Consider the following 143536-nt stretch of genomic DNA (forward strand, 5'->3'; position numbering starts at 1 on the left):
GATGGATGGATGGATATCAAATGTAAAAAATAGAATGAAAGGGTGAATTTCCCTCGAAGCGAGTTTCCTTTAATTTGATTCCTACCACCACCTTGGAGTGACGACCCTGGAGACATGATGAGAAGATTTCAGCTCCACGACAACTGAATAATTGTCCCTCAAAAAATAAAAAAACCAGCCAGGATAATCCACTTAATTGAGATGAACACCCATCGGTGTGTTTTCTCTCGTCTCTTTCATTTCAGTTACATTCAGTAACTCTTCTCACTGATAGCTCCAGCTCCGTTGACTCTAGTGCAGCAATTGTCCCGCCACGAATGTCCTACTTATAACTTTCAACTATGTTTTCAAGCAGGTGTAAGAAAAGTAAAGCATGTTTTTTTTTTTTATTAATAATAGGTTGTATTTTAAAATGAAAAATAGAAATCATCTGATTTTGCATTTCTAAACAGATTTTAACTGAATATGATATATATTCCTTTCTATGACCTGGATTTTGATTTTGTCTTATATTTATTTCAGGCTGTGGCAGCAAGTCAAACACTGAACAACAAAAAAGGAACAGCATTGACAAACAACTAAGAAGATCGTCTCGTGTTCTCAGTGATACATTTTTAAAAAATGAGCCGTCACAATAGAAGAGGGCAGTTCTTTTTCTGCTCAGCTCCGACTGAAGAAGACAAAAGTGAAAACCAAAACACACCAGAGGAGATGGAGGTTCACTTAGAAGAAAGTAATGAACCTCAGATTGGGCATCACAGTGCAGCATTGTGTGATGAGTGTTTTTGTTGTGGGAGCTGCTCCTGTTGCACACGCAGCTCTTCTGAATCTCATTCATCAGCTACAAGAACAAGAGGAGAAACATCATGGTTCAGCAGGGCAGTCAGAGTGGTCAGGAGGGCTCTGTGCTGTGTGAGCTGTCACAGTTCCTGTTCACGTCCACCTTCATCAGGCAGAAGTCAAGATACTGAAGTTCAAGAAGCAATGGAGCGTTTGTCTGTGCGGTCTGGAAGGAAATTTCGGACTGATGTTTACACACCTGTGATGAAACCTTGTGAATGTCTTGATTATGGAGCTCTGCCCTGTAGGTCTTCCATCAGGCCAAGTCAGCTACCTTATATATACCTTGGATCTGCTGAACCCAGACAGTATTCACTTCAAAACTTCCGTTTAACTTCTCCTCCTTATGTCGCACATGAAACTCAGTTTCATAAATGTGATCAAAGTGCAGTTCAAGATGAAGTGGAGGTTTTATCTGTGCAGTCTGAAGGTGAATCCACAGGTGACAATGATGAGTTGGAGGTCATGGAGGAAATAGTTCTAGCTGAGCACAGGTCAACTACAAACACCGTGACACACACTGTGCCTAAAAGCTCAGATCCTGGTCTGAGTGGAAGAGATAACAGCTCAGCACAATCAAACCAGGAACAAACCAGCTTTGAGGAGTTTACTCCTGTTATCACTGTTGATGGAGACGTGGAAACCTACAGGTTCCAGTGCTCCTGTCCAGGTCTGTACCTGTGCAGTGTGACAGGTCTGATGTTTGACATGAAGGGAGAAGGGGACGTGGTTTACAGGATTGTCCCTTGGAACAGGAGACTACTGAGACAACATCACAAGAAGCCTGCTGGACCCCTGTTTGACATCACGTGTGTGCAGCAGTCTGTGTGTCAGCTTCACCTCCCTCACTGTGAGATCAGCTCCACAGGTGGATGTCAGTTCTTGTCAGTAGTTCATGTGAAGGATGATGAAGACGTGGAGTATATCAGTCCTCGTGAGATCACAGAAACTCATGTTGTTATCAACACCACAGGGTTTTCTGGTTACGGTAACGTCAAGGAGGAAGACTCACCTCCAGACCCGGTCCGAGCTCTGGTTCTGCTGTTCTACAGACCCCCAGCTGATCCTGACCTCACATCCTTCCTCAGTGTGTTGTTGCTACCGAGAAACATCGTGCTCCGAGATGTGCAGCGCAAAAGGAAGGCATCAGTTGGACATGAGAGGTACATAGAGACGTCCTCGCACTGTAAACTTTGTCCAGATCAGTTTTACACACTGTCCACTTGTCCTCAAGACAACTCAGTTAAAGTTCAACCAAAACAAGCAGAATTTGATCTGGAGACAACAACTACATCCCATCATTCCAGGTGATTTTAAAAACGATCATTAAAAATATTGAGCTGTTCCTTCGAGACACCAACAGCTCCCTCGTGGTTTGGAAAAGAGAGGTTTGTCTTCCAGTCGCTAGAAAGAGAAAGTTATGTGAGGAGTCTGCTCTGAATCTCCCTACAAATGAGCTGAAGAAAGCACGGAGGGGGTTCATTGATGGAATCTCAGAACCAGTTGTTAAAAGTCTGCTGGACAAACTGTTGGAGAAAAAGGTGATAACTGATTCTGAGAGGGAGTCGGTGGACACCAAGCAAAACAGAGAAGACAAAGCTCGTTTGGTTATCGACACAGTGAGGAAGAAAGGGGAAGCTGCCAGTTCAGACATGATTGAGGTTCTCTGTGAGCTCGACCCCTCCCTATGTGAACATCTTGGTCTGGAGTAAAATGAAGAGGGAACAACTTTCTTTAAGATGCTCTTAATCATTTTAATCTTTATTTACATTGAAGAAATATCTTCCACACTTTATCCAAAGATACATTTCTGCTTTTGTTTCTATTTTAACTGATAAAGTAAACTGAGTGTACTGTTATAGGGCTTCAGGGAATCCTCACATCTGATTGTACAGAGTAAACATGAGAGGAAACTAGAAGCAGCTTCAGAGCCATCTGCTGACTGACAATAGTGTCTGTTGATTTACATTTTACAGGATGTAACTGTCATTTTTCTTATAGTGACTTAAATTTTACTATATAATAGTTAATTAATGATACTGATCACAAATCTTATTGCCCGATTATCCTGTTTATTAACCTGACAGACAGAAAACGGACGAAAAACTAGAGACAAAGCTTGTTTTGTAATCAACACAGTGAGGAAGAAAGGTGAAGCTGCCAGTTCAGAGATGACTGATATACTCGTAATCAGATCTGAATCCATCTGATCAACATGAAAAGGTCGGACAGAGCAGAGTAAATGCTGACCTGCTGATTAGAAACTGACCGTCCTGTGACTGAGAGACATAGAAACGACTTTACTGTGATTTTACTGTACTGAGCTAAGAGAATTGTACTTTTCCTGTTGTGACAAGTGGAGAAAATTAAAAAGTAGAAACATTGATATTTGGTTCAAAACTAAACCTTAAATATGAGAATCAGGAATCGTTCTGGACTAAAACAGTAGCTGAGTAAATAAAGTTACCATAGGCTCTGTTTAGATGAACAGCCCCAGATCAATATCATATGTTTATCCTTCTTCTTTATCCAGTATTTTGAACCTGAACAAACCTGCTCACTCAGGTAGACGATCAACTCCACTCTGTCAACATCAACTCGTCACTTCTCTGTCATCACTAGTTAAATATCTCCATCTGCTGGACGCTGGGTGAATGAATGGGTTTTAAACGTACTCTGTAAAATCCCTGGAAAATTATTGGAATATTTTTACCATCAATCGACACATAAAGAATTTCTTGCTAATTTATTTAAATGTACTTAATTTAAAAACTCTTGTCACTCTTTGTGACGGCGTTCAGACCTGAGTTGAGTTTAATCCTGTGATCTGAGATCATCTGTGAGAAGTCTCTATGTTGACTCACTTAAAACAAATTAAATGTGTCTCACAACAAACTTTGTATTATATTCACAACCAGAACACACATTTACAATGACTGGTTTATTTTTTTAGTCTGTTATGTAGCATTTGTTTCTGTTGTTGTTACTACTACTGATGGTTTTCACACAGACGTTTAAAACTAGAACTGAACTGATGACAAGCAAGTTGTTTTGCACCACTCTTTACCTGGAGTTATGCTGCAGCTGCATGTGTAAAACAGTTTATAGCAATTTAAAAACCACAGTCTGACCCTGAATGTGAAGGTTAAAGAACCTGCTGTTGTACATCTGAGACCTAAACCAGATGTTTGAGGACGGTGAGACCAGATCCAAACGTGCAGTAGCTGCAGGAAGTTAGCTTAGCTTCAGCACAGACTATAACAACAACAATAACAGAAGTGTGTGTGTCTTTAAATCTCACTTCACATCATGTCTCCTATAACTCTTTACCCACATGTAATGAACAACAGATGTTATGTGTGCACTCAGTGTGGAGCTGGGGCCCAGTCTAGCCTGCAGGTTTGGCTTCAATTACAATTTTTAGTGTTTTTTTTTTTTTTAGCTTACAACAGTAACAAATAATTTCATATTGCCTAAACAAAACACCTTCATTTCGTTTATATTCTATATTTCAATTCAATTCAATTCAATTTATTTGTAGAGCGCTTTTTACAATTGACATTGTCACAAAGCAGCTTTACACAACCAAAGAACAGTACATGAACAGTGAATGTGTATGAATCATATAAGCATATTGTCCCTGATGAGCAAGCCGAGAGCGACAGTGGCAAGGAAAAACTCCCTGAGAAGGCAACAGGAAGTCTAGTATAACAGTTAATGTCTTTAAGTTAATGTGGAGTCCAGTTAGTTATTGCAGGCAGACTTGTTCCATTCCTGGACTATCGAGCGTTGAGTCGAGACCTCCGAGAAACAGCTGCCGACGTCCTCCGAGGCCAGGACTGACTTCATAGTAGTGTGTGACCAACTCCAGTCTCCACACGCATCCCATAGGGCAAACGGTGGATCCAGGCGACGAGATCTCCAGCCAGAAGTTGGGCATCAGGACGAGTCAGACAGGTCCAGAGGGCAAAGGGTGGAACGACGTGTAGCTCGACAGAGAGACAGTAAAGAGGGAAATGGAGAGGTAGAGAAAGAGAGAGATGGCAGTTAGTTGTATTCACAGTAAGATAAAGTTTGAGGTGAATGTATATTTAGTGTAGTGCAGCAGGGACTCCGGCAGGACTAATTATGACAGCCTAACTAAAACGGTGGGCCAGAAGGAAACACAGACGTGAGGGCTCCCTGGGATGTAGAGCAACCGAACACTTCACCATCAACAAACCTGAGTGATCAGTGAGAGTGGGGAAGACGGCATCTAAACATACCAGTTCACGATAATGCTCTACGTCCATGAGTCCTTCCCTAAGGCAAATCTACTTACAGAAATGTTTGACTAAATAAATAGGTTTTTAACCTAGACCTAAATACTGAGACTGTGTTTGAGTCCCGAACGCTATTTGGCAGGCTATTCCATAACTTTGGGGCTTTGTAAGAAAAGGCTCTGCCCCCAGCTGTAGTTTTTATGATACGAGGTACTGACAGGCAGCCAGCATCCTTTGATTGAAGTAGGCGTGGTGGATCATAAGACACTAGCAGTTCACTTAGATACTGCGGCGCGAGACCATTTAATGCTTTAAATGTCAAAAGTAGTATTTTAAAATCAATGTGAAATTTCACAGGGAGCCAACGAAGTGTAGATAAGATAGGCGAGATGTGATCGTATCTTCTGGTTCTAGTGAGGACTCTCGCTGCTGCATTCTGAACTAACTGAAGCTTGTTTATGCACCTGGTTGAACAGCCAGACAGTAAGGCATTACAGTAGTCCAACCTAGAGGTGATGAAAGCATGGACTAATTTTTCTGCATCATTTAGTGATAAAATATTCCTTATCTTGGCAATATTTCTGAGGTGAAAGAAAGCTGTCCTGGTGACATTATCTACATGAGCTTCAAATGAAAGACTGGAATCTAGAATCACACCAAGGTCTTTTACTGTTGCACTAGATGTAAGAGAAAGGCCATCCAGAGTTCATTTACACATTGCTCAACTTTATTAAGCTGTTTGATCTCATCTGGTTTTGTCTTTTGTTTATAGCTTTAAACAGTAGCTACGTTCACCTCAGTGATGAATCTTTGCTGCATTAAGGAAGTCACTTCTCAGACTGTCAGCAGATTTTGTGCAGATTCAAAAGTGACACATCTAGAAAAGATTTAGACTGAAGGAGAACACAGTTTCCAGTACTGTGCGCATCTTTGGCATTGTTTTATTTCCTGCTCTCATGTTTTTCAGGATTCTGGAGCCAGTTGATCACCAATGAGAAAACAACATGCAGATTACCACTGTGTGACGGAGTTTATCAGCAGATAACACAGGAATTAGTAGGAGGAGGAAGAAGGAGGCTCACAAGTAAGTCAGAAGCCAAACAGCTGTAATTTATCATAGGTAATCGTAAGTTAAAACTTAATAAGAACATGAATGTTTGAAAATGAGTTAGAAATGTATCTGTCGTAACTACCTAGTGTCTGTTAGTTTCGCTTCCTCTCATCGTTTTGGATTTTCCAGTCAACACTGAAGTGACTTCCAGCTTTAAGTAACGCTTTTTCATCTGATGTTGGGATTTTACATCCTCTGGTTTATTTCAAGTCTGTTGGAGGAGGTGAGTAGATTGTGAACTGAAAAGAAGTGAGTGAAAAAGCTGCAGTGAAACATCCTTTATTATAGAGGAAGAGTCTCTTCTTGGTTTCTGTATTTAAAATACATACTGCAGGTTAATAACCAGTGTGAATCAGAGGGAAGAATGAAACCACCTCAACAAAGACAGAGAGCAGCCAGGAGAGTCAGTGTTTAATGAAAGCATCTTGTTTTTACTCTAATTAATACATAACGTTAAACATATACAGCTCTTTAACTCTGAGTGTGATCGCGACTCTGTCAGAAACTGGTCCACAGGAGCACACGACCTGTTAAAGAGGCCTCAGTTTATCTCAGCTGCTTATTTCAGCATCAAACTGCTATAAAGAACCAAAACAATACACTACATAAATCCCTGAGGTAACAGTGATGGTGTGTCTGTTTAAAACTTAAAGGTTTAAAGAAATTATAACTAAATTATCTTAAAAGTGGTCAAAAGAAACCTTTGTTATGTAAAATACCTTAAAGCAACAATGTGTTGGATGTAAACTTATATGTCATGAAGTCAGGATTCAGGTTAGTGCGTCTTCATGTTTGTAAAGTCTCCTGCTGCCTAAATGTGTTTCATTTGTCTTATATTCTGCTTCTGTCTGCACTACTGATGTGGACCCATATAAAACAAGATCATTCTCCATGTTACTTATTCTAATGACTCAGTGGACTCAGAAGTGACTCTGGTCCATTTTACCAAGACAATGAGAAAACCACATTTCACTGGTTAAACTGGTCTCACAGAGGAGTAGAAAGTGATCAAAAGGATCAGAGTCACTTTTAGACAAGACACCTGTCCTCTCCACCAAGTTGTTTTGCACCACTCTTTACCTGGAGTTATGCTGCAGCTGCATGTGTAAAACAGTTTATAGCAATTTAAAAACCACAGTCTGACCCTGAATGTGAAGGTTAAAGAACCTGCTGTTGTAAAACTGAGACCTAAACCAGATGTTTGAGGACGGTGAGACCAGATCCAAACGTGCAGTAGCTACAGGAAGTTAGCTTAGCTTCATCTCAGACTATAACAACAACTATACCCTTTACAAAACTTACGCAAAAGAGGAGGAAGTGTGTGTGATAATATGTGAAATTTCACTTCACATATTATCCTGTTTTACTCCTCGTCCACATGCAATGAACCACAGACATTATGTGTGCAGTGTAGAGCTGGGGCCCAGTCTAGCCTGCAGGTTTGGCTTCCGTGGTTTCTGATAAATAAAAAAATTTTAATTTAATTTATTTATTTATTTAATTTTTTAGCTCACAACGTATAAAGATATAAGAAAAAATCACGTCATACCACTGTGTGAAGTGATTTACCGACAGATATCATAGAAATTAGTAGGAGGAGAAAGAAGGAGGCTCACAAGTGAGTCAGAAACCAAACAGCTGTAATTTATGGTAGGTCGATTGTAGGTAGCCTAATCGTAAGTTAAAACATAATAAGAACATGAATGTTTGAAAATGAGTTAGAAATGTATCTGTCGTAACTACCTACTGTCTGTTAGTTTCGCTTCCTACATTCCCTCATACGCTACATATATCCCCGGGGTAGTAGTGATTTTATGTCTGTTATCTGGAAGTTGAGTCATGGTGACTGCACTTCCTTCTTGTTAGGTTGAAACATTTCACTACTCATCAAGTAGCTTCTTCAGTCTGAAGTTAGTTGGTTAGAGGCCACAGATTTGTACTGCAGGTTTGGTTTTAGTCCACTCTTTGGCCTGAATAGGCTCATTAGGTGAAAAAGGAAGGGAAGGATGTGAAGGATGTGATAGTCACACCTCTGCCAAAACAAGTCATCACAGAATTTAACTTTAATTTAAAACAGAAAAAAAATATCTGTTTTCAAGCATGTGTAAGTAAAGAAAAAAGTTTTTTTTTTTTTTTAAATAATGATATGTTGTATTGTAAACTGAAAATTAGAAATTTAAATAATTGTTGTTTTATCTGATTTTGCATTTCTAAACAGATTTGAACTGAATATGATACATATTCCTTTATATGACCAGGAAACACTAATCAAAGGTTTGATTTTGTCTTATATTTATTTCAGGCTGTGGCAGCAAGTCAAACACTGAACAACAAAAAAGAAACAGCATTGACAAACAACTGAGACGATCGTCTCGTGTTCTCAGGGATACATTTATAAAAAATGATCCGTCACAATAGAAGAGGGCAGTTCTTTTTCTGCTCAGCTCCGACTGAAGACGACAAAAGTGAAAACCAAAACACACCAGAGGAGATGGAGGTTCACTTAGAAGAAAGTAATGAACCTCAGATTGGGCATCACAGTGCAGCATTGTGTGATGAGTGTTTTTGTTGTGGGAGCTGCTCCTGTTGCACACGCAGCTCTTCTGACTCTCATTCATCAGCTACAAGAACAAGAGGAGAAACATCATGGTTCAGCAGGGCAGTCAGAGTGGTCAGGAGGGCTCTGTGCTGTGTGAGCTGTCACAGTTCCTGTTCACGTCCATCTTCATCAGGCAGAAGTCAAGAGACTGAAGTTCAAGAAGCAATGGAGCGTTTGTCTGTGGAGTCTGAAAGAGATTATTCCTTTTTCCAACCAAGTCCCAGGTTAACTTCACCTACTTCAACTAGGTTTGAGGTAACTGAGCCATTTGCAGATAAGAGGGGAAGAAAAACAGCACAACATTTTCCTGTCAGCTGTCACAGTTCCTGTTCACGTCCACCTTCATCAGGCAGAAGTCTGTTGGCGAAACGTTGTGAACGTTTTGATAGACATGAAGCTCTGCACCGTGTCAGTCGTAGGCCTTCCACCAGCTCAAGTGAGGAACCTAATATGTACCTTGCGTATTTTTCACGCCAGCCGCATTCACATAAATTTAGTAAGTCCCCTGTACGTTCTTCTCCTAATGTCGTACATGAAACTCAGTTTCATAAATGTGATCAAAGAAGTGTAGTTCAACATGAAGTGGAGGTTTTATCTGTGCAGTCTGAAGGTGAATCCACAGGTGACAGTGATGATATGGAGGTGATGGAGGAATTGGTTTCAGCTGAGCACAGGTCAACTACAAACACCGTGACACACACTGTGCCTAAAAGCTCAGATCCTGGTCTGAGTGGAAGAGATAACAGCTCAGCACAATCAAACCAGGAACAAACCAGCTTTGGGGAGTTTACTCCTGTTATCACTGTTGATGGAGACGTGGAAACCTACAGGTTCCAGTGCTCCTGTCCAGGTCTGTACCTGTGCAGTGTGACAGGTCTGATGTTTGACATGAAGGGAGAAGGGGACGTGGTTTACAGGATTGTCCCTTGGAACAGGAGACTACTGAGACAACATCACAAGAAGCCTGCAGGACCCCTGTTTGACATCACGTGTGTGCAGCAGTCTGTGTGTCAGCTTCACCTCCCTCACTGTGACATCAGCTCCACAGGTGGATGTCAGTTCTTGTCAGTAGCTCATGTGAAGGATGATGAAGACGTGGAGTATATCAGTCCTTGTGAGATCACAGAAACTCATGTTGTTATCAACATCACAGGGTTTTCTGGTTACGGTAATGTCAAGGAGGAAGACTCACCTCCAGACCCGGTCCGAGCTCTGGTTCTGCTGTTCTACAGACCCCCAGCTGATCCTGATCTCACATCCTTCCTCACTGTGTTGTTGCTACCGAGAAACATCGTGCTCCGAGATGTGCAGCGCAAAAGGAAGGCATCAGTTGGACATGAGAGGTACATAGAGACGTCCTCGCACTGTAAACTTTGTCCAGATCAGTTTTACACACTGTCCACTTGTCCTCAAGACAACTCAGTTAAAGTTCAACCGAAACAAGCTGAATTTGATCTGGAGTTTGACGACAACTACATCCCTTCATTCCAGGTGATCTTAAAAACAATAATTAAAAATATTGAGCTGTTCCTTCGAGACACCAACAGCTCCCTCACTGTTTGGGAAAGTGAGGTTTGTCTTCCAGGTGCTAGAAAGAGAAAGTTATGTGAGGAGTCTGCTCTGAATCTCCCTTTAAATGAGAAGCTGAAGAAAGCACGGAGCAGGTTCGTTGGTGGAATCTCAGAACCAGTTGTTAAAAGTCTGCTGGACAAACTGTTGGAGAAAAAGGTGATAACTGATTCTGAGAGGGAGTCGGTGGACACCAAGCAAAACAGAGAAGACAAAGCTCGTTTGGTTATCGACACAGTGAGGAAGAAAGGTGAAGCTGCCAGTTCAGACATGATTGAGGTTCTCTGTGAGCTCGACCCCTCCCTCTGTGAACATCTTGGTCTGGAGTAAAATAAAGAGGGAACAACTTTCTTTAAGATGCTCTTAATCATTTTAATCTTTATTTACATTTAAGAAATATCTTCCACACTTTATCCAAAGATACATTTCTGCTTTTGTTTCTATTTTAACTGATAAAGTAAACTGAGTGTACTGTGATAGGGCTTCAGGGAATCCTCACATCTGATTGTACAGAGTGAACATGAGAGGAAACTAGAAGCAGCTTCAGAGCCATCTGCTGACTGACAATAGTGTCTGTTGATTTACATTTTACAGGAAGTAACTCGTCATTTTTCTTATAGTGAATTAAATTGTTTTACTATATAATAGTTAATTAATGATACTGATCACAAATCTTATTGTCTGATTATCCTGTTTATTAACCTGACTGACAGATTGTGTTATTTGAACATGTGGTTAAACAAAGTATTCAAAAACTGAAGTGAAAAAACTACAACAGGCTGTTGGACGTCTCAGAACATGTTCTGCTGGAGAAACGGATGATAAGTGGTTCTGAGAGGGAGTCAGTGGACGAAAAACTAGAGACGAAGCTTGTTTTGTTATCAACACAGTGAAGAAGAAAGGTGAAGCTGCCAGTTCAGAGATGACTGATATACTCTTAATCAGATCTGAATCCATCTGATCCACATGAAAAGGTCGGACAGAGCAGAGTAAATGCTGACCTGCTGATTAGAAACGGACCGTCCTGTGACTGAGAGACATAGAAATGTCTTTACTGTGATTTTACTGTACTGAGCTAAGAGAATTGTACTTTTCCTGTTGTGACAAGTGGAGAAAATTAAAAAGTAGAAACATTGATATTTGGTTCAAAACTAAACCTTAAATATGAGAATCAGGAATCGTTCTGGACTAAAGTGTGATATGATGAACAGCCCCAGATCAATATCATATGTTTATCCTTCTTCTTTATCTAATATTTTGAACCTGAACAAACCTGCTCACTCAGGTAGACGATCAACTCCACTCTGACAACATCAACTCATCACTTCTCTGTCATCACTAGTTAAATATCTCCATCTGCTGGACGCTGGGTGAATGAATGTGTTTTAAACTTACTGTGGAAAATCTCTGGAAAATTATTGGAATATTTTTACCATCAGTCGACACATAAAGAATTTCTTGCTCATTTATTTTAATCTACTTAATTTAAAAACTCTTGTCTTTCTTTGTGACAGCGTTCAGACCTGAGTTGAGTTTAATCCTGTGATCTGAGATCATCTGTGAGAAGTCTCTATGTTGACTTAAAACAAACTAAATGTGTCTCACAACAAACTTTGTATTATATTCACACCCAGAATGGTAACACACAGGGTTTTCAGATGTATTGTGTATTAAAACAATAAGCATGAGCAGCACCTCAGGTAGGAACTTTGCAAACAGGAGCAGTTGCACCTCGGTTGTTTTTTGGGACTCCTCCACCCTCAGATGCAGTCTGGAGGATGAACTGAGCGCTCCGTGTTTTCATTGCTGCTACAACTTTCCTGTGTTTTCCAGGTTAGTATTCGGTTGAAAACAACCATAAACTACCTCTCAAGCCTTTATTTTGTGAGACAAGTGTAATTACGTTGCCTTAAGGTTACTTTTGGAGAGTTGTGCCAAGTTTAAGAGTTTGGAAAGACGGCGTGAACTCGACGACGGTATTTACCGACAGATGTGGCACTACAGGTTATTGCGTCCCTCAGCGTTGTCTTGCAGGCAGGTCACTAGTTTTGTTTATCTCGCACTCTAATGATTCAGCTCCTGTTCACTTACTGACATGGGAGAAGTCTTATTAACTTACTCTACTTCACTTTTTGAGAATGTATGGACGTATATAAATGTATAGTTTATTACAGTTAAGAGTTGAGTTTCTGTGAATGTACTGAGAGGTTTTACATTTCCATCAGTGGTACATGTGTCCAAAAATAAGTGTTTTACTCCAGTAAAGTCAAGCATCTGTGGGTAGTATGCTAAAGTACAGTCGAGTAACACTGTGAATTATACTATGTGATGATAGTATGTCCTCGACCACTAAATACAAGTGATGATGTGCACTTTTGTTGAACTGAAGAAGAGTATTTCTTAGAATACAATAGTGTTATACAAGAAACTGTGAAAGTGATGTATGGAAAATGTCAAGAATTGAGGTTATGGACAGTGTGAGCACAAATGTCAGATTGAAAAAGACACAAATATTGTATGTACTGTGAAGAATGTAACTGTTCTACCTACTTGATAAAGATGCAGTCTGGAGGATGAACTGAGCGCTCCGTGTCTTCATTGCTGCCACAACTTTCCTGTGTTTTCCAGATTGTGTCTCAGCCATTGTTGCTGTGGTACCATTCCTAGGACCTGTAACATATTCACACCCAGAACACACATTTACAATGACTGTTTTTGTTTTTTTAGTCTGTTATGTAGTATTTATGATTGTTGTTTCTGTTGTTGTTACTACTACTGATGGTTTTCACACAGACATTTGAAACTAGAACTAAACTGATGACAGGCAAGTTGTTTTGCACCACTCTTTACCTGGAGTTATGCTGCAGCTGCATGTGTAAAACAGTTTATAGCAATTTAAAAACCACAGTCTGACCCTGAATGTGAAGGTTAAAGAACCTGCTGTTGTACATCTGAGACCTAAACCAGATGTTTGAGGACGGTGAGACCAGATCCAAACGTGCAGTAGCTGCAGGAAGTTAGCTTAGCTTCAGCTCAGACTATAACAACAACAATAACAGAAGTGTGTGTGTCTTTAAATCTCACTTCACATCATGTCCCCTATAACTCTTTACCCACATGTAATGAACCACAGATGTTATGTGTGCACTCGGTGGCTTCAATTACAATTTTTAGTGTTTTTTTTTTTTTTAGCTTACAACAGTAACAAATAATTTCTTATTGCCTAAACAAACACCTTCATTTTGTTTATATTCTATATTTTAGTTTATAGCTTTAAACAGTAGCTACGTTCACCTCAGTGATGAATCTTTGCTGCATTAAGGAAGTCACTTCTCAGACTGTCAGCAGATTTTGTGCAGATTCAAAAGTGACACATCCAGAAAATATTAAGACTGAAGGAGAACACAGTTTCCAGTACTGTGCGCATCGTTGGCATTGTTTTATTTATTTAGGATTCTGGAGCCAGTTGATCACCAATGAGAAAACAACATGCAGATTACCACTGTGTGACGGAGTTTATCAAATAACACAGAAATTAGTAGGAGGAGGAAGAAGAAGGCTCACAAGTAAGTCAGAAACCAAACAGCTGTAATTTATCATAGGTAATCGTAAGTTAAAACTTAATAAAATTGTAAATTAGGTAGAAATGTATCTGTGATAACTACCTAGTGTCTGTTAGTTTCGCTTCCTCTCACCGTTCTGGATTTTCCAGTCAACACTGAAGTGACTTCCAGCTTTAAGTAACGCTTTTTCATCTGATGTTTGGATTTTTACATCCTCTGGTTTATTCAAAGTCTGTTGGAGCAGGTGAGTAGATCGTGAACTGAAAAGAAATGAGTGAAAAAACTGCAGTGAAACATCCTTTATTATAAAGGAAGAGAGTCTCTTCTTGGTTTCTGTATTTAAAATACATACTGCAGGTTAATAACCAGTGTGAATCAGAGGGAAGAATGAAACCACCTCAACAAAGACAGAGAGCAGCCAGGAGAGTCAGTGTTTAATGACAGAATCTTGTTTTTACTCTAATTCATACATAACATTAAACATATACAGCTCTTTAACTCTGAGTGTGATCACGACTCTGTCAGAAACTGGTCCACAGGAGCACACGACCTGTTAAAGAGGCCTCAGTTTATCTCAGCTGCTTATTTCAGCATCAAACTGCTAAAAAGGACCAAAACAATACACTACATGTATCCCTGAGGTAACAGTGATGGTGTGTCTGTTTAAAACTTAAAGGTTTGAAGAAATCATAACTAAACAACCATGGTCAAAAGAAACCATTGTTATGTAAAATGCTTTAAGACAACAATATGTTGGATGTAAACTTATATGTCATGAAGTCAGGATTCAGGTTAGTGCGTCTTCATGTTTGTAAAGTCTCCCGCTGCCTAAATGTGTTTCATTTGTCTTATATTCTGCTTCTGTCTGCACTACTGATGTGGACCCATATAAAACAAGATCATTCTCCATGTTACTTATTCTAATGACTCAGTGGACTCAGAAGTGACTCTGGTCCATTTTACCAAGACAATGAGAAAACCACATTTCACTGGTTAAACTGGTCTCACAGAGGAGTAGAAAGTGATCAAAAGGATCAGAGTCACTTTTAGACAAGACACCTGTCCTCTCCACCAAGTTGTTTTGCACCACTCTTTACCTGGAGTTATGCTGCAGCTGCATGTGTAAAACAGTTTATAGCAATTTAAAAACCACAGTCTGACCCTGAATGTGAAGGTTAAAGAACCTGCTGTTGTAAAACTGAGACCTAAACTAGATGTTAGAGGACGGTGAGACCAGATCCAAACGTGCAGGAGCTACAGGAAGTTAGCTTAGCTTCAGCTCAGACTATAACAACAACAATAACAGTTTCAAAACTTTACAAAAGAGGAGGAAGTGTGTGTTTAAATTTCACATATTATCCTGTTTTACTCCTCGTCCACATGCAATGAACCACAGACATTATGTGTGCAGTGTAGAGCTGGGGCCCAGTCTAGCCTGCAGGTTTGGCTTCCGTGGTTTATGATAAATAAAATTTGTTTTTTTAGCTCACAACATATAAAGATTTAGAAAAAAACACACTTCATACCACTGTGTGAAGTGATTTACCGACAGATATCACAGAAATTAGTAGGAGGAGAAAGAAGCAGGCTCACAAGTGAGTCAGAAACCGAACAGCTGTAATTTCTGGTAGGTCGATTGTAGGTAGCCTAATCGTAAGTTAAAACTTAATAAGAACATGAATGTTTGAAAATGAGTTAGAAATGTATCTGTCGTAACTACCTACTGTCTGTTAGTTTCGCTTCCTACATTCCCTCATACGCTACATATATCCCCGGGGTAGTAGTGATTTTATGTCTCAGTTATCTGGAAGTTGAGTCATGGTGACTGCACTTCCTTCTTGTTAGGTTGAAAAGTTTCACTACTCATCAAGTAGCTTCTTCAGCCTGAAGATAGTTGGTCAAAGGCCACAGATTTGTACTGCAGGTTTGGTTTTAGTCCACTCTTTGGCCTGAATAGGCTCATTAGGTGAAAAAGGAAGGGAAGGATGTGAAGGATGTGATAGTCACACCTCTGCCAAAACAAGTCATCACAGAATTTAACTTTAATTTAAAACAGAAAAAAAATATCTGTTTTCAATCATGTGTAAGTAAAGAAAAAAGTTTTTTTTTTTAAATAATGATATGTTGTAAACTGAAAATTAGAAATTTAAATAATTGTTGTTTTATCTGATTTTGCATTTCTAAACAGATTTGAACTGAATATGATACATATTCCTTTATATGACCTGGATTTTGATTTTGTCTTATATTTATTTCAGGCTGTGGCAGCAACTCAAACACTGATCAACAAAAAAGGAACAGCATTGACAAACAACTGAGAAGATCGTCTCATGTTCTACATTTATAAAAAATGAGCCGTCACAATAGAAGAGGGCAGTTCTTTTTCTGCTCAGCTCCGACTGAAGAAGACAAAAGTGAAAACCAAAACACACCAGAGGAGATGGAGGTTCACTTAGAAGAAAGTAATGAACCTCAGATTGGGCATCACAGTGCAACATTGTGTGATGAGTGTTTTTGTTGTGGGAGCTGCTCCTGTTGCACACGCAACTCTTCTGACTCTCATTCATCAGCTACAAGAACAAGAGGAGAAACATCATGGTTCAGCAGGGCAGTCAGAGTGGTCAGGAGAGCTCTGTGCTGTGTGAGCTGTCACAGTTCCTGTTCACGTCCACCTTCACAAGGCAGAAGTGGAGTTCAATATGACCTACAGTTAATGTGTGGGCAGTATGAAGGTGAATCCCCATATGAAATTTATGAGATGGAGGAATTGGTTTCAGCTGAGCACAGGTCAACTACAAACACCATGACACACACTGTGCCTAAAAGCTCAGATCCTGGTCTGAGTGGAAGAGACGACAGCTCAACACAATCAAACAGTTCACCTGACATGAAGTTAAAAACCAGCTTTGAGGAGTTTACTCCTGTTATCACTGTTGATAGAGACGTGGAAACCTACAGGTTCCAGTGCTCCTGTCCAGGTCTGTACCTGTGCAGTGTGACAGGTCTGATGTTTGACATGAAGGGAGAAGGGGACGTGGTTTACAGGATTGTCCCTTGGAACAGGAGACTACTGAGACAACATCACAAGAAGCCTGCAGGACCCCTGTTTGACATCACGTGTGTGCAGCAGTCTGTGTGTCAGCTTCACCTCCCTCACTGTGAGATCAGCTCCACAGGTGGATGTCAGTTCTTGTCAGTAGCTCATGTGAAGGATGATGAAGACGTGGAGTATATCAGTCCTCGTGAGATCACAGAAACTCATGTTGTTATCAACACCACAGGGTTTTCTGGTTACGGTAATGTCAAGGAGGAAGACTCACCTCCAGACCCGGTCCGAGCTCTGGTTCTGCTGTTCTACAGACCCCCAGCTGATCCTGATCTCACATCCTTCCTCACTGTGTTGTTGCTACCGAGAAACATCGTGCTCCGAGATGTGCAGCGCAAAAGGAAGGCATCAGTTGGAGATGAGAGGTACATAGAGACGTCCTCTCACTGTAAACTTTGTCCAGATCAGTTTTACACACTGTCCACTTGTCCTCAAGACAACTCAGTTAAAGTTCAACCGAAACAAGCTGAATTTGATCTGGAGTTTGACGACAACTACATCCCATCATTCCAGGTGATCTTAAAAACAATCATTAAAAATATTGAGCTGTTCCTTCGAGACACCAACAGCTCCCTCGTGGTTTGGGAAAGTGAGGTTTGTCTTCCAGTTGCTAGAAAGAGAAAGTTATGTGAGGAGCCTGCTCTGAATCTCCCTACAAATGAGAAGCTGAAGAAAGCACGGAGCGGGTTCGTTGGTGGAATCTCAGAACCAGTTGTTAAAAGTCTGCTGGACAAACTGTTGGAGAAAAAGGTGATAACTGATTCTGAGAGGGAGTCGGTGGACACCAAGCAAAACAGAGAAGACAAAGCTCGTTTGGTTATCGACACAGTGAGGAAGAAAGGTGAAGCTGCCAGTTCAGACATGATTGAGGTTCTCTGTGAGCTCGACCCCTCCCTCTGTGAACATCTTGGTCTGGAGTAAAATGAAGAGGGAACAACTTTCTTTAAGATGTTCTTAATCATTTTAATCTTTATTTACATTTAAGAAATATCTTCCACACTTTATCCAAAGATACATTTCTGCTTTTGTTTCTATTTTAACTGATAAAGTAAACTGAGTGTACTGTTATAGGGCTTCAGGGAATCCTCACATCTGATTGTACAGAGTGAACATGAGAGGCATTTACTAGAAGCATTTACATTGTTGATTTACATTTACAGGATGTAACTTGTCATTTTTATAATAGTGAATTAAATTGTTTTACTATAAAATTGTTAATTAGTGATACTGATCACATATCTTATTGTCTGATTATTCTGTTTTATTAACCTGACTGATATAATGTGTTATTTTAAGATGTGGTTTAAAATGTGAGTATGTGGAAAAAACTAAGTGGAAAAAAAAATCTTTTTGTTTGTTTGAAAGACTATTAAAAAAAAATAAAAAATTCTTCAAGGTTTTACATAAATATGTTAAGGTGTGCTTTATCTTTACACAAAAACATATACTAAGTATTTCAACCTGTATTTTTACCTCGGCCCCTCTGAGTCATGATGGACCCTCCGGTGCAGCAGGGGGCGACATCAACTCTTTGCGTTGGTTTGCAGTTTTCCTTTGTACTAAAATAAGAGTTTGCTGTTTGATTGCTTCGGTCTGTGTGCTAATCATAGAAGTAGGTGCTGCTCGATTGCTTCGGTCTTCTTCGTAAGAACATGGCGGCTACTCCAGCAACAAATCCTTCACAGCTGCTTCCACTGGGTTTGTAATATCTTATTTTACAAAGTTTGTATGTTTTACACCGTTAATGATGCGTTAACAACATATGTCTGTGTCCGTGGGACTTGTAGACAGACAGTTAAGATATTAAGGTTGTCTTGTTAGCTAGTGCACGTTAGCATCATGCTGGCAGGTACAAAAGAACCTGTATCCTGCAATGTCTCAAAATAGAGATTTTATTTTGTTTATTTTATAATAAATGAACGAATATTAATTTGTTGTAACACGTTAAGGAAGAAATCAATTAAATTAAGATAAAACACTGTGAATTATTGATGGAGGAAGTGTTCTTTCATGTCTTTACATGTGCATTTAGTTCTTTGGCAGACGCTTTTATTCAAAGCGACTTAAAACTGAGGTTAAGACAAACAAAATTAATAAGACAGGGAGAAAAACATTTAAGTGCCTGAGAAGAAAAAGTTTCCATTTAATGAGGTGCAAGACTTTTTAAAAATGTAAATTTCTTACGTATGTAATAAGTATGTTAAAATCTCCAAGTTTTAAAAAGTTAGTTGCACCAAACAAGTAAATTGAAATTTAACTGACAGCTCTGGGAACATGTGAAATGTTTTTTTATTGGGAAAATTATGAATTAGTAATAGAAACCTAAATCCAGCCTGATCCAAAGACTTTATGATTAAAGAAAATTATAAATATATACAACAAAGCACTTAGCAACAGTGTTTTATTGCATTTGGTAGTAATACAGGTGGGAAAATAAAACGGATGTGAAATTAGATGTAAAGAAGTCATTTTTAGTTATCACACATTTGGCTCAATATCATTAGAAATGTTTTCATTTCAAATCAGTTGCTTTTCCACTTTCTCGACGGAGAGAAAATCCAGTCAATACATTGAGAATAAGAATCAGTTGTTTTTATCAAATGTTTTGTTTTGTCCAACCAAAATTCAACTGTCTGTTACTAGGATATCTTTGATTTACATTTTGTGTTTGATTCTTATTTAACAAATTCCAGCTCCTATACACATAATTATTAATAGAAGCAAACTAAAAAGTGTGGGCAACAGATCAGCTTTGTGGAGAAAAAGCACAAAATTTAAACTACAGGGTGATGTCATACTTTCTTTTTCCATTCCTCAGAGCTTGTGGACAAATGTATCGGCTCTCGAATTCACATTGTCATGAAAACAGACAAAGAAATCGTCGGCACCCTGCTGGGTTTTGATGATTTTGTCAGTATCCTTTCACACTTTAACCAGTTTATTGTACTGTGCGCTTTGATTTTTTAGCTCACAGTATTTGTCTAGATTTTTTCCTTAACTTGCTGTTTTAGATATGGTACTGGAAGATGTCACAGAATTGTAAGTAAACGTCTTGTTTCTACTTGAAATACAGCATCAAATACTGAATTGTATATTAAATTAAAATATCTTGATATAACTTTGTTTCAGTGAAATCACACCAGAGGGAAGGAGGATTACCAAACTGGACCAGATCCTGCTTAATGGCAACAACATCACCATGGTATGTAAATTGGTGCATGTCTTCTGCCAGTTTAAAAGCACATACATTATTCTTATCTTTATTACACATTTTCTTTTGTGCAGCTCATACCTGGTGGAGAAGGTCCTGAAGTCTGAACCACTGGATGCTGAGACAGTTTTGTTTTTTATTTTCTACAGTAGTTGATTTAGTTATTGTTGTTATCACTCTTCCCACTTTACCTTTAGGGAGGAAAATATTTTTGTAATAAAATTCCTAATTGGCTGTTTCTGTAGACAAGAATAAATAAGATGTCTATCATGAATCACACCTTAAAGAAAAATCTGTTTTTGTTACAAATAAAGATGAATGACACCATTTAAAAAACAAACAAACTTGTTTTTAATTTTTTTAAATTAATAGTTTAACAACTAAAATTTAGTGCAAATGTTGGTACAAAACAAAGTGTTTTCACACAACAGAAGAAATAAAACCTTGTTCCAGTTACTTCTTATGTTTATTGAACTTTATAAAAGCAAATCATTTCTAACTTTCTGAATGTTTTCTGACTGATTTACATGGACATGCACCTTGACTGAAGAGAGAGTTGATTGAGTAATGAACACAGCAAGCAAACAAAACTGAAGAAGATTAGGACAATAGAAGAATGTGTCCCAGTGGTACCTCCGCCCCCCTGCTTCAATACATGGAAGGCTTCTCCTCTCCTTTTGGATTGGTCACCTTCTCCAGATTCTTGCTTATAATGTCGTAAAGCTCGGCCTAAAGTGAAGAGGTAGAAAAAATTATTTTAAACGGCTGCGACAGGATTCGGGGTTAACATTTCTGACAAGTTAGTTGACATACGTAGAAGCCGCGGATGTCAAGAACAATTACTCTGATCTCAGAGTAGATGGCCTCATCCTTGTCGCGCACAAGAGAGCGGTAGTCCATCTGCAGGGAAAGAAAGCTGCGTTAAAGGAGCAGGCCACCAATTTTTCATGTTAAGCTCAGTGTACCTGCTGCTCTGAACAGTCTTTCCAAAAGTTCCCCGAATTATTGAGGGTAACGTTGACCTGGATTTAGGGATTTTTGATATCTTCTGTTAATCCCTGAGGTGAAATAATTGTGGACAGGCTGCTCCATTTAAGGTGCTCAGGGTTTGGGGTTCACCGTCTTTCCAGAAGGAACGGCAGCTTACTTATGCAGCTGCCTCCTTATTTCAGTTCAGAATAAGGAGAAACTTCCAATCCGACAAAGAAACGCTTATCTCCATAGTTGGAGACACAAGCTTAAAGAATTATTATCTGAAAATAACATTTGGCAGCCTGATAAAGTAGTGGAGTAGGAATATACAGTAGTCCAACACTGAATCGCTCAAGTATTAAGTATCTAAATTTGACTTAGTGACTGTGCACCACTTTCAAACTGATCATGGAATTTCAAAGACATGAGCATTTTCCAGGCATGAAGGAAGTGACACATACTATAAACCTATATACACTATAGTATAAACATGTAATCTGAGGTAACTCTTGAAACTTTATGGAAGTGTAACATACCAAATTACTGGAGCATCTGTTTAATGCATCTATAAAAACAAGACAGAACCACTCACCACATGCGTCTCTTTGGAAGCTTTTGCGACAGCGTCTCCCCTCTCTGAGAAGTACCTACACATGTTATAACAGATATTTAAGTGTTACGTTTTCTGCTTTAAATAGTCTTAATATGTTGCATTGTTAGTCTCATAACAGTCTGTAAGAGAGGTGAGAGCTGTTTTTAACTCTAAACAGGCATCGGATCCAACCTACTTGTTGATGTTGGTCTGAAAACCATCGACTTTAGTTTTTATTGCAGCAATCCTCTCCAAGATTTTCTCCTGTGGTGAAAGGATCATTTGTAATTCATTAAAACCTCACATCTGTTGATCAAACTGTAAAACTGTGTGTAGGGGATGCACACTGTGTACCTGGATGGCCACCCCGAAGTCATTTCCATCTTCTATTTTTGGAATGAGGTGTTGAATCCAGCAGGACACCTACGTGCAGAAGAGAGTTTATCAGAGAAAATCTCTCAGTGAAACATGAGAGTTTTTCACACTTTGTCAAATGTTTAGAAACTTTACAGTGAGAGTGATTCACTTACTGCGATGATTGTCTCTCTCAGACCAACAATCTCTGGTTTCACGCGGTCTAGAAGCTGAATAATCTTCTCGTTCCCCTTGATGAAGCCACACTTTGGAGCTGTGGGACACGGTCAAAATTAAGCACCTTGTCTATCGTGTACATGGTAGGAAGTTATCAGTCCAGGTAAAGATTAAAAACTAAAAACTCTTTACGTTTCTTCTTTTTCTTCTCATCATCTTCATTCTTGTCCGTCTCCATCTCCTGGGAAAACAATTTTACATTGAGAAACTCATGCACAGTATGTCGGGCAGAAGCTGCATCTAATGCAAAACCAGTTACAGTAGTAAAAGTATTAAACACAATAATAAACACAATCAACAGAGGTCCACAGTGTCACAGGACCAGAAACTGCACATAGCATGTACCTGTTGTGTACAAGTTGGAAGTGAGACCTTTAACTAAACCTAAGTCAACCAAACGTCGAGTCGATTAGACGATTTTTCTGCTGGTAGCTTGATGTCACCATTTGCTGGTTCAGTCTTTTGGTTCTTTCTTTCTCATTCCTGAGGGCAGAAACTTTTTCTACCTGAAACACCTAAAGGTAACTACCACTGCCCAAAACCTTACAACTAGAGTTTGACAGCGGGCTTTTCTACAAGACGGAGTCAAATCATTATGTAAAAAGACAGTGAGCCAGTATCGACAGTAGGTGGGGATAATGCATGTGTCTGTGAGTCACCAAATAGAAAACAGAAGAAGAATAACGCCTGAGTGGGTCAGCAGGTGTTGCTGGTTTGTGAGGAGGCAAAACGATTTGTTTCCATGTATATTGTGCATTGTGTGTCTATTCTGTCCTCTGTGTGCAGGTTGTTAACAGACAGCTCAAAATGTGCAGGTTGTTTGTTTATATGTGGAGTGAAGGGAGGTTGTTGTGCTAATATATTTTAAAAAGTGAGAAGTCTTCTTCTAGACATTAGAATCACTGTGAATTAGTGAAGGATTCAATGTGGGATCTGCAGCAGAAGGACGGAGCTGGACTCACCTCATCCTCTGGAGAAGGAGGGTCTGGTATGGGGATGTCCAGCGGAGCCTGGAGTGAGGACATGTCTGTGATGCTGAGGACATCGTCCTGAAATGACAGACAGGATGGGTCAGAAGCAGCAAACACAGGGTCTGCAGGTGGCTGCACACAGTTACTGTGTAGGACAGGCGAACAGTGGACTTGCTGACCCTGAGCAGAGCGTCCAGCTGAAATATCTTCTGTGGGATGAGGTTGGAGAACAGCTTCTCTGCCTGCAAAACATTCAAACGTGATCAGAGCTGCAGAACCTAAAATGTGCCACTTCAGCCTGCTACGACACAACGTTACAAACCTCTTGGTAGAGAGACTGGCGGAAGTTCTCCACCTGCAGAAAATGACAAACAGAAGAAATCGACTTTAAACACTGAGCAAAAAGTCACATCAAGTTAAAGCTGCTGACTCACGAGGCCGTTTTGATTTACTTTCGTTTTCCTCTCGGAGGGGGACTTTCCGCTGCTTTATCACTTATCAACTGGTTGTTTCTCAACATGTTCGGGCTCAACATTTAAGAAAAGTAGCTGCATTAAATCCCCTCGTCCTCTACAGTCTTTTCAGTCCGGGGCCTTTTTCTACCTGTGCTGCAGCCGCTCGTCGCGGCTCCTGCTCCGCGGAGTTCAACTCACCTTCACCGCGCTGGCGCTGCTTATTTTCAGAGTGCTGGTCTTTGACATGACGACAAATCCGACTTAAAGACTAATAAATAGGACTTTTAGATGAAATCCGAGGAGCACGGGAGACGACAATACGTGCTCTCTGGTGAGATTATTTCATTTCCTCGTCCTCTTTACTTTCGGTTTGGAGTCGGATGATGCAGTTTGCGCCTCCCACTGTCTCCTCGCTCCTGTTAATTTAGGTAGTTTCCTTCCTTCAAACCTTCATTTTCACTTCGGTTCTTGTTCTAGGAAGAGTCCAGTGTTGACTGTAGAGTAAATAGAGCGAATATATGTATTTCTAATCATTACACAGTGAAGGGCTAAATGGATTAAATATTTATTTTAATGCAAATGCATTTCAATTCCACATAACTATGAGTAAAACATCCTGATATATGAAACATAATATTCATTTAACATGTAATTCAGTGTATGTGCAATGCAAATTGTACATGTAAAAACAAGGCTTTTCATACATTTCTCCATAGTATGAAAACATTATTTTACAGTGATTTGCTGTGGAAATAAACAAAAAGTTTTTATTTGTATAACACATTTTAGATTCATAAGCAGAATAATTTGCATCCAGGACATTTATTATGGCTGCGTGTATAGTCTTAGTCTTGGCTGGTTGATTATCTGAAAAATAAAAACAAAAGAGGTTGGGGACACAGCCAGATGGGAGAGAAAGTTTTAGTGTTTTCTGCTTAATCCACTTGAAAATAGTTTTCAGATGAAAATGACCTGAACAAACTTCCAGACTCAATATAAGGTTATTATAAACTCTGCTGTGAATTATTGTATAATTTATGTGTTTTATATTTTAATGCTGTGTCCAAAATATTTCATCCTGTCATGATTTCCCTCAAAAAACAGGTTGCTATACTTTATCGAAAATTCCCAATTTAAATAAAGTTTATATAAAATAATAAAGCTTCAGTTTTGGTTAGTTTTACCTAAGTAGCAGAGTTTATGCATAGAATAGTCTATTACAAAATGATATAGTTCATATTATTGGATGTTGATGCGTTCATTTGTGTGCAGTTTGTAAATGTGAAGCCCATTTAAACTGTTTTGTGTATTGCAATGTGGTTAGTCCATTATTAATATATCATATTAATTAGGTGATAGATGCTGATTAGTCTGCACCTGCAGAGTAAGTGGAGTAAAGGTTTAATGTAGTGGCGTCAAAAGTTTACAATTTCTCCCTAAACTAAAAGTATAAAGTGCAATTGAATGGAAATACTCAAGTAAAGTAAATGTACCTAGTTACTTTAGATCACTGATAAAGTATTAGCTCATGTGAAGGACACAATCTAAAAGGGTTTGCTTTTATTTTCAAGGAACATTGCTTTTATTTTGAAATACCAAACAGGAAGTGGAACACACACACCGACGTCAAACTGTAGTTCCGCATTTCACGCTTCAGACAACACAGACGGCACCACAGTGTCGGTGCAGGGAGGACTTCAACCACTGACGAGGGTTTAAAAACGCTGCATTTTCATTGACGGCAGGTTAAATACTTTCTTCCGAGCCGTGGGAAGACAGAACAGCCACTACAGGGGCCTAAACTCATACAGACGGACGGTAAGCAGCTACTTTGTCAAAGTTTCGGTTTCAACTAACGAGAAATGTTTGTTTGCTAGCTTAATGTTTCACACTTCAACATCCCAAAAATAACAAATGGCAACTTTAACTGATATTAGATAGGACTTTATCGTGAAGAATCATAACAGTGAGTGCTGTCTGTAGTGTTTCTGATACTGTTTACTACTGATGTTAATGTCAATGTTAACGTCAGGGGGAGTGAAGCTATCATTAGCCTGGACTTTCCCATACTGTTGTCAGGGCGTCACGCAGTCAATTAGAGACAATAACAAACTCAGAAACTGATTTGAAAACGTGAGCTGGGTTCCTCGTTCCTTACTATTAGAACTGTTGTGTATTTAGGGAGATTTAAAATGCCCCCTGACGTCCTGGACTTAAAGCTGAAATGAGAATATACAATTTCCCATATGCATATATGGTAATTTTCATTATTGCATTAGTGAGAAACTGGATTTTTACTGATGAAAAGCGGAGCTAGAAATGCTCCCTGCTTTGCATAATAAACTGTGTGTTTGTGTGTGTGCTGGAACGATTTAGGTCGTCCATTAGTTTGGGATCAGCTTCCACAGATCATGCTTTTACAAGTTTTAAGTTGAGCTTTGTAAGTTTAACCCAAACTTTGCCTAAAAACATTTTGATCACAGGACACGTCAGTCATACAAACTAAGTAAAGTAGCCAAAATATTTTTGGAGAGATATTTTACTGATAAACAGGTAAATGCAGATTGTATGTTTTGCACAGATATTCCAGTAAAAAGTAAAATTGCATAAAATACAATACAGTATGGCATAAGTACCTCAGAATTGTTGCACAGTCCTTATACGACTGTGAGTTCAAAATAGATGTGCCCACTTAAAGTTTCTTGTTTTCTAAACTCTGCAGATATATAATTTTAATTTTTTCCATTTGCATCATATGAGCTACTGCTGTAAGACACCAGCCCCAAGCCTCAAATTGATTCTGTTTGACCAGTAGTCCAATTTATGATAAGATAAGATAAGATAAGATAAGATAAGAAAACCTTTATTAGTCCCACAATGGGGAAATTGCATTTTTACAACAGCTTAAATACTAGAGTGTCAGAAAGACAGTCTGACCAAAGTAGACGAAAGACTAAACTGGCACAGTCTGAGATAAATAGGCTATGAAACCTGACAGTATAAACAGTTCAGTAATAAATAAAATATATACATGTAAGTACAGTATATGTAGCAGTGTGAGTATGTACAGTAAACCATTGAATTGTTGCCGATTCTTACATTTCAGAAGCTGAAATGTGAAAATATTTGAATTTTAATAATGCATTGACATTAAAAATAGTCTTTCCGTTCTGACAGCAATGAGCAGCAGCCCGTCTGTTGAGATGGGCGAGGTTAGGAGGAGAGCCAAGTCCCAACTCTCCTCCTCAGGTTCAGCCCAGGATGTGAAGGTGGACGTTCAGACCATGGCCTCCATCGCTCTGCCTCTGTCAGAGAAGTACCATGAACTCACAGTGGAAGACATGCTGAGAGACAACGCAGCCGGCCGCAACAGACAGGAGGTAAAGGTTCTCTTAACTGTGGTGCTGCTGTAGTTGTGTGATCCTGTTTTATCTTAGTACATAAGTAAAGAGTTCACAGCAGGCAAAGTACATAGTGTCTGTATACCATAGTGCTAACCTCAGACGTCACAGCTTAGAAACACTTTTTAAAACAACCAAGACTCTTTCTGTTCTTGATTTAGTTACTTTCACCCAGTTTTCCTGCAGGTTCTTATATATTTGAAGCTTTCTTGTACATGCATTATATTTAACATCCCCCCACAGATTTTCATAGATGTTCAGATTTTCACAGGGCTCTGTTCCTAGAGCTTGAGTTTATGTTTATCCTGATGTAGCACAAGGTAGATTTTTGAGATCTGCCTTGGCTCATTGTTGTCCTGTAGAGACCAGTTTCACTTTCTTGACTCACTGCAAAACAGTTATTGAAATAAATTGCATTCCTTCTTCTATTCTGCTTTTCTTCCTGTGCCACTAGCTGCCACACAACTTTAACTGTAACTACATCAAACTGGGATGACTTCTGCACAAGCTAGTTTCTGCTTTTCTAAATTTTGGCAACATGAATTCTATAAACTTTAACACATGGATAGATTTTCACACCCATGAGGGCACAGACATGTAAAAGGCCTCACACTTCTATTACTCTTATGCTCTTTACCATATGTACGTATATTATCTGTCCCTATGTTTGTTTTGCATCTATATTTAATTGTTTTTCATCTTTGTAGTAATCTTGTTTTCTAATTTTAGTGATTTCAAGTCTCTTTAGTTAGTTTGTGTCTCTTTTTCTTCTTGTGTGTTTGGTATATTTTAATTCATCTGCATCTTTGAGGTTGATTTGCATCTTGTTTGTTGTGATTCTTTTGTTTTTGTTTTTTGTTTTGTCTCTTTTTTTCTTTTTAGAAATTTTGTGTATTTTTAGTTATTTTAGTTGTTTTGTTTTTTGGTCTGTTTCAGATCCTGGACTCTTTGACTAGACTGGTCAAGGCCTTGAGTATCCTGGAGAAGTACGGCTGCAACCTGACCTGTCCCAGCAAGCCTAGATACTGGAGGAGCGTCAAGCACAACAATCCAGTCTTCAAAAGCACTGTGGATGCCATAAAGGTAAGTACAGCCCTGGATTTTAATACCTTAAAGAGTCGTTTAGTGTAAATCTTCCATTTTGCTTGTACAGAAAGACTGTGGTTCAACTTTGCAGGTTTTTGGTGAAACGTACTCACATTTTCTTTACATTAATTAACCTTTAAAAAGAAGGAAAAACTGTCCAAATGTTGACATACAAACTTTATTAGCTCGATTATGCAAGCTTCCAACATGAAGTCTGAAGGTCATCCTGCATCTTGAACAAAGATATCCTCCCTGTTTTTTCACGATAGGGCGGCCGGAGAGTCTTACATCTCTACGGTTACACCAGTCAGCAGATAGATGGCCTCAGTTTCCCAGATGAAGTCAGCGAACCAGATGCTGACAAAGTTGCTGCAGTGACACTTGAAGTGATGATCTTGCGCACCGAGGTGGACATGCTTGTGAAGGTATTTGTGTGTGATCAATAATCTGATTGCATTTGTGCTCGCAGTTTTTGTGTGAACAGGTCACCTTATTCCATTTCTTGTACCTCTGTTTGTGTAGGGTACACATCCTCACTTAGAATACTTCAAAGATATCATCCCATTTATCATCCAGCAGGTCTGTATGAGAATCTGGGTCACTGTCACAACACTCTTTGTCATTGTTTACATTTTCCCACACTTGCACATGTACTCCCATCATCATCATAATCATATTTTACAACTTACTATATCATCTACTAGCTAAAATAAAGCAGATCATTTGTTTTTTTACTGCTGACTCAACCTGCTGCAGCACTGCTCTTGTGTTGGATTCAATTTCATCTCTGCTCAGTATTTCTGTGTTTTAAGAATTCAAACAGAGTAAGACGTCTTCTCTCCAGAGGATCTTTCCAGTTTTAAGAGCCACTTTCACTCACATTATGTCAATAATCATTTAAGCTTATAAATGGTGGGAAATGTAATAGACCCGTTCTGCGGCATTGTTGTCATTCGTTTCAACAGCACTCTTCACTAATTCATTGATTTCTATCTTATTTTTGTTAAGTTTGACATGTTTAAAATGAAAAGAGTGTTGACTGTCATGCTGGTTTTATCAGGATAAGGTGGTGAGCGACTCTGTGGTAATCCTGTCTGGACAGGACCAGCACGCAGAAGATTCTCAGGTTTTGTCTCCTTCACTTAAATCTATTCAGGTCCCAGAGTCTGGACAACTCATCAAACCTTTATCAGGTGAGCTGCCATCACATAAACAACCTTCTCTATTTAACCTTCTCAACCTTCTTTATTTTTATTGAGAAAGTGGTATCAGAGGTAAAACTATATTCATTGTGCTCCTTGGTAATTTAGCACATCATTCCAGATAACATTTCAGCATTTGTAAATAATGTTCTGTAGTGGACGATGACTTGCTTTTTGACTTTATCAATTTCTGGACAAAAAGCCATGTGTCATAGTAAAATAAATGGTGTTGGTCAAACCACAAACCAACACATATGATGTATAATGACTCCACTTCCCTTAGAGAAGTAAATCCTGCCTTAATGGGGTCTACATCTGTTTTATATATTTTTTAAATTCTTTATTAGCAACTGAACATTGAATATACCACCTAAAATCTTTCTTTCTGTGTTTCCAGGTTCTCTTGTAGCGAGTAAGTGTAATTTGTGTGGCACCACTTCATCTGTGATTTGCCCATCTTGTGACAATCAACCTTTTTGTGATGCTTGTGATGACCTCTATCACCGCCACCCCCCCAGAACCGATCACAAGAGAGACAAAATACAGAAAGGTTTGGGACACTAGAACAGATTTTAATACAGGAAAATATCAGACACCAATAGCACTATTGATAAATGCTTATTCTCTTTGATATTTTAAATCATAAAGTTTTTTTTCCCCCTTTGTGTTTCGGTGGCTGCAGAGACCTGCAGCATCTGCGGTATTTCTGCTGTGCACTCTCAGTGCTCCACCTGCACTCAGGGGTTATGTCTGAACTGTGACAGGCTCTACCACTCTCACCCTGACCGCAGAGGACATAACAGAACTATTATTACACCAACCAAGACTTCCAGGTGAGGTGATCGGGAACTAATTCACTGTCAGGTTCAGTTCCTCAATGGGCAACAGTGTGGTTAATGATCAGGGTTGTGGTCAATCATTTGTGCAGAGCTATCATCCTGACACCAATTCATAGCCATACAACAAGATCTCCAGCAAAGCTTCAAACCTTCTTCTTGAAGCTGGAATGACGCAAAAAGCACAAGTTGCTTAAATTTTTTCTTCTTGAATAGAAGTCCATATTAACTATTACGATTTGGTGCACAGTAATTTGTCCTGCACCACCAGCACCTTATGGAAGAAACAAGAGCTATATCCTTAAAAGGAATGTCTGTAGATAAGGGAGAGAAGAGGAGCTGTTAAAATAAACCATTTAATTTTGTCCCTTTTCTGCTGTTTTCCAGTCTTTCTCTGTCACCTTGGGAGTGCGCTCATTGCACTACAGTCAACGAGATGCGCGCTGTTCTCTGCTCAACCTGTGAACGGCCTCGTCTCGCCACTGCTGCATCCACTGTTCAAGAAACCCCCATGTCAGTTCCCACATCTCTAAACACAGGTGAGACTTTAAATTACCTGAGTTTATACACCACCTTCACAACTGTGGAATAGGAAACTTGAGTAAAGCACAGTAAAACCTGTTGATTTTTGACATGTTGTCACTGTGGATTAAATCCCTGCTCTCTAAAACAGACGTCCTGGAAGATGAAACTTGGCGATGAAGGTCATAAAGAAGCAAAATTACTGTAAAGCTGTGGTTTAGTTTTAAATTTGCTGTGTGTTGTGTTGGGTCCCACAGAGTGGCAGTGCAAGAGCTGCACAGTTGTGAATCAAGGCAGCAGCGTCCTCTGTGAGGTCTGTGAGCGCCCTCGTCTGGCCACTCGTCCACCTGTTGCATCAGTTCTCTCTGGTCCAGGATCTCCTCCTGACTCTGAAACAAACGTTTGTCTCTTCTGCACCTTTTTTGTTTTTTGTATTTTTATTTAAATTTTCCACTTTCTTTCTATAATTTTGTATTTTTTGTTTCTTCTCACAGTGGACCTGCCAGTTCTGCACCTACCTAAACACTAAGCCCAGTACAGTGTGTGAAATGTGCAACCTGCCATGCAAAGACTCAACTGGAGATTCCCTGCCCCGGTCGCTCCAGCAGCCTCCGTCCAACACCAGGGTTCAACCTCCGCTTGGTGTAAAGCCTCAACCAAAGCCCAGACTCAATGTGGATCTGAAGAGACAGAACACAATGAGGAAAGATGGACTCAGTCTAATCCAACAGATAAGAGTAGGTCATAGGTCATAGTAGGTCTAAAAAATGTTCCATGGGGACGCAGTAGAAAAAGAAAACATTTAAACACAGTAGATTTCTTTTTTAAGAAATGATTACGTTGGATCAGGGTCCATTTGCTCAATGGAAAAAAATTAACTTGTAGAAAAACATCTGCAGATTTTAAATAGTGAAAAATGGCCCTTGGCATTGTCTGGAACTTTAGGCTATCTTTATTCCTCTACTCGGAAGTAACAATATTACAATTAAAATACCATCCAGAGACTGTTGAAGTGTAAACTAACATATACATCTATACTGTTTCTCCTTCCTAGGAAGCAGAAAAACGCGGAGTCAGTCCAGAGGAGGTGTACGCCGCTCTGTGCATGTGCGGCGGCAGCAACCCCTGCGACTGGCTGACATCAGAGCTGCCTCACCTGCTGGATGAAATCTGTGCTATGGCAGCCTCTGTGCAGCTAAACTACAAAGCAGGGAATTCTGGGGTGCTGAGTACGGTGGAGAGGGATGGAGAGGAGTCGGAGGATAGCGGTGCCAAAGCCACAGGTGAAGGTGGGAAGCTGTCCAGAGCTGAGGCCAAGCTGGCCTGGTTGGCAGCAGGAGGAGACACAGACAGAGCTGTGAGACAGCTGCTGAGAGACCGACAGGTCAAGGTAGAAACACACTGGGAACGAAACATAAGATATTCTCACTAAAGTCAGAAAACAACACGACTGATGGTTCTTCACTTCATTCAGATATAGGTCTAAATGTCGTTTATATTTATTTTTTTTGCACATGTATCACTACTAAAATGATACATTTCTATACTTTGAATAGAAAATATTATTTATCAGAGATTTGGCATTTTAGTCACAGACAAATTCAGACTTTACATTATCTATCTACACCATGGGGAATCAAGTGTCATTTCATTATTTCCATTTAAATATAAAACAATCATAAATCTTAATTGTTTTCCCGCCATTTAAAACTGAATTAACAGCTTTAATTGATAGTGACTAACCATTGTTTGCATTCTCAATTAGTCTGTCAGTTATTTTCTTTTTATAATTTGTTGTATGTTTAGTCTGTAACATTTAAAAGCACTACTTTTGTGAAATAAAAACATGTTTTCTACAAAACATTTTTACTAGAAGTTTAAAATGAAAGAGTTCTGAAAAGAAAGCGGCGGCAGGTTCCACCATTTTACCATTTTGGTAATGTGAACACGCTTTTGCTGACTTCCTGTGGAAAAAATGAGCAAACAGGACGTTTTTCAAGTGTCTTCAGGCGTTGTGACCTTGAAAGATAAGTCAGAACAAAGACGGCCTGTGGAGTGTAGGGAGGGATATGTGGGAGTATGTAGGGTATCTGGTCCCTCTTAACTCTCTTTAATGAGCAGAGTACACACACTAAAATATAAGAGAGGGCAGGAGGATGTATGGGAAAGTGTTCAGACCCTTTTAATTTGTGCACGTGTGTAGGAAATTCATGCTCGTACAAACTGCATTACAGACACTGGGAAAGACTAATATAATCAAAGCTAAGACTCCCTGTTGCATTAGGTAGAAATAATCTAGATGTCTTTTTTTGTTATAAACATTTTCCCTATATTCAGTCAATGTTTTTGGTGTTTTTTGGGAACTCTCTACTCGCCAGTAGAATTCAAAGTGAATTTGTGTGTTTGAACAGTGACTGCACAGCATGAGATTTTAAAGAGATCGGTAATATCATGATCAGATATTGAGACATGGGTGTATGTGTTCTTTACTTTATCAGTTTTAACTTCCCTCCTCGTTGTGTGTCTGTGTTCAGATGAAGGAGCTTCACTCTCTGGGTTTCCAGGACAAGGCCCAGTGTGAGGAGGCCCTGCGGCTGAGCGGTGGGGAGTTGAAAGGGGCTTTGTCTCTACTTCAGCGCCCCATCCTGGAGCCTTTCCACCAGCATATCTGGGCCGACCAGCCTGAGGCTCCGATTGATCCCAAACACCCAGACAAAGAGGTTCGTCTGCAGCAAATTACCCGAACGCGTTTAACAAGTTTGTTTTCATTTGCATCTTTTTAAACATAAAACCTTATTTACTTCCAGCGGATGTGCCGGCGTCTCTTGGCATTGTACGACCTGCCCAGCTGGGGGCGCTGTGAGCTCGTATTGTCTTTGCTCCAGGAGCCCGGTGTCACTTACTCCCTGGAGGATGTAGTGCAGGCTGTGAAGGAGTCGCACGACAAAGATTTCATCAGGCGTCTCCTGAACAATGAGTGTCCCTGCTGCTTTAGCATCTTCCCCCGCAGCAAGGTGGGTCAGCAACATGTGGGATGATGGTTCTGACTGTGTACTACCACTGTGATGAAAGTGCAAGCGAAAGGACAAGTTCAGTCTTTCAAGTATGTGAACAGTGAATCAGAGCAGCTGGATACGTTACATACTGACCAATCATCAATCGACCAATCATTTTAAAATTTAAGTTCCTGATAGCTGATGAAGTTACATGCATGAATCATTGGATTGTGTCAGGCCATCATGTATGACTTCATAATAACTCGTGTCCAAAGTGATGCCCAGTCTTTTTATTACAACATTCACCTTCACTTTGCTGCAGCTCAGCAGTCTGATACTGCAGGAAAACGCAAAGTGGAAATCTAAAAGGTTATTAAGTTTTTAATTATACAGTTGTTTTGTCTCAGATCTCAGACTGCTGACGCGTCATGTTAACATCAGGTGCATTAGGAAGAGATCTTATAATGTCTGTGTGAACAGAAGGAAAGATTAAAGCAAGCAGCAACCTGTTTCACTGTTCACTTTACCAAACTTGAGAAATTGTGAACCTGTCCTGTAAGCAATTAAGTCTAAGATCTTAGGTCATTTCTCATCTCAAACATCCAGTCGAATGTAATTTCACGTTATATGTTTTTTTTAACTAAACTTTTCAGCACATTGTATTTTTGAATATAGAAAGAAAGAAACGGACAAGGTGTGGATATGGGTGTATGTGTTCTTTACTTTATCAATTTTAACTGATGTATAAAGATGTATAATAAGGACGTTTTTGATACAGAACATTAGGAAATTTCCTGCACATTCTTTAGCAGTAATTTCTGCACATATCCCAACTAATCTGGAACATTTGGGAGTTAACTGCAAGGACAAAAGATACAAATATTACAGTATTACACAAATCTGATTTAGGCATGAGACAGAAAAAAATGGAAATCATATTTTAAAACTTTCTTAACTTAAAAAGTTATTTCTTATATTTTTTTTAGAATTTGATAGAAAATCAAAGGCAACTTGTTCCAGTGAGAATAAACCCTCGTTCTGAGTGGTCCAAGTAACACACACGCACATCCAACTTTACAACACTTTGTAATTACTCGCACACAATGCTTGTTTTATCAAACTCATCTTTTCTCTGATTTACAGCACTTGCTGTAAATCAGAAAATAGAAAGTGTTTGTCAGTGCACCGTACCTATATGCTGCACTGACAAACATAATACAGAGCAAGTCTCACTCTTTTACTTGTGCACATAGTGAACTTACTTCTTATCAGCACTGTCTCCATATGTTGCCTCTTGTTGCAGTCATAGCCTTCACATGTTTTATGATCCAATCCCTCCATATAGTTTTGGCAGGTTCATCCTTGTGATAATGCAGTTCAGCAATGTTTCTTCAAAGGAGAGGACACATAATGAAAAGAAAAGAATAAACTTGGCACATGGAAATCGTTCAAGCCCTCACATAATGGTTTGAATAGTCTTATGGGACAAAAAATCAATTTGAACCTTTTTTTTATGTCATGAATAAAATGCACTGACCATCAGTACCTGCTATCACCTACAGAGAATCAAAAAGGTTAACGATTAATGCACAGCTGATTTCATTTCTTCTACTCTTCTTTGCCTTTCAGATGCAGTCTCTGACCTCCTGCCAGTGCTCGGTGTGTCACGAGTGCTTTGGGCAGCACTTCACCATCGCTGTGAGAGACAAACACATCAGAGACATGGTGTGTCCTGTGTGTGGCGAGCCCGATATCAACGATCCCGAACAGCTGGACAGCTACTTCTCCACACTGGATATACAGGTACACAGAAAAACAGAACATGGTGGAATCAGTGTTTTTTTTACAGGTTTATAAGAAGGGTTCTGACTGGCTGCTTCACAGTTGTGTTACAATGGAAGTGGTTTCTTTATTGGAGACTCTTTACTTGTGTTTAACGAGAATGTTTAGTTTCATACATGTCGCGAATCATCTGTTTTTAAACTGTGTAATTTACTGCTGAACGCCTGTTGGAAACATACTAAACACAGTGAGAGCTGAGATGTAGATGATATTAAATTATAGGGACACAGTGACAAACTGGATAAACAGAGTGTTCACATTTCGTGTTCTGTGTTTGCAGTTGCGCGACTGCCTGGAGCTTGATGTGTACGAGCTGTTTCACAAAAAGCTCACTGAGCATGCTCTGATGAAAGACCCAAAGTTCCTGTGGTGCTGCCATGTGAGTTTTTCTCCAAATATATATATATATATATATATATATATATATATATATATATATATATATATATATATATATATATATATATATATATATATATATATATATATATATATATATATATAAAACTTCTAGCTCTAAAACCTCTGCTCTCTAAACTTCTAATCTACATTTTATTTGTCATTTATTTCTTCAAGTTTAGTCTAAAGAATCTTTATTTTGGCTGTTACAGAGTTACTAGTTTGTATTTACTGATGTTGAAAGGAAGCCAGTTAAACTTTAGAAACAATGATCAAATCCAGTTGTTACACCTAAAACACGCTTTTGTTGGAATAAATCTATAAATAACTAACAAATTAGTCTGTAGCTAATTAGTACAGCTGTTATGTACAAAGGCATGTAATGTGCGTGTAATTATAAATAATAATAAAGACATTGGAAGATGTGTTTATGGACCATATGTATGTAAATAATCAGCACTTTCTATCTTTGTCAGTGCACCTCTGGGTTTATCAATGATGGAGACCAGCTGAAAGTCACCTGCCCGTCATGTCGGAAAAGCTTTTGTGCCCAATGCAAAAAACCTGTGAGTATTCCTGCTGTATTGTTTCTATTACATGCACCAGCCGTCCGCCTCATCTCAACGAAAAATTCTTGCACATTTTTCCTCCTTCCTTGAAATTTTAACACAAACTCACTCTTTGGTCTCAGTGGGAGCCACAGCACCAGGATCTGTCCTGTGAGCAGTTCCAGCAGTGGAAGCGGGACAACGATCCAGAGTACCAGCGGCAAGGCCTGGCCGGCTATCTGAGAGACAACGGCATCAGTGAGGCTCACCACAGACTTTTCCTAAACCCACAACCACGAGTTTATTTTCAGTATTTTCCCCTGATCAGCTGATCTTTGTTTATACATCAGTCAGCCTCACCACAGTGTTTTCATGCATCTCTACGTCACTCTTACAGAGCAACCAAAGGTTTGACCTTTACCTCTCTGCACAGCCTTTTCTGATTAGTCTGATACATTTAGCTCATGGTAGAAAGTGCATTTATGTGGGCGCTGTGCATAACTAGGCCACTTTGTGGTATTTGTTCTTAAAGCTACAGTATGTGGCTTTCTTCAGATATGTCATTAGAAAACACCAATGTGCTGGTCACTGAATTGTTTGATTTTAAAAAGCATCAGAAAACTGAGCTTACAACATATGACACATTACATGAGCAGGTAGGTGAAGGAAGAGACATTTCAGTGGTTTGGAGATACGTTAAAATACAGTTAGTGACTCTGCGAGTGGCATCTCTTTGCTGCTCTGTCTTAAAAAGGAAGGAAGGGGCGGTCATGCAGAAACAAAAAAATCAATCTGTTAGTAATGGAGAGTACTAACAGAGAGAAGCAATTCATGCTAAATCTTTTCTGATTCCTAAAAAGGTTGTTTTTAAAGTATCTGTAGCTCTGATGTCAGTTAGATATATTTAATCTATAAAGGTTTAGATGTTGTGCCAGGGCTGCTGACCCCAGCTGTAGCTTTGAGGAACTCATACACAAAATACACTGTTGCATAATATGTGGAATAAATGAGTTAACCCAGGGTGTGGTCTCCTCTTCAGCCTGTCCTCACTGCAGATTCCAGTACGCTCTGACCAAAGGCGGTTGCATGCACTTCAGCTGCTCCCAGTGCAGGTACCAGTTCTGCAGCGGCTGCAACAATCCCTATCAAAAGGTGAGATCAAGGCTCGCTGTCAGGAAGAACAGCACAGTTTGATTACATGGTTTTACAGTGTTTTCACATTAGTTTTATATGCTGTACAAATATCTATAGGTTTTATTATTGGAAGAATAATAATCAGGCCCTCTATTCACAAAGATCCTCATCTGCGTGGTTAAAACGCTGAATCTGGGCAGAAAGACGTTTGTTGTCTTCTGCGTTTCTGCTTTTGATTCTAAATCAAACAAAGATGGTTTTTGGGCTGTGATGACCTGAAACCAAACAGAAAGCTCTAAATAATGCAATTGCCATCATGAACGACAATATATTACTAACAAAGACTTTAGAGAGAAGTGGAGAAGTTTGATCTGTGTTATTTTATTTTATTTTATTTATTTACATGCATTTATAATAAGTGACCTGTTTACAGTTGACTGTATCTTAACTGTCCCATAAAGAATCCAAGTTACTATAATCGCAGTAGGAAATTAGAGAAACCTGATTTCAGGGAGAACATTCATTTCTCTAATATGTAAACACAGAACTGGGTTTCAAATTGATTTATTTTTACATGTGGGTATGTGCGGGACAGAGGAGTGATTGAACGAAAGAAAAGATTGTGACATTTAGTTTTGCCTACTGGTACTTAAAACAAGCAGCTCACCAGAATCTGCTCCACCTCGCATGCTGTATTTATTTTCATTTTGCGGTCTCTTGCAGACGGGTTGTAAGACACCACAGTGCCTTTACCCCGGTCTGCATGCACATCATCCACGTGACTGTCTTTTCTACCTAAGAGACTGGGAGCCACCCAGACTACAGGCTCTGCTGCAGGTAATGATGCTATTCAGTTTTTGAGTCATTACTAGAGCTGCAACTAACCACATCAGCCAGTCAGTTTAAACATCAGCCCAAAGTGATAATATCAAAAAGCCTTCATGTAGGTATTTATGTGTTGTTTTTATTCTTGTTAGCGGGGCGGTGTGGACTTCAACACAGATCCTTCGAATGGAAGTCAAACTGGTAAAACAGCTTTTTGTTCATCAGCTTCTCTTTTCTTTCTCATGTAATGCAGAACAGAAAATGAGACTTTGTTTCACCAGAATGAATGGCTGGAATTCAGTCTTTGATAAGTCCTCAAAATGCCCTGGAAAAATAATTCAACTCTCAGTACGAGACTCTTACAATTGTCTGTTTATTTATTTGTATCTGGTAACGTGAAACTGACTCGCTCAAGTCTCTCTAAACCAGACGCTTGTGGTGTGATGGAGCAGAAGGACGAAGGAGGACAACAGATCGATTCACCGTGTGGCATCCAAACACAGCCGGGACAAGCTGGACTCTGCGAGTGAGTTTGACTCTGCTGGTGTGTGTGATCAGACTGAGGATGGCACACACATCAGCTCTAGTGTAGTAAAGACTGGCTCCATGTTAACGGCAGTTTTGGAAACGAAGCTACAACAATCTTTTACTCAACTCTAAATGAAATGACAGCAACATTTTAAACCTAATTCCTAATCCAAGGTTCCAGTGCTTAATGAGCTCTCTGTAGTAAAAATAGATTAAAATGATCCAACAGGGAAAGAATGAGCTTGTTATTTGTGAGACGACTGTAGAGGGAGGAGTATCACTTCCTCATCTTCCCACAGGATAGATTTACTGCTTTGTTTTTATCTCCTTTTCATTTACTGTTGCTAGGAACAATTTACAATGACTCTTTGTTGGGAAGATTTTAGTAAAATGAAATCTGTAAAGTGAGATGTGAGGGTTTTCCTGAGAAGGTTTCTAACCCTAACCCTAAAGTAATTTTAAGTACATTTACAATGTGGTTGAGCCTAACAAGCTTCTAAATAGTTTTTGTTTTGTTAAAAAATTGGTTAAATCATTACATTTTGATGGAAGGAAACAGAAAAAGAGAATGGACTCTACTGAGAGCAATTACATTACAAAAAGGGGATCTGGAAAAATTAACACATGTAAAAAATGGTAAATGAAAAGGTGTTTAACAGATGGCTGGGTTTGTTTTCTGCAGGAAACACTACAGGGAGTACCTGGTCAGTCTGATAAACGCTCACTCTCTGGACCCGGCTCTGATGTACGACGCCCAGGAGCTGACTCGGGCCTGTGAGAGATACCAGGTGGACACGCAGAGAGGAGACAACGAGGAGGATAACGCTTACATCGCTCGGCTGCTCAGGGTGAGAAACTAAAGAAAAATCCAGAAAGACACTAAATAAGGATCCTTGACATTGACTGCAGTTTGTGTATTAGCAGGTTATTATTAATTTGGAAACTGCATAGTCTGTGAAATTCACATTTTTCAAATTTTTTGACTGTTATTGTACTAACAGACGAGTCATGGATACATACATATTGCAGCATTTATGCAGTATTACACAGCCCATTAACCCTCTTCCACTGACAAGTCATGGCTTTAATTAGCTTCATGGCTAACTAGTGATAAACTGCAGTGTGTTTTACAGCAGAGAAAAAATGATAGAGCCGTTGTTCATTGACACCACTCAACTACTTTGCTTTTGAGTGTACAAGATGACTGTAGATGACGGCTTATCGCAGCGGTTGTATTACAGTAAGTGAACTGATGTGGTGCTGCCCATTTTCCCAGTAGCTATTTGTGGTAAATCCCCTCCCCCCCAAAACACATTTTACCAGAGGTGGGTGTCAAACTGTTGACAAGACTACAAATAAGATCAGTCATTACGTTTTTTTGATTCTAACTTTAGATTCAGGGGGATTTTAAATTTGTTAAACTTCACCAGAGCCCAAAAAGGTGAGTTTAAAAGACTTTAACAAGTCAGGGTAAGGGGAGGTAAATACTAACGGAGTGATCTACACAACACAGATGCAAACCCAGAGGCTATAAAACCTTATTGGTCCATATACCAGGCACAGTTTGTTATAAATAAAACATTTCCATGCTGAGTAGATTTGTTTATCTGCAGCTAGTGTGACGTTACATAAGGTCTAATGTGTGAATGCAGCAGTACGACTTTGGAACAGTGAGATTTCTCTTGGTTTCTTTAATAAATGTGTGGGTAGGGTAGACGAAGGCCACTGGTTTGACTTACCAAACGAGCAGCGTGTGTGCTGCAGTGCTGTACTGAGACAGGTGCATGTCATCACAAAATCCCAGCTTCACATTTGCGGCGGTGCCTTCAAGAGAAAACAGAAAGAAGAGTTCATAGCCTCAGCCTATGCATTTTTTTCATCCCCTGGGAAAAACAGATCATGTTTTTCAGATGCTTGTTCAGTCACGTATTCATTATCTGCCATTGTGTGTACATGTCCCTCCTCCACATTAAATTCTCCTTACTCACAGGGCACTGCGTTTGATCACAGCTCGTAAAATTACTCAAACATCATTGTGTATGAAAAGGTGGAGCGACGGTTTTAAGTGGACAGAGCGAGCTCCACTGTAGGTTGTTGAAAATCCAGTCGTCACAATGTTGGAAGCTGCTTTTCAGCTGCTTTTCAGCTGCTCATGAATAGAATCAGTTAAGAGTTTCAGTACAAACATTAAACTCTTGTCTTTCCATGTACGTTATAGGAATTGGAAGTAGAAGAATTTCTTGATCTTAATGAGAACATTAGCCGCAGTTCTTTACTAATTAAGGTAACAAACTTGCACTTTTCTTTCCTGACAGAAACTGACGGCGGTTCCTCTTGGAGAAAAGGTTCCTCGAAACAAATAGAGATTCCTGAACTGCACTTCATCACTGACCTCAGAACAGTCGGTTGTGCATTTCAACACAACAAGGATTGAGTTTGGACTAGCGAGAGGCTGTTTGTCTCCTCCTGTAATGAGATTTCGGACTCAAACCACAACAGAACGTGATGCAGCTGTGTTAGATTTGTGACATTTGTCCGTTTTCCACTGACCGACCTCACAGTTCTTTTCTTTCCCTGATGGTCGTAAAAAAGAACCAGATGTGCTGGAACATCACTAGACAGAAGCAGTTTTTTGTGGTTTTCCTCTCAGTTTGCGAATAAATGTCTTCAAGACAGCCTGATGCTTACATTTAGGAACAAAAAGAATTTTTTATCTGTGATATGAAGTTAAATCTTGTAAGAATCCAACTGTTTTATTTGATTTATCTCCTGCTTTTAAATGAAGCCAAACTTTCTATATCACAACAAGTAATACTGATAAATTAATGTTATGCAGTATTAGAAGTAAAAGCATTACAAATGTGTGAAAGACGATGAGATTTACTTTATATATGATAAATGAATTAAAATCATTAAATGATTGTTTCTGATTTGAGGATTGTTTTCATTATTTTTTAATTGGTTCTTAGTTTTATTTATTTTTTGCTAATAATTCTACGTTGCACTAAAAAATGGTTTGTGGATTTGTATTTTTCTACACCTAATACTGCGAAGAGTAGTGATAGAAAGTACTTTTTATAGGGTACTCATTTCTACTGCTTATACTTCTATTAGAATTTTCACACAAAACATAATCAGCACTAAACTATTCATATTGGATAGGAAGTAATTCAGATTACTGTAGTACAAAAGTAAGTAACTTTTGATTTTCTACATACACTTTGCTACTTACACTTGAATTTAAGTTTACCTTGGAATTAAAAACTACATGTAATCATTTTACATTTATGTTTTATTTCTTTAAACCTGATATACCACAGATACAGAGGCTGTACCTGCCCAATGATTTACAGGGAAAAGGGATGAATTAAATTATGTAACAATAAACCTGTACCTAAAATCCAGATTTAGAGGCATAAACCCTTGTTAGTTACTACAAAATGTGGTAAGGTGAAGCAAAGTTAATAATTATTTTTTAGGTGAAGGGAATAATTAGACAATATCTAACATTAATCATTAACTACACAGCAATCTAATAATTTTAATTTACTAGTTTAGATAAATTGATAATTTGGTCATAAATTATTCAGAAAAATGGCAGAAATGTTTAAATATGGTATATGAATTAAAATATATTTATCTGATTTATAAGCAGAAATGTCCAGAACACTATTAAAGTGTACTTAAAGCTGGTGGACGAGACATTTAATACCTTAAGTACAACTTTTTAAGTAAATAAATATTCTATTTTATAAGGGAAATGTTGCATTTTTTACTCCACTACATTTCCCTGCCAGCTAATGTTACTTTACAGATTTACTTTTATATCACTAAGTATATTCATAAAAATCTAAATTTCCACGTCATAATAATAATATTCTTTAGTGAAGTTTAAGAACCAAGTACATACTCCAGAAAGTGGTTTAAGTGCAACTTAAAGGAGCTGAATTATCTGCATCAGTCTGACTGAGTTACTGAATATAACTAAATATTGCTATTATTTCACTTAAAATAAATGTATAAAACTAATATACCAAGAAAAACAATTACTGCACTTAAATTTAAATACTAAAGATAAAAATGTACTGTACTTAAAGTAAAGTACACTACCAGTTTATAATATTCTATCATATATTTGGATTATAATGACTGCATTGTAGGAATCACTGCTGTTCATTAACAATCAGCATCTTTAAAGTAAAAAAAAAAAATCCCTCTAACCTGAAGTTCCCTACTGGGATTAATAAATTATCTACTCTATCTTTCTTATCTGTCTAAACTGTGGAGGGGGGTAAAAGTAAAAGCAACTTGAAATGAACGGTACAGTGCATGAGTAGATAATGAGTACCCTGGTAGTATTTTTATGTAACTAGGTCTGAGTATTTTTTATTATAGTATTTCTCCCACCTCTGGAAAACCCACTACTTTCAGTACCTTTCTGTGGTCGTGGGGTTTTTTTTGGCTGCGCCCTCTGTCGCCCCCTGGCGGTGCCGCCCCGCTCCGCTTCTCTAAAGTCACGTGATTTCTGGGAAGAGGCGCGTCTGCAGAGAGGCAGCAGAGTCCGGACCCGCAGAGCCGGAGACCAGACAGAGTCCACAGGCGGAGGAGGAAACACAACCGAGGTAAACGAAACTTAAGCTGCTTCCTTAATTCATCACATTAGCGTCTATATTTACTACATTTACTAATTTCGCTGTGGCCCGCGGGAGCAGGTAGCACTTCTAGATGCTGGTTCCTCCACCAGACTCTATTTAAAAATGTGCTGATTTTAAAATGCGGCTGTTCTGCGAGTGTTGTGGGTTTAATGTCTGAGCGGAATCTGAAACACGAGGCTTGAATCGGTGTTTGAATCCCAACAAGTTCACGTTTAAACCCTCTCACTTGGTAGTTTTTCCACTTTATGACAGCTTTATAAAAATAATTTGCTATAAGTGTTATTAAATTCACAGGGGAGGGACATGTTGTGACGTGCGTGTGATTTTACTGCTGACCTGTTTTTCTGCTGCTGCTGTTGTTGTTGTTTGTGTCTGATCGTCTTTCTCTTGTTTTAGTTTTGTGGTCATGGCTGCAGGCAGAATGCGCTCCACTCGCAGACTGCGCTCCTGGATCGTCGATCAGGTGTGTGTGTGTGTGTGTGTGTGTGTGGGGAAGATGAAGAGGGAGGCAGGGAGGGGTGAGGGAGAGAGACAGGAGGTGGGAGAAGGAAAGGGAAACAGAGAGAGAGAGAGAGAGAGAGAGAGAGAGAGAGAGAGAGAGAGAGAATGAAGTGTGGTGACCGAAAAACAAATGATTCTTTAGGATCATAGGACTGAATTTCATGCTGACAGTGGCTCTAAATGAATTCAAACTATGTTGATAATTGTTAATTGACATTTTTCAAACAGAAATGTATGTACCAAACATTGCTCATTAATGCATCTATTTACTGGTGAATATTTGCAGCTTTTTCAGTTTTGTGTGACTGGAAACAGAATAATTTGGGTTTTAGATCAGGAAAAATAAGACATTTAAAGGAAATGTTGATGAACATTTAACTAGAACTAGTCTTGGACGGCCTTTGTATCAAGATGTACCATCTTTGTATTTTTCAGTATTATAATTGGGGTTATATCAGGGTTTTAAAGAAAGGCAGACCTCCAGGAGCTTAGTTAAAACTGGTAAAACCATAATTCATCCAGTTTTTCTAGAACTGTACATTGTGAAATAACTCAAATGTTACTCACAGGACAATAATTCAACTCTATAACGTTTATTAATATGACAACATGTAACCACTCATTCTGCTTTCTAATGACTACTTTTGATACGATGGGTGTTTGCTGATAATACTAAACTTGTATTTGGACATGAGTATTTGGAGTACTGCTACTTTTACTGAAGTAAAGTGAACTCACAGCGAAGGAAGCTGTAACTAGGTCAAAGAGACGAGTGAGGACTAACAACTGAAGTAGGGAAGAGTTATGGGCCATTAACCAGTCACTAGAATGATGTTCATGATATTAAAAAAAGATCAATAATCAATAATCATCATTAACCAAGACAACTTAAATCTCAAAAGTAAAAATACTCCACGCAGTGACTGTATTATTAGATTAATTAGTTCTCTATTCACATTTTGTCTAATCAGCAGTTTAAACCTTAGAATAAGTAAATAATTAAATAGAAAAGCAGCAAATATTGACATTGGAGAGTGGAACATGCACTGTTTGGTATTTTAATTTGAAAAATCTAAATACAAAAAAAAAAAGTAGCAGATGTGGAAAGTATTTAATTTTCTTAGTTACAGTTATTTGCAAGTAACTTTTACTCCTCACAGTTTAGAGGGGAATGATGTACTTTTTACTTCACTCCTTTTATTGAAGCTTTAGTTGCTTTGCAGATTTCTAATGCAAAAAAGAATCTGATAAATCTTGTTGTGTGTAATAATGAAACCAACAGTACATGCAGATTAAAAAATTCGTTTATATATATATATATATAAATACTATATATATATAAATACTTATAATTATTAACATATTTGCAAGCTGCAAAAATAGTGATGTTCACAAGCATAATTCAATAATTAATTTCATATGTGCTGTTTAGGAGTACCTTAATGTTTGATAGTACACTACCACAACTACAGTGTTTTACTTTAACTTAAGCAAAATGTTTAAAGTAAATAAAGTATATTTTTGTTACAACAGATTTTTCGCAGTAATTCAGTCAGACTGATTCAGAGAAATGTGTTCCGTAAATCATTTGAAGTGCTACTTCTTCTAGTGGAGTGTCTTACTCTTACTCTTGTAGAGTATTAAGTCTGTGTACTGGTTCCGCCCCTGGTAACTACTCAAATAAATGTAATGGAGTAAAAAGTGCTCCAATACTTTTATGTAATCGTAACAGTCCCGGCTCTGCTGTTATATGTAAGCTCTCAGATTTACTACTACTACTAAACAGATTTACTACTACTACTAAACAGATTTACTACTACTACTAAACCTACTGGACGAGGTGACTTAGCTGGTTTCAGTGCTCTGCTCGTTGTGTATCTGTTTGTCATTTGTCGTGTGGTTTTGCGTTTTGTTTTTGACCGGTGCAGGTCAGCAGTGGGAAATATCCGGGGCTGATGTGGGACGACGATGCCAAGACCATGTTCCGCATCCCGTGGAAGCACGCGGGAAAACAGGACTTTCGCAAGGACGAGGACGCAGCGATCTTCAAGGTCAAGATGTGTTTCGGGTCTCAGAACTATATCAAGGACACACCAAAACACTACAGATCCAAACTTAGAATATATAAATATAAGAATAGCATGAAACCTGTTTGACAACACATCTGTGTGTTCCTCAGGCGTGGGCCGAGTTCAAAGGAAAGCTTACAGATGGGGGACAAGACAACCCGGCCTCCTGGAAGACCCGCCTGCGCTGCGCCCTCAACAAAAGTCTAGAGTTCGAGGAGGTGAACGACCGAGCCCAGCTGGACATCTCAGAGCCCTACAAGGTGTACCGCCTGGTCCCCATCAGCGAACAGAGTGAGACTGTGACACTGTTACCCCCTCTCTCTGATTTACTAACCATTCATTAATAGACTCAGCACTGTTGAAACCTGAGGCTGCTGCTCGTTGGTTCACTTACCATTAATAATGAACACAAAACCAATGCAAAGATAGGAAAGAGGCAAGAGCACTGACCAGAAGTAAAACAACGCGCTGTGTTAAAGAGCCAATAGAAAGGTCAAATAGTGATTCTGCAGATTATTACACGTATTTGAGGTGTAACCCAAGCCTTTACACTGATGCTGAACATCTGCCTGCAGCTGTTTTCTGTTTTAAATCAAAGTAGAACTGTCTATTAGACCAACAAGACATTTGAAGTCACATTTGACTCTGTGTTTGGACGTGTTTTCACTGCTCTGAGGTTTTATAGACAGATTAATTAATAATTAACCAGTTGTAAACCCGGAGGAACTGCACAGTAGCATGCTGACAGAAATAAAACATCACGCTTACTGGTTTGCTGATATCGAGTTGTACTTTACGTCGTTGGGGTTCTGTCCACATGAACTCAGTGGATTAACTCTGGACCTCTTTCCTGGTCCTAATCCAGAACAGACCTGCAAGTAAAGACAATCACAGGTCAGAGTGATCGCAGCATGAAGACACTTTAGGGGGTTTTAAGATGTTTGGCTTTATAGCAAGTCTCCATCTTTGTGTCTATTGTCTCACTGGTCCTACAGCATGTCCAACATATGACAAACAGAGGACTAACATTTTTAAATAGAACACCTGGAGTTGATTCAGTACTGGACTCAGGACCCCGTCCTTACAGCTGAGATTTAGCTCCCTGGACTTTGTCAGAACCTGAGACAACAGGTGTTAGTTAGTTAGTTAGAATATAATATATAACAGCAAGTAGAGTATTTGTGTTGTAAACACAAATACTCTACTTGCTGTCTACTTGCTTTATGCCCAATACAAACGTATTGGGCATAAAATGAGGGGGAGTGTTGTTAACACATATTTCATAGTGTTAGCCTGAAAAACCAAAGTGTTTGTGCTGTAGTTTCATAATGAACTCTTGTGTTTAACACTGCTGTAATCAACATGTGGTCAACCAGCTGTACAAAACCTCTGGGCTTAGTGCAACTAACAGTGACTTGCATTATTGATTAATCTGTCAATTATTATAATTTGATAAAGTCATGGAACACTAAAAAAAACAGTGAGTTTTGTAATTAACCATGGCTGCAGAATATTTTAGCTATTGATCATTTAATGGATGAATAGTTTCCAAGTTTTTAATCTTATTTTAATCTCGTTTCTTTGCATTACTTTAGCATTTTACAGCACAAACACATCAGCTGTGTCTCAGTGAAACAAGGTGACCCAGTGCGAAAGGTCTAAAGTACAAGTCTGATGGTGTTTTCATACCGTTTTATCTGTGGGTGGAGCTCCACAGCCGGATCAAATTATTTAGATAAGTCATATCAGCCGATGTTTGCAGCTTTATATGTGCACGAGGAATCGGGCCTGCGTCATACGTTTGACTGCATTTATTAATAGTTGTCAGATGGTTGTAAAATGGATCAGTAAACATTGGGTAATTAAGTAAAAAGCTTCATATGATCCTGAATATGGAATATATCTGTAGTAGTTCTATATAAAACAATGCATATTATGTAACTGAAGTGTTTTCACACAACTATATATAAACAAATAGATTTATATAATGTTTTTTTATCAGTTTGCTTGGATTCATTGATTTGGACATAGAAGTTATGCAAAATGATGAAGGCTTTTAGTGATCAGTCTTCTTAGTTTATCATTAAAACCTGCAGAAAATATATTCAAAAAGAATCTTAACTGAGTAGTTATTTGATACGCTGGATAATATCAGCATGTTATGACTCCAGGAGAGTGATGACTCTTCAAATCCACAGTTGAGTTTCAGCTTCAGATCTTTAGAATCATTTGAGCCGCTGTTCAAGCTGAGTAAGAAAAAAATGAGACTTTGTGTTTCGGTTTTTGATCCATTACATCCTTGGTAGTGAGAGAATTTGCAGCTTTTCTTGGTCATGTTGACAGTAAACTGAATATTTAGACATCTGGAGACACAGTATGTTCATATTAATCAAGTAACTGATCACATTACCACTGAGCAACAACACATACATTGAAACCTAAGCGAAATAAGACAGGAATTAGATAAACATAACTTTTGCATCAGAATTTAAGAAAAAGGAGCCACTGGTGTTTCTTGTGCATTACATGTTCAAATGTTCAACAGCATGCTCATATGGAAATGCACGTAAAGTCCTGATTGCTTCCTGCGGTTAGTTAAATTAGAGCTCTACACTGATTCACACCCAACAACACAGTCAGGTGAAAAACATCTGCACAAAACACTGATGAAAGTTTACATAATGTGACCTAGTTGTTTCGTAACGGACTCTCCTTCCCGTCACTCCCTGTCTGACATTGCACGTATCTCTAGAAAAAAACACCTCACCACCTTTTCCACACTGACTCAGATCAACTTGCTTCTTCTTCAGTTTCCTAAAACCACATTGGTTTTGACGTTGAGTCATTGACTGTTGTGATTGTTGCATTTTGTTTTTGCCTTTATTTCCCCTTTATTTTACACCATGCACCACTTACACCACTTCTCTAATTCTGTTGTAATGTACAAGTTTGGAGTTTTGACCAACTGCATTTGCTAATTATTAGTATTTAATTACACGGTTTGTAAATTATTTTCTTAAAAGCTACTATTGCACGTTTTTGCATATTAACCTGCAGTGGAAACTAGTTGCCATTAAAAGCAGAGGTCAATAGGTAATACTTGATCAAGTGACTTGTTGGCAGAGCTATCGCCTCAGCTGTTTGCTGAGTCAGAGGAGCATTGAGCTGAGGTCAACGAGTTCAGCCAACATCCACACGCCCAGTAACTGTGACAAGCAAATATACAGAGAGAAAAAATATTGGCTTTGCCTTAACTGGAAAAGTTTAATAATAATAACGACCAGTATCTTTTTTTTAACCTGAACAAAAATTTGAATGATTTTTTCCCCCCGTGTTTAGGGTTGGTGCTTCCTGAAAAGAAACACAGAGAAAAAACCACCAGGAGGTCGAAAAGGAGGAGCAGTGAATCGGAGAGTGACGACTCTAGCCACGTAAAACAAATAAAGATGGAACAGGTCACGTCTCAGCTGGTGAGTTAGCCGCTGGAAAAAGGCATTCAAACTATACTTAAAGGTTTTTTTTTACCACCACGAGAAACAAGCTGAAAACAGAAGTTTGAGTCTGATGATTTCAATCTGATTCCTCCAAACACGTGTCTTTCCTTTTACCATGTTAGCATTCATGTTAGACTAATGCAGTGTGTTATTTAGTTATTTAGTGTTATTAAACTTATACAGGCCAAAGGTGCCTTTATTTTAACATATTTTGTTTTGTCATTACTGTATTTCTTTTATACATTTACTTAAGACTTTGTAATTAAAAAAGGAAATCTTAAAATGTGGAATATTTGAAGTGCTGGTGGTTAAATGGTCTGTAGTATTCATCCTGAGAATCCAAATGTCTTCAACAATATTTAGTGGCGATACGTCAAACCACTGTTGGACAAATTTCATTCTGCCTCAAAATATTGGACATCCGTCACAGATCTGCTGCCTGCAGAAGCTAAAAAAAACAAAGAAATTGAGAAAGATGATGACAACTCTTCATCTTTCAAGAACAGACAGAGTTTGTCTGCTCTGTCAAGAAAATTTGTCCCTCAATCTGGAATCTTTCTGATTCGCAGAGTGCTCAAGACTCTCTGCTGCAGAGTGACATCACCATCCACATAGAAGAGCCCATTCAGCACACCACCACCACCATACCGACAGGCGGTGAGTGCACGCATTATTTCACAGTAAAGGGTGTTTGGGCAGATTAGCTGATAGATAACTGAGTGACTTTAATATGAAGAGGTGCTGTCATGACACTGAGGTTGAACAACACCGACAGCAGTACAGAGATGCTGCTAAAAGTTCGAACTAAGTTAACTATTTATTTCTGATACATGCATGTACAGTATATGTTTATTTTATTATGACGACTGCCTAATGCACTGGGCAGAGCGGGGTGGAGGCAGCAGAGAACCAGAGCAGCAGGCAGGAGCTCTGAACAGAGCAAAGATTGATTTTCAGTGTCATTCCAGCACCAGCACTTTAACTAATAGTGTCTTGCTGAGATATGGACCTCAAGACCTAAAGTGATTTCAGAACGAGGAAATCTTATTCCTCATATTCCAAAGTTCCTAATCGGCTTGTTTACACACACACACACACACACACACACACACACACACACACACACACACACAGGCCAGATCATCACACATAACGCAGTATGTGTGAAACAGCTTCTAAAAATACTTTGGTTTCCACTGTTAAAGTCAAAATCGAATTTGTGCTGTGAGTAGGAGCTGTTCTCTCACTTCAGAACCTGTTATCCTACCTCTGTGCTTCCAAAATAAGGTCATGAGTATGTGAGAAATCTGATTAGTGACTTCCTGAATATAAGTTAGGACTAACTGGAACCATAATTCTTGCATAACTTGATTTCTTTAGAGTCACCTGGTTCTCTGAGTTTGTGATAACGTGTCAGTGTGAGGCTACAGATGCGTTTCACCACCCTACACACGTTCGATGATTTATGTCGTTAGACCCAAACTACCAACTGATCGATCATCATTATTTCCAACTCTCCTCTGCAGTGGTTGATGAGATCACGTTGGACGTGCGGATCGAGGAGAGCGTTCCCGCTCCTGCCGATGGTAATAAAGTTAAGACCTGTGCATGTTATGTACAGATGTACTTGCTAATGTTGTCCAATGTGATTTCTATTTCAACATGCTGCCTTTTTACATTTTGATGAGTGCTTACCTACTATAGTTGGGTTATAGTTCCATTTTTTTGTATCGTCTCCAGCCCAGGACTCCTTCAACGTGGCGGTTCATTATTTAGGACAGGAGGTCCTAAGGCGTCAAATCCAGGGCACTGATGTCCGGATAATGTACTTGCCTTCCTCTCTCGTTCCCCCGCTGCCGGCCATCCTCAGCGGCAGGTTTCCACGCATCCCGTTGCCAGAGCCGCCTTCCACGCTGCCGGCCGGCCAGGAGCTGCAGGCCCTGTTCACTCTGCTGCCCTTCATGGAGAAGGGAGTGCTGCTGACCTCCACGGCGCAGGGGGTTTACGGCAAGAGGTATTGCCAGGGCCGGGTCTTCTGGACTGGGCCACACACGATCACACCTGGGCTGCACAAGATGGAGAGAAACACAGAACCGGTGCTGCTCTTCAGTAAAGAAACCTTCAAACAACGTGAGTCATTTAAGTCAGGACAAGGGTTTACACTGGAGTCTGATCTGTGGCTCGGCCTCCAGACACTGACCCTGCACCTGCACAGTTTGAGAGACTAGATTTTACTTGTTCTCTGTATGTCAACACGATGTTTAAAGCTGTTAGACTGATTCATTAAATAGAGCCTGTTTCCTATAATAAATAAAACATTTTAAATACAGTGAAAAGATACTTTTCAGCTGGATGTGAGTTCATGACTCAGTTCATGGAGTCATTCCATTATTTCTTTGTACTTTTCTTTTTTTTGGACACACAACACATTTGTATCCACTTTTAAAGTCTCAGTAAAATAGGATTGATCACATATTTAACTCACATGTCTATTTCCTCTAATCAGAGCTGGACCACTACCGTTCAAATGGCGGCGAGCCTCCTCACTGTGGCTTCACTCTGTGTTTTGGAGAAGAACTGACTAACACTGAAGACCCATCCAGAAAACTCATTATTGTTCAGGTACTGGACGTCCTCCCCTACTCTTAGTCTCAATGCTTCTTAGTTTCAGTCATTTCATGATATTTTAACTATAAACTGCATTTTCTACACTATGAACAAGAAGTCATATTAGAAGAGGTAAATACCATACCCATCTCAAATATGTTGTTGGAAATATTACCAAAGATAAAGAGTAAAAACAAACAATGTGATAAAGACACAGTACGACTAAAGCATAGTTTTCGTTTTGCTGGAAACTTTTCTCATGCTTTCCTAAAATTTGTGGAATATTTCTGACCAAGGTCTGCAGGTTCCTCAGTTAACTACTAAAGTAACAACAACTTCTGATCATTTGTTTAAAAATAGCAATAGGCAATAGAATTTACGACTAATTGACAACCAATGTATTATTATTGTAAGTTTAGTTATACAAATCTAGATTCAAAACATTACAAACTACAGTATGGCCAAATATTTTTTACAGGTGAGGAGCTTTAATTTGTGGCATCAGCTGAGCGTCTTAAATGGATGGCTGGTGGTCTGTTGCTGCGCGGCTTCCAACACGGCCTTAAAGTTGCTGACACCGTGCTGCGTGTTCGTTTCTCGATACGACCGGAGAGCTCCTACTGCTTGGAATTAATTTCTTAAACTAATTTAAATTGGAGATCACTAAATTCATTATGTTTAACATTTCAAGTCTCAAATATACTTCACAACAAAGACCAAAATTTAAAAATTAAGAGACTTTAAGTAAACACTAGAAATATCTGTACCTCCTTTTGTTTCCTCTGCAGATCACTTTACCGTGGGCGGAACAGCAGGTCCAGAGCGCTCAGTCTATCTTAGAGTCCATCAACATCCTCCAGACTCTGGCCAGTCAGTCTCCCCTGGGAGAAATAACTCTGAACCTGGTCACAGTGCCATCACCAGTGTCGGAGATGATCACCTGTGGGACTGTGTGAGCACTGAGTGCAACAGTGAAGACTTTCTTTCCAAAAATTCGAAAACATTCCCCATTTTACACCCACTCTGTCAGGGCAGAAGGGCTGAGCAATATGACGATCAGTTCACTAGTTACTAGTACCGTTAGAAAATCATGGAAAATTATATTCTTTGTCCAAATTAAATCCACAGATCTATTATAGAATTCTTCCCAAATAATGACGTAATGTGATCATTGTGTCAAAATAAGAGCCTGTAGTTTGTGTGGTAATTATATTCCATATTCCTCAGCCCTAATAGCACAAAATAAAACATTTAGCACTTATATAAGAAAAAAAAAGACTAGAAGTCAAACAGCACATTTAAAAATTGGACCTTTTTTACCCTGCAATGTGGATACTGAGCTCTTTTGGATGGACTCCGTCCTCCTCAAAGACATTAAGTGGTGTAAACACTACATGTGAACTGACATTTTGCTCTAATCCAGCAGTTCCCAACATGTGGGTCGGTCCAAGAACCCAAAACCAAACCCCAAGGTGCCATAAGAAGATCAACAGAATGAGAAATGAAATGTGTTCTTGGTTCCAAAATCTGTAATTTTCCTTTCCTCCAAATCATCGTTTAACTTCTGTCACAAGTGACAGAAGAGCATCCTGTACAATCGAGATATTGCTTTGTTTAAGGGGCCGACGTTGGGAGTGATGGCTTTAAGTAACTGTTTATACTACAGCACTATAGAAACCTTTTCCTTTAGTTTTAACTCAGCGTTCCCGTTAGAACTTTAGATGTCAAATATTACATTTACTATAGATTAAATGGAAATACAATATATAGGTAGAGCGGTAGTGAGCAACAGTGATAATTCTTTTAATGTGACACCTGTAAAGGTGGTGAAATCCATCGAAACGTACCTTCTCTTGTGAGACGCTTGTTGTTGAACAGACATGAATACAGCTGCTGATGTGGGTTAATAGTTGTCTTTTAATAGATAAAAAGATTCACACTTTGAATGCACCGTGTGCTGGGTCTAAAGCAGTGCTCAGTTAGGAAACATCATCCATCGTGTGCATTACTAGCAGTTACTACTGTATACTGTGAGAGAAGCTAATTTACAAGAGTGTGCAGACTTAACCTCAAGCTACTGCACGTACGATCATGTAAACATGAGATTAGTGTTTCAGAGTTGCACTAAATGCTTACCCTGCTTTAGACATTTTAAAAGTTATAAATGTTTTACTTGCAGAAGTTAGCAACAACAAAATAATCTTATCTGAAATAAATCCAGTAAACTTGCAGTAAATCTGTTGAAGCTTAGAATGTTTGGTTTTTAATCACGTTTTAGAGGTGTTTGTATAACTTGATGGTCATTTTATCAGGTGGCAGTTTGGTGCGTTGTTAAGCTAACATCTTGCTAAATATTAAAACATTTACCTCCGTTCCTCTTTTGTACTTCACTGAGCTATTTTTGGCAAAATGTGGCATACATTATGAGACAGTTCCTCTTGACAAGTAATGCAAAATTCCAGAAATTGCCGCTGCTGTTCAGGTGAGGGTAACTGTTGTGTAAATTAAAAAAGGATGCTACACACACAAATGTTGATGCAGAGCATTGAAGATAGTCTGACAAATCTGATAAGGGAGGTTTTTCAATGCAGCATACAGAGGTACAAAGTGGTGCATATACAGTAGTAGTTGCCAGTAGTCATTAACTGACTTAATGGTGCTTTACACCACTTGGGGGACGACATGTGCACAGTTTATTATGTACACCAAAGTAAAACTAATGCAGTCAAATAGCCATGCAGTAAATGATGAATGTTCAGTTTTCATTCAGACTGTTTCAGAGGGGTTCAACTGTAGGATCATTTTAGAAGGTGACGTTGAAATCTATTGTTTTATATCAACAGATGTTTCTTTTGTTTTATCCAGAGGGCCGGAAACATAACAAACAATGCTCTGTACAAAATGAGCACAGCACAAACTACAGCCTCTAAAATAATCCCAGAGTTGAACCAACTCCTCTATAAAACAGTTTGTGTGAAGACTGAACATTGGCAGCTTCTTGAAGGAAGATTTATTACAGGGCTGTTGGATTAGATTAATTTACGCTTGGTTTACCCAATAAACTGACGATTGGTGACTTGGGAGTTTCTGGAAACTACAAGTTCACAAATGGTGACATGATATTTAGTAACTACTTTTGTCGTTTAACCATTTTTGGATGTAGAATGAATGAATGACACTGCTTAGAAAAGCAGGAAAAACTAACAAAATACCACCTTAAACATGACCATCAGGATCAACTATGACCAACCTGTGCATCTTGAGTTTTAACAAACTCATATCTACTGCACCTCTTTTGTACTGTAATGTGTTTTTTGTTTGTCCTCCCTATTGCGTGTAATAACCAGATACCACAGGTGTTTACTGATAACCTTAAAAGGTATATTTAAGGTGGATTGAGCTGGACCGGGTGTTGAGCTGGACCACAAGGCACACTGCTGGGGGGGGGGGGGGGGGGGTGGGGGGGTGCGGGATCTGACAAGCTGTAGATATTTTATTATTTATGCATGTTTTATGTCGTGTCCTGTTCAGTCGAGGAGATGCATTAAAGATCAACATATTCCTAAACTCTGGTGTCGAATGTGTGAAGTTGTGTCGGGTCATTAAAAAAAAAAAAAAAAAAAAAAAATCACATTTATAGGTCAGAACATAAATAACTCTGAGCTCTAGTACGAACTGCTGCTACTTGTCTGGCTAGATGTTCCCATTGACTGGGGAGGCGAGCTCTGCTATCTTGGTGTTTAGTTTCTGATTGGTCCAGTCCTTTGTGATGTCATCCAAGTGGCTGTCAAAATCCACCAATAGCACGTGATCTCCGGACTCCAACATCTGGCTGGCTATCGCCCGGGTCTCCTCCCACTGTCTCAGCATTATCCTGAACAGGATGGAAAGAAAAACACATCATGTTGTGTTTAGAACAAAACACAAAAAAGGAAGTGGATGCCCGAGTTAGGCGGATCGGACAAAACATAACAGAGAGCAAAGATCCGCATATGAAAACATAACAGCAATTAAGTGTAACATGTAAACATAGTACACAAGAAACTTGTGTCTAGAGCTGCCGTAGTTCTTTTTTATGTAATCCTGTTTTTTACTACTTTAACATTGACAAATGTTTTGAACATTTATTACTTTTGTGCTGCAACATGAATTCAAAGTGATTATGGAACAATAATGAAATGTTTGTTACCACAAAAACATTGTAGAAGTTAGCATGAAAGTTAGCAGAAAACTGAACATCATTTACACTGAAACACTGTTTTTCAGGATGATACTGTAGTTTTTTAAACTAAAGTAGTAATTACATTTGATCACGACTACAATTTTGTTCTGAACTGACTAAGCAATCAGCTTTTCACCCCAGCTGGCTGCTGCTCTAAATAAGCTCTACTTAGCTATAAGCTCACATAAACAAGGTGAGGTTTTGGGATGATTTAGTCTCCCAGACTTGGATAATATGGTAGACTTTACATTTTATTGCCCTCACATAATGCGACTTAATACCTGTTTCACAGTTTTCTCTTCAGTACTTCCCAGCAGTATATAAAAAGTGTGTTTGCTACAGATATAATTGTCCTGGATAACCAAGAACCCCAGTTATAGTTCAGAACTGCGTTACATCTCCTAGATAAGGAGATTGCAGTCAGAGGAGCATAAAAAAAATAGCCGATTGTTGACAAACACCACAAGGACTTGTAGCATGTAAATTAAAATAAAGATAATTTAGTGAAGTTTGCGGAAAGTTCAAAAGTTCTCTCCTCTTTATGCTCTCAGTCTTTCTGTGATGTCTTAATTTATTTTAATGTTCCGTTTCATCAGAACAGCAGCAGAGTTACAGTGACATGTTTGACTAAATTAGGTTTAATTTAAAACTTTGTTAGTTGCTGTAATTATCCCACTTGACTTGCTAGCTCCAGCAGGTTATGTTTACAACTATACCCACACTATTTCTCTACTTGTTCTTTACCATGCTATGCTGGTAAATCTTTGTCCAATTTTCTGATGTCATCATTTTAACCAGTCATCACCCTGTCTTTAATCCTTTTAAATACGAGTGCTGTTCTACAACTTCTACCACCTTAATCTACAGGATACAGGGGCTGCATCTGGAAAACATGCTGCCTCCTCCCCCACAGATGAATCAAAGCAATGGAGAAACCCTTGTGTAGAACCAGAAACATGTCCCTTACGTGTGTTTGTCTTTGAGTATCCATTTTGAATCTTTGCGCTCATACATGACGATGGGAGGAACTCGGTAGTCTGGAGACATCTTACTGCCATCTAGCTGTAAAACAAAACAGAGGAGCAAACACAAATCATACAAATAATCAACTGAGCTAATAAATCAGATTATTTATATGACCAGCGGTCCTTAATAAATAGCTACATTATTACAGTTATGTTTTTGGCATTAACACACATCCTAATCAAGTCTTCGTTTGAGTTGTAATTTCTTAAAAGAAATGATAATGATAATGTAAAATTAAATCTATGTTGTGTTATACCAACCATTAGCAAAACTGCGTTGTCAAACTGTTCAGCAATCTTATCAGTTATCTTCAGCGCACATGGCGTTGGGCTGAAAAGATGGAGAGATTAAAGAAAGGGTTACATTTTGCAGAAAACCACTGTAAACATATACACTAGATTCAATAACAACTGTCAAAAAGTATAAAATGTCTAATTTTGATGACGTGCATCTGGCACCAGGTTGATGAAAACTCACCTGTTATCTGATACGCAGGCATTTGCTTGGTAGTATCCAACTATCCTCTGCTGAGACTGTGAACACCACACATCCACCTGAAACAGAATAATTTAAGTCAGACACTAATTTTAATCAACATGAACATGAAAAATCACCAGAAACCTCTCTCTTTACTGGAACAACGGACACATCAAAATCAATTTGCAAACAGTGTGAAACATGACTGAACCAGTCTCAAATTTCAATTATATGTTTTAGCTATTTAAAACGGAAACAGACAAACTATTCCTTTTCTCCGAGCAAACTTGCTTTCATAAAGAAATTATGGTGTGAATAAGTTTCAAGACTCAGGAATTCATCACTGACTCTTTACAAAACAATCAAGCTATAAATTCAGAGTACGATGTTGACTTGTAAACTCAGCAGTACACCTGCAGCAGGGGGTTTACCTGTGTGAGGGCCAGCTGAGTGGTTAGAGCCAGAGGAAGGTGGGAGTGAAGCAGCGGTACACAGTCTGTCACACAAACAGCGCCGCCTGCCGAGCTGGACGACAGCAGCAGCCCGTTGATGCTGCACCGTGGATACAGACAGGCGTGCAGGTACATCTTGACAAAAGCCCGACAGGAGAGCTCCACCTCACCCATGATGACTGAGGAGAAAAGCCAAGACACGGACACTGAAACTGGGCTTAAAATGAGCCGAACACACGCTGAATGTCGTCAAGCAACACAGGTTCAACACAACACACAATTTTCACTAACACAAAAAACAGCAGTGTTGCTCCATGTACAACAGGAAAACAGAGACATTCCCCAACTCGACCTTTTTGCTGGATATAACACTCGTTTGTCAGAAGATGCTAACCGCTATGATGCGCATTAGCATTAGCATACACGCTAACAGGGCACAACTGGATTCAGTCTCACCTGATAAGAAATGTAATTACAGACAGAAGATGTAGCTTCGAGAAGCAGATGTTAATTTAAATATTGTTTAACTTTAAGCCTTCGTGTAGGTGTTTAGGAGATTTTGGGATACAGCGGCGACGGACTACTGATTTACTTGATTGCAAATAAATAGCATCTGAACGGCTACTTCTGGTTCCGCCCACAAGGCATAAATGTAATTATGTGATTGGCCAAAGCGTTGACGCTCTATACGTCCACTGGATCAACCAGATGCCAATCATTTCTTCAGCGTTTAGCCGCTATAAAATGCCTTGGTTCTGTAGTAGTGCGCCATCTAGCGTAGAGGAGGTTAAGTTAGAAATAAAAATGTATTTTAAAGTCACAGTATAGAAGATTTAGCAAAGATATTGTTCAATAAATATGCCCAAAATGTATCTTAATATGTAGAACTGCTATGAAACTGCTGTGACACAGCAAACAGTGGTCTGACAGTGGAGGACAGATGTTCTCTTGCCTTTTTAAGTGAGGTTCCCCCTTTTAACAGGGAAGAATTTTTTGCATACATAATTTTGACAAAGGTAGGTCAGGTCAAAGTTAAGGTCAGGTTGCTCATTATTCTTTCACCCACTTGACAGGATGTGCATGATTTTTTAACATAAAAATAAAAATATTTGCTTGAGCAAATATCCAGAAGAGGTCAGACTAACCTCAGGTCTTCAGTAGTAAAGTAATGCATGACTGAGTGCAGGAAAACAGAACTTTCTGCTTGACAGATAAAATGTCTAATGTGAATTATTTTTTAAATCACACACATACACCTGCAACTTCAAATTGAAACCAGTTTCCAGATATTTTCAAGATATATATAAATGTTGATATTTTTTGTGATATTTGGTGAATCTAACAGAGAACTTTAATATATAACATGACCTCTAATCAATTACACCAACATAAAAAACTCTCACTGCTCTGCTTTAGACATGGAAACATTATTATTATGGAAGACACTAGTGTTGTTTCCTGTCTTTTTGTTTCTTTATCACATATTCTGTTTCTTAATGTGTTTTTATTTCACACACAAATAAAGAGTTTTACGTGTCATTAAAATTTTTAAATAAGAATAAAATGCTGCCTGATTATTCATCACTTACATCATGGTTTGAAAATAAAATAAAAAAAAAATCCATCACTTCCAGCATTTCATCTTAATTAAGTAATTATAATAATATTACGAGTACTACACAAGAGGACTACAATTCCCTAGTGCACCAATATTACGCAATTATTAAACCACTTCCTAAAAGGGTATTTCAAAATAAAATAGCAGTTTCTGTAAGCCGTTGCCAACGACAAGAGAGAAAGAAGCCAACCCTCGCTTAAGGCTCTTATTTTGAAACCGAGGTTCACTCTCCGGTTTTGGCCGATCCCTGTCGGAGGGTAAGACCGTGTGAGCGGTAACCTCCAGGTAGGTTCCAGTTCCCAGCGATGAGGCTCCGTTTGATCGGAGCCGTGCTGCTGTCGGCGGCCGCCTACTACGTCTACCTGCCGTTACCGAGCGGCGTGAGCGAACCGTGGAAGCTGATGCTGCTGGACGCGCTGTTCCGGAGCTTCATGCAGGCGGTGAGAGATGCAGGAGAGCAGGACAGGTTGATGACGATGAGAGAAGACACAAGAGAGAAAAAGCAGAATTTTTAAAAAACGTCAACAGGGGATTAAAGTTTATTCTTAGAGCAGAGCTGAGTCATTTCAGGACAGAGTAAAGACACAAATGTCTCACTTCTACCTGTCAAACAGGAGAAGATGAGCACAGAGCTGGATGAGGGACAGGTGACTCAAATAGTAGATAATAATAATAATAATAATATATCACATTAGCAGAAATAAGAATAACACAGCACGGTACAAGGCAGAACTTTATACAATGTAATACACGAGGTGAAACAGAGTATGTAGCCTACATAATTATACAAATAATTACAGTAGATTTAACTAGAATAGAATAGAGTACTGTATACTATAGGTCTACATGGTACTGTGCCTACTACAGTCTACTATTGCGTTATATACTGTCATATAACATACTGCTATACTGTACATAGCTCTACCATAGGCTTCTATATTAAAGTCCACCAATCTTTACTCTGTTTTACTGCACACTACTGTTATATACTACTTTACATATTCTACATACACTGTACAACTCTACTTTATACTGCATCATACTGTACATGCAGTGTTATACCAGGTTACTGTTTACTGTACTATATCTCATAGTTAAATTGAATATACGATTATATATCATATTGTACTACACAGGGATATTACAACACTTTAAGAATAGAATATAATACTGAATGTACTATGTAATCCTGAACTAGACATTAGTTATACAGTATCATTAAATAGTTAACTAGCTCATGTATGGATTGAGAGGTCAGAGTAGAGTTTAGTACAACAACAAGCTAAAACAGAGCACAGTTAGATATTACATAAGAGCAGATCACATGTGGGTATTAGAGTCACAAAGTGTATCAAACATGACCAGGGTGACATGAAGATGACCTTTGACCCTGCTGCTGAACAAACTTTAATCTGTACCTTCCTGGTATGTGGTACTGGAGCTAGAACTTATATGTAACACGTTACGTTTAACTAAAGCTGCTCCTAAGCTCACCAAGCACATATATGCATTAATGCAGTGCAGCGAGTCAGTGCTTCAGACAGGTTTTCACGCCCTGCTGAGTTCTCTTTAGCACTGAAACTCATTCTCTTTGTTATTCCTCTGTGTTTTTCTTACAGTGTGAGAGAGAGGCTTCACACACAGGTTTCAGGGCAGAAACGTAAAAGAGCAAAACATTATTTCTAAAATTTATTACTAACGCGTTTGTGCTCTGGTTGTCTTCAGGTTAAGTGGGTGGCATTGGACTATAAGTTTCAGTTGTTCTATTTTTAATAAAAACATTATTACAATGCATAAGACACCTGTACTAACACTATAATCATAGTGTGTTTGTGTGTGCTTGTGTTTCCAGAGTGATGTGGCTCATGCTTTGGGCCTCTGCCATCGTGTTCACCTGTTGAACCGGATGGTGTCCTGGGTGGAGGTCATTGAGGCTCACTCCTGCTCTGCCGTGCACGTTACTGACTCCACGCTGGGCGGTGTGCCTACCCGTGTCTTTCAGCCAAAGAAAGGGAAGAAGCTCAAAAGAGGAGTCATTTATTTCCACGGTGGAGGATGGGCGCTCGCCAGCGGACGTGAGTGCCGATCTTCAAATTTAAAACTGCAGAAAAGACTTAAATAAATGTTACTCCATAATATTAACTAAATATTACTCCATACAAGTTCCATTGTTATGGTTAAAAGAGCTTTCTCTAATCTAGATATATGATTAAACATTCAAATTAGAACGGAGAGTGTGTTTTGCGTCATGTTTCATCAGCGTGAGCAACAAATCTGAAAGATAATATTTACATGACTTTTACCTGCATTACAGGAATGCGATCTTATGACCTTCTTTGTCGCAAGATGGCGGAGGATCTGGATGCTGTCATCATGTCTGTGGAGTAAGTTCGATTCTATGAATTAAAGCAAATTAATTAATAATTAATTAAGCATTAAATTATTTGAAAGTGCATAATAACTGATAGTGTTGCTTAAAAAAAGACAATCTTTTAGTTTTTTCTTTCTGAAGCCACATGTAGACGGTCTCCTACTGATCAGATTTTCAATCAAAGACAATACTGTTTTGAGCAGACGTGTTGGTAAACAGAGGTTTGTTATTGCATATTTAATTAAATAATTATGTGTCATTCAAAAATTTGGGAATTAACCAATGTTAAATAAAATAAAGCAAAGCTTGAGCTACACTTGCTGGCTGAAAATAATAAAATTTTATTGGTATAGTGCCAAATCACAACAGAAGTCATCTTAAGGCACTTTACAGTGTTTAAGGTTTAAGACTGTACAACATATAACTGTAAAAAGAATTATATAGAAAATCCAACAACCCTACTTCAGCAGTTTCAGAAGAAACTTCCAGCAGAACCAGGCTCAGGGTGGGCGGCCATCTGCCGCAACCAGTTGGGGTGAGTGGAAAGAGGAGAGAGAAAAGAACAGCAGGGAACAAAAAACAACAACAACAAGCAGTGAATGGTTCTTCTAAAATAAACTTTCAAGGTTTTGAGCCTGTGTCACTTGTCACACCAACAAGCTGGGCTACTGTAGAGAGAAGCACCAACATTGGCTTGTTTTTTTGTGTTTTAAGGTATTATTTTATATAATTGTTTTGTTTTCTCACGATGTCGTTTTGCTATAGTTACCGTCTTGCTCCAGAGGCGGTGTTCCCAGATCAGTACCACGATGCATTAGCAGCATCGCGGGCCTTCCTGTCCCCTCAGGTCTTAGAGCGCTACAGCATTGACCCAGAGAGGGTATGTGTATCTGGAGACAGCGCTGGGGGAAACCTGGCTGCAGCTGTGGCACAGGAGGTAAACAAAACAAACACACCTGTCACTACACTACAGTACAAAAGTACTACAAAGGTCCGATGACTGCTAATACTGATATTATTATGTCGAAGCATTTTACTTTGTAGTTGCTCGTTTAGCTAGTTTGAACAATGTTATATACAATGAAATAAGTGAGTTTGGTTACTTAATGGTTAAAAACCACTACTTTAGTCTTTGACAAAGTGAGTTTGTTATCAATGTTTTTTATGAAAACATGACAGAATTGTAATAGTAAACTCTTAATTCGAAAAGAAGCTATTAAATACTCAAAGATAAATGATAAAGTCAAAAGTACAATATCTCCCTTATAAATGTGGTGGACTATATAGAGAGCAGAAGTACCTTAAATTTGTACTCAAGGACAGTAGTTGAGTACTAAAACCTGACTGTGTCCACAGCTCAGCTCAGATGACACACTCGCAGTGAAGTTCAAGGTGCAGGCGTTGATCTACCCGGTGCTGCAGGCTCTCGACTTCTACACGCCATCCTACCAGCAGAACCAGGCTGTGCCCATCCTCTACAGGCCTATCATGGTTCGGTTTTGGCTGCAGTACCTGGGTGCTGACTCCTCCCTGGAGCCCCTCCTGTTAGCTAACAACCACAGCTCCCTCGACGAGCCGGCCATCAGCGCTAAGACCCGCTCCAAGCTGGACTGGACCACTTTGCTTCCAGGTGAGCGCAAGAAGCACTTCCAGCCTATTATTAAAGAAACTGGCTCACCAGGGGTGGTGAGCAAGGTGCCGGCGCTGATGGATGTGAGGGCGGCACCACTGCTGGCGGAGCAGAGGGTTCTGAGTAGGACGCCTAAAGCATACGTGATGACCTGTGAGTTTGATGTGCTGAGGGATGATGGGTTGATGTACGCCAGGCACCTGCAGGATGCTGGTGTCACAGTGACCAGTGATCACTATGAGGATGGTTTTCATGGCTGTATGGTGTTCGCATTCCTGCCAATGATGTCTAGTGTTGGACAGAGGAGCATGACCAACTACATCCGCTGGCTGGACCAGAATCTGTAGGCACACTGCTCCAAATCCTTTTGAGCCAGGATCTGTAGGGGAACCAAAAATGTGCTGGAGCAGAAGTGTGGTACTTAGAAGGCCTTGTTGGGCAGAGAGGCACATCTCTGGTGATCACAAATGCAATCCATGCAAGAGCAAAATAAAAAACATCAGGCAGTCGCCGCATGTCCTGAGCAAAACACCAGACGAGACAAAACATCAACTGCCGTGTTTCTGCATATGTCACTGTCATTTTATGTTGAGATTCAAAAAGCTGCTGCGCTGCACGGAATTCAGTTTTTTAATTCTAAGACCTTATGGGTCTTTCTTCAGTGTGAACAAACTGTACTACACCTCAGGTATTTCTGCCCACACAATGAAACAGTTCAGGGAGTGGTTCCCCTAAAATAAATGTGATTTTCTAGGTTTGTGATTGACAAGTGGCTGCAGTGGCAGCACTTTAGTTCACATCTTTCTTCCTGAACGATTAAAAAGTAATTTTAATTTTAATTAAATAATAGTAATAGTGTTAATATCATGGTAATTAAAGCAGCAGTGGTGACAAAATCCTTTAGTCTCCCATCAAAACCGTTGATGACCTGTCACTGACCTTTTACATTCTGATAAACTGCTCAAGCGATTTATATACATCCTTAATTTTTGTGGATGTGTATTAGTACAGCCAAGTAGTCGCATCACACTCATAGACATATACACTGTAGGTGAAGGAATATAATGCAAAAGAGCACAAATCATCCTCACTGAGCCCTAAAACCAAATAATTTCCAATTAGGTAACCAAAGAAGATGATGCTCTCACACATTCAGGCTGTAAATTCAGTGCAACCTTTTCAAGAATGACAGGATATTAAAATCTCATTGTTTCCAAGAGGCTAAGAACGCAGGGATTTACGTAAAGCTGATTAGCTGTACTGTGACTGTATCTTTGCAAAATTAATGAGTATCAATTAACAAACTATAAGAAGCAACTACGGGTGTAACGATTCTCCAAATACTGGTTAAATAATGATTTAGTTCAGACCTCATTTTATTGTTTAGGTTTGAAGTCACAAATAACTTAAAACACCAATAAACACTATTGATCTCTGAGTGCTTTTGAAAGATGGATGACCTACACTCTGTACTGTCCCTGAATGCCTCACACAGTGCCCCAGGGCTGCTGCTGACAGACAGCTCATGCTGAACCTCCTGTGTAGAGAGTTACTTTCTCTGCACAAATCGTCAAGTCAAGAACCGAGGAAATAAACATTTTACTGGATACTGTTTATAATTTACAGGCGTCAGGGAGCAGATGTTAATATGTGCGGCACTCGTGGAACTTCCAGGAAAGGGGGGGAGTCTATGATAGGATAGCTGTGGAGTGGGGACACAAACTCGTATCGCATTTTCAGTCTCAGCTTCCCCTAGAAGAAACATGTAAAACACACAGTAATAAAACCGTCACTGATACAGTATTTAAACCATTAGATGCTCAACAGCTGTGCTGTGGCCAACAGTGTCTCTCATTTTATTTTTAAATTCCTGCTGGATCAATGTCAGTGGTCTCTGGTGGATGAACTATTGTTTGTGATGGTTATAACCAATCTTTAGTATCATAACGTAAAAGCTGATAAAAAAAAAGCAGAACATTATTAGGCTGGAATATGTTGTTTAACCAGCTCCTAAACACACAAGTTTTAGAGCCTCAAAGTCACTCAGAAATTATCAGCAGCTTTCATTCTTCCAGGATGTTCTGGGACACTGAAACAGGCCAGTCGAGGCTACAGTGTGTGTGAGTGTGTGTCTGGTAGAAGTATGCCAGAGGTCACAGCTGTGTGTACTGGGTTGTGCAATTTTGAGTGTCTGAACGCACGCATCCCTCCCTCACTGTAACGCCACTCTCTGATGACCACTGTACTGTCGGGCCGTTGCAATAATGATGACGATAGCTGTGAAATTTATGCAAGAATTACTCTGAGAGGCTAGACGTCCCAAATGGACGCTCACGTTCGACTCCCCCACTGCACAGAACTGACCCAGAACTAAAGTAATGAACTGACGACAGCGGGCGTCCGACAGTGCAACACTGACTATCAGCTGGCTGCAGCTTCCTCTCTCTTCTTAAAGTGAAATGATCCCACACAGCCTAGGAGCATGAATTATGCATTAGGACACAGATTTTTTATGTTTAAGCACTGTAATCTTAATGTGAAATGTGAAATCATATATTAAATAGTTAATGGCTGAGTATAAATAAGGTTTTAATGTAAGTGGGGTTGTTTGAGCCAAGCAAACACACAAACTGGCCCCCGGTGTACTCCTGCAGCAACAATAAAATATCTGACTGCTGTGACAACTCTAGTGGTACATAGGGAGGGTTTCTTATGTTATTTATGTTGTTTTTTGTTATTATATTCTGTATGTGTGTTATCGTGTGTTTGTTTGTTGTTGTTTTTTGGTCAGTGCATCAATACGTGAAAACCATTCCTGTGTTTTTATTTGTTATTACGAGGAGAAGAGGTGATGCACAGCTGCACCTGTAGAGGGCTCTGGTGGCCATATTGGAGGTCCTCTGCTTATAACAGCATTTTTGATATTTGAGAGGAAGCTGCAGCTAAAGAGAAGCAGTTTATGTAGTCACAGTAAGCTAAGCTAAACAGAAACAGAGGAAATATGATCACACTACCTGCTTTTACTACCTACATAATTGCTTCTGCAACGATAATTAGAATGAATAACATTGTTTTCTGCAGATAGAACAGTGTTTAGATTTTTGATTAAAAAAAATTTTAGAAGGCGTAAACGTTGTTTGGTCTGTAAAACATTATATAGTTTTTATTTTGCTGGAGACAACCTGGCATGTAGGAGAGTGAATTCACGTCACCACCGCCTGACGATTAAAATGACACCAGATGCTGCTGTTTGGTGGTTAGTGTCACAGCTGCAGCACTGACTCATAATCACAGCAACTACATTCCTCTATTTCAAAGTTAGCAATTCATTTAAAGGGATTTATGGAAGATATTCACAATTTACTCATTTCTGATTTATTTATGGAGAAAATGATCATAATGATTATACATCCTACTGATTTTTTTTTCTTGTTTGCAAACTCACCATTCACACCCATTTATTAATTTTTAATAAAGACACTAAATAAAACATCGGGCAAAAGTGTGTTATTTTATTATAATAACAACAAATGTTAAGCTGTGCACCTCTCTGATTATGACCTCACAAATTTAATTTAGTTTGATTTAAAATATATTTTTATCTTATTGAATGGCTTTTTTTTAAATTGGTCATATTTATGAGTTTCAATAAAATGAATTACATAAAAATGCTTTTTGAATAGTTATTTAGTTATTATGTTTACTAAAGTTATGATACTATATTATTAAATGTGCAGTAATCACAACTACACAGCTCATTTACAATTAAGTAGTTTCAAAATAAAAGTCTTGTACTGGAGATGGCGCCAAATCCTCCTCCTGGCTATCAGCTGTTGTAAATCTGTGCACTCATCATTTATCAATAAATCAGATGTTTTTTATTACTTCTTGTTTTTATCCCACAGATTTAACGGTGTCATTAAATTTAAGAGTTGCTCTGTGATTAATTTACACGTTTTCTTCAGCCTTAGATTTTCCATCTTTATTGACAGACGTCAGATGTTTTTTATATTTGTGTTAAAGTATTTTTTTCTCTTTTCGAGCCGAGAGCAGCTGTGATAAAGCAAAGCAATTTCCCCTGGCTGGGATTAATCAACTCTTGAATCTTTTTCCAAGTCCTTGGATCCAGAGTTTGGGTCTGTTGTCCTGTGTGTTATTGGACAATAATAAAAACACGTCCAGGGCGACTCTCCCCAAGTGTCACGTCCAATAAACTGGTTTTTCTTTCAGCTCTATTTCCTCACCCTCTCACTGGATTACACAGAAACCTTTTGGCCTTCTGGGTTCATCCTTCTCATCATCCTTTTCTCCTTCTCACAAACACTTGTTCTTCAAGTCAAAGCCTGCAAAAACAAAAGCCAAACCCAACAGATTGCGTGACACAGAATGCAACATGCCAGTCGAATCTTGTGATCAGAGATGGTAGCAGGAACACGCTTCTCCTGACAGACAGGTCTCTGTGTTTGTTTGCGTGCCATTAGTAGGCAGGCCGGCATCTGGAGCGCCACAGGGCACGCTCAGTGTTTGTCTGCTCACATCTAACACACTTGATTAGTGTGCGATTGCCCATCAGGACTTGATTACCCAAAACTCCCTCTCTCTCTGTGTGTGTGTGTGTGTGTGTGTGTGTGTGTGTGGTGGCTCAGTGAAGCAACAGTCAGCTTGCAATACTGCAGTCTGCTGCCAAACAGGCCGCACGTGTGAGTGCAAGTTCTGCATGGATATTCACTCAGTCATTGTTTTTTCATGACCACTTAATCCCATTCAGAGTCTCAGTGGAGCTTAGCGCCTATCCCAGCATGCACTTGCTCAATAGATCAGACGCTTGATCCTCAAATAGGAAGAAGTCATAACAGACACTGCAGGTCTCATTTCACAGAGAGAAGAGAAACACTGATTTCTTTTGCTTGAATTTAAAGGAAACATCTGGTTTATCTTTTGCTGCCGTGATCTGTTCTTCAGTGGAGCGTCCACAGGTTCCTATTTATCTCATCAGCTGTGCCCCCAGTGTGTAATACATTTAAACACGTAAAGCTACAGGACTAAATCAGGCGTTCATACAACAGGGCAGCATACATACTCAGAAATGCAGGATTTATCCATGTGTTGTTGACCAACAATGCAAAACACAGGAGAAAAAGAGGAGCTGCTCCCAGCTGCAGAAGTCACGGTGACAAGAGCAAAATCTCAGAAAGTAAAACAAACACTGAATTGCTGGAGAAACATTTGTGTATCAGATGTAATCAGCAGGTTGATTGATGTCCACTTCACATGTATTTATGTATTTACTGCTAATAATAAAACATGTTAAAGGCATTTTGATGTTGAAATCAGATATAAAGTTCTCATGAGGTTTCTTCTCGGTTGTACCCCAGATGTGATGACGGCTACACGTACAGATTGGTTTATATGCACTGGTTGTACAAATAAATGTTTCTACATCTAACCTTTTGACCAGTTTGCCTTCAGCTGTCCTTAACCTTCCTATCAAAACCAATTATCTTTACATTTTGCATTTCTTATGGTGATGAAACAACGCTGAAGTGAGGTCAAAGTTGTTACAGTGCAGAGAGTAGGGATTTTCACAAGGAACACTGTCATTTGTTTTCTATTTCCTACAATAGAACCATGACCATGACGTTTTCCTAACCTTTATCAACATCAATAAGCATCACAGGTGTCTTCACACTAAGACAGGAGACAGGAGGAGATAAGGAAGGAAGCAATCACCACGCAAGGTCAAGGTAGAGGCTGCAAGACCACATTCAAACAGTTTGATATAATAAGTTTAATCTCTGTGGCTCTGTAGCCTGTCTCCCTGCATTTGGCTGCAAGAGGAAAATTGTGGCCAGATTGAACAGGAAAGATCCCAGATTACGGTTCAGCAATTTCAAGACACACATAGCAGAAAAAGAGCCCATTTTTGGAAGAGACATAAAAACTGAGTGGGTTTAAAATGCATGTTTGGGCAGATGGATTAAAACTAGAGCTTTTTTTATTAGCTCCACTGACACTTAAGTTAAAACTTGCCAGTTTCAACTTAAGTTGACGTGTACCTATTTTGCAACCCCTAAATAAACGTGTGTGTAATAAAAAAAATTCCAAAGGCTGACTCCTCATGGGAGTACTGTCTGATTTATGGAGCATTAAACAAAACATAGTTAAAGTGCTTTGTGTAGTGAGCAGTGTCGACTGGATTTGACAGGTACCTGAATGTGACAGAATATCAAGAAAGAAGGAGCCCAAACAGCTCATATGTGTCCCCAGAGCCTCATTTTAGTCAAATCTATCGGAGTCTCTGAGTCTCAGTTGGAGACATTTCCGTGCAGCACAGAGGGGAATAAAAAACACACATGCAGCTTTTCACTGTTCTCGAAGCATCAGCCGTGAATGTGGCTCATACGAGAAGACACGAGACGCTCTGAGCACTAGGGTGAACATCTATTTAGTACATGTAAGTCTGTATGTGACCCTGGGAGGCCTGACTTCCTCCCTGCCCTCTGGTGCTGCTTGTTAATCACCGGGCGCCGAGATGATCATTTCTAAAGAAAACAGAGCTGCCAGGAGCGAAAACAAACCGGTGAGAATGTGAAAGGAAAGCCGGAGCGGTGGGGAATTCATGAGGGAGAATGTTATCGCTGCGACTAAAGGTCATATTGTTCACTCCTTCCTGACAGGCAGAGAGAGAGAGAGAGAAGGGAGTGTAAAGCAATTTGGAAAGAAGTGGAGGGAGGGTGAAGCTGCAGAGGAAGAGAGAGAGAGAGAGGGAGGACAGAGAAAGATTGGTAGGGAGGAAGAGAAAACCACAATGTGGGCCTTTAACTGCACAAGGACACATTCTGTGTGTTACACACACACAAAGATACAGAAACAAATGACTTAAACCACTCGGCCTCAAGTTTGTGGACACCTGAACATAGCAGCGGGTTTTAATGTGCAGCTCTAACGGCCTCCACTCTTCTGGATTCACACAATCCTGACCGCTGCATATTACTGCAACTTTGACCTGTCACGTTAAATCCTCCTCAACGTTTAGCACTTCTCTTTCTACACTTGTGCCAGCAGACTTCGATTCAAGTATTGCTAAATGCAGACTGGTGCACTTAATTATGCTCCATCGTGTTTGCAGACTTGTTTGCCATGAATCGTCCCTTCTGGGATAAATAAAGCTTCTGAATTGAATTGAAAGAAGTATTAAGAACAATGTGCTTTTCTGAGGGGCGTATGTGTAACCACGTTAATCCAGTGAGAGCAGCAGTGACAAAAACAAAACATTTTCTTTCACTATGGAACGAAGGGGAGTTGCTGAAACTGTGCTAGCTGTCTACTGCACAATAGAAACATCAGAAACCACTCCCTGACATGATTCATTTTTCATTTGTATTAATATTAACATTTCAAGCTGCTCGTGAGTTTCCCATATCAGAATTACCCCTGACAATAACAGCTCCGTATTCACAGTTTACATCCAGCGTCAGAGAAGGAAGTCCTGAACGTGCAGATGTGGAGGTGGGTGTGTAACAATAACCATTTTTCTCTAACTTAAACAATATCATAGTCATCATGTGCAGATACTGCAGCTCTCAAAGGAAAACCACACACTCCTGCATTTAAATTAAACACATCACCTAGTTAAGGTCTTCATGTAAAGGTCAGAGGACAGCGGCACAATGTAGGAAATGAAAACCAAATCCAGGCTTTTGGAGAATCGTTTAATACTCAGGTGGGATTAGTGCTGTGAACTAAAAATTCACTTAACTTTGTCATTTTGAGCTAATGGAGAATGTCCTCACAAGTCAAATCATTTATTTACAGAGGTCGGTTTATTTACTGGAGTAGATCCATTTGAGCTACTCTTTTGAATAAACATAATTAACTAATAAATAATAGATGTAAATTATGTAATTAACCAGTATCAGCAGTAGAAAAACAAAGCTGGACTAGTCTAGTCTAGACCACATTAATATAAATATGAACAACATCATCAAATTAAACAGTGGAGTACTTTTTGTACTTCAAGTAAATTTTAGAGCATTTACTTGGGAGTACATTTTAAGGAAAGTACTTTTACTTGAGAATTGAGTTTGCGTACACCTGTCGCTGTTTATCTAAAAGGCTCAATTCCCAAATCACTGATTTGCCTCAGTGGGATTAAATATGTCGTTGATGTCAGCAGGTTAACACGTTGTAGTCAGTGACCTCTGGAGGCCGCAGTAATTCTGACAATGAGCAAAGTCAGGGTCATGGGTCAGAAAACAGGATTTTCCCACAGCAGACACACATTCAATTCCAGTTATCTTTCCTAAACTGAACCAAGTTGTACATTAAAGGCTAAAGCTGGCGGTGTTCTATATGTTTGATGTTTTAAAACATCCCACAGAGAGACTAAAACCAACAATGAAGAACTCACTGTGATGTCCCTGAAAGCACAACTTGGTTATTCGTCTGTGCTTTCGAGGCCTGTGAGGGAGTTAGCGTTACCCTGGTTCCCTCAACATAAGGCCAGTGGGATTTCCCCCAAAGATTTATGATACTTGCAAGAGAATCTTAACAAATAAACAACACATTAATGATTATTAAAGCCTAAATAAAATCACTGGCAGTAAAAACCTTTTGTTAAACTATGAAAGAACTACAACACAGTCACATGGCTTCAGCATCACCAGCACTAAACATCCAACTTGTCATTTGGTCTATAGCGAGCTTACGTCTTCTAGAAAAGCCTTTTCTCTTGTCATCACACGATCTAGAAATGTTCATGTCTGTGTCAGTTACCAGTCTCATTCCCGACAACCTCTGTAGTCTCATTTAGGCACTTGTTAGCAACTTTGTTTTTACGAGACACAGGGACACGAGAGAGGGATTTACTGACAAAGTTTATGTCATAGAATAAAATGTAAGAATCTCTTCACCTGGTTTTAACCACAGAGCTGATTTCAGGAGGCTAAAGAAACAAATTTACAATGTGCTGCATGCAGTGTGCAAAATGTCTGAATAGTTTCCCCCTGTAAATCTGCACACATACAAAAGCTCTTTCACACACACACACACACACACACACACACACACACACACTTTAGTAATTGTATCTGGAGGGGGTCTCTCTCTCTCTATTTCTTTCTCTCTCTAGGGAGTGGCGGCCTCCTCGATCGCCTGGTTTCCTCTGAACTCCTGATTCCTGAAATGAAATGAAGCAGTAAGCGAGCAGCCTCAACACACACACACACACACACACACACACACACACACACACACACACACACACACACACACACACACACACAGTTACATACAGAACAGTATGGAAACACACAAATTAATATAAAAAATGAAAAAAGCAAGTGTAGCCAGAAAAAGTTTGGAAAGTCCCCAAAAGTTTCCTGTTTGCTCATTGGTCCGCTCTCAGGTTTCCGGCATGCCCATTGGCCCCCTTGATTGTCCCACCTCTCCCCTCCTGAGGTGTGTGTGTGTGTGGGGGGGGCGATATCAGTGACATTGTTCAGCAAAGGGTACTGTTTTATTTCTAACACGGCAGATACAATTAATGCAGTGTGTGTGTTACAGCAGTGAAGACATACTCTGTAAGGTCTTACAGTATGAGTTAATACTTAGAGTTAGGTTATGGTTAGGGTTAGGTATATTTGTGTTGACGTTAGGATAACGGGCTAGAGAATGACTTATTTCAACGAGTGTCCTCACAAAGACAGAAGCTGGTGTTGTATATCTAACCCAAACTCTAACCATAAGGCCCTAAAACAAAACTCTAAAAATTCTTAACCAAAAATGTGACTTTGGCCTAATTATGTTACATGTTGCAAAATGTGTTGCCTCCACGTTTCTTCTGTAACATAAGCAGTTTACACTGTAGATGGCAGCAGGAATTTCTATACCTGCTGCTGTGTTTTCAGTACAACGGTTAGTCTGTGGTTATTTGATTACTTCAGCTTAGGAAAAATGGACCATGTGAGCACAATATAAAATGAAATCCTGGTTTAAAACTCACAACTTCACTACAAGACAAAATAATGTCCTGACAAAGGACACATGGCTGGTGATGAAGTATTGATGAACACCAGTTTATAGTGACTGTGTCGACCTATTTCTGTCCCCATAGCATGATTATTACTATTAGTTCAAGCAGTATTTACAGTGTTTTTTTTTTCCACCAACATGTTCTGGCACACAGCCTTCATCGATGAGCTTTAAAGATTTAAAGAACAAGTGAAAAGAGCCTATTTATACTCTATAAGATGCTGAATTATAATCAATTAACCAATGAGAGGTAGACTCACAGGTGGCCCGCCTTCAAAGGTTGTCTTCCTTTCAACCCTGGACTGTCAAAATAAGAGTACAGAACAAAATAAAACTAGATCTCTTATACCAGCACAAGTACAAGTAAAATACTAAATATAGTATTCACAAGAATAATATCTTAAACCATCCTTCCACCTATTTTCTAGATCCCCTCCACTCTCCTTTAAACAACTGCATCCGCGCTAATCTCAGTCATTATGCAAATCTTTAACACGCCTCTCACAAAAGGCACCTTTCCCACCTTGTTTAAGAAGGCCCAGATCACCTCACTCCTTAAGAAACCTACTGTTGCCTCACTGAAAGTAGTAGACTATCCCTTGTAGAGAATTACAGACCTGTCTCTCTTCTTCCATTTCTGATCAAGACCCTTCAATCAACTGACTGACTTTGTTTCTAGGAATGACCTCCTAGCTGTCAATCAAGATGGCTTCAAGCTGGTCACACCACAGAAACAGCACTCCTGAAGGTCATAGAATTCCTATGGGTTTCAAAAGCTAGGGCTCAGTCTTCTGTCTTAATCTGACTTTATCTATCTGCAGCCTGTGACACTGTGATCCACCAGATCCTCCTGTCTGCACTCTCTGATTTGGGCATCACAGCTCCAGTCTGGCGTAAGTCTTACTTGGCTTAAGTCTGGACCAACCTTCAAGGTATTTTGACAGGGCCAAGTTTCTAACTCTCACTGCCTCTCCACTGGTGTGCCACAGGCCTCCGGTCTTGGTCCTCTACTATTTTAAAATATATCCCTAGGTTCTGTCATCCAGTTGCATGGCTTTTTTTTAACCTAAGTTCTTGTCTTCCCAGCCAGACCTTCAATACAACACAACATCAGCATTAACATAGGGACCCTACCTTCCCTTCTCTCTGCCAGCGAACAATGTCTTGTGGTCCCCTCACCTCACCTCAAAAGATCCTAGGCTAAACTTTTCAGCTCAGTGATTCCACGATGGTGGAACAAGCTACCCACCTCTGCAGGCTCTGCCACCTTACTCTCAATTTTCCAAACCTTTCTGAAAATAGAACTCTTCTGCAACTTTCTCTCCACCTAATTCTTAAAACAAACAAATTTCTATATATGATTACACATTACACCAACACCTCATGAATGAGAAACAGTTTTTCACTTTACTTTCAAGTTCTTATTGGCTTAGATATTTTACTTGCCTTGTACCTCAATGGTAAGTCTCATTGGATAAAAGTGTCTGCCAAATAACTACATGTATCACACAATTATTTATGCCAATAAAGGAAATTCTAATTTGAGAAAGAGAGATTTGGATAAGAAAGAGAATGAAACACATAGAGAGACAGACAGAGGTTGAGAAAGACAAAGACACTAAGAGAGAGGCGGGGGACAGAACGAGAGCAGAGGGGTGTTAAAGACAAAGTTTGGAAGGCGACTGAGCAGGGAGGGAGTCAGCGTTGTGGGGGAGTCAGTCAGCTCCCCTCTTTGGATCCCTATCAAATCTTGGCCGTGATTCAGAAACATACTCAGTTTGGGTGTATGTTTGGAGTCTGTATTAATCACAACGTGGGGACTAAAATCTTTTCACGTTAGGGGGATTTAAGTCTCATTTCTGGACAAACATCTCCTCCTCACAGGGTAAAAGATGTATTTTTAGAGATTTATGTTTGCTTATGGTTTTTGTTAGACATGCTAGTTCTACAACTTAAATCTAGAATAATGAACACAAGGCAATGAATGACAGAATATTTATGTTTTCTCTAGTCTACAATGAAGATGCCCGAGTGGACAGCGTTGACCCTCACATGTCCTCATGCTTTCTCTTACACTTATACACACACAGTTACTGTTACCCCCAGCAGGCGCTGCAGGCGTAGCAGTGGAGCGGAGTGAAACCTAAGTGTCTCCCAGGGGATGGCGGGGCGTAGGAGCCAGATTGAGGCCAGATGTTGCAGATACAGGAATGAGCCAACAAGACCAGGATCCATTTTTAGGCTCAGTCTGCCTCGCTGTACAACAGTACACTGATAATAACACGAGCAGAGCACCGCTGTGCTGAAAATCACGGGGATGGAGACATTACGTTCTCATGTTCCTGTCTGACTGTATCAGTCTTGTGCTTGTCAGATAGTTTGTAAAAAACTCTGGATGTGATCTGTTTTTTAAAGGTAGCAGCACATTTAGTGTGTTTGAGACACTTCAGTGTCATACTTGTGAAGATATAGACACAGTGTGCCAGACCCTAATAATTATAGTAAATAGAAAGTTTTCCAAAGCTGCTCTACAGATACAGTATGATGAAATCATTCATATCTTTTGCCCTTAATATAGGTCCAGAATTCCCTACTTTACATGCATATGCTGTAAGTAACTAAGTATGTTTACAATTTTAAAATTCTGGTACATACACATTTATGTCTGATAGTGCTTGAAATACACTGAATTCTTAGTAGAGGACTTTTATTTTACTTACATTTGAGGGCATGTACTTACAATGTGAAGTGGTACTACATCTAGTGGAGTATTTTTGAAGGCAGGTTCTTGCACTTTAACTTCAGAACTGAGTGTGTGAATTGATACTGAGTTGCTTAATTTGCTGTTTAGTCTTTTCCTGGAAAACCCCCACCGGCACCAAGGAACACTGTGTTTTTTTCACCGAAGTCAAGAAAATGAAACATCTCCCACGAGTAAATCTATCTGACTGTTGCCACTTTGTTGTTTGTGTATAACTCATTTCTAACTGACCTAGAGTTGCAGTCACTTTGCTTCAGACAATCCAGTGCAGAAAGAAATCTGCAGCTTTGCATAATTCAAACTACATTTCGGTTATGAGTTTTCTTACTGCTGTCCAACACAAAAGCTGAATTTTCTGTCATTACTTGATGCTTAAAGGTGAACGCCGTGGAACAGTGTGGAGAACTGGGCAAATAATGGTTTTCTGGGTACTGACCTCATCACACATCATCATCTAACCTCAAATTTCTTTCCAGCAGGATTCATCCTTCAACAGTTTGGCAACAATGCTGAATGAAACAGAACATCACATCTTTGTTGAGCAGCCTGATTGATGAAAGGGAGAAACTGGACATGATGGATGGACAGTGCGTGTTTGATGAGATGAAAGGCAGAGAGATCTGGGACCGAAACAGATAAAACAGTGGAAAGAAATGCCAGAAACCTTGTATTATTTAAACAACCTGATATCTTGCCTGCATGTGGTCTGAGTCAGCACAAAGTGGCATACTCTAAATCAGGCTTTTCTTTCTTTGAAGAAAAGCTTAATTTATGGTTCTCCCCTGAAAATACCCTTTAGTTATATAACCTAACTCCCTGGGTGGCTCTTCTGTGATACAACAAACAACTCAGGCCGCTGAGATCTCATATATGTGATTCAAACGTCAGTGGAAATGATTTGAAACTCTAATAATAAAAATCATCTACGTGCCAAAATCCAGCTGCCGTTCAGAACATTATCCGTGTTCATGATGTGATATAAAAGGTGGTTTCCTCACAGTAAAGCCCACAACACAGATCTACAGCAAAGATATGAGAGTTCACAATAAACCATAGAAGCATATCTCTGTTTAGTCAGAGCAGAAATGAAACAATAATCTCTGCAGGAGAAATTCAAAGAAGGAAAAAGCTCTTGTTCTGAGGGCCGGCCCCGCCTCCCCCTCCTCCTCCTCCTGTGCACAGGGGATGGGGAGGGTAGAAGTTAAGGAGTCAGCTCTCTGCCATTGTTCTTGTTCTGGAAGTCTGGGAACGGGACGGGACGGCGCTGGTCGGGTACCGGACGGCGGTATGTCGTAATGACGGGCTCCGGTCCGAAGCTCGGTGTCCTGCTGCTGCTGGCGGTTCTGCTGCAGACTGTGGTCGTCACCATCACCGTGCTGCACTTCACTGCGGCTCTCAACTCGGTAAGAGAAAGTAGCAGCTTGACGACCCGGAGACGCACGAAGGCTTTTACGCGTCTCCACGCTGTGCGCAGCGCGCTGAGTGCGCTAAGCTGTCCGGGTTTGGGTGCAGCCGCGGTAAAGTTAGACTTGACTTTAAGAACCAGAGACTTTCACTAAGAAAAGAAGAGTTATGTCTTTTTGTATACATATTTATCGTTAAGAACAGTCAGTGTGTGCACGGTGCCCTGCAGGCCACATATGCTGCCTTCACATCAAATCAAGTCGGTTTCAGTGCTGATATTTGCAGTATCAGCATTTGCAAACACAAAAACAGAAGACAAGGAAGTCAGGAGCTCTGGCAGCAGCAGACGTGAACTGCAGCTATTTTTATGATTAGCTGTGAATATCAGGAAGAGTTTTTACAGAGCTGCGTGTGCGTGCGTGTGTGCGTGCGTGCTTGTTTTGGTAAAGCCAGAGTCCTCTGGTTATCTGGATTCAGTCCAGTTCAACTCTCAGTCTGCGTTTACTGGAATCAATCATTAACCCAAACTGAGTCATATATGAAGAAATGAAGCCTAAAGAGATAAAAAGCACAGAAACGAGCTGACACATGGCTCAAATGATGCTGGAGAAGGTTTTGGGGTCAACTTTAAGGGAGTGACTTATAACAATGGATGATCTACATTCGTACTGACAAACAAAAGGAAGCAAATTCTTTACTGTACCTCAGTCAACATTGTTTGACAGGAACTTAATTGCTTCATGTTCCTTTTCTCTGCAGATGAAAGAGACGTTTGCAAGGAGCAGCATTTCTTGTCTGACGGGCTCTGACCTGCAGAGTATCACGGCCGTGCGCGGGGATCCATGCTGGCAGGTCACTCAGCAGCTTCACCTGCTCATCGAGAAGGTAAAGTTAAACCACGGAAATGTGACAGCAGACCTAAACGCCAAACTTCACCTTTAAAATCTCTTATATGAACTGTACAGACTGTAATTCTCACTTCTCAAGCAGTATCAAGTATGACCTCACTGGCTTACGACATGAAATGACCTGCACGTATCACTATTCCTATTAATGACTTAGTGATTATTTGGCCAGATGCTGAGATTTTTGGCTTCCTCCCAGCCTGCACTGGATCAAAAACTCCCCACCCACTGGAGTTTGGAGACATTACCAATCCCCCCACACATCAGCTGCAGAGGCCAGAAAAGCAAATGATGCAGTTTTATTGTTATTATTTCAGTGTTTCTTAAATAATCACCGTTTTTTTACAAGTGGGACTTTTCCCTGATTACATTTGAGTCACTGGTTTTCTCAAGGAAACAGGAGTAAATGTGAAAAATGTGTGTTGGATGATGCTGGAGATGTTAAAGAAGTCAAAGATTTCTCTCTATTCTCTAAAGGAGATTTTTAACCAGTTGTTAGAATGAACTGATTACTTGAGTAGAGTATACAGAGAAAGCTAAAGGGCAGATATGTTAATACTTTCAGTGTTTTTCCAACAATGTTGTCTTCCAGTGTGAGAATCTGATGCTTTTTAAGAGTCTTAAAAGATAATCAACGTCTGTGGGGTGGTTGGTCAGATAAAAGGAGCAGGTTAAAGATATGGACATTTACAATACTTGTTCCATTGTATAGGCAACACGATGAACTGATAAATTAAGAGAATGAGCAGCAGTTGCAGCTTTAACCCTATTTAATGAGGTGGGAGTCGCTTGACTACCAGTTTAATTTAATTATTGTAATGAATAAAAAATGTAGAGTACTATGACTTCAAAGCAAATTCCCCCTGGGATTCATAAAGGCCTCTGACACATTCTCCACACAGTGACCAAGGCCTGATCCCAAATAAGTGGTGTAGCATGCTGTCACACACTCTGTCCTGCAGTACGAGAGATGTGTGGTGGGAACAGTGTGGTCAATAATACCGAAAAAATCAACTTAAAATGAACTCTTCCTGAGCTTAGCCGAAGAAAAGAAAAATGTTTTACTAAATCACAATCACAGGAAACAGACAGGTAGAGCAGAGCACATGGGAAAAGGAGTCTCTATAGTCCACACCTGTCTGATCTAAGTCTTCTTCCACACAGCTCTAATGTCCAGAAAGATTAGAAACACAGTCTTTAATAAACACTGGAACAAACTATAATCAAATCATATGTTTGTCACTGGGAGACTGAAGACCAGTGGTCTTTGTTTGTTAACTTTTTGTGCAATTTGCAGACACTGACGTCCCTTTAATGTTGGACAAAGTTTCTAATTTTGAATTAAATCAGTCAGAGGCTCCAGATTGACTTCTGAGGATATTGTTCATCCTCATAAGTCACTTTGTTATGTCATGAAGCCAGCAGATCACAAAGTCACCATTATTAGGATCATTATTAGAGGCCTCCGGTTCTGCAGATTAGTGGGAGAAGAAAAATGCTGAAATCATCCAAATCACTGTCTGCAGATGCACAATGAGCTCCTTCATAGCTGGAAATGTGATGTGATCCAGTCTGGTTTAATCAGCACAGGAATGCACTCACCTGCCCTGCTCGCTCTGTCTCTTTCCTTTCCTCTGTCACACACACACACACACACACACACACACACACACACACACACACTATCGTTTGTCTTTTACTTACTATTTCTATGCCGTGTTTGTTTTTGCTCCCCGCTCCTGATTCTCCTCCTGCTCCGCCTCCGCTGCTCTCTGAAATAACTCTAAGTTGGGTACTTTTTGACTCGGCTGCCTGATTTTATTTAGTTCATAAGATAAACATAATGCTGGGACATTTTGAGCATCAGTGAATGATCATGTAGAGATCTCACGAAGACTGCCAACGTCTGTATGGTGTCCACATGCATCATGTTTATTCAATGGTGTAGTTCTCTGTACATTATTGCCTTTGTAAAGCAGTAATCAGGAAGTTCAGCTGTGATCTTAACGGCTGGAGGCAGTAGTTTGTTCTTTAACGATAACAATCAACCTCTAGGCGTAGTAATGTCGGTTCATTGATCTGTTCACATGGAAATACCCTGACGACTACAGGAAGCACTGACATGAAATTACTCAGCATGTAACTTACAGTCAAAGTTATAACATCAGGCTGTTCCTCACAAAGTCTTGTTCACACTGATCGAGAGCTGGTAAAAGCAGTTAATAAAGGTTCTATAAATGTCCTCTCCTCTCAGTTATTGCTGAAGCTGTAAAAACATTTTAAGAGGGGAAAATCATTACCCTCCGCAACCTCTGCTGGCAACTGGGGATACTAGTCAGGATCCACATGTTCATTCAGTGTTGTTTCTCACATTGTAAATTAATAAAACTATGAAGTTAAAAAGATTAAATTGTGTAGTAAGGAAAAAAATCCAGACATGTTTTAAATGCTGGATTGATCTTTTTCCTCAAAGTACAGATTTCCACTGCTCTAACGTTCATCCCTCGTGTTTCTCATCTTCTTAATGGTCCATGTCAGCCTGTTTGACGCAGACTCGTCCAAACAGTGGATGTGCCTGCTGCTTTAAGTCTGCAAAACACTGATGTGAGCTCTAATCTGAGGTGCCGTTAATTGGAAACTTCTAACTTTAATAAGCTTTTCCTGTGAAGCAAATGTGGATTTATATTCCTAACACTAACATGCAGAGCTGAAGAAAGACTGCAGCTACTTTGAAACACAGTTTGCTTTAATACTTTTTGCTAAATGAATATGTTTTAACCACTATGTAGAGAACTAGTAAGGAAAATACAGAATGAGATGGAAATGCATGCTTTTCCAGTTTCATTTACATTTCTGGAGACAAACTAAACCTTGCAGAGAAAATCATTATCGTGAGTTTGGCAGATGTTGTGTCTTCTGGAGCCAATTAAGCGAATAAAGGAAGGTGAACTACACGGAGGGGGGAGAGAGATTGATTACCATGACAGGATCTGTTACCCAACCAGAACATGAAGGCTTCTTTTTATACACCGGAGCGAACGCGCTGATCCTGATGACAGCAGGATTTCAGAACCAAAGTTAAAAAAAGAGAGAGAGAGAGATAATGGCTGCTTGGCTGGACTGTGGTATGAGCTGAGAGCAAACGTTACACATGTTCTTATAGTTGCATGTTTGAAGGTTTGTGAGAGAGTGGATTGATGGGACTAAAGTGAGCATCAGAAATGAATCGGTCTATTTTCTAATAAGTGTTTTTTTTTTTTATGCAGTCTCTCTCTCAGCGTTACCAGAGGCAGATTACATCAGCAGTAAGAGGTAAAACCAAAACATAAAGACTCATAGAGCCTATAACAAAGCTGTGTTCTGTACATGAACTAATGTTTCTACATTTGTTGTTCAGAGTTGAACTCTTCTTTCCTCAAATGTTACTTTTGATTGATAAAACGTGTTCTGTCTCTCTCCACGTTAGATGAAGTTTCGCGGGTGCTGCCCTCACTTGTGATGGAGGACAGAGCTTCGCCTCGCCCTAAAGTGGCAGCTCACGTCACGGGCAGCTTCGTGCCAAAACTGGAGCGAGAGGGAGGAGGTGAGTGACCTCAGCTGCAAACATTACCATCTGAATCCAAGGAGCTCATTTTTTACTGTGGTTTGGTTTAAAATAATCTATAATTTTATTGATTTGTGTTCAGCAGGAATCTCCAGTTCTGCTAAAAACAACTTTTTTTTGCTTATTGTGGACTTTTAAAAATAATTCAGCGTTTAAGGAAGTCATCAACAAATACAGACTAAATCTACCTATTTAAATGAAGTCATTCTTATTTAATTCATTAATAATTAATTATGTTAGTTTTGAATCTTATCAGACAAACGTAAACAGTTTCTAGGTTTTTTACTCTTGAGTGTGTGCGTTTGTTTTGCACAGCTTCAGTCTCTGCTGGACGTCGAATTCAGGGCCAGAAGATCTCGTGGTGGGAGGGGAAGAAGGGCCTCGCCTTCCTCCAGGATGTCCAGCTGGTGGACGGGGAGCTGGTGGTGGAGCAGCCCGGCCTCTACTACGTCTACGCCCAGACCTACTTCAGACACACTCACTCCCTGGAGGAGGAGGAGGGCGAGGATGGCGAGGAGGCGGAGGACAGGGGGAGACCTCTGCTGCAGTACGTCTATAAAAAGGTATGATGAATGATTTCAATTTAAAGTCTCCTTTCTGCTGAGTGTGTTTTGACATGACTCTATTTTTAATCACTGCTGGATCTACTGCGTCAGTCAGTCGGTATTGAGACGAACAGGAATGCGAGAGGGCGATGCTGTGGTTGTGCTGTGTGTGCTGGCCATTAGACACGAGGATGCGTCTACAAATTTATTTAGTATTTTTTGTGCGCTGACAACCACAGACTGGTGACTAACAGTTTGTCAGGATGGTGGGGGACCTTGAGTCTGACTAATCAAATGTTGTGACTAACACGAATCTAGACTGTGAGTATGTGTTTCATCACTTCATGGTAAACCTCCAGTACCAACTGTTTTCTGCTTTGTCAAGTAAAGCTAGACACTAAACAGTGAAGTTAAAAGTAATAAACAGTTTTCCAACATCCCACTTTTCCGATGCACCTGAACACCCCACTGTCCATCTCCAGTCAAACCTGCGTCCCCTTTCACTCACCTCTCCTTCTCCCACCAGGTGAGCTCCTACCCGGTTCCAATCCTGCTGATGAAGACGAGTCGGACCTCCTGCTGGTCCCGTGGATCCCAGTTCTCTCTGCACTCCGCCCACCAGGGGGGTCTGTTCCCGCTCAGCTCTGGGGACCGCCTGTTTGTCACTGTGACGAACGCCTCTGCTGTGGACATGGACGAGAAGAGCAGCTTCTTTGGTGCTTTTCTTATCAGCTAGACGATCAGCTGCAGGACTCAGGGTCACAGTTTGGTCTGCACACCATCACGATTCATAATGTGGATTCTGGACTTTTCCTAATGATGAAGACATGAAGACAAAACAGTCACCTAGTGGAAAAAAGGGTCTTAAATATTTTGACAACACTGGTTTTGTGGGTGGAGAAGACAAAAGACTGATGTGTCGATGTATGGGAACTTGAATGAAAGAAGTAACACCTATAAACTGACTCCAAGCCTCAAAACATACTCACAAACACACCTTTTAGTATAAATTCAGTGGCTTGTAGGTCTTACTTCTTTCATTTGTGCAGCCTTTCGAAAGCCTTGTGTATAATTGCAGCCTTTTCAGTATGTTTGAGAACTTGTCTGTGTAGGAACGTGGTTATATCAGGGACCAAATAGATGGTGGCAGTAGTGCGGCATTTCTCTCCTTCAGACTAGGGTCTAATTTGCCTTTTTCACACCCAGTACTCTACTTGGCCTGTGATGAAGCCAACAGGGTGCAGAACACACAGGCCAGACTTTCACCTTAACTCTTGTTTGTTAGCTATACATAGAAACAAAAACAGTGGAACAGTATACTGTTTCTTCTTCACTTGTTGTCTGCTGCTGGCATCTGTCCTACACATGCTCAGCAGGAGGAGAAATACCCGTGTTGATATTTTAATGTGGAGGGAGTTATTTGTAGGAACTAGCTGAAATGCCTGATGTGGTTGCATGTTTTTTAAAGATAGACATTTAAATGTAGCCCCAGCTTGTGTCTTTCATGTATTAAATACATTTGAGTCACAGTGGTGACTCTTTGGAGAATCTGCAAAGCTCTACGTGATGACTGTACTTGTTGTCATGGACTGAACTGGATCGTTCTTCACTCCGATCACTCAGAGGAGTCCGTGATAATGAAACGTTAGGACAGTCACCAGGCACAAGCTGATACTAGGTTTGGGACCAGAATAAGTGTTGTAGAGTTTACATAAGTGATTGGAGCTGAATCTGAAAAGGACGATGGCGTGTATAAACATTATTGAACCATTCATGAATGTGGACGGTGTCCATTCTCATTTTTACAGTAACTTACTGTCAACACTGTTTTAACTCACACTCAACATTAACCAGGTTAACACGGGTCATTCGCTATATTAGCAGATATACTCATGACAACTAGCGCCACCTATAGGATTTAAAAGTTGTAGCAGTGGATATTTCACACTGTATCCATAGTGTAAACTGCCTCTCACGTTTTTTTTGATTATTTCAGTCTACACACAAACATTAGGTGATTGTCTGGGTGTGTGATCGTGTAAAGGTGTAAATATTGAGCTATATTTCTGTTTCTGTTTTCATGTTTTTTTCTAATTGGCCTGTAAATGTTGGCTGTGCACGTCTTCGCAAACTTGCCTCTGCTCTCAATTTCCTTCTAGCGATATTTCAAAATTAAGGATGAGCATGGACTTGAGAGACATTTTACTAATCATGAACTCCTGCTACCATTACAGGCCTTTCAGACACAGTTAGGAGAGTGGTTGCCACATGTGGAGCATGATGGAAGATTACAACTGTAACTTCATCACCTCTTCCTTCATAAGTTTTCTAATAAAATGGAGAAAGACCGCTGCTCGTGTTTTTGTTGGCAGCAGTTCCACAGTTTCTCACCGTGCTGCCAGCCTTCTGGCGGGTTGGCTCGTCCGTCGTAACCATTACCCAAATGGTGCATTAAATGCTCTGTCACGTTTGGTATTCTTGGGCATTCGTGTAGTTTTGGATTAAATACAGATGCGACCTGCTGACTTGGAAAACAATCATTCACATCATAATCCAAACAGCAGAAACAGGGGAATTTTTGTTCTTCTGTTGTAGTGCAGCAAACTCACTGAGGCTCAAGGACATATAAACCAAAATTACTAGTTCTGTTTGAATGAAGGAGAGCTGAATGTATCAGTGAATAAATCTGGCTGAGCTTCAAGATTCATTCTTGATTTAGGACATAGTCATTTAGTAAAAATACCTAACTGAGAGTCTTCTTACTGAACAACTTCAGCAGCCACATCTTGGGGGTTTTACCAGCTAATGCGGTGACAAAATACAACAACATATAACATATTTTTGATCAAACTGTTTGTGAAGTTAAGAATGAAGCCACTTATATTCACTTGTACGTCCAGCTCCAGTCGAGAGAAGCATGATATGTACATTTTTACCAGTATGGCATGAATGCAGCAGTCACTGTAGCACTTCTGTAAATACTGTGCACACACTTTTTTTTCTTATTTTTGCTATGAATGTATAAACTTTTTTAAAAAATTGATTGTTAAAAATTACTGAAAGAAACGTACACTCCAGAAGCCAAATTGAATCAAAAATGGACACCAGTGGTTGGTGATATGAATGTACTGAAAGAAATGAGAAATGAGAAAAATGTGTACTTTTGAGATGGATGTTGCAAGTGATGTTTTTTCTTTTTTCTATCTGAGGACAGTCGACTGATAGTACCTCCTGTTTTGCCTCCGTATGGAATAACGGGAAACATGCACCTTCTATATCAGCTGGAGTGTGAACACCTGAAAGGCACCACAAAGATTAAACTGTACACAGATCAGAATCATCACTAAACCTGATACAATTCGACGATTTTGCCAAGCAGATCAAATCTAATGTGAATGTAAATAAATAAATGTTTCTGTCTGTAAATATGTGAAATAAAGACAATGAAAAAGGAAATGATAACGCCCGTGGTAGTTTCTGGTATCAGCTGTGAGAGACCATACATCATTCATTCGTTGTAAGGTTTTTGGTGGTGAATTGTCTGTAGTACACGTACAAACCGCTTTTCTGTCCCTATCAGTAGTCAAAATGCTTTACACTCACGCTGATACAGCTGTCCCACAAGAGGCCTGACTGATAGGAGGACACTTTAACATATAACAGGAAAAGCTGGAATCAAACTACCAGCATCACCCCTGATCCACAGCCGCCTAACTGGCCTTCATCTGTGTTTGAGCTTGCTTCCCTTTCCTCGTGTACAGTTCGTCTGCAAGTCATGAAATGCATCAATCAACAAAACTAAACACACAAATCGACATTATCATCTATTTTGAAGTGTTTTTACTAAACACTGCTGGTGGACACAGAAACACACATTAGATTAGAAGAGCTTAGTTGATCAAATCAGTTATTACAACTATTGTTTTCAAGAAAATACCAAACATTACCTGGTTCAACCTTCTGGTGTGAAGATTTACAGCTTTTAATACAGTAAATCAAACACTCTTGGGCTTTACACCCTTATCTGGAAGACTGCATTTACTAAAAAACATCCATTTGGAGCACGATTATATTTTGTAAAGAAAGTTTGATTATTTAGTGTAAAAGTAGAGGTAGAAGATACAACAATAGATAGAAACCAGATACAGCTCACATGAAAGTGAGAAAGGTGGAAACATTTGGTGAACAGAGGATTGTGCCCAGTTCTGCAGCATGTTTTAAAGTTTACTTGTGCTGCAGTTTGCCAAAATCCAGACATTAAAGCAGTGGGAGTCCCATCTGTAGGCACCAACGCAAGATGATCTAGATCTGTGTTTTATCTGAACTGGATCGTTTCTGTATGTGCAAGTTTTAAAATAAATCCAATTCACATTGTGTGTCATACTTCATTTAGTTAGATCAGTAAAATAGAAAATAAACGTAGCTGCAATGAGCCAAAAGTGCAGATTAACAGAAGGAGGGGGGCACAAGGAGAACAGTTAAGATGACTGATTACTTTCAGATCATGATCATTATGTATTATTAATGGTCAAAGTCTATTACAGTTACTATAGAGCAGCTGTAATGAGGAAACCCACTTTCCACCTGCTAATAAAGTGCTTTGAATCCTGGTTTGTTCTCCTACCGGTGCCTGTTTGCAGGGTGAGTTGCGCCCCCTGCTGGTGCTAATGAATTACTGCAGAACAAAGCTCTACCCTGCCCTGTAGGAACCACCACCACCACCTGACTCCCCTGAAACCTGCAGACAGATGAGGCTTCACAGTGCTGCAAGAAGAAAAATAAAACGGCACAGTAAATCAATAAATCACACAACACTTTGTAAGTTTTGGATTTTCTTTCTTTTTTGTGGAAATATGTTACAGTTATATTACAGTTATTTAAATGCCCAGAGGGAGAACGAAAACCGTTTGGAGACACCAGAAAACTAACACTAAGAAGTGGACAGCAACTTAACTAAGACAGAAACAGTCCAGACTGAAATGACAGACTCGACAGGCAGTGAGTGAGCGAAACTGAGGCCCAACACGTAGCCAGTTAGGAGACGTCCAATAAATACTGCAAATGATGTTAATGTAACGTCTTAAAAACAGACAAAATGGAACAGAAGACGAGGAAAACGGGGGTGCTCTCCTTGAGTCTTTTGTGGTATTTAGCAGCATGTGTATAGCTTCCAGAAACCAAAAACTTGTGAAGATCAGCGTGCAGGGCCTGCAATCAACCAGAGATTTTTTTACACAAGTGGCAACAGAAACGTGGAGGTTTTAATCTGCGCAGCCATTGGCAAGATGGAAAAGTGCTTCATACGCACACACACACACACACACACACACACACACACACACACACACACACACATACACGCACTCAAACACACATAATTAACATGTTAACTCATGTCCCTAACATACTGCAAAGCAAAACAGGAATTGAAGTGTTGTCTTCCCTCTGTCTCACTGGTTAAAGTATGAAACAAACTTTATATTTTTAGTTTCGACTGATTGTAGCTAATGAAGTATTTGACATTCAACAGACAAAATCAAAACGGACATTTGGCTGGTGGATTTCAATTCACATCCTGGTTTTAGCAGCTGAAGTTACCAAGGACTGGATCATTTAACATTTATATTCAGGTCTTATTTTATTTTTGGTGGTGTAGACTTTACAAAATACAATCTATCGCTTACCTGTGTGAAAATATTCTGGTTGAATGCAGGTCTGCCCCTGCACCGGTTTCCACTGGTTTTAAATGTAACTTATAAAATATATCATAAAATGTCTTCTTAGATGGAAACTGATCAGTCCATGTACAAAAGGTTCTTTCTTATATAAATTACACCAGTCTGTGATGATGATGACGATGATGTCTCTGCTCCTGCTATCAAGGTTTATCTCCAAACCAAACCCTTCTCTTCATACATACACACTCACATGCACACACACAAACACACACACACACACACACACACACACACACACACACACCCACAGAGGTGTGTGACCGTGGTTGACACTCCTGACTTAGCTACACGACATGCTCTACATGTTACCCATAGTAGAGAGGAAAACAAAAAAGAATCTATCCCCACTGAAATGAAATCTCTGCACATACAGTAACGCTACATCTCTTTCTCTTCTTCTTTTCTTCCACTCTGCATCTATATGCAAGACCACAAGCATGGTGCAGTTTCGGGCGAAGGATGGAGGGGGACACTTCAGCTTCAGCTGGTGACCCCGACTACCGCCTGTCACTGTAGCTGCCTTGTTCTGGCTCCGCCACTGCAGGTCCCTGGCACGATCCGATGGATAACGCCCAGCTGGCGGGGCGGGGAATGTGCACGATGACTGACCAGAGGAGAGGCGGCGCCTCAACAGTCAAACCGCATCTCCAGTGAATCGTCAAAGCCTCTGTTGTCGTGCCCCGCCCCGGACAGGAAGGCGGCGGTGACGGGCGCCCCTGTAGCCGTAGTGACATTGAGGAGAGTGCTGCCAGGGGAGCTGGTGGCCGGGCTGCGGAGGGCCGCCGCAGTGATACTGGTGAGGTTGATGCCGAGCGTGAGTCTGGTCTGTTCTAGAGCTTTCTCTGGCACGGCGAAGGCCTCCAGCTTCTTCTCTCCGTTGGCCATGTAGGAGTTCTGGCAGCCGCGACAGATACAGTCCAAACACGCCTAAGAAAAACAATAACAAACAAAACAATATGGTTTAACAAATAACCAGATCATCAAGTGTTTTTATCAGCCACCAAGGTGAAGAATAAACTGTTAAAGCTACAATATACAACTTCTGGAATCAAGCTGTAGTATGTAGTATAGAAGTAGTCAGTGAAGCTTGAGCTGAGATTATAACACCAAAAACAGTAACCAACTGTGTTTTAGTACCCAACGATGCCACAACAAACACTAACAGTACAGAAATATATTTCTTCATAATATTTAAATTTGTTATGAATCAATCAGTGTAGTGTGTAACAGGCACAATATCTAAACATAAAATATCAAACAATATATATTTCTCACCCACTATTATCATCGTCTGATTATTTTGAGTTAAATATTTATAAAGCTGCACAGCAACACAGTTTAGTTGAAGTAGGTCAATAAAAACTACTGACTTCTCTTCTTCTATCTTTGAAAATAACTACACATGAAATAACTACTGCACACATCAAACTATCTGTAATGAGCCTCCTGGTGGACATTCAGTTAGTTAGGACATTGTTATGTCATTTAGATGGATATATCTGAGCTCTGGTGGTGACCGCAGGCTGTTTTTTTGTTGTAGTTACCAACACTGTGAGCTGGGTCAGTGTTGTTCTCACCTTGCGGTTTGAGTAGCAGGGGCAGCGCTGCCCCCTACAGGTCAACACAGAGGGGTTCTGTGTGGCTCGCCCGCACTTGCAGCCCTTTTTCTCCACAGGTTTCTTATACAGTGGCTTTGAAGGGCTAGGGGGGTGTGTCAGTGGGTGCACATGTGGGTGAGGAGGGACCCGGTCACGGGGCTGTGCGCGAGGCTTGGGCGCCCCTTGCCTGGCCTTGGTATAAACCTTCTTAGTGGGCCCATGGTGCTCCACAGTCTTTTTCAGGGGTTTGCTGGAGACAAGCACAGTCTTGCTCACTTTAGCAGAGCCACCATTAGGCACCGGGGCCAGGTTAGTGTGGGGCATGGCTGCAGGGAACTTATGCTCCTGTTTGGTGGTGGCACCAGGGTTGGGGTGGTGGGGGGAGCTGTTGGCACAGGGGGGTGGCCCTCGCAGGAGGCTGGAAATGGGAAGGGGCTGCACCTTTTCGCTGTCGCTTTCAGAGCGGGAGCGCTTGCGGTGGCACCGTGGGGGGTCACGGGGAATGACTGTCGAGGGTTGAGGTGGAAGCTGCAGTGAGGGCTGTGGATGAGGTTGGAGGGAACGAGGACTGTTCTCTGGTGGGAGGGAGGGAATGAGGCGGGAGGAGTCGGGGCCAGATGGGCAGTGTGGCCCATTGAGACTGGACTGAGGTACAGAGGGTGGGCAGTCAGGCTGGGGGTTGGTCTCTGTGATAGGGTCAGAGTCAGTGTCCATCTCCAGAGTCCTGAGCACTTCCTCAACGCTCAACAACAACGGCCCCCCGCCATGCTTCAGGTCATCCCCAAAAGTGCTGATGTCACAAAGCCCAGCCTCCCCGCTCCCTGTGACGCTCACACACACTGGGATCTCCTCTGAAAAACTCTCCTGCTTTGCAACAGCTCCACCTGTCTCTATGGTGATGGATTGAAGAGTGTCTGAACTGACCAGACCGTTACAATCGTGCAGTCCATTTATGCTCACGGGACCCGGCTCCTCTCCCTTTAGCTCCTTTGTTGGAGGAGCTTCACTATGCTGCACCACACTGGAGGTGGAGGCTGTTTGTGACAGCCCAAATGAATCTGAAATGTCCTCCACCTCTGGCTCACTCTCAGCCAACGAAAGACCCTCATTGAGAATGGCCTGGAGGTCCGGTGAGTCACTGGCAGCGCTGGCTATGTGTGGGGCCAGTGGCGACTGGGTGATGTAGAGACAGAGCTTCCTGTAGCAGTGGACAAGCAAGGACAGCTGCCTGTTTTCCTCAAAGCGGGAATAGTCCTTACACCAACTGCAGGATGGCTTCAGCTGCATTCTCTGACCCTTACAGCCTCGACAGACATAATGCTGACATGACGAGTCCGTTGGAGCGATGGGGTCTTGCAGCAGGTTACCTGATGATAAGAGAAGGAAAAGCACAAAATATTAACAAATATTCATGGGAACAGTTCAAATAAGCTCACGATGGTGATTAATAAGGTTTAATGGGTTTCGAAAAAGGAAGAACAGCTTATCAACATAAACACAGCACACATACACACAAAAAAAGACATATCCGAGTTCCCAAGCAGACCCAGACTCTTAATAAATTATGGTCATGGCTTGACAAGATGCTATTTAGGATTTACAAGCAATTGCTTCCTCATTTGCTGTGCTTCAATAGCTTCCTCCTCTGATATGTATTTGTAAACCTAAGTGGTGACTGGCAACTCTCCAGACTGGATGACAACCGCTCTTTGAGAGGAGCTTCCTTAGCAACGCTGGTCGCTAAAGAGTGCAGCTGCAGACGTGTAGAAGGATGAAGCTCCATTCATAAGAAACAACCAAGATTAAGTGCTCAGCACAGCTTGTATTAGTCATACAGTGGAGGAGGTTACACTTCATTTAAAAAAAGCTGAAGCTGACTATTCTCTGCTCTACTGAATATTTAATTTATTTCTGACTCATTTTATTTTAAATAATAAAAAATAAAACTGACATGGGCAAAAATCCTAAGACCAGTGTGTTGCTAGATGGCAGATGATAAGAAATAGTTGATATTAGCTGGAAGTTATTAATCTCTGGAGAAGAGGGTTAGGTATCAACAATCACAACAACCTTTACCTCACATCCCATTGGGGAAATATAAAAAAACAAATCAATAATTCATATATCCCTCCATTTATTGATAACACACAAAAACGTGTACCCAGGCTTCCTGTGTGTTGAAACAAAAACATTATGTCCTCTCAGTATGGATTAGGAAGAGTTACTGCATTAATAATGAGCTGTGAAATCAAGCATTAAAATACATCAAAATAAATCAAAACGAGGTTTATTTACGATGTAACAGAAGCAGATTAACCACAGAAGGTATTGACTTGCAGCCAGTTATGTCCTGTACAGTTACGACTGGCATTCATAATCCTAAATAAACACTCATGTTCCTTTCTGTGTACAGAGACTACTTCCTCTTTTTCTGCATTTCCATTATTTTCTGTCCACATATTTGACGTTTTTATTTGTTTAGCGATGGTGTGAACGATAAAGAGATTATGTGGTTTATATTCCGTGAGTCGAAAGACTGTTATTCAACGTGATAAACAGAGAAACGCGCAGATGCAGCCAAACAGCACACAGAGGGGGGTGTGTCATGATGGGTGTAGCTGTGAAGCATGATGCCTTCACTGCGCTTCGGAATCTCCACACACAGACAGCCCTACCTGAATTCAAATTGAAAAGAATTTAACCTATTTTAGCTGATTTTAAGTAATATAAACCAACTATTCTGGATTAAGTTATGTGTCAAAGCAAATGTCTTGCGTAATTATGCAACTTCTTAATGTCAAGGGGCCTTTTGAATTTGAATTCATCATGATGCATGCTTGCTATGATTCTTGTCCTCAAACATTCAGCTCTAAATAAATAGTTGTTTTTTTCCTACAAGTCATTGCTGATCATCAGTAGTTAATAAAGTACTGATGGCACTGCATTTCTACACAATATTAATACACACAAATAATTTACTGTACACAACCAGTCTTGCATCGAGAATCTTATTTTAATCATCAAAAATAAGCCAAATTGACTTTAGAATCAAAAGCCATTTCACAAGTTACTATAAGTAATATTGATAAATGAGATCAGCATTTAAAGCCAATTTTAAATATGTTAAACACTTTTGTTTATGGAGTGCACAGTGGTGGCCGATGAAGCAATAACAATACTTCATATTTTAAATAACAGCTCACACACTTATTATGCTTTGCTAATTTGGTTTCTTATGTACTTTCAACTGTAGTTCTAAAAGGTTCCAACTCAGGTAAAGGACTTTGTTCAGTTTAACAGTAAGAATAATTACACACAGGATCATCACAATGTTTTTCATACAGGCGAGTGAAAAGTACATTTCCATAACGAATACAAACACAAAGTATTTTGAAATATGAATACCAACTCACTGAAACATCATTTGTTTATGTTCCACGACTAGTGACCACTTCAGTACCCAGCGATAATTACTGCGGGTTCGGATATTTCCAACTGCACGTGAAGGCAGCATTTTTAAAGGCTCGCTCTTTTCGAGCACGGCTGACAACAAGGCACGTTACCGAGACCCTCTGCTAAAAACACACCGACACCCAAATAGTGTTGTTTTTTTTAATGACAAACCACAAATCACACACACTCACCGCAGACCAAGCAGGACAGGGACTGGCGGAAGAACGGCAGCAGCTTGCAGAGCTCCGCCAGGGCCCGGGGGTCTCGGGGGTCGCACTGCAGCACCGAACGGCTCGCGGACACGTACAGAGAGGTCGCATTCACCGGGTTCATCTCAACAGCCGGTCCCGGGGCTCCAGTCCGATACGCTAAAGGTGTATTTACACGTTAAAAGTCACACAATAACAAACAATCCGACCGAGGCAGCCCAGCAACTCCCGTATTCTGTGCGGTAAAATGAGTGTTTTTGTCAAGGGAGTCTGGTGGCTTTGAAGAGAGCATAGATGGATGTAACAGCGTCAGTTCCCCGTCGGTAAATCCAACATATAAAACAGTCTGCACACAGAGCGAGAGGGGCTACTCATCCCCGGTCAGACCCAATCCATCCTCAATGTGCCCCAGCTCCAAAAGTACAGCTGCTCTCGATGGGAGAGATTACAAGTGCACACACACGGAGGCCAAAACGTCGGTTCAGCCGAGGTTCGGTCCGTTTCCACTGGGTCCGTTAGTTGTGATGAGACAAAGCATCGTGTGGCGCTCTTTCCTCCGCCGGTGGCTTTAATGTGACTCGCAGCTACTCAGCTAGCAGCAGCACTGAGATTCAAACGGGGGCTTTCGTGACAAAGTGCTCCGATTCACATTGGTTCCCCCACGATTTTCCATAGTCCACATGCACGCTCGTCCTCGGTTTTCACGCCGCTCCAGCGCTGGCAGCACACCGTGCATGTATCACCCCGCACCGAGGCATCCGCGGCACCAGCTCGGCTCGGCGGTGCAGCCCCGGCAGGCTCGTCACGGTTGTGTTATTGTTCGCGGAGATTCATGGCGGCTCGAAAACAAAACAGGACGCCCCGGCTAGAAACGGTCCTCCCGGGTGAAAAACACCGACAGCTGCACGTCCCAACGGAGGGGGGCTGGTTCAAGGGCTGCGGTGGCTACTGAGGTGAAAATAAATTCGAGGCTCCGACGCTTCTCTCGGGGTTCAGAAAAATAAAGCAGCGAAAGCACCGGGCTCTGGTGGCGGCGCTAGCCGCCTGAGCTGGACCGGGAAGCCGGCTATAAAAGCAGGCCGCGGTCCAGGTCTCGGGATTAGCGGGGCTCTCCTGCTGTCGCTGCTCCCGTCGGTGGAAACGAAGCAGAAAAACCGAGCGTTCAGTCGAAATTACGTCCTCCTGCAGCTTTTGGTTGACCCCCAAAGTGTCACCGAAGACCCAAAAGGCGTTAAATCCCTGTTTGTGTGTCTTGCTATCGTTAGCCTCGCGGTATTCCTCAAACCTTCCGTCGCTTTTCCACACACAAACAAGGGGGCGCTGTCCACCAAATCTCGCGAGAACACGCTCAGAGCGGCGCGTTTAAAACTGCACCTTCATACAAGTGAAGACTTGAACAGATGGAGAAAGTAAAAATAAACCAAGTTAGGTTCTAATGCAAGAAAACAAACTTTCATTCTTAGCAACATGATGAAAACATGAAGAAACTGTGACACAAGTTAGATATTTATTAATTTAGGTATTTTATTTCTATTTATTTCTTGCACCAGCACTGTTCCTTCAATATGTTGGACCAACTTAAAATGCACTGCACCCTGAACCTTAGAGGTGGCTGAACATCTCTGTAGCTATTGTTTTTTTTTTTTTAAATGTGTACTTTCTTCGCAAGCGTGACAGTGAAGTAGGTTGTTTAGAGTATTTGTAGCTGTGACTGTTTCATATTTGAAGTCTAAATTCTGATTAGTGGCCCATTTAAGATTAGATAAGATAAGATAAACCTTTATTTGTCCCACACTGGGGAAATTTCAGTTTCATTTATGTTAGTTAAACTTAGTTTTGTTTTCTTGGTTATCTTTCATGCGTTTGTATAATTTTGTTTGTTTAAGTTATTAAAAATGATTCTACCTGTATCTGAATTTGTTCTTAAAGTCACTTTATTAGATAGCAAGCCTTTTGTGTTTGTAATCACTGTTGTTTGAGCTAAAATGATTAACTGTGACTCATAAATCTTTGTAATTACCTGCTATTACTCATGTAACTCCATGAGGATTAATAAAGCTACAGCTCTTAAGAGATTAGTTTCATGGTGTATGTATCATGTTGCTGCCTATGACTATTACATCTTTTAATAGACGACATTTTTACTTGTCATTAAAAAGATTTTTCTGCCAACTACTACTAGTACTAGTAACAATTACTCAGTTTAATTTACCGCAACTGTTCCAGCGAACAATGATAGTGAGTCAGCAAGTGCAACACCAAGACCCTGAAATTAAATTTTTTCTGTGGAAAAGACCTTGGTAGAATAACTACAAAGTGTGTAAAGGTATCTGCACATTTTGTAGTTTTAGTTGAAGCATGTTTCCTAATTAAAGAAATTATAGAACTGATCTAATCCTCTGACTGTTAGATTTTCTGTAAACAGCAAAACACAGACCAGCAGTACGTCATCATCATGTCAAATTTTCTGTAACTCACAATTTATTTTTATTTCCTTTTCTCATATGTAACACATAGTTTCCAAATGTGAATTACTATTGCACATGACAAACTCTGTGTCACTGCTTTCACTGTAGAGCCTGGGGCAGTTCTTTTGTGCATGTTCCTTTAAATTTTCTGTAAACTGTCTAGCGACAAATAACTAATACAGTTTTTTTTAAAGTAAAAGATATTTTGCTTAAAAACATCACATTTAGTCAGAAAAAAAGCTTCAAATTTAATCCCAGCCTTTACAGTGCATACTGCAAACTAGGGCACAGGGAAAAGTATTCACCGCCTAAGTTACCACATCCAAAAAACAACCAGACTCCATTGATCAGTCTGGGAATGGTTACAGCTGTTGTAGGACTCTACACATCCACAGCGAGAAACTCTATGTACAAGAGTTGGAAAGACAGTGAACCTTCCCAGAAGACGACTTTGCAAAGTTCCCGACCATCACGACGACTCATCCAGAAAATAAGAAAAGATACAATAAAAACATCCAAGAAACAGTTTGCATCTCTCACCTCAATAAAGGACAGTTTTGTGACAGCACTATACAGCGGGTAAAAATGGCACCTGTCGGAGAGTGGTGCTCTCCACCAGAGAATCGGACAAAGTCAGGCCACCAGTCGCTAAGCTTAAGCTGAAGCACAACTGTGATATGCAGCAAGACACTGATCCAAGAACAAGAGAAAGTTGACCTCTGCATAGTTCAAAAGTGATCAAATTCATGTTCTGGAGTGGCCTGGTCCCAAACTAGCTATTAGGTAATGGGGGAAATTTTCCACAGCCCTTCCACAGCTCTTGTTTAACTTCACCAAGCAGAAGGGGGCTTAATTTTTTCACACATAAAAAATTATAGAATCTATTGCAGTCTGCTTGTCATTACAGTAGAAGCTCTCCAAATGTCCAGAAAGTGTCTATGTGTGTGAATTTGTGGCCAATCTAGTGCAGTTCACGAATGAAAAAGCTGTGAAGAGCTGCATGGACTTGCAGAGAAAGAGGAACAGGGAGAACGGATTCATCATGGCACTATTTTGCAATTACTGTTAACCTTTAAAAATAGCTGCAAACACCCATGAAATATAGACTGACAGAAAAGTTCACAAACTTGTATGATGCAAACACAGTGATACCATCTGTCAGTGCATTTGCTTGACCTTGTGTCCTTTTTGTGCTCCCTTTGTTTTTTTCTTGCAGTTACTATGATCACATGTGAATCAACATAGACTTGGGGCCGCTGACCAGCTGGGACTTTCCACCCAAAGGGTGTTGCTGAAAATACAGATATAGGTCATTTTTAAACATAAGTTGGTGTTTGCATGTATTTCACAACTTCAATGTTCAATTAAAAGTGTGAACAACATGTTTTATGTTAAGATTTGGATCGGTTGTGTACATTTGAATGAAGTTGCAGGAGATCATATTCTTTGGTAAAGTATATACAGTGGAATATGTATTTAAGACATGGGGAAATCATGGGAAAACACTGCCGTGCTAAATTACAGAGGACAAATTGTGACCTGGTAATTGTCAGTGGAAAAAGTAAATGAGGAGACAATTTTTTTCAGTTCATAATAAATAATAATAATAATATAAAAAAAACTGTAAACAAGTTGGCTAAACAGTTCTTTGTAACCAAGAAAATCTGTCACTATGTATGGCTATTGGAAAGATGAAAGTTGTCTAGTTTCTGCCAACATACTGTAAAGACAGAGCACATGTAACATATTTCAAGGACCCACAAGTGCAGTATAGAACTTTTTACGTGAGTAATTCCTTATTCAGTAGCGTCTTGTGACATTATGATTGTGGAAGTTATTAAGGAAGAAGTGAAGGCTATAAATAGTTGCGTGTTCAGTCTGTGATGATTATTCTTGGTCTGTCTGTGAGTAGGCATATGAGTTTGGGTGTTTCCCCGTCCGCTACTCACATAGACTTGAGCTGGTCAAATATCTATCACACTAAAATAATTTAAAGTCAGCCATATAAATGATGTAATCAAAGCGCCCATTACAAAATATTATATTATATTAACATAAAAATAATATTATTAATAAAAATATTTGTAGCGTCATAGACTGCACTCTGTGGCCTGTAGCCACTTAGCAGGGAGACGATACAGTAATAGCTGTGGTATTAAGTGGCCTTTGAAATTTTGCTATTAAGTGAAAATTGTGCTGGACACAAAGTAATTCATCAACTAAGGAAGCGATCGCAATATGTTCACTATTAACACCAACTTAATCTTTTTCATTCTCTCAGAAAAACACATCCAGTCACAGATATTATGCAGTTTTTAATTGGATGTTGAATCCAGGTTAATCAATAAATAATAAATCTCAGAATCCTGCTGCTACCATTACAAATTCTACATCAATAAAGACTAGTGAGCCTGTTCCTAGCTATGATTATTACTTCAACATGCTTACAGATTAGCATTCTTTTGTAACAACAAATGTAGTCTTCACAGGTAAAAAGTCAAGTCTAAAACCAGAATTCAGTCATTTAGAGATAGCTCCATCAATTTTCCTAACTGGTGAGGTATACCAGTCACCAGTCTATCACAGGGCTGACATGTCAAGACAGACAAGCATTCCACTTATCCATCTAACTTGCATGTCCTTAGACTGTGGAAGGAAGCCATTTAGAGCTAGTTTTTTGAAAATAAAACTCACAGGACACCCCTGTGCAATGAGAAACAGTTGTCAGCCATGTGTTTCAAAACTCCAATTAGACCCATCTGTCAAAAACGGTGCTATTTCCTTTATCTTGTGAAGGGGAACATAGCATTAAATAAAACCTGCTGAAATATTAATTTGCCATGTTAATTTGTTGGAAAACTACGCATCGTTCCATGTGCTGCTTTCTTGCTTACAAATTCTCAATTTCTATGGTAACAGTAAACATAGAAATGGGAATGAACTTGAATATATATGGACATGTTAAAAAAAAATCTGGGTGTGTAAGGGCTTGTCGTGTCATAGTTGAATCGTGGTTGTTTCCGTTCCAGACATTCATGACAACAGTGGTTCCTTTTTTGTGTGTGAAGCTGCTGTATATAGGATCACACCTTCCTGCTTCCTTCATCATTAGACTTTGGTGAGTTGAGCTCTTCAGAATCAGCTTTGGTGCCGTGCAGCATTTGAAGATGTGGACAAGTCTCTGTGTCAGCCGTCGGATGTTCCTGCTCACTCTGGCTGTTGTGATGCTCTTCTCTGCATCAAAAGGTAACAAACTGATTTTGTCTGAGACTTTTCAAGGAAAAGGAAAAGGAAAAAGACTAGCTGGTTCCAGGTCCTTAAATTTGTCTTAGTGAGGAACAATTGGTCAGCCCTTCAAGCGATTTAAAAACGTCCCATTGGGCTTCAGGAAATAGTTTTTCACTTTTTTATATGTAGCCCCAAAAATGGACGAATAAATGAATAGACTACCCAGCTAAAAATAAGTAAGACATTTGTAGTCCAAATTTAACTCTTCTGTTAATGTTAACATTTTCAGATACATCTGTTGTAAAATTTCTTTTTTAAAACAACTAATTATATAATATATATATATATATATATATATATATATATATTAGAGGTTTGTGACCAGTTAAATCTAAGAAGAGTAACACAAAAAAGACAGTGCTCGCAGTGATTCAGAGGAACCATGCCTAGTGCTTCTTGGAATAAATGTATCTGATGGGAAACAGTGTGTGTAACAGGTCATTCTACTTTATCGCTGACTAAAGAATTTGTGATATAATGCTGCATATTAACAATTTCTCTCTCTCTCTTTTTGTGATGGTCTGGTGGTGCAGTGGACTCAGATCCAATACTGGGCTTAATCTGCTATACTAATATACCATCTTTCAGGAAGGTCAAGATAATTAAGCAGTGTTACGAACAAATACCAAGACAGGACTGTGACATCCATGCCTTCCTGTAAGCACAGCATGAATTCTACATGCTCACAATCCAATCCAATAACTCTTCCAGTAATTAATATATGCTGTTATTTTGTGTCTCTGTTTGCTGTTTCTAGTATTTTGAACAGGAACAATAAGTGGCGGAGCATTAGTCCAGCTGCTAAGTGGCTCCAAGACAAGATAGAGAATGTGAGTAAATGTTAATTCAAACATGTGATGAGATGAGTCATGTAAAGAAGGTCTAGATATGTTATTCCAAAAATGAAATGTAGTCTACATTCATATGGTAAATACCAGAGAGGGCAATAACTGGTATAATATGAGCTAAAATATATAGGATTGGAGCAAAACACAATTACTGGTCTTATGTAGAAAATTAAATGTCATCAAATCATATTTTATAGTAGATTTATGCTTCAAAACTGCTAAATTTTAAAATATTGCTGTGCTAACAAAGGTTTCTGTAACACAGCATAGCAACAGTGCATCCCTTTTTTAAGCATTAGCTGAGACAGTAACCACTGAGTGGAGCAGTTGGCCTTCGAGTCTCACGCTAGCAATTTCTTAGTTTCCAAGATTTAAATGACTCACTCCTCAGTCACGTCCAGAGTTAAAACAGAATGCAAATGACTCGTGAGAGGACCACTGTGGAGGAGCTGTAGGTGACTTTGTGTTTTAATTGAAGAAGTACTTTAAAAGGAAAGAGTTAAAAACATAATTAGGTGTTTTAAAGAATCCACCCCTGAGGGTGTGAAGATGGTAGAAAATCAGCCTTTGGCAAACTGGGTGAAAAGACAACAACTAGAAAACATGAAAAGATCCGACAATTTAACACTATAGCAAACCAGCTAGTAGTTACTGATTTTTCATGGACATGTCTAATTGTACATTGCCCTTTCTGTCTTAAACTTTCCCCTCTCGTTCTTTACATTGCAGGGTAAAGTCAACTGCCCTCCAGATTGGTCCACTCTTTAAGTCCCAGACATTGATGCAGCAAGTCCCACATCCCAGCAAAGCAGCTACTCAGAACAATTTTCTGCTAATTAACTATTTATTACTTTTACATATATTTCCAATTATTAATTTATTTTTGTATTAATATTATACCGCTCATAATTTTAGTGGTACTGTTTTGTTAAGCTGTAAAAAACATTTTTAGACAAACTAAAAAAAAAATTGTGAAAACTGAATTTTTAAATAAATAAAGCCCCCTTCAAAAGTTGTTGAATAGCCCTGCTGTTGTATTATTATATTTGGATATAAGAAGGAAAGATGGATTTGAGATGAAAGTACAGAATTTCAGCTTTTATTTGATGCTACTAACACCTTGATATGTGAACCAACACAGAAGAAAGCTTCCTTGGCATCAGATGACTGCAAATGAGTGCAAAAGTGAATAAAAAATGTTTTAAGTAAATTTAACTTTTTAACTAAAACTATTATGTGGGTTCAAAGGATTTTTAAATAACTGCACCAAGCCTGTGACACACTGATATTACAGAATTGTTTTGTTGCTTTCCAGCCTCATTTGGTTGTTAAAATGCATGTTGAATTGGTTTAAGCTGTGGTGATTTAAAATTCAAACAAGACAAGATAAGAGCAAAATAACACACACACACACACACACACACACACACACACTAAAAATATGCATGAAAGAAATCTATAAGCCAGGGGTGGAATACAGTGCAATAAACATTGATGACAGAACAACATCAATATTGATTATGAGAGCGGTTGAATGTGAGGATATAATGATGCAATAACAGTCATTAATTCCTAATTCAGTTTAAAATACAATTCAGAGGCCACTAGCAGAAAGGATCTTTGACACTGCTTGAACATGCTCCTCTGGGACAGCATGTTTTGGATTTATTGGATAGAGGAGACCGTCCATGGTTTATGCATGGAAGTGTAGAAAGGACTGAATAAAAGCAGAAATTCTGAACTTTGGTTGTTTGTCCATCTTTGGATGTTTTGTGCAAAGGTCTCGGGCGTTCATCTAAAACAATACAACAATTTAATGCAAAATCCTAACATATAACAATACAATGTTAACTTACATATAAGGGGGTGTCAGATGTGAAATTGTTACACACTTACCTGAACCCAGTTGATGCCAAATTCATCGACCCAGTTTCCAAGTCAGAGGTCAGAGTGAGGTTCAGAGGATCTAGATGTTAACTATTGTTAGCTTAGGACAGAGGCCTCCTTTGTGCTAAAAAACACTAATCTAAATGAATAAGCATATCTGCATAATGTAGAAACAGTTATGTATGAAGTTGGTGGTGTCTTTCAGAAAGCCACTGAAGCTAAAACGGCCTCAATAAAGTGGCAAGAAAAAGTATGTGGGTATGGGAATTTTATGGTTTTCTGCATTAAATTGTGATAAAATGTGATCTGATCTTCATCTAAGTCTAAGAGTATAAATATAACGTGCCTGAAATAATAACACACACAAAAAAAAGATCTTTCATGTCTTTATTGAGAATCATAAAAACCTCATAGTGAAAAAAAAATAAATAAAAAAAAATAATAATAATAATAATAATAACCAGACGCTTTCTGTAGCTGTGGATCAGACCTGCACATTGTTCAGGAGGAGTTTTAGTCCATTCTTCCTGCAGAGCTGCTTTAGCTCCATCATATTCTTTGGACGTCTCATGTGTGGTTCTCTTCAAGTCGTTCCATAGCATCTCTATCTGGTTGAGGTCTGGGCTCTGACTTGGCCACTCCAAAAGGGGGATTTTGTTTTTCTAAAGCCATTCTGTTGTGCGTTTTGGGTCATTGTCCTGTAGCATCACCCAACTTCTACAGGTATCAGCTGACGTACAGACATTCTCACATTAACCTGAAGAATTTTTTGATACACTTGGGAATTCATCTTCCCCTCAGTCACTTGAAGTTGGCCAGGCCCTGATGCAACAAAGAAGGTCCAAATCATGATTTTCCTCCACCATACTTTAAGATTGAGAAGATGTTTTCATCATGATATGCTGTGACATTTTTATGCCAGATGTAGTACTGTGTGTTTTTTCCAAATAGTTCAATCTTAGTTTCACATTAAACATATTCCACCATCACTATAAGGTTTTTTATGGTTGTTCTCAATAAAGACATGAATTTTTATGTTATTACTTTAGTAACATTAAATTATGTAATTTTATGACAAATTATTGTAAAAAAAACCATGACATTTCAAAAGGTGCACATACTTTTTCTTGCCACTGTATATGGCTATGGGAAACATTAATGTTCCTTTAGACCCACGCAGCTGCCGAACTACTGTAACAACATAAGACCCACACATGTAGTGTGAAAAATGTCTGAACCAGCTGTGTTACGTGTACACAAGTAATTCCTCTTTTAGAGTTGTCAAAGGATCTCGTCACATGACTGCTGAAGCTATTAATGTAGCAGTGGATAGTAAAAATAGCTGCTTGGTCAGTCTGTTAGGATTATTCTAGATGTGTCTTTGAGAAGGCGTAGGAGTCTGGGTGATTCCCCTTCTGCTTGTCAGGCACAATACCACGAATGCTAGAGTTACTGTAATATTCTTGACACAATCACCGATTGCAAAATATTCATAGTCATGACAGTCATGTTCCTCACTTGTAAGTAGCTTTGGATAAAAGCGTCTGCTAAATGACTAAATGTAAATATAAATATCTTGTACAAATATTCTTCCTGTCAGAAACTGCAGTCTTTAGATAGAAAAATAACTTCAAGGTGAATGTTTATTAGTGAGCCTTGGCTATCCCACTCACACCTCTGTCTTATTGTTCATAATACTATTATTAAAGCGTGTTCCTCTGCGTCCGTATAGTTTGGATGTCGGCGTCAGTGAATGTTAATGTTGGGTAACAGTAAACTTTACAAACCAGAACATCACCACCATGAACCAGGGTACAGTCCCACAACAAACCTGGACATATATGGGCAAGATTTAAAAAAAAAAAAAAGATTCCACTACCTTTTGGGTGCATGAGTGTGTCTCCTGTCATCACTGCATCGTGATAATTTCCATTGAAGACATTCATGACAACAGTGGTTCCTCTTTTTAAAGCTGCTGTATATAAGATCACAGCTCCCTTCTTCCCTCATCATTAGACCTTGGCCAGGCGAGCACTTGGAAACTTAAAAACAAAGCCCTTTACAGCCGTTTGAAGACGATGGGGACGACTCTCTCTGTCAGCCGTTGGATATTTCTGCTCACCCTGGCTGTGGTGATGCTCTACTCTGCATCAAAAGGTAACACTGAACTGACTGGTTATTGTCCTCTGTTAACTGTAAGGAAAACACACTAAAGACTAGCTAGTTCCAGGAAAACTTGCTGCTTTTCTTATTTTAATGGTAAACAGGTTTTTGTTTTAAATGTCACATTGGGCTTCTAGTCATTTTCACTACTTAATTAGAAAACATGAGAAGTAATCCTAGGTGCAGCCGTCTTAAAAGACACCAATCCAATGTTATTCCAATTCAGAGGAACTATAACTAAGGTTTGTCATGAACTAAATGCATTTACTGGGTGCCTCCGTGTGTGTAACAGGTCATTCTACTTTATTGCTGACCAAAGAATTGAATATTAACAATCTCTCTCTCTTTCTCTCTCCTTTTGTGATGGTCTGGTGGTGCAGTGGACTCCTCAATTGTAGGTTTACCCTGCTTCCTTAAAAGCACCAATACTACGATAAAGAGAATCATGCAGTGTTATGAACAGAAACCACGACAGGACTGTAACCACCACGCCTTCGTGTAAGCACAGCATGATTTCTACATGTTCACACAAATCTGGATGCTTCTATCTTCATTTCCTGCAAACAGAGCAACACTTACTGACAATTGTGAAATAGGAAAATACTGTATTACCAGATTGTTGAGCTTCATTTGGTCTTTGGTTCTTTGTTGCGCGGGGTACTTTGTGAAATGTTAGGAAATTATGAAGGTTTCCTGTAATTCCAAAAGCTCAAAATCCTGATAAGCACACCAGAAACTAAGCTGTAATTTCTCTGAAAGTGAAAAATTAATTCAAAGTGGCCACGGTGGCACTGATGCTTAAATGGAGGAATCAGCCAAAAAGCATTTAGGTAATGAATGTGTTTAATTGTTTTGTATCTCTAGGGTCAGTAACAAGAGGGGTACATGGAGCATTAATCCAGCTGCTAAGTGGCTCCAAGACAAACTAATGACTGTGAGTAAATGTCCATTCAAACCTCCTCCATGTTTAGATGAGTTTATGAAAAATATGAATTAAGTCTGGATTCATTTGTTGTGTTTCTGAACTTTAATGTACACTGCAATGTAAAATACCTTTGAGTAGAAGTACTTTCAATTAAGAGGTTTAAAATACTCACTTTGTGGGAGCGAAGATGGTGAAAACTCATGTCATAGCAAATTGAGCAGGACAACAAGCACAAGAAGAAGAAGCTGTGAACAGATCACACATGTTATCATTACAGCAATTAATCAGTATTCACTCAATTTCATGGAGTCGTCTAACTAAACACTTCCTGTTCTCTGCTTTAACATTTTCACTTTCTTCTTTATGTTGCAGGGACAATTAAACTGCCCTCCAGATATCTCCCCTTTTTAAGTCCCTGATGCAGCATGACAGAGACTTCCCAGCAATGCAGTTACTCAGAAGAAATTTCAGCTCATTTATTTATTTTTTTGCTTTTATATATTTATTTATTTAAAACATTATTTATTTTTTTATCTGCTTTATACACCTCATTTTCTTTGTGGTACTTTTTTGTAAAGCTGTAAGAGTTTTTTTTTCTTTTTTAACACTGGAACAGTAACAAAAACAAAAAAAATCATGTTAAGTGAATTAAAATGAAACATTTTTGCACATATATCTGTGTTTGTTTGTTTTTTGCTGAAATTTAAACATCAAAAATACAAAGAGTTGACAATACAAGATTAACTTACATGTAAGAGGCATTTACTGTCACATGTTATATGTAATTTCAACTTGCTATGTCCACTACCAGACAGATGAGAGGTGGGATACACCCAGGACAGGTCAGCAGTGTATCACAGGAGGGACACAGAGACAGAAACATTAACACTCACAGTCACGACCCATTCTACCAGCACCAAAATATATCCTAAGTAGCAAAGGGAAAGGGGCTCTTTATGTGAATGACTTGACACACATTGACAGACTACTGTCAGGAAAGCGACTGTGAATATAAGAAGAAGCAAAAAACAAACAACCAGAGGCGCTGTGCAAACATCGGTGTATAGCTAAAACATTGACACAGAATGTGAAAAAGAAAGATAAACATACATACAACAGGTCGGCCGAAGAAAACAACTACAGCTGATTGCTCACTTCTAATTTAAGTGATCTGATACAAAAGATGCCATGTTCTATGTTGTTTATCATATCACATGTTTTTTAATGATGGTTACTAGTTTTTGTAATAACTTCTCTCTTTGATACTAGGTGAGACCTCTCAGTGTCACTCCACCAGTTAGACCAGGGGTGCCCACACTTTCTCAGCATGTGAGCTACTTATAAAATGACCAAGTCAAAATAAGATACCTACTATAAAAATGTAAAACATATATTTAAAAATATATTGAGTATTCTTTACTTTGTTTGTGCAATAAATGTTTATGTATCTTGCATTACTGCATGAATCCATATTGTGCAATGCCTCTTTTACCATCTCTGCGTCTTGGAAGGACTCAGAAAAGAGTTGAGTTGAGAAGAAATAAATTGGAGGCTAACTAGGCAACTCGGTAGCTTGATAGAGTTTTTGGCACGGTTGTATGCACATGCGTGATGAACCATGTGTCAGAAAAAGTCAGATGTCAGACTGGCTGCCCTGTATGTCAATCAAGTGACAAATTTCATAGTGAGGATAGATGATAGGCTGACGTCTTTTTTTTGCCTTACCATGCGATCTACCCACACTACCTTGCGATCGACGTATTGGGCAGCCCTGAGTTAGACAAATCAAGGGACATGTTGAAGTGTCAGAGGGAACTTCAAGCTGCTCTTTGTGTTGCTTAGGATAAACAGATCTGCCAAATGACTAAACTGTCCCTCCGCTGCAGAAAATACTGTCTATTAAACGACAAAAAGGAAATGGAAAATTAGAACTAACTAAAACTTTCTTTAATTGTCTGTGTTTTTGCGTTTTTGCTGCAGTACAGTGGCTGTGCAGTAGAGAGCAGTGGCATCACATGAATCTGATTAGAGAGGCAACAGGCTGTTACCCAAGTCTCATTGTAGTATACAGAAATACATGAATCTATTCGACCTGGGTGTTTCGCAATACACTGAAATATCCATCAATTCATTGTATTTGTATTTAATTTTTGACAGTCAGAGATAAGGCGGGTAATGACCACAGGAAAAAGAGTCTTTCACTGGAACTCCGATCTCAACTGTTGATGTTGTAATCACAGGACATAGTATACCGTGAGTCTTCATCAGTAAGCCACCAGTATGCCTCAACATCTGCTTTTTCTTTTCAAACATAGTTAGCTGCAAGTGAGCTGGCTATATTTGAAATGTGGAAGAAGGCACTCATCAAAAATAAAAAAAATGAAAACTGGCCTCGTAGTAGAGCTCTTCCCATCAAAGACATGTTTGAGGAAGTGTTACTGCACTCTCACTATATTGTATAGCATCTGAACACAGTATCAAAAAAAACAAACAAAAAACTAAACTACTGGACGCTGGATGACTTTTTTCAGTGGTTATTTCATATTAATAAGGTAATTTAATACTTGTGAGCTTTTGCTCAAGGATCAATTAACTCTTATGTTACAATTTGTTGATTATATGTTCTATTCATAATCTCAGTCTGAGAAGTGACTAAAGTTATAGTTAAATATGGTGGACTGAAAGAGACATCTATCTCTGCAGTTTGGTAAAGTGGAACCATAAAGCACTAACAGTTCAATTCAGGAAGTTCAAAATTGTTCATACAAACGTAAACATTTTAAGAAAAGGTACAGAAGTCTCACCACACTATTGAGAAAATGTAAACTTTCTACTACTTGTTCACAGCTGTATTATTCTTATTTGACAGAGTTGTAATGAGGACTGCAGATGTTTCCTTTGTATGTACCCGGCTTCGTACAAAGAGGGCTCCATCATGTTGAAAGAGGAAAAATGACAAACACAAACTGACTGCAGTTTAAAATATCATATTTCCGTAGACTGTCCACCTTATGGCAGAAAGTGTGGAACCATGGGATGGGATACACAACAGAAATAGACATATACAAGTACAACCCCCATACACCACTGTAATTGATGACCTCTGGGGCCTTCTGGGTGCATATATATGTGTGTATACACTGTCATCACTGTCAAACAGGGGTTCCTCTTTTTTGCATACAGCTACAGTATAAAACAATCGCACACCTTCAGTTCTGACACTGTTAGACTTTGATGAGTCGGACAGTTAGTAGGTGAAGAACGAAGCTGTTTACACGTGAGATCCAGAGTAATTCTGTTGCCCTGCAGTGACTGAAGATGTGGACGACTTTCTCCGTCAGCCGGTGGATCTGTCTGCTCACTCTGGCTGTTGTGATGCTCAGCTTTGCATCAGAAGGTTCAGTATCCTTTTTTTGTGCTTTCTTTTAGCTGTATTACATGAATGAAAAGCAGTATACGAACAAAGTTTCTGATTATATGTTATTAGATGGTTGTAATGATTTCAATATCAAGTAAAAAGGTATTAATAGTCTAGTCTTCTTGATTGTCATTGTGGTTCTGTTTGAATATAGTTGTAGAAGAAAGCTTCCTTGGCATCAGATGACTGCAAATGAGTGCAAAAGTGTTGAGTAAAAAATGTTTTAAGTAAATTTAACTTTTTAACTAAAACTATTATGTGGGTTCAAAGGATTTTTAAATAACTGCACCAAGCCTGTGACACACTGATATTACAGAATTGTTTTGTTGCTTTCCAGCCTCATTTGGTTGTTAAAATGCATGTTGAATTGGTTTAAGCTGTGGTGATTTAAAATTCAAACAAGACAAGAGCAAAATAACACACACACACACACACACACACACACACACACACACACACACACACACACACACACACACACACACACACACACACTAAAAATATGCATGAAAGAAATCTATAAGCCAGGGGTGGAATACAGTGCAATAAACATTGATGACAGAACAACATCAATATTGATTATGAGAGCGGTTGAATGTGAGGATATAATGATGCAATAACAGTCATTAATTCCTAATTCAGTTTAAAATACAATTCAGAGGCCACTAGCAGAAAGGATCTTTGACACTCCTTGAACATGCTCCTCTGGGACAGCATGTTTTGGATTTATTGAATAGAAGAGACCGTCCATGGTTTATGCATGGAAGTGTAGAAAGGACTGAATAAAAGCAGAAATTCTGAACTTTGGTTGTTTGTCCATCTTTGGATGTTTAGTGCAAAGGTCTCGGGCGTTCATCTAAAACAATACAACAATTTAATGCAAAATCCTAACATATAACAATACAATGTTAACTTACATATAAGGGGGTGTCAGATATATGAAATTGTTACCCACTTACCTGAACCCAGTTGATGCCAAATTCATCGACCCAGTTTCCAAGTCAGAGGTCAGAGTGAGGTTCAGAGGATCTAGATGTTAACTATTGTTAGCTTAGGACAGAGGCCACCTTTGTGCTAAAAAACACAAATCTAAATGAATAAGCATATCTGCATAATGTAGAAACAGTTATGTATGAAGTTGGTGGTGTCTTTCAGAAAACCACTGAAGCTAAAACGGCCTTAATAAAGTGGCAAGAAAAAGTATGTGGGTATGGGAATTTTATGGTTTTCTGCATTAAATTGTGATAAAATATGATCTGATCTTCATTTAAGTCTAAGAGTATAAATATAACGTGCCTGAAATAATAACACACACATAAAAAAAAGATCTTTCATGTCTTTATTGAGAATCATAAAAACCTCATAGTGGAAAATAATAATAATAATAATAATAATAATAATAATAATAATAATAATAATAATAATAATAATAATAATAATGCTTTAGCTCCATCATATTCTTTGGACGTCTCATGTGTGGCTCTCTTCAAGTCATTCCATATTATCTCTATCTGGTTGAGGTCTGGGCTCTGACTTGGCCACTCCAAAAGGTGGATTTTGTTTTTCTAAAGCCATTCTGTTGTGCGTTTTGGGTCATTGTCCTGTAGCATCACCCAACTTCTACAGGTATCAGCTGACGTACAGACATTCTCACATTAACCTGAAGAATTTTTTGATACACTTGGGAATTCATCTTCTCCTCAGTCACTTGAAGTTGGCCAGGCCCTGATGCAACAAAGAAGGTCCAAATCATGATTTTCCTCCACCATACTTAGGATTGAGAAGATGTTTTCATCATGATATGCTGTGACATTTTAATGCCAGATGTAGTACTGTGTGTTTTTTCCAAATAGTTCAATCTTAGTTTCACATTAAACATATTCCACCATCACTATAAGGTTTTTTATGGTTGTTCTCAATAAAGACATGAATTTTTATGTTATTACTTTAGTAACATTAAATTATGTTAATACTCCTGACTTGGATGAAGATCAGATCAGATTTTATGACAAATTATTGTAAAAAAAACCATGACATTTCAAAAGGTGCACATACTTTTTCTTGCCACTGTATATGGCTATGGGAAACATTAATGTTCCTTTAGACCCACGCAGCTGCCGAACTACTGTAACAACATAAGACCCACACATGTAGTGTGAAAAATGTCTGAACCAGCTGTGTTACGTGTACACAAGTAATTCCTCTTTTAGAGTTGTCAAAGGACCTCGTCACATGACTGCTGAAGCTATTAATGTAGCAGTGGATAGTAAAAATAGCTGCTTGGTCAGTCTGTTAGGATTATTCTAGATGTGTCTTTGAGAAGGCGTAGGAGTCTGGGTGATTTCCCTTCTGCTTGTCAGGCACAATACCACGAATGCTAGAGTTACTGTAATATTCTTCACATAAAAGTATTGAATAGTCATGACAGTCATGTTCCTCACTTGTGAGTCGCTTTGGATAAAAGCGTCTGCTAAATGACTAAATGTAAATATAAATATCTTGTACAAATATTCTTCCTGTCAGAAACTGCAGTCTTTAGATAGAAAAATAACTTCAAGGTGAATGTTTATTAGTGAGCCTTGGCTATCCCACTCACACCTCTGTCTTATTGTTCATAATACTATTATTAAAGCGTGTTCCTCTGCGTCTGTATAGTTTGGATGTCGGCGTCAGTGAATGTTAATGTTGGTAAACTTTACAAACCAGAACATCACCACCATGAACCAGGGTACAGTCCCACAACAAACCTGGACATATATGGGCAAGATTTAAAAAAAAAAAAGATTCCACTACCTTTTGGGTGCATGAGTGTGTCTCCTGTCATCACTGCATCGTGATAATTTCCATTGAAGACATTCATGACAACAGTGGTTCCTCTTTTTAAAGCTGCTGTATATAAGATCACAGCTCCCTTCTTCCCTCATCATTAGACCTTGGCCAGGCGAGCACTTGGAAACTGAAAAACAAAGCCCTTTACAGCCGTTTGAAGACGATGGGGACGACTCTCTGTGTCAGCCGTTGGATATTTCTGCTCACCCTGGCTGTGGTGATGCTCTACTCTGCATCAAAAGGTAACACTGAACTGACTGGTTATTGTCCTCTGTTAACTGTAAGGAAAACACACTAAAGACTAGCTAGTTCCAGGAAAACTTGCTGCTTTTCTTATTTTAATGGTAAACAGGTTTTTGTTTTAAATGTCACATTGGGCTTCTAGTCATTTTCACTACTTAATTAGAAAACATGAGAAGTAATCCTAGGTGCAGCCGTCTTAAAAGACACCAATCCAATGTTATTCCAATTCAGAGGAACTATAACTAAGGTTTGTCATGAACTAAATGCATTTACTGGGTGCCTCCATGTGTGTAACAGGTCATTCTACTTTATTGCTGACCAAAGAATTGAATATTAACAATCTCTCTCTCTTTCTTTCTCCTTTTGTGATGGTCTGGTGGTGCAGTGGACTCCTCAATTGTAGGTTTACCCTGCTTCCTTAAAAGCACCAATACTACGATAAAGAGAATCATGCAGTGTTATGAACAGAAACCACGACAGGACTGTAACCACCACGCCTTCGTGTAAGCACAGCATGATTTCTACATGTTCACACAAATCTGGATGCTTCTATCTTCATTTCCTGCAAACAGAGCAACACTTACTGACAATTGTAAAATAGGAAAATACTGTATTACCAAATTATTGAGCTTCATTTGGTCTTTGGTTCTTTGTTGCGCGGGGTACTTTGTGAAATGTTAGGAAATTATGAAGGTTTCCTGTAATTCCAAAAGCTCAAACTCCTGATAAGCACATCAGAAACTAAGCTGTAATTTCTCTGAAAGTGAAAAATTAATTCAAAGTGGCCACGGTGGCACTGATGCTTAAATGGAGGAATCAGCCAAAAAGCATTTAGGTAATGAATGTGTTTAATTGTTTTGTATCTCTAGGGTCAGTAACAAGAGGGGTACATGGAGCATTAATCCAGCTGCTAAGTGGCTCCAAGACAAACTAATGACTGTGAGTAAATGTCCATTCAAACCTCCTCCATGTTTAGATGAGTTTATGAAAAATATGAATTAAGTCTGGATTCATTTGTTGTGTTTCTGAACTTTAATGTACACTGCAATGTAAAATACCTTTGAGTAGAAGTACTTTCAATTAAGAGGTTTAAAATACTCACTTTGTGGGAGCGAAGATGGTGAAAACTCATGTCATAGCAAATTGAGCAGGACAACAAGCACAAGAAGAAGAAGCTGTGAACAGATCACACATGTTATCATTACAGCAATTAATCAGTATTCACTCAATTTCATGGAGTCGTCTAACTAAACACTTCCTGTTCTCTGCTTTAACATTTTCACTTTCTTCTTTATGTTGCAGGGACAATTAAACTGCCCTCCAGATATCGCCCCTGTTTAAGTCCCTGATGCAGCATGACAGAGACTTCCCAGCAATGCAGTTACTCAGAAGAAATTTCAGCTCATTTATTTATTTTTTTGCTTTTATATATTTATTTATTTAAAACATAATTTATTTTTTTATCTGCTTTACACACCTCATTTTCTTTGTGGTACTTTTTTGTAAAGCTGTAAGAGTTTTTTTTTTTTTTTTTTAACACTGGAACAGTAACAAAAAAAAAAAATAATAATGTTAAGTGAATTAAAATGAAACGTTTTTGCACATATATCTGTGTTTGTTTGTTTTTTGCTGACATTTAAACATCGAAGATACAAAGAGTTGACAATACAAGATTAACTTACATGTAAGAGGCATTTACTGTCACATGTTATATGTAATTTCAACTTGCTATGTCCACTACCAGACAGATGAGAGGTGGGATACACCCAGGACAGGTCAGCAGTGTATCACAGGAGTGACACAGAGACAGAAACATTAACACTCACAGTCACAACCCATTCTACCAGCACCAAAATATATCCTAAGTAGCAAAGGGAAAGGGGCTCTTTATGTGAATGACTTGACACACATTGACAGACTACTGTCAGGAAAGTGACTTTGAATATAAGAAGAAGCAAAAAACAAACAACCAGAGGCGCTGTGCAAACATCGGTGTATAGCTAAAACATTGACACAGAATGTGAAAAAGAAAGATAAACATACATACAACAGGTCGGCCGAAGAAAACAACTACAGCTGATTGCTCACTTCTAATTTAAGTGATCTGATACAAAAGATGCCATGTTCTATGTTGTTTATCATATCACATGTTTTTTAATGATGGTTACTAGTTTTTGTAATAACTTCTCTCTTTGATACTAGGTGAGACCTCTCAGTGTCACTCCACCAGTTAGACCGGGGGTGCCCACACTTTCTCAGCATGTGAGCTACTTATAAAATGACCAAGTCAAAATAAGATACCTACTATAAAAATGTAAAACATATATTTAAAAATATATTGAGTATTCTTTAGTTTGTTTGTACAATAAATGTTTATGTATCTTGCATTACTGCATGAATCCATATTGTGCAATGCCTCTTTTACCATCTCTGCGTCTTGGAAGGACTCAGAAAAGAGTTGAGTTGAGTTTAGAAGAAATAAATTGGAGGCTAACTAGGCAACTCGGTAGCTTGATAGAGTTTTTGGCGCGGTTGTATGCACATGCGTGGTGAACCATGTGTCAGAAAAGGTCAGATGTCAGACTGGCTGCCCTGTATGTCAATCAAGTGGCAAATTTCATAGTGAGGATAGATGATAGGCTGAATTCTTTTTTTTGCCTTACCATGCGATCTACCCACACTACCTTGCGATCGACGTATTGGGCAGCCCTGAGTTAGACAAATCAAGGGACATGTTGAAGTGTCAGAGGGAACTTCAAGCTGCTCTTTGTGTTGCTTAGGATAAACACATCTGCCAAATGACTAAACTGTCCCTCCGCTGCAGAAAATAGTGTCTATTAAATAACAAAAAGGAAATGGAAAATTAGAACTAACTAAAACTTTCTTTAATTGTCTGCGTTTTTGTGTTTTTGCTGCAGTACAGTGGCTGTGCAGTAGAGAGCAGTGGCATCACATGAAACTGATTAGAGAGGCAACAGGCTGTTACCCAAGTCTCATTGTAGTATACAGAAATACATGAATCTATTCGACCTGGGTGTTTCGCAATACACTGAAATATCCATCAATTCATTGTATTTGTATTTAATTTTTGACAGTCAGAGATAAGGCGGGTAATGACCACAGGAAAAAGAGTCTTTCACTGGAACTCCGATCTCAACTGTTGATGTTGTAATCACAGGACATAGTATACCGTGAGTCTTCATCAGTAAGCCACCAGTATGCCTCAACATCTGCTTTTTCTTTTCAAACATAGTTAGCTGCAAGTGAGCTGGCTATATTTGAAATGTGGAAGAAGGCACTCGTGAAAAATAAAAAAAATGAAAACTGGCCTCGTAGTAGAGCTCTTCCCATCAAAGACATGTTTGAGGAAGTGCTACTGCACTCTCACTATATTGTATAGCATCTGAACACAGTATCAAAAAACAAACAAACAAATAAACAAAAAACTAAACTACTGGAGAAGTGACTAAAGTTATACTTAAATATGGTGGACTAAAAGAGACATCTATCTCTGCAGTTTGGTAAAGTGGAACCATAAAGCACTAACAGTTCAATTCAGGAAGCTCAAAATTGTTCATACAAACGTAAACATTTTAAGAAAAGGTACAGAAGTCTCACCACACTATTGAGAAAATGTAAACTTTCTACTACTTGTTCACAGCATTATTATTCTTATTTGACAGAGTTGTAATGAGGACAGATGTTTCCTTTGTATGTACCCGGCTTCGTACAAAGAGGGCTCCATCATGTTGAAAGAGGAAAAATGACAAACACAAACTGACTGCAGTTTAAAATATCATATTTCCGTAGACTGTCCACCTCATGGCAGAAAGTGTGGAACCATGGGATGGGATACACAACAGAAATAGACATATACAAGTACAACCCCCATACACCACTGTAATTGATGACCTCTGGGGCCTTCTGGGTGCATATTTATGTGTGTATACACTGTCATCACTGTCAAACAGGGGTTCCTCTTTTTTGCATACAGCTACAGTATAAAAACAATCGCACACCTTCAGTTCTGACACTGTTAGACTTGAGTCGGACAGTTAGTAGGTGAAGAACGAAGCTGTTTACACGTGAGATCCAGAGTAATTCTGTTGCCCTGCAGTGACTGAACATGTGGACAACTTTCTCTGTCAGCCGGTGGATCTGTCTGCTCACTCTGGCTGTTGTGATGCTCAGCTTTGAATCAGAAGGTTCAGTATCCTTTTTTTGTGCTTTCTTTTAGCTGTATTACATGAATGAAAAGCAGTATACGAACAAAGTTTCTGATTATATGTTATTAGATGGTTGTAATGATTTCAATATCAAGTAAAAAGGTATTAATAGTCTAGTCTTCTTGATTGTCATTGTGGTTTTGTTTGAATATAATTGTAGCATTCTAAATTACTGTATATGAGTACAATACAAGAACAATTTTATGCTAATTTACTATTTATTACTTTTACATATATTTAAATTATTATCTTATTTTTGTATTAATATTATACAGAATTTTTAAATAAATAAAGCCCCCTTCAAAAGTTGTTGAATAGCCCTGCTGTTGTATTATTATATTTGGATATAAGAAGGAAAGATGGATTTGAGATGAAAGTACAGAATTTCAGCTTTTATTTGATGCCTTGATATGTGAACCAACACAGAAGTTGTGGATGTTTTGGATTTATTGGATAGAAGAGACCGTCCATGGTTTATGCATAGAAGTGTAGAAAGGATTGAATAAAAGCAGAAATTCTGAACTTTGGTTGTTTGTCCATCGTTGGTTCTTTAGTGCAAATGTCTCGGGCTGTTGCTCCCCATAAGGTCTCACGGACACAAGGTGTTCTTTATACACAGGCATTTATTAGACGCACTTTCATCATGCCAACTTTCTGGTATGTAACATCGCTGAATCTTGACATCAGCTAGGTTATGCAGATCCAAGAGCCAGGCTTCCCATTTTGGCCGAAGATCCTCAGAGAGCGGTTCATCCCATCCGATCTTGTCTTGACACATCTGTTGAAGTATCTTCTTCCCGATCAGAATGAAAGGTGCTACAAAGCCAACTGGGTCATAAATTGAGGCCACTGTAGATAAAACTCCCCTCTTTGTGAGTGGGCGTTCATTCACAATCACTCTGTCTTGCGGAACAGACAGAGCACACCTACCAAAATACTTGTCAGCTCTGGCCCTGTAAGCAAATGATCATTCAATGACACTCCTTCAAACTTCGCTGAGCAATCAAACACAACCTGTATCTTCCCAGGTTTCTGTGGATGATATACCCCATGGTGAGGAATGTACCATTACATTACATTACAGTCATTTAGCAGACGCTTTTATCTAAAGCGACTTACAAGTTATTACAAGGGGTAGGCAGTTCCTCACGAAGCAGCGTGAGGAGGTCTCTACCCCTACTGGAGGTAGCCATAGCTGGGATTTGAACCCCAGTCTCCCACATGGGAGGCGGTGATGTTACCACTACACTAACCAGCCGCTCATGAATGCATTTACCAAGCAGGAGTCTTCCTGATCTCCTCTTCTGGAACTTTCTCTGCTTCTCTGCGAGTTATTATTCCATTCATGAAGGTTACATAGTCATTGTGATATTGTTTGTCTTTCTCAAATCTTTTTCTCAAACACATGAGACGGTGATGAGCACACTTCACATTATCTGGGAGGCATGGTTTGTTTCCTTTAAATGGCAATGGCATCTCACAGTGGTTATCTGCATTGATTCTCGTCCCTTTCTCCATTATCGATAGGAAACGTAGATCTTCTTGTGAAAGGTGAGCATCCTCTACATTCCTTTCAATGAAGTCGGACTCAAGTGCTCTTATCACTTGTGGTGGTGTGACCACTTCTCTGACTTGTGTGCGGCACATATATCGCACTTCATTTGTGAGATGAGTAGATGACAACAACTGAGGTGTCACCTGCTTCACAACAATCCTGTGGCTGCCTCCAATTGCATCACCATAATCAATACAAGGATTGACATGACCGATTATGCTCCAGCAAAGGGTTCGTTGTCCTTACCTGCAACAACTTCTCTGGGTAGCAGGGCTTGTGAACAGTCATATCCTATAAGCAGGCCAACATCACAGTCTATTAACGGAGCCATCTCCTCAGCAAGGTGCTCCAAGTGAGGCCATGCTCTCGCTGTCTTTTGCGTAGGAATGTGACTTAGATTGACTGGAATAAACTCTCTGGAATAAGTTGTTGGAAGAGGGATTTTCTTTGAGGAGAACCCTCTCACTTGTAGTCCCTTTAACCTTTGACTTGGAATGACTGTACTTCTGGACGATAATGTGGAGATTTTCAACTGCACAGGCTCTTTTGGTGCATTGAGCGTTTCTGCCTTTTCTTGTAATATGAACGTTGTGTCACTTTGATTATCCAACAGAGCATATACAAGGAGTTCATTCTCTGGGTTACTTGGGGTGGACAGCCACACTGGGACAACTGTGGAAGTGTATGTACTGCTCACATCTTGGACCACTCTATTAGATGTTACTTCATTTGATGCTTCGTTGCTTTGTTGAGACTGCGTTGTTCCCACTGACCTTTCCTTTTCCTTCACATGATTCCTGCTGTCTGTTCGTTTCAACATCTGCTGTTCCTTCCTGACATCCCTTGTGGTTCTGTCTTCATGTAAGCATGTTGGATGCTTCCCTTTACATGTGTCGCAGATGCCTCTCTTCTCACAGCTCTTCGAATGATGTCCTGGTTTCAAGCATGCAAAGCACAATTTGTTCTTCTGTGCAAACTTGATTCGTTCTGTAATTGACTTGTCCATGAACTTCCAACATGTGTGAATGCTATGTGATGGCTTCTCACAAAAAGTACACCTTTTCACATCTAGGTTTTCTACTGAGCTGTTTACCAATACACGTGCACCAACAGTTCGAGGATTTACTATCTTTGGTCTTTCCCCATCACTAGACTTAAGTGCATGAAGTGAGGTTACTGGGTTACAAGCTATCTTAGCTTCAAATGTAAGAAAGTCAACAAACTGCACAAAACTTGGAAACATGTGGCTTGCTTCTTCAATCTCAACAGCCTTCCTATTCCATCTGGCTACCAACCAATCAGGAAGCCTTGCAAGGATTCTTTGGTTTTCACCACAGTCGTTCAGGATTTCAAGACCTTTGATCTGTGTCATTGCTGTGCAACAGCCACGAAGAAAGTCAACAAACTCTCTAAGTTCAAAACAATCCTTAGGTCCAATTTTTGGCCATGAAGATAGCTTATCCCTAAAGGCCTTTGCAATCACGAAGGAGCTTCCATACCGTTCTTCCAGAATATTCCACGCAGCATGGTAGGCTGTGTTGGTACCTAACAGAAAATAACTCTCAATGGCTTTCTTTGCAGGACCCCCTACATACTTGCGAAGGTAGCAGACTTTCTCACTCGCTGGAATGTTCTTCTTGTCTATCAACATCTGAAAAGACATTTTCCAGTCTGTGTATCTTAGTGGATCTCCACTGAAAACAGCTGGTTCTGGTACTGGGAGACGACTTACATTGATAGACTCTGCTATGGCTTCAGCAAGTGCTGTAGTGTTATCTTCCTTATGAACATTGGTAGAAGACTCTTTCTTTATGGCAGGTTGAGGAATTATAGCAGGTTGAGCAATGCGAGATATGCTTTGGCTTATGTGCTGGAAGTCTACTTGGGATAGGAGCAGGTTTGACCTCTGCAAAGTGAGAGTCATGAAGTAACTCTGTTATCTCTTCATCTGAGCTCACTCCTGTGTCATACACTTGCAAACGTGCCCTAGCTGCATTCCTTCTTTTGACTGTCTCTAAGCGCTCTATCTGCCTGCGCTTCTCTTCTTCATTTTCTGATTCTTGCACTGCAATCCTCTGCCTGTCTTCCTCTTCAAGAATGTCAAGGCTTTGTTTCTCACATTATATTTCTTGTAGGAATTTTAGAGCCTCTTGGGTGGCAGCTAACTCTGCTGATGCCTCTTGTTTAACTGCAGAAGACAAGTTAGAGTGTGTGGATCTTATACTACCATATCTTATGGACCTTGAATCTTTAGAGCTTGACCTGGACCTATGGGAAACTGCAGATGAAAACACTGAGCCAGTGTCTGCCCAGTGAACTTGTTCCTGAGAACCTTCCTTTCCTTCAAGACAGTTCCATGCATAGTCCAACAGTCGCCTTGAGACAGCATCACATGTGTCTACTCTACGTCGTGTCTCCCTGTCAGGGACACTTAGATGTCTTAGGTCGTCATAAGCATGTTTCACATCAGTTGAAGCACACTGAATCTTAGTTCTGAGGTTAAGTATAACATCAACAGAAGAAGATCTATCAAGCTCCTTCTTAGCCTGCTTGGCAAGAGCTTTCCATCTGTCATATGTAATGACAAAGCGATGCTTAAGTCCTTTGATTTTGCTATCATGCAGTTCTTGACCCTTTTCAGTAAGAGTTCTGGTTCTCTGACTTCTTCTTAATTCCTGCATAGCAACAGCTGTAATTTCTATTTCTACATTAATCTTCTCTGATGGATGAACAGCGTCTTCAATCTGCTGCTGTGTCCCTTGAGCACAACTGTCTCTGTCTGAGTCTGCTTTCTTAGCTTCACGCTCATGCTCAGCCATTCTAGTGTTGTTTGAATACACCTTAATATTTCTCTCTTGAGTTAACTGCTTAACTTATGCCATTACAAGGGTAACTGAATAAACTACATTATGCTGCATCAAACCTTAAAATAAACTAAGTAGTAACAACACTGTAACAATATAGATGAACTTGTTTCAACTGGAAATGGATGAACAGACACACAACTTAACTAAATGAACAATCTCTATAGGTATACTGTTCTTAAACTCTTAACACGTTGCAGAGTTCTTACTTGGGACTTATGTAAACATAAACATGCACATAACACTAGACCTCTTATAGGAAGTAGAGTCCTTTAACCACTTCTAAACATTTAGCTTGTTATAAATGTTTCTTCTTATTGGCTCGACTCTCTTTCTCCCACTTGTTCAGGTAATCAGTGTTTGCACAGTCTTTTCTGCTCGATGCTAGCGTGCGTCGTATCTTGCTTGCAGCTTCATCTGCAGCCGGTGTTTATCGTCTGCATCCCTCGTGTCGAGCAGTCTGAGTTCTCACTGTCGCTCCCCATAAGGTCTCACGGACACAAGGTGTTCTTTACACACAGGCATTTATTAGACGCACTTTCATCATGCCGTGAGAACTCATTGGCCGCATAATCTCACAGGGAGGAATAAACTTGGAACAAACTTTCCGACATCAAAAATCTTCCAAAAGTTGCGCAGTGCAGCATGGCTCAGCACCCCATCTTCTAATTAACAACCTTATCCACGTGCAGTAGATGGTGTATCACCACAATTAACCCGAAGATACCTAAACTGGCGAACATTGGTTCTGCCTCGGCAAACTGCTATACAAGTGTTATAAAAACTTTATATTAATAATATATATGACTTTAAATTCCCGTCTTATATTTATACATTATATAAACATTCAACAAAACAATCAGAGACACTTGAACAGTATAACGGGCGTTCATCTAAAACAATACAACAATTTAATGCAAAATTCTAACGTATAACAATACAATGTTAACTTACATATAAGGGGGTGTCAGATATATGAAATTGTTACCCACTTACCTGAACCCAGTTGAAGCCAAATTCATCGACCCAGTTTCCGAGTCAGAGGTCAGAGTGAGGTTCAGAGGATCTAGATGTTAACTATTGTTAGCTTAGGACAGAGGCCTCCTTTGTGCTAAAAAACACAAATCTAAATGAATAAGCATATCTGCATAATGTAGAAACAGTTATGTATGAAGTTGGTGGTGTCTTTCAGAAAGCCACTGAAGCTAAAACGGCCTCAATAAAGGGGCAAGAAAAAGTATGTGGGTATGGGAATTTTATGGTTTTCTACATTAAATTGTGATAAAATATGATCTGATCTTCATCTAAGTCTAAGAGTATAAATATAACGTGCCTGAAATAATAACACACACAAAAAAAAGATCTTTCATGTCTTTATTGAGAATCATAAAAACCTCATAGTGGAAAATAATAATAATAATAATAATAATAATAATAATAATAATAATAATAATAATAATAATAATAATAATAATAATAATAACAATAATAACAATAATAACAATAATGCTCCATCATATTCTTTGGACGTCTCATGTGTGGCTCTCTTCAAGTCGTTCCATAGCATCTCTATCTGGTTGAGGTCTGGGCTCTGACTTGGCCGCTCCAGAAAGACATTCTCACATTAACCTGAAGAATTTTTTGATACACTTGGGAATTCATCTTCTCCTCAGTCACTTCAAGTTGGCCAGGCCCTGATGCAACAAAGCAGGTCCAAATCATGATTTTCCTCCACCATACTTAGGATTGAGAAGATGTTTTCATCATGATATGCTGTGACATTTTAATGCCAGATGTAGTACTGTGTGTTTTTTCCAAATAGTTCAATCTTAGTTTCACATTAAACATATTCCACTATCACTATAAGGTTTTTTATGGTTGTTCTCAATAAAGACATGAATTTTTATGTTATTACTTTAGTAACATTAAATTATGTTAATACTCCTGACTTGGATGAAGATCAGATCAGATTTTATGACAAATTATTGTAAAAAAAACCATGACATTTCAAAAGGTGCACATACTTTTTCTTGCCACTGTATATGGCTATGGGAAACATTAATGTTCCTTTAGACCCACGCAGCTGCCGAACTACTGTAACAACATAAGACCCACACATGTAGTGTGAAAAATGTCTGAACCAGCTGTGTTACGTGTACACAAGTAATTCCTCTTTTAGAGTTGTCAAAGGATCTCGTCACATGACTGCTGAAGCTATTAATGTAGCAGTGGATAGTAAAAATAGCTGCTTGGTCAGTCTGTTAGGATTATTCTAGATGTGTCTTTGAGAAGGCGTAGGAGTCTGGGTGATTTCCCTTCTACTTGTCAGGCACAATACCACGAATGCTAGAGTTACTGTAATATTCTTCACATAAAAGTATTGAATCACCGATTGCAAAATATTCATAGTCATGACAGTCATGTTCCTCACTTGTGAGTCGCTTTGGATAAAAGCGTCTGCTAAATGACTAAATGTAAATATAAATATCTTGTACAAATATTCTTCCTGTCAGACACTGCAGTCTTTAGATAGAAAAATAACTTCAAGGTGAATGTTTATTAGTGAGCCTTGGCTATCCCACTCACACCTCTGTCTTATTGTTCATAATACTATTATTAAAGCGTGTTCCTCTGTGCCCGTATAGTTTGGATGTCGGCATCAGTGAATGTTAATGTTGGTAAACATTACAAACCAGAACATCACCACCATGAACCAGGGTACAGTCCCACAACAAACCTGGACATATATGGGCAAGATAAAAAAAAAAAAAAAGATTCCACTACCTTTTGGGTGCATGAGTGTGTCTCCTGTCATCACTGCATCGTGATAATTTCCATTGAAGACATTCATGACAACAGTGGTTCCTCTTTTTAAAGCTGCTGTATATAAGATCACAGCTCCCTTCTTCCCTCATCATTAGACCTTGGCCAGGCGAGCACTTGGAAACTGAAAAACAAAGCCCTTTACAGCCGTTTGAAGACGATGGGGACGACTCTCTCTGTCAGCCGTTGGATATTTCTGCTCACCCTGGCTGTGGTGATGCTCTACTCTGCATCAAAAGGTAACACTGAACTGACTGGTTATTGTCCTCTGTTAACTGTAAGGAAAACACACTAAAGACTAGCTAGTTCCAGGAAAACTTGCTGCTTTTCTTATTTTAATGGTAAACAGGTTTTTGTTTTAAATGTCACATTGGGCTTCTAGTCATTTTCACTACTTAATTAGAAAACATGAGAAGTAATCCTAGGTGCAGCCCTCTTAAAAGACACCAATCCAATGTTATTCCAATTCAGAGGAACTATAACTAAGGTTTGTCATGAACTAAATGCATTTACTGGGTGCCTCCGTGTGTGTAACAGGTCATTCTACTTTATTGCTGACCAAAGAATTGAATATTAACAATCTCTCTCTCTTTCTTTCTCCTTTTGTGATGGTCTGGTGGTGCAGTGGACTCCTCAATTGTAGGTTTATCCTGCTTCCTTAAAAGCACCAATACTACGATAAAGAGAATCATGCAGTGTTATGAACAGAAACCACGACAGGACTGTAACCACCACGCCTTCGTGTAAGCACAGCATGATTTCTACATGTTCACACAAATCTGGATGCTTCTATCTTCATTTCCTGCAAACAGAGCAACACTTACTGACAATTGTAAAATAGGAAAATACTGTATTACCAGATTGTTGAGCTTCATTTGGTCTAATTTGTTGCGCGCGGTAATTTGTGAAATGATAAATGTAATTCCAAAAGCTCAACATCCTGATAAGCACACTAGAAACTAAGCTGTAATTTCTCTGAAAGTGCAAAATTAATTCAAAGTGGCCACGGTGGCACTGATGCTTAAATGGAGGAATCAGCCAAAAAGCATTTAGGTAATGAATGTGTTTAATTGTTTTGTATCTCTAGGGTCAGTAACAAGAGGGGTACATGGAGCATTAATCCAGCTGCTAAGTGGCTCCAAGACAAACTAATGACTGTGAGTAAATGTCCATTCAAACCTCCTCCATGTTTAGATGAGTTTATGAAAAATATGAATTAAGTCTGGATTCATTTGTTGTGTTTCTGAACTTTAATGTACACTGCAATGTAAAATACCTTTGAGTAGAAGTACTTTCAATTAAGAGGTTTAAAATACTCACTTTGTGGGAGCGAAGATGGTGAAAACTCATGTCATAGCAAATTGAGCAGGACAACAAGCACAAGAAGAAGAAGCTGTGAACAGATCACACATGTTATCATTACAGCAATTAATCAGTATTCACTCAATTTCATGGAGTCGTCTAACTAAACACTTCCTGTTCTCTGCTTTAACATTTTCACTTTCTTCTTTATGTTGCAGGGACAATTAAACTGCCCTCCAGATATCGCCCCTTTTTAAGTCCCTGATGCAGCATGACAGAGACTTCCCAGCAATGCAGTTACTCAGAAGAAATTTCAGCTCATTTATTTTATTTATTTTTTGCTTTTATATATTTACTTATTTAAAACATTATTTATTTTTTTATCTGCTTTATACACCTCATTTTTTTGTGGTACTTTTTTGTAAAGCTGTAAGAGTTTTTTTTTCTTTTTTAACACTGGAACAGTAACAAAAACAAAAAAAATCATGTTAAGTGAATTAAAATGAAACGTTTTTGCACATATATCTGTTTGTTTTTTGCTGAAATTTAAACATCAAAAATACAAAGAGTTGACAATACAAGATTAACTTACATGTAAGAGGCATTTACTGTCACATGTTATATGTAATTTCAACTTGCTATGTCCACTACCAGACAGATGAGAGGTGGGATACACCCAGGACAGGTCAGCAGTGTATCACAGGAGGGACACAGAGACAGAAACATTAACACTCACAGTCACGACCCATTCTACCAGCACCAAAATATATCCTAAGTAGCAAAGGGAAAGGGGCTCTTTATGTGAATGACTTGACACACATTGACAGACTACTGTCAGGAAAGTGACTGTGAATATAAGAAGAAGCAAAAAACAAACAACCAGAGGCGCTGTGCAAACATCGGTGTATAGCTAAAACATTGACACAGAATGTGAAAAAGAAAGATAAACATACATACAACAGGTCGGCCGAAGAAAACAACTACAGCTGATTGCTCACTTCTAATTTAAGTGATCTGATACAAAAGACGCCATGTTCTATGTTGTTCATCATATCTAGATGAAAATAACATGAAATAAAAGTTAACATTGTAAACAACTTTCCCATATTTGTCTTTTCACGTTAAATCCAAATGTCTTCAGTGTACAAAAACACAAATGAATTGGCCTGGTTATTCTAATACTTTTGAAGGGACTGTCCACAACCTGGTGGGTGAGTGCCACTGTCAGAGCACAGAAATCCCATCAGAATATTACATTTAAATCTAAACTAAACTGTCCATCATTTGCAATAAATCCACACATGTGGCTAACGCACAAAGTAACAAAAAGATGTTTTTTAATGATGGTTACTAGTTTTTGTAATAGCTTCTCTCTTTGATACTAAGTGAGACCTCTCAGTGTCACTCCACCAGTTAGACCAGGGGTGCCCACACTTTCTCAGCATGTGAGCTACTTATAAAATCACCAAGTCAAAATAAGATACCTACTATAAAAATGTAAAACATATATTTAAAAATATATTGAGTATTCTTTACTTTGTTTGTGCAATAAATGTTTATGTATCTTGCATTACTGCATGAATCCATATTGTGCAATGCCTCTTTTACCATCTCTGCGTCTTGGAAGGACTCAAAAAAGAGTTGAGTTGAGTTTAGAAGAAATAAATTAGAGGCTAACTAGGCAACTCGGTAGCTTGATAGAGTTTTTGGCGCGGTTGTATGCACATGCGTGGTGAACCATGTGTCAGAAAAGGTCAGATGTCAGACTGGCTGCCCTGTATGTCAATCAAGTGACAAATTTCATAGTGAGGATAGATGATAGGCTGAATTCTTTTTTTTGCCTTACCATGCGATCTACCCACACTACCTTGCGATCGACGTATTGGGCAGCCCTGAGTTAGACAAATCAAGGGACATGTTGAAGTGTCAGAGGGAACTTCAAGCTGCTCTTTGTGTTGCTTAGGATAAACACATCTGCCAAATGACTAAACTGTCCCTCCGCTGCAGAAAATAGTGTCTATTAAACGACAAAAAGGAAATGGAAAATTAGAACTAACTAAAACTTTCTTTAATTGTCTGTGTTTTTGCGTTTTTGCTGCAGTACAGTGGCTGTGCAGTAGAGAGCAGTGGCATCACATGAATCTGATTAGAGAGGCAACAGGCTGTTACCCAAGTCTCATTGTAGTATACAGAAATACATGAATCTATTCGACCTGGGTGTTTCGCAATACATTGAAATATCCATCAATTCATTGTATTTGTATTTAATTTTTGACAGTCAGAGATAAGGCGGGTAATGACCACAGGAAAAAGAGTCTTTCACTGGAACTCCGATCTCAACTGTTGATGTTGTAATCACAGGACATAGTATACCGTGAGTCTTCATCAGTAAGCCACCAGTATGCCTCAACATCTGCTTTTTCTTTTCAAACATAGTTAGCTGCAAGTGAGCTGGCTATATTTGAAATGTGGAAGAAGGCACTCATCAAAAATAAAAAAAAATGAAAACTGGCCTCGTAGTAGAGTTTGAGTAAGTGCTACTGCACTCTCACTATATTGTATAGCATCTGAACACAGTATCAAAAAACAAACAAACAAATAAACAAAAAACTAAACTACTGGAGAAGTGACTAAAGTTATAGTTAAATATGGTGGACTGAAAGAGACATCTATCTCTGCAGTTTGGTAAAGTGGAACCATAAAGCACTAACAGTTCAATTCAGGAAGCTCAAAATTGTTCATACAAACAACATTTTAAGAAAAGGTACAGAAGTCTCACCACACTATTGAGAAAATGTAAACTTTCCACTACTTGTTCACAGCATTATTATTCTTATTTGACAGAGTTGTAATGAGGACTGCAGATGTTTCCTTTGTATGTACCCGGCTTCGTACAAAGGGTGCTCCGTCATGTTGAAAGAGGAAAAATGACAAACACAAACTGACTGCAGTTTAAAATATCATATTTCCGTAGACTGTCCACCTTAGGGCAGAAAGTGTGGAACCATGGGATGGGATACACAACAGAAATAGACATATACAAGTACAACCCCCATACACCACTGTAATTGATGACCTCTGGGGCCTTCTGGGTGCATATTTATGTGTGTATACACTGTCATCACTGTCAAACAGGGGTTCCTCTTTTTTGCATACAGCTACAGTATAAAACAATCGCACACCTTCAGTTCTGACACTGTTAGACTTTGATGAGTCGGACAGTTAGTAGGTGAAGAACGAAGCTGTTTACACGTGAGATCCAGAGTAATTCTGTTGCCCTGCAGTGACTGAAGATGTGGACAACTTTCTCCGTCAGCCGGTGGATCTGTCTGCTCACTCTGGCTGTTGTGATGCTCAGCTTTGCATCAGAAGGTTCAGTATCCTTTTTTTGTGCTTTCTTTTAGCTGTATTACATGAATGAAAAGCAGTATACGAACAAAGTTTCTGATTATATGTTATTAGATGGTTGTAATGATTTCAATATCAAGTAAAAAGGTATTAATAGTCTAGTCTTCTTGATTGTCATTGTGGTTTTGTTTGAATATAATTGTAGTATTCTAAATTACTGTATATGAGTAGTATACAAAAAGTTTCTTCAAAACAGAAAAATTCCCCACAGAGTTTCTCTGGTTGGTTTGATGGTCTTAGTGTTGCTGCAGCATGAGAAACAGTCCAAAGTCTGAATTTACGCTTCAGTAGACTGATGTCATGTCTACTATGAGTACAAATCTAGATGCATAAGTAAAAATCATTGCATGCATTGTGTTGCTCTGTCACAACAGGTCAATTCAGGCAATTTCCCTGCTGTCTCGGAGGCCATGGAAAACGATACAAGCCAAAAGAGAAAGACGTCAAATGTTTTCAACAGGAACCAAGTAGGACCTGCAACACCTATGCCTTCATGTAAGCACAGTGTTTTCACACAAATAACAAATATGAATAAAATAGAACTGTAAAAAAACAGTAGTGCACTCCACCTTAGTACAAAGTTTAGGTACTTTCTTAATCTGGTCATTTCTTTACGTGGAAATAATATATGGAATACTGGAGTAGGCTACTTTCACTACTACTGTTATTAGTTACTTTAGTTACTACTTACTTTATCAAATATTAATTCTTAAAAAAATTCCATCAACTATTAAATGATGATGTATTGTGCATTGACCACTTGTCAGTACATAATGTGGTTGAAATCTGCTTCACCTTGACTAGTTGTTGATTTTGTTCTGTAACTTTGTTGAGTAAATTTACACTTTATCTTTAATGAATTGCTAGAAATCTTCTTGGCCAATATTTGAGAGTTTGTCAAATAAATCTGGACTGAATTTATGCATTTACAAAACAAGCATTAGACTAATTTCCCACAAAATGTGTAATGAAAATGTTTACTCTTTTTTTCCCATTGGTTTCTTAATTCCAGCATTGTAACCAACAAAGGAATGGTGTGTCTCAAACCAAATAACCAATGGCTCAAAAACATGAGAAAACAGGTAAGAATCAGACGTTAACCCTCAGCCCTAAACCCTGTGCGTGTATTTAGAAATCTAAAAAACATAGTAAAAATCCATTATATTGTAATAACGCTAGAACTAACCAATGTCCAATAAACCGTTGTTGTAATATTTTTTGCAACTTGACTGAAACTGAAAAAATATCTTTATTTCAGGGAGAAATGTATTGTACTCCACTCATCAGCAAGTCAAAACGCAGATTTGAAGATCTTGATGAAAATGATGTGGAGTAAACTGAAGACAACCATTTCTGCTCATTTACTGCTTGCTTTTGTTACATTTGTAGAGATGACATAAAGAGAGTTGTTTGAGCCCGACACCAAAAATAAATCGCATTAAATGAAATAATAAATTGAGTTTGAGTTTTTGTTTGCATTTTAAACTGATTTTAAATGCACCTGTCTCTGTGTCTTCACATAAGATATCTCCTTTTTGCAGGCAGTAATATGAGGCCTAATACAGTTGTTACCACTTTGGCTACTACTAGGACAGAATAGAAACATATGAAAGACCTAAATCTGTTACCATGATAGTGCACTGTAGGTCTTTATCATTACACTATCATTATGCCATTACGCCATTATTAATTATTATTCATTTGTTGATTGCATTTTCTGTTATTAATCAAAATTTAGAAAGGTTAAATTAGGCTAAAGTTATCAAATAAATGTTCTGAAGTGAAATTAAATATATCTGTCTATAACTTGTTGTGGTAACATGCAAGTACATATAAAATTACAGCAAAACTGTACTAAGTTTAGTTTTTTTAACACTTATTATGAAAACATAAAGGTACTTAGTCACCTTCCATCACCGGCCCACTGCGGGACTTCAAGCTCACCTCTCAAAAGTGTTGTGGTTGGGGTGAGAACTCTGGTCAGGCTGTGAACCAGACGTTTTTCCACAGCAAACTGGGAATTATTTTAGTTTATGGATTTTATGTAGAGTGATAAACAAACTATAATCAGACAGTTGGGAAAACAAAACTGTCAGTATGACTATACAGACAAGAACATTAATGCTGCCTAGTGTTTTTAATATCGTGATGGACCATGACAGCACACAGAGCATCACAGCTTGCTGTGTAGCTGCAGACTGGTCAGAGCGCCCATGCTGACCCTGTCCATCACAACATTAACCCAATCACATAGTGGTCATGTTGTGCTTCATAGGCCTATTTCTGCAAGTGTCCTTTCTACTACTTTTGAGCAAAAAGTTTCTTACTAGTCTGTTACTGTTAAACTCATTGCAGCAGAGGATGAACACTGGTACAAGATACACCACAAAGCTGAACATATAAGGACATAAGTAACAGTCTGTAACCTTTTGGGTGTGTACTGCTGTAACTGTGTATATGTGTATATGCACCACCATCTCCTCAAAATAAATAATTCAAATTCACAAACACTGCGCAATAGTGGTTCCTGTTTTTACTGAAGCTGTGGTATTTAAGATCACAGATCTCTGGTTCAGTCTCTGTTCAGCGGGTCAAGCAGTTTGCAAGTGAAGAACTAAGCCATTTAAAGCTGAGACTCAGTTTGAGTATCGTGCAGAAACTGAAGATGTGGACAACTCGCCCTGTCAGCCGTTGGATCGCTCTGCTCACTCTGGCTGTTGTGATGCTCTGCTTTGCATCAGAAGGTACAAATGTTCATTGTTGTATTTGTAGTGTTTTGAGTATGTTAGCACAGGTAGGACTAACTGCGTGGGCAGCTATTAAGCGTGCTATAAAGAATTAGGACTAATGTAATTGTGGATTTTTACTGATCTTATACATAATTTCTTATATTGTGATTTTAATGTTTGGACCTACTGTCAGTGTTTCCCTACATGATGACATGGGTGGGACATTCAAGTATATTTGGCCACCAATTTTTTAAAACTCTCCAAGAGAACAACATCCGTGATCATTAGCTAAGTAACTAGTAACTAGTAAAAATTCTGGTTGCTCTAGTACAGTGGTCCCCAACCGTCGGGCTGTGGACCGGCACCGGTACGTGGGTCAACTGATACTGGGCCGCACAGAAAGAATACATAACTTACATTATTTCCGTTTTATTTATTTTCTGATCTGAACAATGTTTTATTTTGGAAAATTACTCTATGACTCATTCTTGGTGCATGTCATGATACTTGCCTCAGTCATTCGTCTTACCTATATCCGCTCCCTTCTTAAAGAAGCTGCTCCAGCCTGTCACACAATACCGGTACGTTACTGCTAAACTGAACCCCCCAAGCTGGTAAAATAAACAAAAAACTTTGTCTTTAGAAAGTTTCTTTGTGCAGGGTAAAAGAGCCCCCAAGCCTGCTCTGCATAATATGTGGCGACCGGTGACCAGCTCTCTAATGTGGCAATAAAGCCTTCAAAATGAAAACCTCTATATATATTTAGAAAATACCAGTTTTTATGTCGGTCCTATCATTTAATATTTTTGTATTTATCCACCACACCTTAAAGGCCGGCCCGTGACATTAAACCAGCACAAAAAAGGTCGGGAACCACTGCTCTAGTAGAATCATCAGCTGATCTCCCTTCAGTTTCAGATGTCCCAGTTCAAACGTTCATATAAAAGTTCAATAAATCAAGTGAAACTTTTCCCTCAGTATCAGGACTTTCAGTGTTTTAAAGCAAGCAGCTGCTGGAAAATAAGATGTGCCAAAGTTAATATGCAAATTCAATTACTTAACATATCATCAGTATCAATTCTTTTTTGGCACAAACATCTGATAAACTCAGGTCAAATAAGCAAAATCATTGTAGTATGTTGCCACCCTGTCCCTGCAAACAACCACCACCACAAGTAAAATAAAATTCTGTTCAAAACACTCAGTGTATAATTTTAAATGTTTTGTGCAACCAGTAAACTGACATGAGGAGTAGACAACATAATATTTAAAAGCATTTACCACTTCAGTTTGTCTAGTCCATGTGGGATCCAAATTCTTAGTTACAAGTCTGAAGTGAAGACCAATGTTTATTAGCAGTCAATTTATTTTAAAATACATTAATCCATACAATAAAGAAACAACATCAACAAAAGCTTCCTGCATCAATTTTCTTATTTTGATGTGTAAAAATGAATAATAACAGTCTCTCTCTCTCTCTCTCTCTCTTCTGTGACAGGTTATTCAGGAATGGTTTCCCCAAATTGCTGTTATAATACCAAACGTAAAAGGATTCCTGAGGATATCGTGAAGTGTTACGAACAGAAAGCATTTGGTGACTGCCGGATACATGCCTACTTGTAAGTGTAGAATACTTTGGAGAAATGTCTTTGAACATATATATACAACTGTGAAATGTTTTATTTCTCTTTTTCCTATTTTCAGTATTAGAAGTAAAAATGGTGAAGAGTTTTGTGTCAAACCAACTCCCCCAAAGCTCAAAGTGCTGTTAAAAGAGGTAAGAGTTAGCAGTCAATATTCACCCAGTCACACAGCCAGGGCCAACTAACAGAAAGTAAACTGAACTTCTTTCCAACCTTGCAGGATAACTGGTTGCAAAGATTTGAATAATTGTATAATAATAATATAATATTATCCCCCTAAAGTGCTATGTTTAATTTTTTATTTAAGAACACAACAATGCTTTTAAAACTTTGCAGCTATTGTGTGCTTCACGAAAAAATTAAAGGCAATTACCTAATTTTTATTGTTTTCTCATAATTTCCTAATAACTAATTTCTGGTGAGAAGGAAACTCTCAGATTGGACCAACCAACTGGACCAGCTGGTTAACACTGTATGTTTTCTTTCCCAAAGTAACAAAAGGGGGAAAAAGAAAGAAAATATAGAAACATACATTAAAAACAATTCATATAAAAATGTGTCACATTTGTATAAATCAAGAAACCAAATATGAGATGTGAGAGAGTTTTGTTAAGAGGGTTTTATGGGAGGTTTCACAGTAACAGAGAGAAACAGACACTAAGGCCATAAGTAATACAAACCAAACTTATGGAATAAGAAAGACTAAAGAAAGATACAGGAAAGAAACTATAGGCTAAGTACAAGGGAAAGCACAGACTGCTTCTAACAAAGCTAAACGTAAACTGACCTGATGAGCAAATGTGAACATTTGAGCACAGGGTGGAGAGGCTACGGATTTGGAGTGGATAAAATACCATTAGGGTAGACATAAGCTGTGTAAAACACAGATAAAATAAATAAATTGATAAGGTAACAACATTAAGGTGAATGAAAACACACGAAACAAAAGGCAAAAAGAAAACCAAAAACACTGTCATTGATTATTGCTTGATGAGTGGATCAGAGGTGGCTGAGCAGGGAAGTGGCTGGTGGTAAAGAGGGAAATTCAAGATGGTGTTGAATTTTTCAAACAATTGTAAATCTCTCTTATTAATTTAGGGACTAAAATGGCGATGGCAACACATTCACAAAGATATAATGCATATCACAAACCTATCTGAATGCACGTCCCTCTTTTTTAATCTCCTGTCACTCTCTGCACCACAGGGAAAACTCGAGTGTCCTGCAGCTATCTCAGAAAATGGGAAACTGAAAGTCCTCAAGGATATGGAATAACAAGTGTTGCCAAGAACTAAGAAACGCTTTTGCTGATTTATTGCTTTTATGATTTATAGCAACATCTTATGGAGTCTGTAATGTTTCACATGACACTCTGCAGCTTTAACACCAGGTATTGCTTTGAAAATGTATAAACCCTGGAACAAAGAAATAAATAATATGTAATCACTACAACTGACTACATTGTTTTTTAAAAAAGTGTTTTAGGTCTGCTTTGGACACATAAGTAATATACAGTCCTAACAGAGCGTGTGAGTGGTTAATTGCTATACACGAGGGTCATTCAATAAATAAGGTGAATTTTTCGGTATAAGGACTTAAGGACTAGAAGACTAGAAGCTGACTTTTCTCTCCAAATCCCTTGCAATGTCATCCACTGTCACCCTTCTGTCAGACTGAATGAGGTCATTGACTGATTAGATCACCTCAGGAGACCTCACTTCTGTAGGCCTCCCAGGCCTGCCTTCATCCTCAACACTGCTCCGTCCTTCTTTAAACAATTTAGCCCACTTGTAGACATTTTTTTGGCTGATACATGTGGCACCATACACAGTTGACATTCTCCTATGAATACAAGCTTCTATCTGTATTAAAAGTCCTCATACCGAAAAATTCACCTTATTTATTGAATATTGAAAAAAAAAAAAATATATATATATATATATATTTTTTTTTAAATAGGATTGAGGATTTCTATTCTGGTGTTGATGCAGTAAAACAACTGAAACACTGGATCTATGAATCATTGTGTGTTCAGTCCTTAAGGGTTATTTTTAGCTGTCTGAACCTCCACATACCCACATAATGTAGTCTGGTTCATAAATACTGGCACAGTTAATGCTTTTTTTTGGCATTTGTCACTTTACAAAACAAACACAAGATGTGAGTGATAAAAAAATGTGGCTTCAGGATTTGATGACCATAAATACATATTTCAATGATGTTAACTGAAAAGAATTCCACCAAGATTTGTTAATAGGGATTTTTAACGCCTTTATCTAAAAAGTATGTCAATTTCTTCATGTCAGTAATGCAATGACTCTTCCATTCACTATGCATTTGGATTGGTGGACAGTAAACTGAACAACCACACTCTTTCCAGGTCATTAGAAGAGAAGAGAGAACAGTATGCAGTGCAATGTGAAGAAATTAAATGCAGAAATTTAAAATTGCAAGCCATTCCTATGTGTTTATCTGTTTTGTGACTATTATCAGTGCGGAAAGTCTGTCAGTTTCTGATATCAAGATTAAATAAGGAAACCGAAGGTGTCCTAAAGCTCCTATTTTTGACTGATTATCTGATACTGGGTAAACAATTATTGTACAGCATGATATAGTCCTATTACTAAAACATTAATAGCAATCTCTAAAGGCCAATGTCATGTTTTTGTGTTTTTAGAGAAGCCACAAAAGCCTCATGTCATGATGACAGGACAGATGAAGCAACAAGAAAGAGGAAGTGGTGTTTTAGATCAAACTCAAACAGAGATATTCGGACAAGTAGTAGCCTCACATAGCCCTCATTTGTGTGAGCACGCCCTCAAACAAACAATGATCTGAACTGAAAATAAAAGAATTAAAGTAAAGCACTGGCACACATGATGCAATAAACCCCATAAAAATATACGTCTTGTGTTAGGACTTCATTTCAAATCCACGAAATGTAGAAAAAAAAAATCAGATAAGACTTAAACACTAAGCTCTTGTAACAGTCATACGTGCATTCAACAATTTTCAGTGCAAGCTGCTTCTACAATGAACCTACCTGGACCTATACACCCTTAAAAAATGATATCTGTACCTGCATGCAAACATTTGGTCAACTTCCTCTTTTTTGAGGTTTGGAACGGAAAGGAAAAATAAAGAGAAAACCCGACACGGCAGTTAGTAAGCAGTGACTTTGTGGCGTGCCCACATTCTTGCTACGAGTGCTTTTTAATAAAAGAGATCGATTAATACAGACATGGTGGATCAAGCTACAAGTACACTGCTTATTGTATTATCTTGGGTGAGTGTAGGAGTTGCAAGTAGCTTTAAAATAGGTTAAATCAGGTCAGGTCAAAGGTCATTTAGGACTAGAGGAACCTTTCATGGAGCCCAGCAGATTTAGCCTAATGCCCATTAGGGATACTTTAATACTTATCTTGCACTTTATGGCACATTTAACTGTGTACTAATAACTGTACCTGCACTGTGGCACTATTCCTGGAAATTCCTATTTAATCCAGTGCACTGTAACAAGTTTTATCTTAACCTTTCACAATCTACCACAAGATATTTGTGGATTCACTTATGGTTAATATACAGTTTTACTCATATGTGCACACGGCCTAAAAATAAATAAATAAATAAATAAAAAATAAATCAGCACATCCTCATTTTCACCTGCAGAGGGAGGCAGGCGCACGCTACAATATAAATCTACTGGTTTCTGAAATTGCTGATGTAAAGCTGATGTTGAAAGTAACATTAAGTGGTTACTGATGTTTGTTGAAACTATGCATTTAATTTGGAGAAATATAGGGCAACATTTGTATTGCCCTCTTTTAGTTTGATCACACTTTAAAATGTTAACTACAAAGTTAATGAGGTCAGACTTGTTGTAGTGACCACCCTAATGTAAGAAAAGTGACTAATCACAGATGTTTAAAATAAAGTTAAAGTAGGTTATTTTTATTGTTGTTCCCTGTAAGTGTGAGATCAGATTTTTTACAGCAAACATACACTACAAAGACAAGACCATCAAAGTACAAATTAAACACCGACTCTGAACATCCTCACTGTCTGTACACCACTTTGAAGGTGTCCAGACTTTAGCACTTTTATCCTTAATACTGGTTCTGATCTTGATCTGGCCCAGTTATTATTTCAACAGGCTTTTCGCTTACTGTCTCCTACATTTGCCTTAAAGTGCTGTTTAAGTACATTTCTCCATTTTCTGTGAATTTCTTAATGAGTAGTACACATCATATCTATGTTTTTAGTGTAAAAACAAATAGCTATAATAATAAAATTAATAATAATCACATACTTTATTCATCCTACTTCTGGACAGCTGCCAGACCATAGATGACAGTGCTACTATGTGACTTCAGTGTCCAAGGTCACCACAGCATGTGACCAGGAGGAAGCAGGAGTCACACCACTCACCCTGGGCTTCGTCGCTGACTGCTCTACTCCACAAAGCGATCAACAATATTTCAAATATATGGCAGCAAATCAACCTGAACCTATCTTCAGTGATATAAAATGTACAATCTGCTGTTTTAAAAACATGACTGATAATGAATATGACTTATATTTTTCTTAGGACTTTTCTTACGAATAAATAAATAATAATTTTTTAAAAATTAGGTAAATCAGGTCCATTAGTCTTAAGTGGCTATTGCACATTTTCTGACAGACGTAAGCAGTTTGGCAAAGATGAACGGTGAAAAATGTCAAAGTTCAGATTAATAAAGCTGACTGAGTCCCATCAACACAGTCTCGATGCCATAACTGATGCCAAAGGTGCATCTACTACATACCTGAAATGGGTGTATACTGTATATAGTATATTATAATGAGTAACATGAAAGCCAAATTAAATGAACTGTTATTAAATTTTATTAAAAAATCAAAGTTGAAAATTGGGTCAGTAATGTATTTTTTCTGTAATTATCATAATAATACAATAAAGAGTATATTTCTTGTGCAGTAGCAGACAAGAATCAAGAGTGATTCTTCCATATTTACACCCAACCCTTGGCAGTCAAAAAACAGAACAGCAACCACCATATTTGCTTATGCTATAATTTCAACTATAAATAAAGTAGCTGTGGTTGAGCACAGATGGGACATTCCAACCCGCTCTACTTAAAACTCAGTGAACACCGGAGTCAGTTCCAAGTATCAAAACTGAATCAAACCGTCCATGCTATTTATAATGAGATCTCAGAAAAGAATTTGTTGATTTAGAATTAATGCCCCTTATAAATATAGAACGCACAGAAAAGATTTTGATTTAATAAGATAGGAAACAAAATTTAAAGTAAATTATTATTGCTTTAACAGGGCTTTGTCTCAAAAAGTGTATGGGTGTAGAAATTAAATTCATTGTGTTTTATACAAATCATATTTTATTTAAATCATGTAGACATTTATTTTGTTTAAAACCGAACCCCAATTCAAAGGTCACGTAAGCTTTTTCATAGATTTCAGTCATATCATCAGATGATTAGTGGTTGAAGTTTGCTCATTTGTCACATGAAAGCAGTTTGCATGACAACTGAACATACATCTATGAAATATAAACCTACTGCATGTTTACATTCAGAAAAAAATATGTAAATAACCAGAAGCGAGTTAATGTGTACAGTGTTGTTGCTTTATAGGAAGTTTATCTACTGGTCATATTGACAAGATGCAGTAGTTTTTTCCTTAGTTTGACCCATCCTTGACAGTATTTCTTACATTTCTATGTATTTCTTAACAACTGGTTGTTATGGTAATTTCCTAACATACTGTTAACAAAAAACGGACCTTCCTTTTATCATATCCTGTGCAAAAGAGGTATGATGATCATGACACAGCATTTCATCTGCACTGGTGAATAATAACACCTTCCGTACTTAATTATTAGTAAGAACAGGTCTACAGTTTCTCAATTCAATCTCAAAACTGTCAAAAAAGATTTTCACTTCTATGTAATTTAGCCATGATTAATATGGCACATGAGCCAGTAATTCTGCTGACAATCTTATGCAGCATAATTATTTCCTTTTTTTCTGCGATCTGTGCAACTTTACTTATTACAGGCAGAAAGTAATTGAGGAGTTTCAAAGGAAGTATCAGCATGTGGAAATGATGACGTCACAAACTTTCCACTGTGAAATACCATTTCTTCAAATCCTCAACACTCCAGTTTGAGATAAAAATAGTATGGTTGACTTCATTCTATTTAAAGTAGCCTTATAAACCATTTATTCCAATGTATAGGAAAACCAATATACATCCTTTTAAAAGTTGCATATACTGTTTCTTTTAGTCCGTACCCAGTCGTAAGTGATGAGCATATTGCAGTCACTCAGTCACTGGTAAACTCAGAGATTTGCCTTCTACTGACGACTCAACCAATTTACTTTCAACTAAAAGGGGGAACTAAACCAGCAGAGAACTGTACCATGTTCAGGTTTTGCTGGAAAAGCGCTGGATTGTTAAATCCTGTCCAATTACTGCAAAAATGTTAAGTGTTAGAGGGTAGAATGACAAGTTGGCCATCGTACTAAAGGGGAAATGTCATGTAGTTTAAACATTGGGATACAGCAAAATTTTCTCAATATAGTTGTATCAAATGACATCAATTAATGAATAAAAATAAATTAACCAATAATGATTCAAGTTAAGATAAGATAAGATAAGAAAACCTTTATTAGTCCCACAATGGGGAAATTGCATTTTTACAACAGCTTAAACACTGTCAGAGTGTCAGAAAGACAGTCTGACCAAAGGAGACAAAAGACTAAACTGGCACAGTCCGAGATAAATAGACTATGAAACCTGATAGTACAAACAGTACAGTAATTAATAAAATATATACATGTAAGTACAGTAGTATGTAGCGGTCTAAGTATGTACAGTATATGGATATTACTGGATGGCAGTATTGAAAATGTACATTGTAAAGTTGGTTTGTGATTATTGCACAGGTGTAATATGAGTATCAGCAGTGTTCATTGTACAGTCTGACTGCATCTGCGTAATCTCTCCTTCGCACAGCGAGGGTGGATCAGTCTGTCACTGAAGCTGCTCCCCAGAGCAGACAGGGCGTCCTGCAGTGGGTGAGACTCGTGGTCCAGCATGGATGTCAGTTTTGCCAGGACCCTTCTCTCACCCACCTCTCGGACTGAGTCCAAGGGACAGCCCAAGTCAGAGCTGGACTTGATTACTTTGTCCAGCTTCTTCCTCTCCCTCTCTGTGATGCTGCTGCTCCAGCAGGCCACACCGTACAGGATGGCTGATGCCACTACAGAGTCATAGGTCTTCAGGAATGCACCCTTCACTCCAAAAGACCTCACTCTCCTCTGGAGGTACAACCTGCTCTTACCCTTCCTGAACAGTGCATTCGTGTTATGAGTCCAGTCTAGTTTATTGTTTAGGTGAACACCCAGATACTTATAAGAGTCCACTCTCTCAATATCTGTTCCCTGTATGTTCACCAGTGAGGGGACAGCAGGCTGCCGTCGGCGAAAATCCACCACCATCTCTTTGGTTTTCTTCGCATTGATCAGAAGGTGGTTTTGCCGACACCAGGCCACAAAGTTCTGCGTAAGTCCTCTGTACTCCGTGTCTTCATCGCCAGTGATCAGGCCGACAATCGCAGAATCATCAGAGAACTTCTGCAGAACACAGCTGTCCGTGTTGTGCCTGAAGTCTGCAGTGTAGAGGGTGAAGAGGAAGGGGGCATATGTACAGTCGTCATCTTTGGTACAGGATGTTTATGCATAGGCCAAAGCAAGATTGATGTCATGTTTCAGTCATTTTGAACTTTTCAAAGAAAATATCTAGCGTATAAATCTCAACTTGAACGGAACTAAAAGTGATATAAATCTGACTCTAGTCAGCTGTAGGAAAGTTTCTTTTGAGCTTGATGAATTAGGTCTTAATTAACTTGCAATAAGGCGTGCATGACAAGATGTCTCTAGAGCGATAATTTGTTTAGTTGTACTATTTGTAAAGCGTAGGTGTAGGTGTGAATGTTAGAGGGTCTGTTTCGGAAAGTTACACAATTTGCTGTACACTGATTACGACATCCAAAAGCTTTTGGGGAGGGAGCTTCTGAAGTCCTTCAACCATCAACAGAGTGTTCTGAGAAGGCATATTGGCGATATATTCCATCCACGTCAGCATCAATGACAATATCTGCCTTTTCAAGCTGTAGGTCTAATCTTGAGGCTACTTAAACCAGACGCTCTACGCCCCTTCTGGCCATGAAAACAACAGAAAACACCGGTGGATCTTAACACCAATGCTTGTGTCATTTGTAGTGAATACAGACCCAGTATGAATATATAAAGAACGAATCACTTAAGAAACACTCCCTGCATCAAATCTTCCTGGTCTACTACTCACAAAGTCGCTGGTTTAAACCTTCTCAGCACAAAAGACCTATTTTCAGCTCGAAGACTTCCTTCATCACTGGTGTCCACCAAAGCACCAGTAAGTTTCATGGTGCATTTGAACATGCATACTCAACATACATACTCATGTTTCCAATCTACCCCAGAATGCTGATCGTCTAGTGACAGGGGTTTTACTGTAGTTTATTGCACAATGCAATACTTTTGTAATTTAATAAGTGCATAAATATGTGATTTGCTTTCTTCACAGACAGAAAATACTCAATTCGCAATGTGTTAATAATCATGCAGGAACAGCACTGAATTAATCTCTCAGCAATTCATACAAATGGCACATACCATATATTCTGCAACTCTGCACCTGTGGTAAACCACAGGCTATGGAGAGATACTAAATGTGTGAATATGTGACAGGAAAGAAAAAAATGTCTGTCTGTGGGTGCATGTCTACTGTATGGCATTTGCAAAATGCTTCTAATGCTTTCTCTTTCTCTCTTGCAAACCAATGAGATCAATAATGTATCATGGTGGCATCAGAGTCAGCAACAAACTAATAACCCAAATACTACAAACTGTTAAAATGCAGAAAACAACTTCTGCTCATAAAGGCAAATGTATGTCATGAGGTGAGAATGAATATTGAATTGCAAAAGCATATGTCTGATTAATTTACTTAGAAAGGGTTCACATTCCTTCTATACTGCTCATGTTGACCTCCTCCTCAGTCCTCGAATGAATGCAAGATAAAGTCACAGTCATGTCATTTATTGACGCAAGTACACACTAAAGAAATTCAACTACCCCTTCCTTATCTTGGTTTACACAATTCTCATATTTTTAAGATAAATGTATTTCACTGAGAAATTAATTTAGGGCAAAATTTTCCTTCTTTCTTCTTATTTTAGTGGGAAACTATGTAAAAAGTTTCCATTCTGCTTGTGAAGCCATGTGAAAACACGGTATGTTCCAACTAAGAGTAAGAAGTGGGTAAAAGAAAAGTAGGAAGGAAGTTTCATTTATTTTAACATTGACGACATCAACACCAAGCTAAGTGATTCTAAGAGCTTCTAGGGAAGTAAAGTGCAATTCATTTCCTCAACTTGTTTCTCTGTGCTTGAACAGACTCAAATTACACGGTAAAGTTAAAAATACTGTGAGTACATTTCCACTTGCCGTTTTCCCCCGTCATACTGCATGATGTGGCAAATTGCAAATGAAACTGCCACAGACAATACTTGAGACAAATCCAACATTTACTGTGTACACTTTCTAATTTATCAACCCTAGTTCTTATCTACTTAACTTTTCCTGTTTCGTTTCCAACTCTAAACACTTTTTTTTTGTATACTGTATCTATGATAAGTATCTATGATACGTTTTTGCACAGTGCTATTGCCTTCACTAAGTACACCCCCCCCACCCCCCACCGGAAAAGAAAAAAACCTTGTTTCTCAGAAAGTTTTGTCAGCAAAATCACACAGAGGCCTCACACCTTGTACAGGGACAATGACAACTTTTTCATTACAATGCCTTGGGAGGAAACGAAGACCAAAAATGCAACAGACAAAACTTCAAAACAAAAATTAAAACTACTTTAAAGATACTAGTCAGTCACTTGGCTTCGAACACTGTGATCAAACTGGGCTAAAACAGCAGCATGAACTACAGCAAAACTGTAGTCTCAAACTACAGATTTGAACTTTTCTTTTGTAGTAAAGACGTAGAGAGAAGCGCTAAGATGTCCGAAAGTCTGGCGACTGTGAAAGGTTCTGCTTTTGCTCTGATGTAATTCCTAATCATTTCCGTTCTTGTTACTTTACATTTTTCATTTGACTGAATCTGCTGCATTTACCCAAAACCTCAATGTGACTGTTTTGGTTTCACATGTTTCAGTTTACGTGGGTGGCAGTTTTTTTAAGTGATGGTGTGAGATAGTATTAAACAAAGTCAAACATACCTACATTACATGTAGCTCCACTATTTTTTGTT

At 39.1% G+C, this 143536-nt stretch overlaps 10 protein-coding genes, 1 long non-coding RNA gene and 1 pseudogene across 12 annotated transcripts; 8 read left to right on the forward strand and 4 right to left on the reverse strand.

Annotated features, from left to right (window-relative positions):
• Positions 1-1305: 1305 nt before the first annotated feature.
• LOC113164475 lies at positions 1306-2767 on the forward strand (annotated as a pseudogene).
• A 6457-nt stretch (positions 2768-9224) lies between these two features.
• LOC113164184 (NACHT, LRR and PYD domains-containing protein 1b allele 3-like) lies at positions 9225-11591 on the forward strand. The gene has a single exon (XM_026363354.1). It carries the CDS (start codon positions 9263-9265, stop codon positions 10709-10711), a length of 1449 nt encoding a protein of 482 aa, XP_026219139.1. The 5' UTR covers positions 9225-9262; the 3' UTR covers positions 10712-11591.
• Positions 11592-16237: 4646 nt separating this feature from the next.
• On the forward strand, positions 16238-18265 carry LOC113164233 (NACHT, LRR and PYD domains-containing protein 1b allele 3-like). The gene has a single exon (XM_026363423.1). It carries the CDS (start codon positions 16295-16297, stop codon positions 17969-17971), a length of 1677 nt encoding a protein of 558 aa, XP_026219208.1. The 5' UTR covers positions 16238-16294; the 3' UTR covers positions 17972-18265.
• Positions 18266-18623: 358 nt separating this feature from the next.
• lsm5 (LSM5 homolog, U6 small nuclear RNA and mRNA degradation associated) lies at positions 18624-20717 on the forward strand. The gene is made up of 5 exons (XM_026363856.1): positions 18624-18748; positions 19869-19964; positions 20062-20089; positions 20180-20252; positions 20336-20717. The coding sequence occupies exons 1-5, from the start codon at positions 18703-18705 to the stop codon at positions 20366-20368; spliced, it is 276 nt and encodes a 91-aa protein (XP_026219641.1). The 5' UTR covers positions 18624-18702; the 3' UTR covers positions 20369-20717.
• On the reverse strand, positions 20709-24236 carry psme2 (proteasome activator subunit 2). Its single transcript, XM_026363855.1, has 11 exons — positions 24041-24236; positions 23710-23742; positions 23567-23629; positions 23379-23465; positions 22549-22597; positions 22356-22453; positions 22180-22248; positions 22022-22089; positions 21826-21880; positions 21075-21161; positions 20709-20990 (listed from the first exon to the last, which is right to left on the reverse strand). The coding sequence occupies exons 1-11, from the start codon at positions 24086-24088 to the stop codon at positions 20910-20912; spliced, it is 738 nt and encodes a 245-aa protein (XP_026219640.1). The 5' UTR covers positions 24089-24236; the 3' UTR covers positions 20709-20909.
• Positions 24237-25465: 1229 nt separating this feature from the next.
• LOC113164190 (E3 ubiquitin-protein ligase RNF31) lies at positions 25466-42091 on the forward strand. Its single transcript, XM_026363361.1, has 24 exons — positions 25466-25660; positions 27020-27222; positions 28180-28326; positions 28599-28754; positions 28852-28908; positions 29390-29522; positions 29929-30081; positions 30214-30364; positions 30755-30906; positions 31147-31289; positions 31384-31626; positions 31944-32279; positions 33424-33609; positions 33697-33903; positions 35515-35688; positions 36008-36106; positions 36603-36692; positions 36818-36932; positions 37714-37826; positions 38532-38645; positions 38786-38834; positions 39063-39159; positions 39844-40009; positions 41477-42091. The coding sequence occupies exons 2-24, from the start codon at positions 27022-27024 to the stop codon at positions 41522-41524; spliced, it is 3330 nt and encodes a 1109-aa protein (XP_026219146.1). The 5' UTR covers positions 25466-25660; positions 27020-27021; the 3' UTR covers positions 41525-42091.
• Positions 37612-44288, reverse strand: LOC113164194. Of its 2 annotated transcripts, none has more exons than XR_003298977.1 (4): positions 44153-44288; positions 40901-40985; positions 39863-40017; positions 37612-37816 (listed from the first exon to the last, which is right to left on the reverse strand). It is a non-coding gene; the product is annotated as an uncharacterized LOC113164194 (long non-coding RNA). The 2 variants fall into 2 exon arrangements; XR_003298978.1 differs by lacking the exon at positions 44153-44288 and adding an exon at positions 43596-43674.
• Positions 43699-55613, forward strand: irf9 (interferon regulatory factor 9). The gene is made up of 10 exons (XM_026363362.1): positions 43699-43783; positions 44213-44279; positions 46246-46368; positions 46497-46677; positions 49726-49856; positions 50450-50537; positions 51407-51466; positions 51621-52010; positions 52387-52502; positions 53276-55613. The coding sequence occupies exons 2-10, from the start codon at positions 44223-44225 to the stop codon at positions 53441-53443; spliced, it is 1314 nt and encodes a 437-aa protein (XP_026219147.1). The 5' UTR covers positions 43699-43783; positions 44213-44222; the 3' UTR covers positions 53444-55613.
• A 327-nt stretch (positions 55614-55940) lies between these two features.
• Positions 55941-59268, reverse strand: emc9 (ER membrane protein complex subunit 9). Its single transcript, XM_026363363.1, has 6 exons — positions 59121-59268; positions 58644-58843; positions 58213-58289; positions 57996-58065; positions 57677-57771; positions 55941-56361 (listed from the first exon to the last, which is right to left on the reverse strand). The coding sequence occupies exons 2-6, from the start codon at positions 58836-58838 to the stop codon at positions 56181-56183; spliced, it is 618 nt and encodes a 205-aa protein (XP_026219148.1). The 5' UTR covers positions 58839-58843; positions 59121-59268; the 3' UTR covers positions 55941-56180.
• Positions 59269-60528: 1260 nt separating this feature from the next.
• LOC113164796 (neutral cholesterol ester hydrolase 1-like) lies at positions 60529-67838 on the forward strand. Its single transcript, XM_026364280.1, has 5 exons — positions 60529-60722; positions 62135-62357; positions 62597-62666; positions 63419-63590; positions 64010-67838. Exons 1-5 carry the CDS (start codon positions 60588-60590, stop codon positions 64628-64630), a joined length of 1221 nt encoding a protein of 406 aa, XP_026220065.1. The 5' UTR covers positions 60529-60587; the 3' UTR covers positions 64631-67838.
• A 10440-nt stretch (positions 67839-78278) lies between these two features.
• LOC113164030 (tumor necrosis factor ligand superfamily member 10-like) lies at positions 78279-85267 on the forward strand. Its single transcript, XM_026363121.1, has 6 exons — positions 78279-78479; positions 79240-79365; positions 82652-82697; positions 82852-82968; positions 83305-83552; positions 84061-85267. The coding sequence occupies exons 1-6, from the start codon at positions 78372-78374 to the stop codon at positions 84268-84270; spliced, it is 855 nt and encodes a 284-aa protein (XP_026218906.1). The 5' UTR covers positions 78279-78371; the 3' UTR covers positions 84271-85267.
• A 2912-nt stretch (positions 85268-88179) lies between these two features.
• On the reverse strand, positions 88180-95870 carry msl2b (MSL complex subunit 2b). The gene is made up of 3 exons (XM_026363652.1): positions 94515-95870; positions 90850-92237; positions 88180-90199 (listed from the first exon to the last, which is right to left on the reverse strand). Exons 1-3 carry the CDS (start codon positions 94654-94656, stop codon positions 89900-89902), a joined length of 1830 nt encoding a protein of 609 aa, XP_026219437.1. The 5' UTR covers positions 94657-95870; the 3' UTR covers positions 88180-89899.
• Positions 95871-143536: the final 47666 nt, after the last annotated feature.

The sequence above is a fragment of the Anabas testudineus genome, chromosome 2 (genome assembly GCF_900324465.2).
Source record: "Anabas testudineus chromosome 2, fAnaTes1.2, whole genome shotgun sequence".
Lineage (NCBI taxonomy): Eukaryota > Metazoa > Chordata > Actinopteri > Anabantiformes > Anabantidae > Anabas > Anabas testudineus.

Bases quoted from the DNA above. Each gene is read 5' to 3' on its own strand.
- LOC113164796 (XM_026364280.1), top strand. From the start codon at position 60,588: ATGAGGCTCCGTTTGATCGGAGCCGTGCTGCTGTCGGCGGCCGCCTAC. The intron at 62,358-62,596 runs GTGAGTGCCGAT...CCTGCATTACAG, and splicing joins ATGGGCGCTCGCCAGCGGAC to GAATGCGATCTTATGACCTT. The intron at 63,591-64,009 runs GTAAACAAAACA...CTGTGTCCACAG, and splicing joins CTGCAGCTGTGGCACAGGAG to CTCAGCTCAGATGACACACT.
- LOC113164190 (XM_026363361.1), top strand. From the start codon at position 27,022: ATGAGCAGCAGCCCGTCTGTTGAGATGGGCGAGGTTAGGAGGAGAGCC. The intron at 30,082-30,213 runs GTTTGGGACACT...CGGTGGCTGCAG, and splicing joins GAGAGACAAAATACAGAAAG to AGACCTGCAGCATCTGCGGT. The intron at 32,280-33,423 runs GTAGAAACACAC...GTCTGTGTTCAG, and splicing joins TGAGAGACCGACAGGTCAAG to ATGAAGGAGCTTCACTCTCT.
- lsm5 (XM_026363856.1), top strand. From the start codon at position 18,703: ATGGCGGCTACTCCAGCAACAAATCCTTCACAGCTGCTTCCACTGG. The intron at 18,749-19,868 runs GTTTGTAATATC...TCCATTCCTCAG, and splicing joins TTCACAGCTGCTTCCACTGG to AGCTTGTGGACAAATGTATC. The intron at 19,965-20,061 runs GTATCCTTTCAC...TTGCTGTTTTAG, and splicing joins GGGTTTTGATGATTTTGTCA to ATATGGTACTGGAAGATGTC.
- psme2 (XM_026363855.1), bottom strand. From the start codon at position 24,088: ATGTCAAAGACCAGCACTCTGAAAATAAGCAGCGCCAGCGCGGTGAAG. The intron at 22,598-23,378 runs GTGAGTCCAGCT...TTGTTTTCCCAG, and splicing joins CTCCTTCTCCAGAGGATGAG to GAGATGGAGACGGACAAGAA. The intron at 22,249-22,355 runs GTAAGTGAATCA...TTCTGCACGTAG, and splicing joins TGAGAGAGACAATCATCGCA to GTGTCCTGCTGGATTCAACA.
- irf9 (XM_026363362.1), top strand. From the start codon at position 44,223: ATGGCTGCAGGCAGAATGCGCTCCACTCGCAGACTGCGCTCCTGGATC. The intron at 46,369-46,496 runs GTCAAGATGTGT...TGTGTTCCTCAG, and splicing joins AGGACGCAGCGATCTTCAAG to GCGTGGGCCGAGTTCAAAGG. The intron at 49,857-50,449 runs GTGAGTTAGCCG...TCTGATTCGCAG, and splicing joins AACAGGTCACGTCTCAGCTG to AGTGCTCAAGACTCTCTGCT.
- emc9 (XM_026363363.1), bottom strand. From the start codon at position 58,838: ATGGGTGAGGTGGAGCTCTCCTGTCGGGCTTTTGTCAAGATGTACCTG. The intron at 57,772-57,995 runs GTTGGTATAACA...TTTGTTTTACAG, and splicing joins ACAACGCAGTTTTGCTAATG to CTAGATGGCAGTAAGATGTC. The intron at 56,362-57,676 runs GTAAGGGACATG...CATCCTGTTCAG, and splicing joins ATACTCAAAGACAAACACAC to GATAATGCTGAGACAGTGGG.
- LOC113164233 (XM_026363423.1), top strand. From the start codon at position 16,295: ATGAGCCGTCACAATAGAAGAGGGCAGTTCTTTTTCTGCTCAGCTCCG.
- LOC113164030 (XM_026363121.1), top strand. From the start codon at position 78,372: ATGACGGGCTCCGGTCCGAAGCTCGGTGTCCTGCTGCTGCTGGCGGTT. The intron at 82,698-82,851 runs GTAAAACCAAAA...TCTCCACGTTAG, and splicing joins GATTACATCAGCAGTAAGAG to ATGAAGTTTCGCGGGTGCTG. The intron at 83,553-84,060 runs GTATGATGAATG...TTCTCCCACCAG, and splicing joins TGCAGTACGTCTATAAAAAG to GTGAGCTCCTACCCGGTTCC.
- LOC113164184 (XM_026363354.1), top strand. From the start codon at position 9,263: ATGTACCTTGCGTATTTTTCACGCCAGCCGCATTCACATAAATTTAGT.
- msl2b (XM_026363652.1), bottom strand. From the start codon at position 94,656: ATGAACCCGGTGAATGCGACCTCTCTGTACGTGTCCGCGAGCCGTTCG. The intron at 92,238-94,514 runs GTGAGTGTGTGT...TCTTATCATCAG, and splicing joins CCTGTCCTGCTTGGTCTGCG to GTAACCTGCTGCAAGACCCC. The intron at 90,200-90,849 runs GTGAGAACAACA...TGTTTTTCTTAG, and splicing joins CCTGCTACTCAAACCGCAAG to GCGTGTTTGGACTGTATCTG.